The 136950-nt window shown below is 47.8% G+C and overlaps 6 protein-coding genes and 1 pseudogene across 27 annotated transcripts; 3 read left to right on the top strand and 4 right to left on the bottom strand.

Annotated features, from left to right (window-relative positions):
• Window positions 1-3651: 3651 nt before the first annotated feature.
• On the bottom strand, window positions 3652-10125 carry LOC115345548 (annotated as a pseudogene).
• A 9469-nt stretch (window positions 10126-19594) lies between these two features.
• LOC115345546 (methanethiol oxidase-like) lies at window positions 19595-32142 on the bottom strand. Of its 2 annotated transcripts, XM_030024533.2 has the most exons (12): window positions 26067-32142; window positions 25328-25381; window positions 24902-25014; window positions 23841-24026; window positions 23198-23318; window positions 22925-23107; window positions 22421-22599; window positions 21913-21991; window positions 21494-21615; window positions 21301-21393; window positions 20933-21051; window positions 19595-20438 (listed from the first exon to the last, which is right to left on the bottom strand). In XM_030024533.2, exons 1-12 carry the CDS (start codon window positions 26068-26070, stop codon window positions 20276-20278), a joined length of 1416 nt encoding a protein of 471 aa, XP_029880393.1. In that variant the 5' UTR covers window positions 26071-32142; the 3' UTR covers window positions 19595-20275. The 2 variants fall into 2 exon arrangements, with proteins under 2 accessions (XP_029880393.1, XP_040982233.1); XM_041126299.1 differs by lacking the exon at window positions 23841-24026.
• A 111-nt stretch (window positions 32143-32253) lies between these two features.
• LOC115345543 (methanethiol oxidase-like) lies at window positions 32254-57571 on the bottom strand. 2 transcript variants are annotated; one of them, XM_030024526.2, is made up of 13 exons: window positions 57548-57571; window positions 52814-52904; window positions 42569-42622; window positions 41358-41470; window positions 40029-40214; window positions 38351-38471; window positions 37096-37278; window positions 36822-37000; window positions 35699-35777; window positions 35082-35203; window positions 34818-34910; window positions 33693-33811; window positions 32254-33039 (listed from the first exon to the last, which is right to left on the bottom strand). In XM_030024526.2, the coding sequence occupies exons 1-13, from the start codon at window positions 57554-57556 to the stop codon at window positions 32877-32879; spliced, it is 1512 nt and encodes a 503-aa protein (XP_029880386.1). In that variant the 5' UTR covers window positions 57557-57571; the 3' UTR covers window positions 32254-32876. The 2 variants fall into 2 exon arrangements, with proteins under 2 accessions (XP_029880386.1, XP_029880387.1); XM_030024527.2 differs by lacking the exons at window positions 52814-52904; window positions 57548-57571 and adding an exon at window positions 47911-48203.
• Window positions 57572-59201: 1630 nt separating this feature from the next.
• POGZ (pogo transposable element derived with ZNF domain) lies at window positions 59202-98661 on the top strand. Of its 16 annotated transcripts, none has more exons than XM_041126293.1 (20): window positions 59202-59607; window positions 70865-70989; window positions 72887-73048; window positions 83360-83535; window positions 84297-84405; window positions 85151-85330; window positions 86271-86315; window positions 86439-86540; window positions 87296-87405; window positions 87831-88165; window positions 88878-89032; window positions 89538-89638; window positions 90520-90666; window positions 91652-91786; window positions 92308-92480; window positions 93033-93173; window positions 93810-93869; window positions 94139-94251; window positions 95639-95663; window positions 95806-98661. In XM_041126293.1, exons 2-20 carry the CDS (start codon window positions 70866-70868, stop codon window positions 97376-97378), a joined length of 3966 nt encoding a protein of 1321 aa, XP_040982227.1. In that variant the 5' UTR covers window positions 59202-59607; window position 70865; the 3' UTR covers window positions 97379-98661. The 16 variants fall into 16 exon arrangements, with proteins under 16 accessions (XP_040982227.1, XP_040982226.1, XP_029880320.1 ...); XM_041126292.1 differs by having other exon boundaries at window positions 85151-85444; XM_030024460.2 differs by adding an exon at window positions 61596-61751 and having other exon boundaries at window positions 85151-85444; window positions 86271-86540.
• A 1193-nt stretch (window positions 98662-99854) lies between these two features.
• Window positions 99855-102800, bottom strand: PSMB4 (proteasome 20S subunit beta 4). Its single transcript, XM_030024565.2, has 7 exons — window positions 102645-102800; window positions 102079-102285; window positions 101530-101676; window positions 101268-101349; window positions 101057-101173; window positions 100433-100521; window positions 99855-99994 (listed from the first exon to the last, which is right to left on the bottom strand). Exons 1-7 carry the CDS (start codon window positions 102764-102766, stop codon window positions 99982-99984), a joined length of 777 nt encoding a protein of 258 aa, XP_029880425.1. The 5' UTR covers window positions 102767-102800; the 3' UTR covers window positions 99855-99981.
• Window positions 102801-103248: 448 nt separating this feature from the next.
• On the top strand, window positions 103249-119190 carry CGN (cingulin). Of its 3 annotated transcripts, none has more exons than XM_030024472.2 (21): window positions 103249-103375; window positions 108913-109961; window positions 110121-110221; window positions 110470-110539; window positions 110748-110843; window positions 111158-111309; window positions 111610-111751; window positions 111834-112046; window positions 112403-112551; window positions 112821-112962; window positions 113049-113249; window positions 113496-113702; window positions 113786-114043; window positions 114549-114719; window positions 114830-114991; window positions 115534-115623; window positions 116873-116956; window positions 117864-117982; window positions 118074-118182; window positions 118306-118469; window positions 118562-119190. In XM_030024472.2, the coding sequence occupies exons 2-21, from the start codon at window positions 108936-108938 to the stop codon at window positions 118701-118703; spliced, it is 3798 nt and encodes a 1265-aa protein (XP_029880332.1). In that variant the 5' UTR covers window positions 103249-103375; window positions 108913-108935; the 3' UTR covers window positions 118704-119190. The 3 variants fall into 3 exon arrangements, with proteins under 3 accessions (XP_029880332.1, XP_029880330.1, XP_029880331.1); XM_030024470.2 differs by having other exon boundaries at window positions 110118-110221; XM_030024471.2 differs by lacking the exon at window positions 103249-103375 and adding an exon at window positions 108480-108656 and having other exon boundaries at window positions 110118-110221.
• A 1573-nt stretch (window positions 119191-120763) lies between these two features.
• TUFT1 (tuftelin 1) lies at window positions 120764-136352 on the top strand. 3 transcript variants are annotated; one of them, XM_030026408.1, is made up of 13 exons: window positions 120764-120856; window positions 125321-125395; window positions 125677-125781; window positions 126204-126290; window positions 128175-128255; window positions 128612-128683; window positions 129304-129417; window positions 130939-131067; window positions 131845-131939; window positions 132564-132669; window positions 133175-133258; window positions 134868-134968; window positions 135307-136352. In XM_030026408.1, exons 1-13 carry the CDS (start codon window positions 120797-120799, stop codon window positions 135359-135361), a joined length of 1164 nt encoding a protein of 387 aa, XP_029882268.1. In that variant the 5' UTR covers window positions 120764-120796; the 3' UTR covers window positions 135362-136352. The 3 variants fall into 3 exon arrangements, with proteins under 3 accessions (XP_029882268.1, XP_029882270.1, XP_029882271.1); XM_030026410.1 differs by lacking the exon at window positions 128175-128255; XM_030026411.1 differs by lacking the exons at window positions 128175-128255; window positions 128612-128683.
• Window positions 136353-136950: the final 598 nt, after the last annotated feature.

The raw sequence follows: 136950 nt of genomic DNA, 5'->3' as shown, positions 1-136950 counted from the left end.
CGCCCTTTTCTCTCTCCACAGGCATAAATGCAATGCAGGCAACAATGTATGTGTCCACTCCACAGTCTCCTGCTCTAAGGATGGGAGAGACAGATCCTGCCACAGACACATTGGTTTATAGAATACTCTTTGCAAGAGCAAACTAATCTGTTCAGAGGCATGGTTTGAGAAGATAAACAGAATTTACAACCTCATGAAGGAGGTCAAATCTGATTTTCCATATATGATGAGAAAGGGTGGTTAGCAGAGTGGACAACACAACAGCGTGGACGTTACAAGGCATGCTGCCAAAGCTGCTGGATGCCCTACGCGGCTGAGCCATTAGACTTCATGAACCAGGCTCAGGGGACACTGCTCCCAGCCTCAGCCAGAGAAGCTGTAGGTGCAGGCAAACACCAAGCAAAACCAGCTGAGCTCACCTCTTGCCAGGGCAGAGGAGAGAGCAGAAAGGAGCAGGACGGTGAGATTCCTGGCAGACAACCTCCCTGCCAGCTGTGGATCCCCAGCAGAGCAACACAAAGTCGATGGCAGGTGGCACAGCTCACTGCACATAGGCAGTAGCAAGACACAAACGACTCTGGGGGCAGCACAGAAGAGTCCACCAAAGGCATGTGAGATAGAAAGACAGAGTGCTCAGAACTTTGGTGCAAGTGGTACGCAAACAGCCTGAAGTGCAGAGGCACATCTAAGACAAAAGGCAAATGTTTTTAAAAGCAAGCAGACTGTGCAAAGCTCAGATCCAACACCCTGGATCTATCGATCCCCTCACTGAGCAGAAACAAACCAAATGTCACAGGGCTACTGGACTCACGCCCGGGACACGTGGTGCCCTTCTGCATGTCACTTCAAAACACATTTCCATGTGCAGGCTACCAGGTTTGCTGGAGGGAACATCAGCATAGCACAACTACACTTCTTCTCCCTCAAGGCACCTCTCTGCCTTTTCTCCGCTACTATTTCAGCTGCCCCTTCCCCTCCGAATGAGTGGTTTGCTGTTGGAGCCGGAGTCACAGGGGAGGGCACAGAAAGGTCTGGCCAGAAGCACGGCAGCAGTGGGATCACCCCTCCCCACTGCAGCCCACAGCTGCAACCGGACAAACCCATCCGACACCCACATCCTTAGGTTGTGATTTCAGACACCATGTAATGAGAAGTGACTTCAGGCTGCTGCTGAAGGGCCCTGCCATGTGCAGCCACAGGGAGATGGACGGTGAGTCACTTTTCTGGCAGCGCAGTTTTCTGCCGGATCAGCTCCTCCGACCGACTCCTCCCACAACTGCACAATCGCTCCATCTGACACAAGAGGAGTGGCAGCACCATGCAGCTGGGGAGGACGGACGAGCAGGACCTGCTTCTTCTCCTCTTCCATGCCTCTGCCTAAAGACAGGCATTGGCAACTTTCCTTAAAAGTCCCTACGAGCACTGCAAATCAGACTCCAACCGTGTAACAATTGAAAACAAGAACAGCTGACTTTCCTCCAGTGATGGAGAAGGAAATGCAAACCAGGAATACATATGCTGAGCAGTTTACCTAAACATTTCAGGTTCCACTCCAAGGACTCATTTACACTTCTCTGTATGAGTTTCTGGTCAGTCGCTATTCATCCTACTATGAATATAAAGGCAGAATATGTATCAGTGTTTTTTTCATCTATTATAGAAGACAATATTTTTATCTATGGTAAAACAACCTAATCAATACCCTTTTCCATTCTCTGCAATATCTATGATTCCTCTGCAAAATACTTTAAGAAACAGCCAGAAAGTTATATTTGCATCCTCTCCCTGGCAACATCCCTTAAAGAAAGCAAAGGTCACATTCACACAGTGCTATTTCCACATATTCAGCCAGGCTTCTAAACACTGAAATGAGCAAATGCTACAAAAGCACAGCAAAAAGCATTCAGGAGGGTTAGGAGATCTCAGTATTCATCTGCTGCAGCCTGCAGACTAGAGGGGAGGAGATCAAATGTGTGGGTCTTCTGCTGCTTAGAGTGGAATATAGGCTGGGATTATTTCTTGCCTCTGCTGCTATCTGGAAGGGGACAGAAAATTGAAGGTTCCTCTGAAAAGAAGACCCAGGGCAGAATAGAGCGCTCACAACAGCTGCGCTGTCAGCAAGTTTTTTCGAGACATTAGTTTCCACCTACAACCCTCATCTTAAATTGGTACGTTAACGAGTAGTGCAGTCTAAGGATGCCCTTCAGGTACTCATGAAACGCCATCTTCCCTCCCAGCTTGTATCCCAGAACAAAGCACTTTTGGGAAGCTGTTGGAAGCTGGGAAGGACTTGGCGGGTGCTGGCACCAGGGAGAAGCCTATCTTCCAAATAACCACGAGAGGGAACAGACGAAGCATCCAACTTCAGCCACCCCAATTCACCATCTCCCCAGGTAAGGCACATTCAGCCACTGCAGATGCACCGCGTTCCACATTCCTCGGGGTAACTCATGCACAAGCGTGAGGAAAGGCCCACGCTACCTGAAACACTGAAATCAGGACCCAAGGACCTGGGAACAGGCCTTGGAGGGGACGAAGGAATTCGCTCATACCAGCAGAAACATGTCCGCATCCATCCAGCTTGGGCATAGCATGGCCTGATGGTGGAACAAGTTGCTGGGTCACCTCTGCACCGTTGCCTGTTGGTCTTCACGGTCCAGCTGCAGCTCAAAGCCCAGGCTGAGTCCTCGCCTTGCTGTGCGACCACCTGCAAGTCAGAGAGGGTGGCCAGTCGATAGTGTGAGGGACAGCAGACTCTCTGACCAAACCCCATAAAGATGGCCATTCGGTAAGGGAGTTCTTCCCTGCGTTAAGGTGGATGGTGCCTGGCCCCACCCCAAGGAGGGGTTTCCAGGGTGGATTCGGCACAGCTACCTCCAGCCACCTGGACCACACGCTGGCATAGGGATGTCTGCTGGCCAGAGTCTCCCTCCAGCCAAGGGAGAGGAGGAGGCACCTCTACTGAGATAGAGGCTTTGCAGGGTCTGAAGGCAGGTGAGATAAGGCTCATTCCAAAGCCACCTCAACAGCAGGGACATCCCCCAAGAAGGCCTTCCAACAAGGCAGCTCTGGAGGATCAGAACGGCGTGTCACCCTCAAGCAGCACCCCAGGGATGCCTCTCACCTCCTGAAACTCAAGACCTCGTCTAATGTCGTCCTCTCTAGCCAGTGAGAAAAGGACCCCCAAGGGGGGCAATTTCTCCCAGACCTCTTGGACACTTCATTGAAGCTATGGAACTGTTCTCCAGAAGGGAGTGTTTTTTCTCCTGGGACCATTAAGGGGGCACAAGAGAGCTGTAGCAATGTGTTTGTCCATGGGAAGTGTGAAGAAAGAAAGCAAAGATCTTTTCTTCCAAGGTAAATAGGGAAAAAGCTAAAATTTGTAAGGATTCACATTAGATCCACATTTTTGCAACCTTTGGGTTTCAGGAAGACTAACAGGCACTCCTGACCAGACAGTGTTTCTGTCATAGGGATTTCTAAAACCCTGACCTAATCATTAACCACTGCTGAAAACAATATAGAAAGGCTTCAATGAAATAAGACACATGAAGATCCAGCTGATGCAAAGAACAATTTTATTCTTGTTTAAAGCAGAACACAAGAGCAAACCAGTGTCATGAAACAGGCACCTCTTTTTGAAATAAGCACTTCATACTCCTTCAGCTATAATGCATACTGATCCAAGCACGTGAGAAGCGAGCCAAGAGGGCTCTTGTGCCAGGGGAAGACTATCCAGGAATGTCCTGGCTGAAGAACAGTAACTCAGACAAACTGGGCACTTCACTTTCTTTTGCCTTAGTTTTCAAGGGTGAACAAGCTCTGAAGCATAACTGAGAGTCCAACACCTTGCTACCGGCCCCGGTACTAGACAGCGATTGCTAACAGCCTGGGGACATCAAGGCAGGTGTCCGACAGGCCTGTAGCAATGAGGCAAGGCACGGTGGGTATGCAGATGTCTGCCGAAAGGCACTGTGCGCACTGCACGTGTCTGTATCTGAGCAATCGCCCTGGGCTCTGCTCTGTGAATCATGCCCAGGGATTGCTTTGCACTGAAAACATGCCTGTGTCGTTGTTCACCGGCCTGAACCAAACTCTCGCAACAAGGCAGAGCTTCCATAGCTTATGTTAGCAGAAATCTAGACTCCAGCAATGCATGCGGACCCCCAGACCCAATTACCCTATGCTCTTAATGGCTGCACTACAGAAGGGAGAGAAGAAGGGAGTCTTTCACATGGCGCCTAGGCCAAGATATCGGTGGTGGAATCCCCACAAGGGAAGTGGATGTCATGGGCAAGGCAAGGCCCATTGGGTTCCTTTCCAAAATCCACCAGGAAGTTCTTGTTCACGGTCAGGCCTCCTTTCTCAGTGTCCACATCAATCTGCAGCATGACAGAGCCTTCCCTGTGAGGGGACGAGAGCACAGCTATTACAGACAAGCAAACCATGGTCCTGTTCAAGAGATCCTGCCCTTCACCCTCCTGTTCCGTATCTGCTAGGCATGATGTGACAGGCAGGCTGGAGCTTGCCTTGGTGTTGGAGATCATCGTCTGCTTTGCTAAATCAAAACATCTCTGGTGGATACACTGGGAGATGCTGTAGCAGAGACGTGGCCTGGCTCCCAGAGATCCGTAGATGGATTCACTCCACCTTTCAGACTGAACACTTAGGCTCTCCCAAGCCAATCCCTGGCACTGCAGCTTGCCCAGCCAGAGATGTTTGTGAGTCAACTCACAATGTGAAATTCAACATGAGGAAGCTGCGGGGATGGTGTTAGAAAGAGCTGTCCCCTTGCAATCACAAACGCGTCCTTGTAGGCCCCCTGATGAGGCACCTTTCCTGTTTCTAACAGAGAGGCCATGCAAAAGAGGCCCCTTGTCTCCCAAATGTTTCTTACTTGACCAAGTTCGGGTAGAACTGCTTGTCCCATGTGCTGTATAAGGAGTTGGTGACGTACAGCCTCTTGCCATCCACGCTGAGCTGCATTTTACCAGGGCCGCCGTACACTCTCTTGCACTGAAGGCACAACAGACAGCAGTGATGTTACTGGCTTCTTTCTTTGAGCAGTCAAGCACAAGCAGGAGCAGGGGAGCAGAGCAGAGCAGAGTGGCTGCCTCCCCTCCCAACACAGACAAGCTACCAGATGCTGCAGACACGGGGGGCACCTCCGTGGTGGAGACCTACCCCAGAAACCCTGGGCAGAGAATTAGCAGAGCAGAGCCAAAGTCCAAAGGACACCAGAGGGCAAACAGGCCACGGAACTCACCTTGATCACCAAGGGCTCCGGCTGGCACTTCAGCTCTTCGTCTCTACACACAGCCACGGGTCCACCTCTGAGGATACTGCCTCCCACAAACACCTGTAAGCGAGGCAGTGGGAGACATGTTGCCTTGTCATCTAACCACCACCAGATCCTGCCGAGGAACCAACAGTGCAAGCCTTTCTGCTCCTGCCTTACCTGTCCCACCAGCCTGGGCTTGCAGGTTTTGGAGAGCTCGTACTGGCGGATGTCTCCATGCAGCCAGTTGCTGAGATAGAGGTACTTGTCATCCATTGAGATGATGAGGTCCACTGTGAATGCTAGGGCACAGAAACAAAAAGCTCCAGAGAAGACAGCAGCAACAGAAAGCATGCCTTGCATCGAACCCCAGCTCGCATCTCTCCCTGCCATTCTGTACATCTCACAGGCTCAAGTGCACAGGCTCCAGCTGGGGCAGCAGTGTCTTCTTGGGGGTGTGCACAGCCCCTCAGCCCCTCCAACGAGCCTTCTGCCGTGTTTTACGCAGCAAGGCTTTGCCGGTCAGTGAGTGGGCTTTGCCAGGCTGTGCAAAACAATGCCCCGGAAGAAAAAGGAAACACCACCTCAGGGCACACGAACCTGGCATCTTGGGCATAATCCATCCCGTCACGTCCTTGGCCGGTATCCGAATCACCTCCTCCACTGCCCAGTTGTCTCTCTGCACAAGAAACACAGGCACCGCACCATGAGCGTTCCTGGCTGGTCAGGCAAGATGTGCACTCCCCTGCACTCACACACTGCACAGCTAGGCAAAGTTGCCTGAGGAAGGCTAACCGCTGCACCCAGCTACTATGAGCAGACACAATTAGGACAGCATCGTCTGATACCAACAGCAAGGCTGGTCTTCATCGCTCAAATTAATCCCCCAGATGTTCATCCTAGATGGTCATGATGGGCTTCCTTTACACTCAGTGGAAGAACAGACTCCTCTCGTTCTAGCACACACATCCAAAGCAGGGTCTGGATAGTGCCCTCTCCGCACGCCTCCTTCTTTCTCCTCTGCTACCCCAAATTTCTTCTGTGTGCTTCTCAATCCCTCTGTAGCTCACCACGGCCGGGGTCTCCCCTGGCTGCTGGCACAATACTTGCCTCGCACTTGTAGAAGCGGTAGAACGATGCCACTCAGGGCACAGCTGACATATCCCTCGGCAGCATCGGGGTTGTGGAGGAATTTAACGCTCAGGGGCAGAGAGTCCTCCCCCAAGGTCAAAGCACTGGGTGAGGGCTGCGGCAGGACAAGTTCCACACGTTCAGGCGGCGCCCAAAGACCCCTGAGGAAAAGGAAAACCACATCAGAAGAGGGAGGGCTACCCTAATCCCTCCCCAAAATGCTCACAGGCAGGGACAGCCATGGCAGCGACGAGCCAGAATCAGCAGAGAAACTGCGGTGATTTAGGGAGCAGTGGGAGAAGACAGGAACCAGCCTGCCTTAAGGACAGATGCTGCACGTCCTGTAGCCGTGTCTGTAAAATGGGCCATTGGGGAAGAAATCTGCCTGTGTCCTCTCACCAGCTCTGGCCCTTTCTTTGACGGCATCGACACCCTCCCACCACCTCGGTGAGTTCTGGCTCAGCACTTGCACCCATATTCCCTCACCTTTCTTGAAGTCATCGGGACTGAATCCATATCCCACACATTTTGGGACTACTCCGGCAGAGCTGACCAGAACGTTGTGGCGTGGCTTGTAACAGAAGTCATATCCACTCGGCGGGCTGTCACACTCATTCTCCCAGTTCCCCTTCAGCTCAAAGGTCTCTCCATCCAGCACAATAAATCCACCTGTGATACAAAAAGGGGATGGACGAAATATCACATACTCCACTTCCAACCAATCAGTTTGTTCATGGAGTTATTAAAGGGCAAAGTACCTTTCGCATTGCCAGATGGATCTCCTGTGTTGGCAATCAGAATATCGCCATTAGGCAGGCTGCGAGGTATATTGAGGTATCCCTTGTTGCACTTCCAGAAGACATCCACTGGCTCAATCATCTGAAAAAAGTTGACGCACACACACTTCAGCCTCTGACTGCTCAGCTCATTTCACACTCCCTGGCAGAGCCTTTGGCCATCAGAGACTTCTGAAAATCTCTGACGCTTGCCGGAGCTTTCTTTCCCAGAACTCACACTTGCTAGGGCCTGCTCCTCCTTCGAGAGGAGCACAGAAGCCTCTGAGCTCCCCTCTGAACAGACAACAAGAGTGCAGCAACCACCTAACTCATAACAGCTTGTCTGTCCGCCTCACTATTTGGGAGGGGGGCAGGTGTGGTGTGTTGCGTGACTTCCCGTTATTAGACTCTCTCTGTGCAACAGGCACACAGAACGGAACGCAATGATGATCGGAGCCTTCCTTGGTCTGAAAAGGAGAGAGCCGAGAGGGAAAAAGTGACCCAGCTCTCTAAAATCAGGGTGGAGAGAAGATGAGGAGAGAACCCTTCTTCCCTCTACATTATTCAAGAAGCACTAGTTCCCCAACTCCTTCCCAGAAGCTTGTCTTTGAATCACCTCAGGCATACCTTACACAGCTTGGGAGCCCGGCACTGTGAACCCACTCCACCACGTAAATGCGGGAAGAAATCAAACAGGGAAGAATCAGCTTGTCCTTTTCGTTGTGGTATCGTCAAAGCAGGGGCAGCCAGCGCTCCACCCCGAGGAATGCAGCTCATCTTTGAGGTTGGGCATGGGCAGGCGGTGAATCACCTAGGCACTCAAGGTAGAGTTAGGGTTCGCACAGGGAGGCACGGAGAAATGGGGACCCTAATGCAACCAGCAACATAGAGATGATAACACCAGTGCCCGCACCAAAGGAGATCTCCGGAAATGTTAAATGTGACTGATCAGTTCAAAGATGCACAGTAGATGTAGATAATGTGTCTTTGCAGCCTTTGGAGACAGGTTAAACTCCAACTTCCCATTTAGGATGACAGCAGACAGGTTGGTACAGTGCATAACAGAACATCGCCAACATTGCAGCACAGTAGAAAATTGCTGAACTCTGCAAAAGTGCTGGATACCCTAAACCACCTGGGTCACTGGAGACCATTTTCCATGCTGAGCAGCCACTGACAGGGGTGATTCAGAGCATTTGCTCAAAAACTCACTAGCAGCACCAAGATTCTCTGGGAGTGAGTTGGGAAGTGAGTCAGAGCCAACTTGTCCCCCGGGACACAGAGACAGAGGTGATTCAACTAGAGCGAGGCATACACAAGACAGTGGAAAGAGACCAGGAAGGTGAGATTCCTAGCAGACACATCCCTATCTCACGCATAATACCGGTGGAGAAGCAAGAAGTAGACCTGTCATGACAAAACTCACAAGGGGTTTCCCAGATGGGTCTTGGCAGGTTATGAACAGGCAGCAAGGGAAAAAAGTCAGTTCAGGGTGGATGAGACAGAAGATGCAGGAAGACAAGAAGGTGTAAGGCATAACAGACAGCTGGCATGACAGAGTGGCTATCAAGCAATCTGATTTTCCCCAGCAAAAAAGAGTAGATGTCCCTGAATCTGGAGGCACTATAAAGCACAGAGCCAGCAGCTAGTCACCAGCCCCAATAAAACACAGTCAAGACAACAGGTACCTGGCAATAATATGGAGATCTGGGGTTGAGATCGATGGTGGCCAGGAAGTCAGGTTGGTCGATGCATGTTTCCCTGTAGGTACAGGTCACGTAGGCAACCTCCTCTCTGGGAGCTGGGTATATAGAAAGCTTCCTTTAAAACACACCATGAGCCAGCCAGAAAGGAAAAGAAAAGCTTCAACGACTCTCAGATAGGACTGAACTTATTTTTCTGGATGCTACAACCTTCCTCCTTGGTCACTGTTAACTGTCCAACCCTGCTTCCATTACGGACCCAGAGGTATAGAGGACAAAAGTGGGATCTCCATATAGTTACAGCCTTCTCCCTTTGGAGAGGCTATAACACACACAGTTAATGGTGGTCTCCACTAACACGGAGCTCTTTCCCAAACACCACCCACTCCAAAACATGCTCAAGAGGACTTGCCTTTCACAACATCCGGGCAGGTGGGGTACTCGTAGCACTGAACTCTGCATCTGTCTGATTCGAGAAGAAGAGAAGAATAAAATGAGAAACGTCTACGTCCTAAAAGGTGCCTATTCAGAAGACTCTGTCCTACCCGATGGACCTTCTCCCACCCCCGCTGTCAATGGGGACCTCTGTGACCAGCATCTAGTCTTGTTATGGCACTGACAAATCACAGATGCAGGAGAGGAATCCTCTCTCAAGTGCCACCTGGCGTATCATGGATCAAACCACTGCTCAGTTCCCTTCTGCATCCTCTGAGCACCTCACTGATCGCTTCTCCAACAGCAGTGAAGGAGAGAGAGCTTACACAGAGAACCACGTCAGTATTGAAGGTCTAGCCTGGAAAATAAGTCTGGTTTCTTGTCTCCCTGACGATTCCGCAGCAGAAGGGGAGGCTCCCCCTCAGCACGGATGCTACAGCCACATGCAAGTAGCTTTTCAAGGCAAAAAGAAGCCCCTGGAAGCAGAACGGTAGCGAGGCAATAGAAACCTCTGGCACCAGTCAGACAACACGCCAAGCTTCAGTCCCACTCTTCTCCTTCCTGCAGTGCTGCAGAGGAACAAACCTACCAGTCCACAAATGGGTTTCAAGGTGGGATGTCTGCAGCCTCCAGGCAGTGGCTGGAGCCAGATCCAGGATGCGGCTACAAGGCTTGGAGCTGCATGTGGGCTGCGGGGAGGCTGCAGAGTATCTCTTACCCATGCTGAAGGCCTTCTGGTTCACTCTCCTCAAGAGCAGAGGTGCTGGAACTGGAGGTGCAGCTTGCTCCCTGCCTCGCTGGAGTGGGGCTGTGTTGTGCCAAGGCTGCTCCGAGGGGGCCTTATATACAAGGCAAAGGGGTGGGGGGGAGAAAGCAAGCTTGCCAAGGGAGGAGCCACACTCCTAAGCGTTTGGGAGGTGCCAGACCAGCGCTGCAGCTTGTTTCCGCCTTGCTAACCACCAATCTAGAGGAAAAATCTGCTGGTCCATGCAGGTCTTTTCCTTAAACACAACCTCCCGTATCTGATCCTGGGGCTCTGGTGATTTCCAATGACTTCTTCAGGCTCTGGAGGCCTCCATGTCCCAGCCGAGAAACAAGCTAATTAAAGCCATCCCCCATACCCAGGCTCCTGCCATACAAATGTGCAGTGGCTGCAAATTCCACATGAGGGATGAGAAGTCCAGCTAGATAATCGGCCCCACCAGCAGCCTCCTGGAAATTACAAGGTTTCAACATACGGAGGCCACCAAAGGCACCTCTGAAACCTGGACCCTGACAGAAGGCACGTCTCTGTCTGAGGGCTGAGCTGAAGGCATCATGGGCTCCCTGGGGTCAACTCAGAAAGCCAGGCCCAGAGGTGCCTCTACCCACAAAGACGACTTTGGGAGCTCCTAAGGACTGCAAACTGGGATACAGCACTCAGAGGTAGGGAGGGGGCTCCAACAGTACTGACATCAGAAGAGACTTGAGGAGCTGCTGATGGCTCCCAAACAGCTAGAAAACACATCAGGCTAGGAATGGGTGCCTCAGGAAAAGCAAACTGTGCCCTTGTTGATCTTGTTGATGCAGCACCTACAAGGTCAAGACATGCCTGCTGCCTCTCAGGTTTGCATCTCCATGTGGGGAAGTCAGCCCACCTATGGAAAATAGGAACCTTTAGGATTCGGGGCAACTCGGCACCGTGAAACAGTGCCTGAGCAGTAGCTACTTACTCTCCCCACCAGTCCACTCACTGAACACCCAAAAGCCCCATAGCAGCCACTAACGCTGCAAAGTGCCTGGCACCAGTGTGGTTGAATTACATACAAACTAGACTAAACTGTCACAAAACACCCATGGGAACAGCAGAGGCCTCCATTAAAGGGATTGAGGTATTGGAGAGAAGAATTTTGGAAGAAGGGTCCCCTCCTGTGATCACCAGGAGCCTGGCTGCCACCAGCTGCCAAACTAAAGCAGGAAGAAAACACCAAGTGCCATGGAACGTGAACGAGCATTGTATCTTGTGGAAGAGCTCCTCAATCAGTGGGCAAATTACACAGGATAAGTAATTGCTCCACGTAGGAATGCAGAAACATCTGACAGCGCCATTAAAGAAGCCCTCGGGGAGACCTCCATCAGAAGAGAGGACAGCTTAGCCAATCTCAGTAGGGCTGTAATTAAATGGCTTCCAGAACAGCACTTTAAACACGTGACAGGCGGACATGGGAGCAGCCAAACACTTGATCTTTTCTGTAAGAGAGGAGCATCAAACTGCCTGCACTGGGAGGAAGTTGTGATTTGTTTAGCAGAAATCCATCTCAGCATTTTCAGTGCAAGGGACAAAGACAGTCAGGAGAGGGATCATTACCACAGCCAGACACTTCTATGCTACCAGTCAATGTATTACTGACCAGCTGCGTCCCAGTTACATCAAGGGTCGCTATAAGGCAAGCAGAAGGTGTTAAAATAATATCGTGGATGGAAGGAGAAAGCATGCACAGTAATGGCCTAAAGCCTTATGTTATTGACTATGAAATAAGTTGACATGCTGGGCAAGAGTAAACCACATGGAAAGAAATTCTATCCTCATATCAAATCAGACATGTAATGGAGACACTTCTGGATGGCTTTTCAACAGCATTAGAACAGCCCATTTAATTAAGCATGGTGTCCACCTAGGACCTAGAAGACCCGAGCAGAGGGACCTTTCTTGGATGTCAGAAAAACTAGCAAACATAAGGAGGGACTGCAAAGGACGCCAGAAGAAAGAGGCATCGAAGAGCTACACTGTACATGGGGGAGTTCAGCCGCACCAGGCCAACCTGGATTAAGGCACTGGGCTCCACACTGGACTTCAGGGCTTAAGTGTAACACCAGGTTTAATGTGTACAGGATGTCACCATCTCCAAAGGTAAGGACACTCGATGAAAGACCACTGTAAATCCACATTGGACAAAACAAGACTGACAGGCCAATGCCGTAAGACCCAGAGTGCTGAACAGTGGCTATCTTTCCACCCTCATGGCTATATGAATGTTAAACACTTCTACTTCAGCTGTATGAAGCCAGCAGCACTCCAAAGGTGAAGGACACAGTGATGCCTCCTAGGGCTGTGCACTGCTTTCTAAGCCTAGCAGGATATTGCTAGATTTCTCCCTCTGGATTAAGAACAGTCATAGCCCTTTTACAGTAATTCTCAAAGAGTTTATTTTATAGATGTGTGCTTCTGAACAGGACTTGTGGCACTCCTTTTGCAGGAGTTTGCAAATCCCATCCTTCACCAGCAAACTCCTACTGCAGAGAGATGTGGAAGTAGCTGGTACAACCTTTTCTGTAAAATGCAGCACAGAGACTTTCAGTATTGCTTGCCTGGGACAGCTTTCAGCCTGGCTCTGCCTCTTGCAGCGCCTATAGCCTGTCAATGCTCTGCTTCATCAGACTGCAACCCACACATTTTCACAACATGCCATGCATTTTTTGGGCCACACTTGCACAAGTGGAAGCAAAGAATCTGTCTCCATCTCCGATTCTCAGAGGCAAACTCTTCTATGTCTCCTAAGGGCAGCAAGCTTGTCCTGGGCTCACAAAGAGGTGACAGTGTTGGGAACCAACCTGGCTTCCGCTCATCACGGGGCAGATTTCAAGAGCTCACACCTCAAGAATCAGAAGGAAGCCCTCAGTCCATGAGCAGCTGCAAAGCCGGAGCTAGCTAGCTGTCCTCCTCAGAGCAACTCAAAACGACCCTTCCCTCTCTTCTGCTTGACTGCACAGAGCTCACCATTGCTCTCCCATGCTGCTCTGAGCTGGGTAGAACTGCCCATCTTTCCCCAATCAAAACCAAGAGAGATCAGGCATTGTACCTCACTTGCTGCCGTCCTTATTTGCCTGGCGGGCAGGAAGCACAACCAGGCCCAAGGACATGAGAGAAGCTCCTGCTCCATCAGAGGCAATTTCAGGTGCTCAGCTGATGCCTCTTTGCATGCTTCTGCTGTCACAATGTGCATGTCTCACTGCACCATCTTCTTGCACCTGCACACCTGCTAATTAAAAAGTTCATTAGTCTCCCACTCATTAACAAAGTTTGCTGGTTATCCTATTTGGCTTTCCTTGGTGACGTCTTTGGCACCTCTCACAAACCAAGCTGTGGGGTGTAGAGTTTTCTAATTAAAACTGATAGTAGGAAGGATAAGAGCAGGCTCAGCAACACCAACAAGCAAGCAAGTGATGGTTAGCGGAGAACACAATCAGTGTGGTCTGCTCTCGGCCCAAGAAAAGCTCCCTATGGCAGGCAGAGATGGGAAGCCATGACATGGAAAAAGCAACTGTGGGCTTCACTGGACAGCCCACAGTCAGGTGGCAACTACTCCCCTCCTCCTGACCATCTCTTCCAACCCTGGTAGGGAAGAACATGCTATAATTTTGGTAATGGGCAAGACAAAGTGATACAACCTGGTGCAGACTGGCCCAGCGCACTAAATGCATTGGGAGAAGACCTTGCTTCACCAAGAAAACCACGTCTGCTCTAAACACCCAAGCAAGACCTACCCCAACTATGGGAGCACCCTCCAACCTTCCCCTCGTTCTCCAGGGAGGACGTTCTCTCGCTTCCCACCTCACCGTGCCATAAAACCCTGGAGGTGCTCCAGGATGTCTAAGTGTTGCTCATCATCTTGCATTCTTAAATCCCCCGTCCTATACTTTTGTCCTGGCCTCCATACTCTCTTTACAGCTTTCTGCCACACTCAAACAGGTCAGCAAGGCACTAAGCACCACGAGAGCAGCAGAGTTTGGAAAGGCTGTAGTCAGTGCCAGTGCCCCAGCAAAAAATGCCAGCAGAGGTACATTGTCCTAGACCTTCCCAGGCTCCACATCTCCCAGGGGTTTCACTCTGTTCCAGTCCATTCCCCTCTTCAGGAGCAGAAGGAAAACCACACCATCCAACCCTTGTGTCAAAAAAGGCACAATTTATCACCTCAAACAGCAGGGGCAAGGTTTGGAGGTTAATTTACAAGCTACTGATGTGGTATGGGAAGCTTAATAAAGTGTACTGTTAACTTCTTCAAGATGTGGCTTAGAGAGTGCTGGATTGTAGCCCCCATAGCTCTGCACATTAGTGTTTACTGCCTAATGATCCTGACCTGCAGGGAGTCTGATTATAAGCAGCTGCCAGTCGGTTTTGATGATGTTCTGAAGCAGAGCTTTGCTGACAAATTTAAATTCATGGAGTGAGCCCCCATTTCCATTTGTCATTCCCACCTGAACTGCTGTGGGGCCTGACATTTCATCTACAAGCACCAAGGAATCATTGCCAATGTGTATATGAAGGCGTCCGAACTCTCCCATCAGCAGTGAACATGAAACAGAGAGGAAAAAGGGGATGATTTTTTGAAGCTGGCAGACTGATACATGTGCTCATCAGAACCTTCTGTTGGGTGAGGAAAATATGACAACTAAGAAATGTGAAATTGCACTGCTGATAGAAAGGAAGGTGACAATGGGAGGTCGCCTCACTGGCACTTGTCTGTAGGTGCAGATATAGACCAACAGAGGAATTGTTCTTTCTCAATCTGATCACTGGAGTAAGACAGCTTCTGCAGTACATACTAAACCATGGTGATTCAAGTTGTGGACAAAGTCTCTGCTGAAAAAAGTCACTTTATGTCCTTCTCTAACAACTACATTTTAGAACAGAGAAAGGAATCTGGGCTCTTCCTTGCATTGCTACACCTTGACATCAGATGTGCAGTCTCCACAAGAGAAGCCAGTATCATGAGCATGCAAACCTGGTTGAGTTCCTTCCAAAATCCACCAACCTCCTCTGAAAAAGAACAAGAAAGCTGGTATTATGGACAAAGGAACTATACCCTAATATAAGTGTCTCCCACTTTTTACTATTTTTCTGTATCTAAGATCTCCTTTTTAATGACTTGTATTTTAAGTGACTACTGATGAGTCCCAGTTCCATATTTGCCTACATAAGCATTGAGGGGTAATCCAAAACTCCTCTTCCTTGTATCTTCTTCCAAAAGCTCCAGCTCTCATCTCCTTCTCAGAGGCATGTTACCTCATGCATAGCATACACATCTTGAGAGCTCAGAAGTTTGTTCTCCTATCCACCACACAAAATCAGGAAAAAAATTAAACTCAGAAGAATCAGCTTGTTCCTTTTCCTTGGTGACACATCTACAAAACATGTGATACCTCCATTCCACCCTAAGGTGCTGACACTCGTCTTTCAGGTTGGGCATGGATAGGCAGTGGATCACACAGCCAGTCAAAGGCAGAAGTATTTCACTTGGAGAGGCAGAGAGAAAAGGGGACCTTAATGCAAACAGTCACTTAAGCCTTGTTGCACTGAGACTGCCTCTAGGGACTGAGGGAGAGTAACACTGTGCTTGCTGCTTCCGTTTGGTAGCACATCTCTGCCTGAGACATGTGGAAAGCTGAAAGCTGAAGTCCTACATTCTTTCAGGAACTGGATTACACATCCCATGCCAATGAACACCTGAACAACAACTATCTAAATAAATAAGAGAGCTGTAAATGTTCTGTTTGAAGCCAGAGATAGGACTTTTCCAGTGCCCTCAACACTGGATTCAAAGTTCACAATGCTTTGAAGCATTTTAGGCAAACAGCCTCAGGAGAGAATAAATCAGAAGATAATTTTTCTGGGTATCACTCATCTAACCTATTTGAAATGGCCAACTTGAATGACTTGGAACATACTCCCCGGACGCCCTTTTCTCTCTCCACAGGCATAAATGCAATGCAGGCAACAATGTATGTGTCCACTCCACAGTCTCCTGCTCTAAGGATGGGAGAGACAGATCCTGCCACAGACACATTGGTTTATAGAATACTCTTTGCAAGAGCAAACTAATCTGTTCAGAGGCATGGTTTGAGAAGATAAACAGAATTTACAACCTCATGAAGGAGGTCAAATCTGATTTTCCATATATGATGAGAAAGGGTGGTTAGCAGAGTGGACAACACAACAGCGTGGACGTTACAAGGCATGCTGCCAAAGCTGCTGGATGCCCTACGCGGCTGAGCCATTAGACTTCATGAACCAGGCTCAGGGGACACTGCTCCCAGCCTCAGCCAGAGAAGCTGTAGGTGCAGGCAAACACCAAGCAAAACCAGCTGAGCTCACCTCTTGCCAGGGCAGAGGAGAGAGCAGAAAGGAGCAGGACGGTGAGATTCCTGGCAGACAACCTCCCTGCCAGCTGTGGATCCCCAGCAGAGCAACACAAAGTCGATGGCAGGTGGCACAGCTCACTGCACATAGGCAGTAGCAAGACACAAACGACTCTGGGGGCAGCACAGAAGAGTCCACCAAAGGCATGTGAGATAGAAAGACAGAGTGCTCAGAACTTTGGTGCAAGTGGTACGCAAACAGCCTGAAGTGCAGAGGCACATCTAAGACAAAAGGCAAATGTTTTTAAAAGCAAGCAGACTGTGCAAAGCTCAGATCCAACACCCTGGATCTATCGATCCCCTCACTGAGCAGAAACAAACCAAATGTCACAGGGCTACTGGACTCACGCCCGGGACACGTGGTGCCCTTCTGCATGTCACTTCAAAACACATTTCCATGTGCAGGCTACCAGGTTTGCTGGAGGGAACATCAGCATAGCACAACTACACTTCTTCTCCCTCAAGGCACCTCTCTGCCTTTTCTCCGCTACTATTTCAGCTGCCCCTTCCCCTCCGAATGAGTGGTTTGCTGTTGGAGCCGGAGTCACAGGGGAGGGCACAGAAAGGTCTGGCCAGAAGCACGGCAGCAGTGGGATCACCCCTCCCCACTGCAGCCCACAGCTGCAACCGGACAAACCCATCCGACACCCACATCCTTAGGTTGTGATTTCAGACACCATGTAATGAGAAGTGACTTCAGGCTGCTGCTGAAGGGCCCTGCCATGTGCAGCCACAGGGAGATGGACGGTGAGTCACTTTTCTGGCAGCGCAGTTTTCTGCCGGATCAGCTCCTCCGACCGACTCCTCCCACAACTGCACAATCGCTCCATCTGACACAAGAGGAGTGGCAGCACCATGCAGCTGGGGAGGACGGACGAGCAGGACCTGCTTCTTCTCCTCTTCCATGCCTCTGCCTAAAGACAGGCATTGGCAACTTTCCTTAAAAGTCCCTACGAGCACTGCAAATCAGACTCCAACCGTGTAACAATTGAAAACAAGAACAGCTGACTTTCCTCCAGTGATGGAGAAGGAAATGCAAACCAGGAATACATATGCTGAGCAGTTTACCTAAACATTTCAGGTTCCACTCCAAGGACTCATTTACACTTCTCTGTATGAGTTTCTGGTCAGTCGCTATTCATCCTACTATGAATATAAAGGCAGAATATGTATCAGTGTTTTTTTCATCTATTATAGAAGACAATATTTTTATCTATGGTAAAACAACCTAATCAATACCCTTTTCCATTCTCTGCAATATCTATGATTCCTCTGCAAAATACTTTAAGAAACAGCCAGAAAGTTATATTTGCATCCTCTCCCTGGCAACATCCCTTAAAGAAAGCAAAGGTCACATTCACACAGTGCTATTTCCACATATTCAGCCAGGCTTCTAAACACTGAAATGAGCAAATGCTACAAAAGCACAGCAAAAAGCATTCAGGAGGGTTAGGAGATCTCAGTATTCATCTGCTGCAGCCTGCAGACTAGAGGGGAGGAGATCAAATGTGTGGGTCTTCTGCTGCTTAGAGTGGAATATAGGCTGGGATTATTTCTTGCCTCTGCTGCTATCTGGAAGGGGACAGAAAATTGAAGGTTCCTCTGAAAAGAAGACCCAGGGCAGAATAGAGCGCTCACAACAGCTGCGCTGTCAGCAAGTTTTTTCGAGACATTAGTTTCCACCTACAACCCTCATCTTAAATTGGTACGTTAACGAGTAGTGCAGTCTAAGGATGCCCTTCAGGTACTCATGAAACGCCATCTTCCCTCCCAGCTTGTATCCCAGAACAAAGCACTTTTGGGAAGCTGTTGGAAGCTGGGAAGGACTTGGCGGGTGCTGGCACCAGGGAGAAGCCTATCTTCCAAATAACCACGAGAGGGAACAGACGAAGCATCCAACTTCAGCCACCCCAATTCACCATCTCCCCAGGTAAGGCACATTCAGCCACTGCAGATGCACCGCGTTCCACATTCCTCGGGGTAACTCATGCACAAGCGTGAGGAAAGGCCCACGCTACCTGAAACACTGAAATCAGGACCCAAGGACCTGGGAACAGGCCTTGGAGGGGACGAAGGAATTCGCTCATACCAGCAGAAACATGTCCGCATCCATCCAGCTTGGGCATAGCATGGCCTGATGGTGGAACAAGTTGCTGGGTCACCTCTGCACCGTTGCCTGTTGGTCTTCACGGTCCAGCTGCAGCTCAAAGCCCAGGCTGAGTCCTCGCCTTGCTGTGCGACCACCTGCAAGTCAGAGAGGGTGGCCAGTCGATAGTGTGAGGGACAGCAGACTCTCTGACCAACCCCATAAAGATGGCCATTCGGTAAGGGAGTTCTTCCCTGCGTTAAGGTGGATGGTGCCTGGCCCCACCCCAAGGAGGGGTTTCCAGGGTGGATTCGGCACAGCTACCTCCAGCCACCTGGACCACACGCTGGCATAGGGATGTCTGCTGGCCAGAGTCTCCCTCCAGCCAAGGGAGAGGAGGAGGCACCTCTACTGAGATAGAGGCTTTGCAGGGTCTGAAGGCAGGTGAGATAAGGCTCATTCCAAAGCCACCTCAACAGCAGGGACATCCCCCAAGAAGGCCTTCCAACAAGGCAGCTCTGGAGGATCAGAACGGCGTGTCACCCTCAAGCAGCACCCCAGGGATGCCTCTCACCTCCTGAAACTCAAGACCTCGTCTAATGTCGTCCTCTCTAGCCAGTGAGAAAAGGACCCCCAAGGGGGCAATTTCTCCCAGACCTCTTGGACACTTCATTGAAGCTATGGAACTGTTCTCCAGAAGGGAGTGTTTTTCTCCTGGGACCATTAAGGGGGCACAAGAGAGCTGTAGCAATGTGTTTGTCCATGGGAAGTGTGAAGAAAGAAAGCAAAGATCTTTTCTTCCAAGGTAAATAGGGAAAAAGCTAAAATTTGTAAGGATTCACATTAGATCCACATTTTTGCAACCTTTGGGTTTCAGGAAGACTAACAGGCACTCCTGACCAGACAGTGTTTCTGTCATAGGGATTTCTAAAACCCTGACCTAATCATTAACCACTGCTGAAAACAATATAGAAAGGCTTCAATGAAATAAGACACATGAAGATCCAGCTGATGCAAAGAACAATTTTATTCTTGTTTAAAGCAGAACACAAGAGCAAACCAGTGTCATGAAACAGGCACCTCTTTTTGAAATAAAGCACTTCATACTCCTTCAGCTATAATGCATACTGATCCAAGCACGTGAGAAGCGAGCCAAGAGGGCTCTTGTGCCAGGGGAAGACTATCCAGGAATGTCCTGGCTGAAGAACAGTAACTCAGACAAACTGGGCACTTCACTTTCTTTTGCCTTAGTTTTCAAGGGTGAACAAGCTCTGAAGCATAACTGAGAGTCCAACACCTTGCTACCGGCCCCGGTACTAGACAGCGATTGCTAACAGCCTGGGGACATCAAGGCAGGTGTCCGACAGGCCTGTAGCAATGAGGCAAGGCACGGTGGGTATGCAGATGTCTGCCGAAAGGCACTGTGCGCACTGCACGTGTCTGTATCTGAGCAATCGCCCTGGGCTCTGCTCTGTGAATCATGCCCAGGGATTGCTTTGCACTGAAAACATGCCTGTGTCGTTGTTCACCGGCCTGAACCAAACTCTCGCAACAAGGCAGAGCTTCCATAGCTTATGTTAGCAGAAATCTAGACTCCAGCAATGCATGCGGACCCCCAGACCCAATTACCCTATGCTCTTAATGGCTGCACTACAGAAGGGAGAGAAGAAGGGAGTCTTTCACATGGCGCCTAGGCCAAGATATCGGTGGTGGAATCCCCACAAGGGAAGTGGATGTCATGGGCAAGGCAAGGCCCATTGGGTTCCTTTCCAAAATCCACCAGGAAGTTCTTGTTCACGGTCAGGCCTCCTTTCTCAGTGTCCACATCAATCTGCAGCATGACAGAGCCTTCCCTGTGAGGGGACGAGAGCACAGCTATTACAGACAAGCAAACCATGGTCCTGTTCAAGAGATCCTGCCCTTCACCCTCCTGTTCCGTATCTGCTAGGCATGATGTGACAGGCAGGCTGGAGCTTGCCTTGGTGTTGGAGATCATCGTCTGCTTTGCTAAATCAAAACATCTCTGGTGGATACACTGGGAGATGCTGTAGCAGAGACGTGGCCTGGCTCCCAGAGATCCGTAGATGGATTCACTCCACCTTTCAGACTGAAACACTTAGGCTCTCCCAAGCCAATCCCTGGCACTGCAGCTTGCCCAGCCAGAGATGTTTGTGAGTCAACTCACAATGTGAAATTCAACATGAGGAAGCTGCGGGGATGGTGTTAGAAAGAGCTGTCCCCTTGCAATCACAAACGCGTCCTTGTAGGCCCCCTGATGAGGCACCTTTCCTGTTTCTAACAGAGAGGCCATGCAAAAGAGGCCCCTTGTCTCCCAAATGTTTCTTACTTGACCAAGTTCGGGTAGAACTGCTTGTCCCATGTGCTGTATAAGGAGTTGGTGACGTACAGCCTCTTGCCATCCACGCTGAGCTGCATTTTACCAGGGCCGCCGTACACTCTCTTGCACTGAAGGCACAACAGACAGCAGTGATGTTACTGGCTTCTTTCTTTGAGCAGTCAAGCACAAGCAGGAGCAGGGGAGCAGAGCAGAGCAGAGTGGCTGCCTCCCCTCCCAACACAGACAAGCTACCAGATGCTGCAGACACGGGGGCACCTCCGTGGTGGAGACCTACCCCAGAAACCCTGGGCAGAGAATTAGCAGAGCAGAGCCAAAGTCCAAAGGACACCAGAGGGCAAACAGGCCACGGAACTCACCTTGATCACCAAGGGCTCCGGCTGGCACTTCAGCTCTTCGTCTCTACACACAGCCACGGGTCCACCTCTGAGGATACTGCCTCCCACAAACACCTGTAAGCGAGGCAGTGGGAGACATGTTGCCTTGTCATCTAACCACCACCAGATCCTGCCGAGGAACCCAACAGTGCAAGCCTTTCTGCTCCTGCCTTACCTGTCCCACCAGCCTGGGCTTGCAGGTTTTGGAGAGCTCGTACTGGCGGATGTCTCCATGCAGCCAGTTGCTGAGATAGAGGTACTTGTCATCCATTGAGATGATGAGGTCCACTGTGAATGCTAGGGCACAGAAACAAAAAGCTCCAGAGAAGACAGCAGCAACAGAAAGCATGCCTTGCATCGAACCCCAGCTCGCATCTCTCCCTGCCATTCTGTACATCTCACAGGCTCAAGTGCACAGGCTCCAGCTGGGGCAGCAGTGTCTTCTTGGGGGTGTGCACAGCCCCTCAGCCCCTCCAACGAGCCTTCTGCCGTGTTTACGCAGCAAGGCTTTGCCGGTCAGTGAGTGGGCTTTGCCAGGCTGTGCAAAACAATGCCCCGGAAGAAAAAGGAAACACCACCTCAGGGCACACGAACCTGGCATCTTGGGCATAATCCATCCCGTCACGTCCTTGGCCGGTATCCGAATCACCTCCTCCACTGCCCAGTTGTCTCTCTGCACAAGAAACACAGGCACCGCACCATGAGCGTTCCTGGCTGGTCAGGCAAGATGTGCACTCCCCTGCACTCACACACTTGCACAGCTAGGCAAAGTTGCCTGAGGAAGGCTACCGCTGCACCCAGCTACTATGAGCAGACACAATTAGGACAGCATCGTCTGATACCAACAGCAAGGCTGGTCTTCATCGCTCAAATTAATCCCCCAGATGTTCATCCTAGATGGTCATGATGGGCTTCCTTTACACTCAGTGGAAGAACAGACTCCTCTCGTTCTAGCACACACATCCAAAGCAGGGTCTGGATAGTGCCCTCTCCGCACGCCTCCTTCTTTCTCTCTGCTACCCCAAATTTCTTCTGTGTGCTTCTCAATCCCTCTGTAGCTCACCACGGCCGGGTCTCCCCTGGCTGCTGGCACAATACTTGCCTCGCACTTGTAGAAGCGGTAGACGATGCCACTCAGGGCACAGCTGACATATCCCTCGGCAGCATCGGGGTTGTGGAGGAATTTAACGCTCAGGGGCAGAGAGTCCTCCCCCAGGTCAAAGCACTGGGTGAGGCTGCGGCAGGACAAGTTCCACACGTTCAGGCGGCGCCCAAAGACCCCTGAGGAAAAGGAAAACCACATCAGAAGAGGGAGGGCTACCCTAATCCCTCCCCAAAATGCTCACAGGCAGGGACAGCCATGGCAGCGACGAGCCAGAATCAGCAGAGAAACTGCGGTGATTTAGGGAGCAGTGGGAGAAGACAGGAACCAGCCTGCCTTAAGGACAGATGCTGCACGTCCTGTAGCCGTGTCTGTAAAATGGGCCATTGGGGAAGAAATCTGCCTGTGTCCTCTCACCAGCTCTGGCCCTTTCTTTGACGGCATCGACACCCTCCCACCACCTCGGTGAGTTCTGGCTCAGCACTTGCACCCATATTCCCTCACCTTTCTTGAAGTCATCGGGACTGAATCCATATCCCACACATTTTGGGACTACTCCGGCAGAGCTGACCAGAACGTTGTGGCGTGGCTTGTAACAGAAGTCATATCCACTCGGCGGGCTGTCACACTCATTCTCCCAGTTCCCCTTCAGCTCAAAGGTCTCTCCATCCAGCACAATAAATCCACCTGTGATACAAAAAGGGGATGGACGAAATATCACATACTCCACTTCCAAACCAATCAGTTTGTTCATGGAGTTATTAAAGGGCAAAGTACCTTTCGCATTGCCAGATGGATCTCCTGTGTTGGCAATCAGAATATCGCCATTAGGCAGGCTGCGAGGTATATTGAGGTATCCCTTGTTGCACTTCCAGAAGACATCCACTGGCTCAATCATCTGAAAAAAGTTGACGCACACACACTTCAGCCTCTGACTGCTCAGCTCATTTCACACTCCCTGGCAGAGCCTTTGGCCATCAGAGACTTCTGAAAATCTCTGACGCTTGCCGGAGCTTTCTTTCCCAGAACTCACACTTGCTAGGGCCTGCTCCTCCTTCGAGAGGAGCACAGAAGCCTCTGAGCTCCCCTCTGCACAGACAACAAGAGTGCAGCAACACCTAACTCATAACAGCTTGTCTGTCCGCCTCACTATTTGGGAGGGGGGCAGGTGTGGTGTGTTGCGTGACTTCCCGTTATTAGACTCTCTCTGTGCAACAGGCACACAGAACGGAACGCAATGATGATCGGAGCCTTCCTTGGTCTGAAAAGGAGAGAGCCGAGAGGGAAAAGTGACCCAGCTCTCTAAAATCAGGGTGGAAGAGAAGATGAGGAGAGAACCCTTCTTCCCTCTACATTATTCAAGAAGCACTAGTTCCCAACTCCTTCCCAGAAGCTTGTCTTTGAATCACCTCAGGCATACCTTACACAGCTTGGGAGCCCGGCACTGTGAACCCACATCCACCACGTAAATGCGGGAAGAAATCAAACAGGGAAGAATCAGCTTGTTCCTTTTCGTTGTGGTATCGTCAAAGCAGGGGCAGCCAGCGCTCCACCCCGAGGAATGCAGCTCATCTTTGAGGTTGGGCATGGGCAGGCGGTGAATCACCTAGGCACTCAAGGTAGAGTTAGGGTTCGCACAGGGAGGCACGGAGAAATGGGGACCCTAATGCAACCAGCAACATAGAGATGATAACACCAGTGCCCGCACCAAAGGAGATCTCCGGAAATGTTAAATGTGACTGATCAGTTCAAAGATGCACAGTAGATGTAGATAATGTGTCTTTGCAGCCTTTGGAGACAGGTAAACTCCAACTTCCCATTTAGGATGACAGCAGACAGGTTGGTACAGTGCATAACAGAACATCGCCAACATTGCAGCACAGTAGAAAATTGCTGAACTCTGCAAAAGTGCTGGATACCCTAAACCACCTGGGTCACTGGAGACCATTTTCCATGCTGAGCAGCCACTGACAGGGTGATTCAGAGCATTTGCTCAAAAACTCACTAGCAGCACCAAGATTCTCTGGGAGTGAGTTGGGAAGTGAGTCAGAGCCAACTTGTCCCCGGGACACAGAGACAGAGGTGATTCAACTAGAGCGAGGCATACACAAGACAGTGGAAAGAGACCAGGAAGGTGAGATTCCTAGCAGACAACATCCCTATCTCACGCATAATACCGGTGGAGAAGCAAGAAGTAGACCTGTCATGACAAAACTCACAAGGGGTTTCCCAGATGGGTCTTGGCAGGTTATGAACAGGCAGCAAGGGAAAAAAGTCAGTTCAGGGTGGATGAGACAGAAAGATGCAGGAAGACAAGAAGGTGTAAGGCATAAACAGACAGCTGGCATGACAGAGTGGCTATCAAGCAATCTGATTTTCCCCAGCAAAAAAGAGTAGATGTCCTGAATCTGGAGGCACTATAAAGCACAGAGCCAGCAGCTAGTCACCAGCCCAATAAAAACACAGTCAAGACACAGGTACCTGGCAATAATATGGAGATCTGGGGTTGAGATCGATGGTGGCCAGGAAGTCAGGTTGGTCGATGCATGTTTCCCTGTAGGTACAGGTCACGTAGGCAACCTCCTCTCTGGGAGCTGGGTATATAGAAAGCTTCCTTTAAAACACACCATGAGCCAGCCAGAAAGGAAAAGAAAAGCTTCAACAGACTCTCAGATAGGACTGAACTTATTTTTCTGGATGCTACAACCTTCCTCCTTGGTCACTGTTAACTGTCCAACCCTGCTTCCATTACGGACCCAGAGGTAAGAGGACAAAAGTGGATCTCCATATAGTTACAGCCTTCTCCCTTTGGAGAGGCTATAACACACACAGTTAATGGTGGTCTCCACTAACACGGAGCTCTTTCCCAAACACCACCCACTCCAAAACATGCTCAAGAGGACTTGCCTTTCACAACATCCGGGCAGGTGGGGTACTCGTAGCACTGAACTCTGCATCTGTCTGATTCGAGAAGAAGAGAAGAATAAAATGAGAAACGTCTACGTCCTAAAAGGTGCCTATTCAGAAGACTCTGTCCTACCCGATGGACCTTCTCCCACCCCCGCTGTCAATGGGGACCTCTGTGACCAGCATCTAGTCTTGTTATGGCACTGACAAATCACAGATGCAGGAGAGGAATCCTCTCTCAAGTGCCACCTGGCGTATCATGGATCAAACCACTGCTCAGTTCCCTTCTGCATCCTCTGAGCACCTCACTGATCGCTTCTCCAACAGCAGTGAAGGAGAGAGAGCTTACACAGAGAACCACGTCAGTATTGAAGGTCTAGCCTGGAAAATAAGTCTGGTTTCTTGTCTCCCTGACGATTCCGCAGCAGAAGGGGAGGCTCCCCTCAGCACGGATGCTACAGCCACATGCAAGTAGCTTTTCAAGGCAAAAAGAAGCCCCTGGAAGCAGAACGGTAGCGAGGCAATAGAAACCTCTGGCACCAGTCAGACAACACGCCAAGCTTCAGTCCCACTCTTCTCCTTCCTGCAGTGCTGCAGAGGAACAAACCTACCAGTCCACAAATGGGTTTCAAGGTGGGATGTCTGCAGCCTCCAGGCAGTGGCTGGAGCCAGATCCAGGATGCGGCTACAAGGCTTGGAGCTGCTGTGGGCTGCGGGGAGGCTGCAGAGTATCTCTTACCCATGCTGAAGGCCTTCTGGTTCACTCTCCTCAAGAGCAGAGGTGCTGGAACTGGAGGTGCAGCTTGCTCCCTGCCTCGCTGGAGTGGGCTGTGTTGTGCCAAGGCTGCTCCGAGGGGGCCTTATATACAAGGCAAAGGGGTGGGGGGGAGAAAGCAAGCTGCCAAGGGAGGAGCCATCACTCCTAAGCGTTTGGGAGGTGCCAGACCAGCGCTGCAGCTTGTTTCCGCCTTGCTAACCACCAATCTAGAGGAAAAATCTGCTGGTCCATGCAGGTCTTTTCCTTAAACACAACCTCCCGTATCTGATCCTGGGGCTCTGGTGATTTCCAATGACTTCTTCAGGCTCTGGAGGCCTCCATGTCCCAGCCGAGAAACAAGCTAATTAAAGCCATCCCCCATACCCAGGCTCCTGCCATACAAATGTGCAGTGGCTGCAAATTCCACATGAGGGATGAGAAGTCCAGCTAGATAATCGGCCCCACCAGCAGCCTCCTGGAAATTACAAGGTTTCAACATACGGAGGCCACCAAAGGCACCTCTGAAACCTGGACCCTGACAGAAGGCACGTCTCTGTCTGAGGGCTGAGCTGAAGGCATCATGGGCTCCCTGGGGTCAACTCAGAAAGCCAGGCCCAGAGGTGCCTCTACCCACAAAGACGACTTTGGGAGCTCCTAAGGACTGCAAACTGGGATACAGCACTCAGAGGAGGGAGGGGGCTCCAACAGTACTGACATCAGAAGAGACTTGAGGAGCTGCTGATGGCTCCCAAACAGCTAGAAAACACATCAGGCTAGGAATGGGTGCCTCAGGAAAAGCAAACTGTGCCCTTGTTGATCTTGTTGATGCAGCACCTACAAGGTCAAGACATGCCTGCTGCCTCTCAGGTTTGCATCTCCATGTGGGGAAGTCAGCCCACCTATGGAAAATAGGAACCTTTAGGATTCGGGGCAACTCGGCACCGTGAAACAGTGCCTGAGCAGTAGCTACTTACTCTCCCCACCAGTCCACTCACTGAACACCCAAAGCCCCATAGCAGCCACTAACGCTGCAAAGTGCCTGGCACCAGTGTGGTTGAATTACATACAAACTAGACTAAACTGTCACAAAACACCCATGGGAACAGCAGAGGCCTCCATTAAAGGGATTGAGGTATTGGAGAGAAGAATTTTGGAAGAAGGGTCCCCTCCTGTGATCACCAGGAGCCTGGCTGCCACCAGCTGCCAAACTAAAGCAGGAAGAAAACACCAAGTGCCATGGAACGTGAACGAGCATTGTATCTTGTGGAAGAGCTCCTCAATCAGTGGGCAAATTACACAGGATAAGTAATTGCTCCACGTAGGAATGCAGAAACATCTGACAGCGCCATTAAAGAAGCCCTCGGGAGATCTCCACCAGAAGAGATAGCCAATCTCAGTAGGGCTGTAATTAATGGCTCTCTGGTTCCAGAACAGCACTTTAAACAAGTGACAGGTGGACACTGGAGCAGCCTGGCACCTGGCATCAGTGCCCAGCTTTAAGCAGTTTCTCAAATAATTAGTGCACTATGCAGAGGCAGGTGCTTGTTTCAGGCAGTAGAAAAGGAAAAAAATGCAGGCTCATTTTCACTCCTTCCAGAAAGAGTGGAAATTCCAATTTCCAGGCTGGCAGGATGTATGGCCCAAACATGTGCTCCAGGCAATTGTGGGCTTCACTTGACAGCCCACAGTCAGGTGGCAACTACTCCCCTCCTCCTGATCATCTCTTCCAACCCTGGTAGGGAAGAACATGCTATAATTTTGGTAATGGGCAAGACAAAGTGATACAACCTGGTGCAGACTGGCCCAGCGCACTAAATGCATTGGGAGAAGACCTTGCTTCACCAAGAAAACCACGTCTGCTCTAAACACCCAAGCAAGACCTACCCCAACTATGGGAGCACCCTCCAACCTTCCCCTCGTTCTCCAGGGAGGACGTTCTCTCGCTTCCCACCTCACCGTGCCATAAAACCCTGGAGGTGCTCCAGGATGTCTAAGTGTTGCTCATCATCTTGCATTCTTAAATCCCCCGTCCTATACTTTTGTCCTGGCCTCCATACTCTCTTTACAGCTTTCTGCCACACTCAAACAGGTCAGCAAGGCACTAAGCACCACGAGAGCAGCAGAGTTTGGAAAGGCTGTAGTCAGTGCCAGTGCCCCAGCAAAAAATGCCAGCAGAGGTACATTGTCCTAGACCTTCCCAGGCTCCACATCTCCCAGGGGTTTCACTCTGTTCCAGTCCATTCCCCTCTTCAGGAGCACAAGGAAAACCACACCATCCAACCCTTGAAGATGTTGTGAAACAGAGCTTTGCTGGCAAGCTGTAAATTCATGGCACGAGCAAACACCGAGCAAAACCAGCTGAGCTCACCTTTTGCCAGGGCAGAGGAGAGAGCAGAAAGGAGCAGGACGGTGAGATTCCTGGCAGACAACCTCCCTGCCAGCTGTGGATCCCCAGCAGAGCAACACAAAGTCGATGGCAGGTGGCACAGCTCACTGCACATAGGCAGTAGCAAGACACAAACGACTCTGGGGGCAGCACAGAAGAGTCCACCAAAGGCATGTGAGATAGAAAGACAGAGTGCTCAGAACTTTGGTGCAAGTGGTACGCAAACAGCCTGAAGTGCAGAGGCACATCTAAGACAAAAGGCAAATGTTTTTAAAAGCAAGCAGACTGTGCAAAGCTCAGATCCAACACCCTGGATCTATCGATCCCCTCACTGAGCAGAAACAAACCAAATGTCACAGGGCTACTGGACTCACGCCCGGGACACGTGGTGCCCTTCTGCATGTCACTTCAAAACACATTTCCATGTGCAGGCTACCAGGTTTGCTGGAGGGAACATCAGCATAGCACAACTACACTTCTTCTCCCTCAAGGCACCTCTCTGCCTTTTCTCCGCTACTATTTCAGCTGCCCCTTCCCCTCCGAATGAGTGGTTTGCTGTTGGAGCCGGAGTCACAGGGGAGGGCACAGAAAGGTCTGGCCAGAAGCACGGCAGCAGTGGGATCACCCCTCCCCACTGCAGCCCACAGCTGCAACCGGACAAACCCATCCGACACCCACATCCTTAGGTTGTGATTTCAGACACCATGTAATGAGAAGTGACTTCAGGCTGCTGCTGAAGGGCCCTGCCATGTGCAGCCACAGGGAGATGGACGGTGAGTCACTTTTCTGGCAGCGCAGTTTTCTGCCGGATCAGCTCCTCCGACCGACTCCTCCCACAACTGCACAATCGCTCCATCTGACACAAGAGGAGTGGCAGCACCATGCAGCTGGGGAGGACGGACGAGCAGGACCTGCTTCTTCTCCTCTTCCATGCCTCTGCCTAAAGACAGGCATTGGCAACTTTCCTTAAAAGTCCCTACGAGCACTGCAAATCAGACTCCAACCGTGTAACAATTGAAAACAAGAACAGCTGACTTTCCTCCAGTGATGGAGAAGGAAATGCAAACCAGGAATACATATGCTGAGCAGTTTACCTAAACATTTCAGGTTCCACTCCAAGGACTCATTTACACTTCTCTGTATATAACAAGGCACTTCTCTACACTATTAGACTCAAAAGTAAGAAGTCAGTCTTCACAAGAGAAGTAGAGCTCAAGGTAGCAGACCAAAAAATAGGGTTTTTTTAATGGTGACTCTCATCACAACTGCACTGGCTTCACTTCAGCAGAAACTGTTCTCCATTCTATAACTTCCCCAGCTACTAACTGAGATATAATATACCTTGTTGTTCTCTCACACTTGTTGAAAATACTACAAATAGACTCTCTTTTTTATATAAATACATCTACTTGTCTTGGATATGACTTGGCAGCAGAAATATACATGAATTTGTGACCTCAAATTAAGAATCAATGAGTGGAAACCAGGAAATAGTAATTTATGAAGGAACAGGCAAGCTGTACTATGCCCTCCTGTGGCCATCTGGATCATCTACTGTCTCTAATGCCAAAAATTGAAGTCAAGCTGATGCACTCATAGGCAGTTTGGAAATACCATGGACTGCAGAAGGCTAGGTCACGTCCACCAGTTTCTTCACATTCTTACCTACTTCCCAATAGATCACAATTTCAAGAAACAGTATGAAATAGTGTGTGCAGACCCAGAGTTTTGTGTGCTTGTGAGTAAGGATGGATTTCTCCACATCCTCTGCAATACTACTGAATTAACATATGAGTGTCTTTTTTGACCTACCAAGTATCTGGACCTGCTCTGCATCCACCAGCTTATTTTGTTTCACTGCATGTGCTTCTTCCACTTTGACAAGCATGAGAGAGACGATGGTCAGTCATGAGGGTAAGGTTTCACAACACCTTCAGAGATTCTCCAAACAGCAGGCATTTGGCTAATGTCTGAAATTCTGGGGTCCATTTCCAATGGCCTCTGACTGCGGGTAGCTACCATGACAGTGTCCCCTCAGAAACTTCCTTATAGACAATGAAGGTGTTGTCAATACAGTCAGGTGAGTCCACGGTAAAGCTCACCTTGCAATAAAGTAGACCCAGACAGGCACCCAGGTTTTTTTCTACTAAAAGCAGAATCTCTACTATGGACATGGAACCCATAAGCATGCTGAGACCCATTGGTTTCCTCCCAGAATCACAAGAAACTCTCTACTCACAGCTTACCTTTTTCAGTACCCAGATTAGGAGATATTAGGAAATACGAAATATTTTAATTCAAGCGAGTCTCACACTTTGCTTTTCTCTTCCTTCTCTAAGCACCTTTTTGCTTTTAACATTTGCCTTTTACAAGGAATAGAAGCAATCCACACTTCAGTAGCTGTACACACTTGTATTCAGGGGCATTTCCAACTGGGATTTCAGGATGGGACCCAGACTGGAGTGCTCACTGTAGCTGGAATGAGAGACCTCAGTCACCCTGCAATATGCTGATGGACCGAGAAGAGGCTGAGGGCCACCCTCACTAGCAAGTTTGTGATCTGTGGAAAATCACGACCTAAAATTGCTAGCAGAGTGAAACTCCTAGCTGTACTTCTGTACTGCATGAAGACAGGCTGCAGCCTGCCCTCACGTGGCCATCATGTACCTTTTCCAATTTTAAACCCTCAGTCGTATAGGAAACAGGTCCGAAAAAAATACAGGCTCCAGTAGTACTGGCTGGTAGCAAATGATTTCCTAACAAATCAATGACTTTTCTGGACAGTTGTTTAGACAGAGACTGTTTAGACACTGAGCACTCACTGTACTCACCCAGCATGGTCTATTAGCAGCATTTACACAGGTTAGCAGTGTATACTCCATTCTTGAAACCAGTCCCTTCCCAAGGAAAACAATGAGTCCTTGCAGCAAGATGGTTTAAACACCACCCATTTCTAACAAGAAGCTTCTGAAAATGGGCTTTTACATCAGACACAGGTGGCTACAATGCCTTGTCATTTAGAAAGCTTTCTGGCTTCACAGGTCCTAACAGAACTGCTTGTCGCAGGTTTCAGAGAGACCAAGGGGCAGCAGTCCAGCTGCTCTGTGTTAAAAACACAAAATTGAACTCTCAAAGCCTGGTTCCAAACATGTTAGGCAAGACAGTAAGCAGCTATATACAGAATGAAGTCTTGATTTTAAAGTAAGATCTGTCAGCTAGGTGAGGATTTTGCTGTGGAAGCACGGTAAAAGTTGGAAAAAAAACATCCAAAAGGCTCCAGCGGGAAGTCCCATTAACATGCTGCTCCTCCAACATTGCTGATGTGATTCCAGTGTTACAACTGGCAATGCTAAAGCTCAGTAGGAAACAGCAGAGACTGGCAATGGACACAGATGGGAAAGCAACAGATCTAGGGAGGCAGAAAAGAGAATCAGACCCAAGAAACAGCTTAGGGAAGATGCATCAGGAACTGGCACGAGAAGAAAGGGTGGACTTGTGAGTGCTTGTCTGTTCAAGAAGTTGCAAGACACCTGAAAGACACCTGTAAGACACCTGCTGCTAGCATCATCAGAAAAGTTTTTTGCAGTTTGCTGCAGTCTTAGAAAATGGAAGAGAATCTTTGCTTGCAATAATAGGAACAAAGGTGGCTTCAGCGAAAATAAATTCCTCGCCAAACAATTTTTAGACAAATGACATTGTTAACTTTCTGAAATGATCTTACATTTTGTTCTTTGAAATAGAAAATGCTGAAATGCTAAAAAGAAAAAAATGCGAAGCTCCACCTGACTTGAAGAACAATTTTATTGTTGATTTTTATAACATCAATGCACAAATGTTAAATTATAACCCAGCTCCAGAAACATGTGGCTTCAGATTAGATATGCATGATTTTTATGCTATGTCTGCTGTAAAGCACTGATTACTTTAAGCAAATTAAGCTTTGCAGGGACAGGACACTTGCTCTGGGGCAAACCCATGGAATGTATCCTTCTTAGGGAGTTATTTAGGAGCAGCTTTTCCACCAACAAACAGTGGCAAGGCAAACTGGCAAACAGTGGCAAGGCAAAGTAGCATCAAACAAGGCAAAGAGTCCTTAAAAGATGGGTGACCTCGGCCTTGAAACCGACAGTCAACAGTGATTACAGAGGACCTTATGAAACAGGAAGGAGTAGAGAAAATGAGATGTATATCATGTTTCAGAGACATTCACTTGGCTGCCTCAGAATGAGAGGAAAGTGGAACTTCTGTGGCTCACCCTAATGGAAGTCTAAATTCAGACAGTGGACAAAGTTACAGCTGACACGATTCACCTATATAAAAAGGGGGTAGAGAGGAGAGAGAGGGAGAAAGTGAAAAAACAACAGAAAGAAAAACAAAAAAACCCCAAAACCAACTCCAGACAACAGTTACATCCAGATATCAGAGGTACTGTCACCACCAGGGTAACGAATCTCATGAGCTAGGACAGGCCCTTCAGGTTCCTTCCCAAAATCCACTAGGAAGTTTTTATTCACTTTCAATCCACCTCTTTCAGTATCCACATCAATCTGCAGCATAACAGAACCTTCCCTGAAAAAGGGACAAGAAAACAGAAATTGGGAAAAGGATTTGTATTTGTTGCTCTTCTGTTCCATATTTGGGCAGGATTTGTCTTCATTTAATATAAAATGAAAAGATTCCCAGATTCCAAATGGGTCTTAGCAGGTCTCAAAAGTGAGTTACACTGTCTCAGTGAAACCTGCAACCTCAAATTAGCAATGAATGAGTGAAAATTAATAGCTGTTGTTTCTTTTAAAGGAATAGACAAGCTGCACTATGCCCTCCTGTGGCCATCTGGAACATCATCTTCTCCTTTCTTTAAATCCAAAAAATAGAGTCTCATGCTGATACACTCAAAGGCAGTTTGGAAGTACTACAGATTCCAGGAGGCTAGGTCACATTCACTGGTTTCTTGCCATTCTCACCTACTTCCAAATAGACCATGATTTCAACAAATAGTGTGTGCAGGCCCCAACTTTTGTGTGCCTGTTGAGCAGGGATGGATTCTGGCTAGTGGGTAAAACATCTAGGTTGGTAGGCTGTGTATAAAAAGTTACTGGATTCAGTCTCCCTGTGTGGGAACTTTGTGCTGTATACCAGCTGGTATATGCATGTCACCATTTAAGAAAGAAATCTTGAACATGGGCTTGTACAGTCATCCTCATTTACCAAAGTTTTCTTACTTGACAAGATCAGGGTAGAACTGCTTGTCCCATCCACTGTAGAGAGAGCTGGTGACATACAATCTCTTCCCATCCAAACTAAGCTGAATCATCTGAGGTCCACCTGGCACCCTCTTCCCCTAAAATTATAATAGAGAACAAGGTGCTCAAGACGAGCTGCCACAGAGGTTGAACAAAGGAAATGCAACAGCAAGGAGAAACAAAACAGCACAGCAGTTCTGCTACTCAGAGGACCATCCAGCACTCTGAAATCCTTGACACAGGAGCACCAAATTCCCTACTTTGGAGACAGAACAGTTTTTATTGGGAGTCTTATTCCTTACTAACTGGGAGCCTCGAAGCCATTTCAGATGAGTTCCACTTAATTCACAGAACTAGTAATGTAAGAAAGTAAGGGCTGAAGGGTTCAGGTTGTTGTACTTGGATAGAAGTATCAAAAATCAAGCAAGAGGTGGGTGGCATAACACAGTTGCAAATAAGAACGTGTCTATACTGCAGCTAGGTCACAATCTGCACTATGAAGAAAAGGAGTATGTGGAACTTCTTGAAACTGCCTTTCGTGGCCAACAGATCTTAGTCATAACCATATTCAGTTCTTGCACATCTTGAGACTTTCCATAGGTAGCTGCCTTGACAGTAATAATATTAATGCACATTGATAATGACCAGAGACAATTAATACTCTTTCATTTTTCTATCACGATGCCAGGTGCCATCAAACTCTTCACACACATGCACCCCCCCAAACACACACTGCAGAATGAGCTGGTTTAGTGCTTCAACTATCAGCTGTTGAAAGATTATCAGAAGCCGTGATGGCAGTGTGATGAATGCACATTGCATTAGCTTTACAATAGCTAGCTAACAACAGCCGGGAAGATGTAATTACACAGGCTTCAGTACAGTTGAACAGCTTGTCCAAATCCACCAGGGACCCAGAACACTTACCAGGATTTACTAGCTCCAGTCCATGCTGAAACGTGATACCTGCCCAGGCTGTCAGCCAAGATAAAAACTAGCTCAGATGTGGCTTTATATGTTGTACATTTGACTGAGGTATAGGGATATTTTAAAATGGATTACAATCAGCAGAGCACTGACAACATGCATGTTAGGAAAACTTACTTTGATCACAAATGGGTCTGGCTGACACTGCAATTCCTTGTCTTCCACTACAGTTATAGGCCCCCCTTTTGTGATGCTGCCTCCCAGAAACAACTGTAACCAAGGAAATGTGTGAGAATAGGTGTCGGCTATCAAAGGAACATGAAAGCAATATAGTGACAATTCTGAAGCAAAAGTAAATTGTCGATTTCTCCTTTTAAAAAAGAAGGGAATAAGCAGACTGTACTGCCCTTGTACGTGACAGCTTTTCTGATGCTGGCTTACCTGTCCCACCAGCTTGGGTTTGTGGGTGTTGGAGATATCGTACTGGCGGATGTCTCCATGCAGCCAGTTGCTGAAATACAGGAACCTGTCATCCAGCGAGATGAGGATATCAGTAATAAGGCCTTCAAGAAAATATTCAGTAGAAAAGTCAGGAAATGGACAGGACCAGCAACAAAGAAGACCACAAGCCTATTATCTTTCAAAATTCTAGTCATAGTAGCCTCAGAAAAATATGTTAAGATATGGGTTGAACAAACACAATCATCCCTGGAAACCCAGTGCCTACTCAAAGGAGGTGCAGGCTCTACCAGCATTCCCAGGACCATTCCTGAATACTGTGAGCTCATGCTGAAAGACCCAAACTCAAGTATTTTTCTAGAGAAACTGACCTCAAGCATTGAGCAGTGTGGGAGCAGAGGTCTGCCAATCTCCTACTTGGTGGCTCATAAGCAATTTGGTTACATCAGAAGTGTTACACAAAGAACCCAAACAGAAATTTAGTAATTTACATGGGAAGTGTTTGCCACTTAAGGATAAGATTCTGCAAAAAGCTACACTGTACCAGTGAACTGAAGAGGACAACACCCCTTTTCTTTTCCAAACATGGTCACACTAACCAGGCATGTCAGGGAGAAGCCATCCTTGTACCTTCTTGCTGGGTACTTGAATCACCTTCTCTGCTGCCCAGTCTCCTTTCTGCAGAAGGCACAGGAGAGAACACCGCATTATTATTGCCTTGACGTTAGCCAAGAGGGCTCAGCTATGCACGACAGAGGGAGGAGAAGCAAATAGTGCTATTTATTTAACAGGTCCTGTACAGAGGTGATATGCACACTGCAAATAAGTGTTACCAAGGAGTGAGGATGGTAACTATACTGCCAGAGAGAATGTTAATGATTATACTATGCAACAACCTCTAAAACAGATTGCTGTAACAGTAGCAGAACTAAAGACTTCTAATCTCCTACAGCTTGGTGTCCTATCTGTCTCCAGCTCGTCCTCTAAAATGGCAATAGCTCTACTCCCCTGTCCATGACCCCACCACTTTCCCTCCCTCCCTCCTCTACCCTCAGGTCTTTCCCTATGCTTCCAGGCTGAGCAGTAGGCAGCCCACATTGACACTGGTGACAAGTTTCACATGTTCCGATTAGCTGTCCAATTGATATGTGTTTGTTGACCAGCTTGCAGGCCAGAAAGCAAGCCATTGAGCTAATGCTGCATCCCTCTCTTCAGTGCAAGTGTTCATTAGATTGTCTCTTGTTCAAGTGATCACTAATGTTCCTATCATTGGCAAGACCTTCCCCTCTTTGAGACTTTCACAATTCATTAACTGTGATTAAATTGATCAACAAGTTACTGTGGAGGCAGGAGCGTTGGAAGTGGGGCTGAAAGACCAGCAACATGACCTCTTAAGCTTTGCTTCCTTTCAGGATCAGGCTGCCGAAGATTTGCATGCTGGACATTAGCAATATGGCTGGAGAGATACTCAAAATGCCTACCAACTGCAATTGCTTAAAGATGAGGGACTACATGGTAGCTTCAGAAAGCCACGGCATCGGCTTGTATGCACGCTGTGATTAGGTTTGCTCTCTGACACAATGTTAGAGCTTAGCTAGAATTAGACTGGAATTAGGAGACTTTTTATTTTTAATCCAAATTCTACTACTTCATAAGTGATTGGTGGATTTCTGAAACAACTAGGTTTGAGTTTCTGTGTTTGCCACAGCTTTCATTACTTACCTCTGTCTTGTAGAACCGATGAACTGCACCACTCAGAGCACATCCAACAAACCCTTCTGCAGCATCCGGATTGTGGAGGAATCGAATTTCCAAGGGTATGGACCCCTTCCCTAAGTCAATTGCCTGAATGTAGGTGTGAGTGCTCCAGTCCCACACATTAATGCGGCAGCCATAATGCCCTAATGGATCAGGTCAGACAAAAATAAGCACAGAAGATATTATTTTAACAAAGAATCACTTCTACTTTTGAGAATTTAAACAAATTCTCCCTCACCTCTCTCTACATCATCTGGGTTAAACCCATCTGCCAAGGCTTTTGGGGCTCCCCATTCAGTGCTCATCAGGACATTGTGTCGTGGCTGATACCAGAAGTCATAACCCAGGGGGGGTACCTTTTCCCCATTCTCCCAATTTCCTTTCACTTCAAAGGTCTCTCCATCCAGCAAAATAAAGCCACCTGATATAAAAACCAAAGAAAATTGTTTGAAGACGTTCACGCAGATCCACAGCTTTAAATAAGATAAATAATATATTAATATTTAAATGCCTATTTTGTAAACACTCTGTAAAATGCAACCCTATGCTTAAGGAAAGTTTTGTGATTCTGTTGGTTTTGCTTTTGTGGACTAAAGCAAATGAAAGCTGGATTTTAAAAGAACTTTATCACACTGTAATGAATTTTTTAAGCTTCAGTTTGCTCTATTTTTACTCAAGTCATTCCAATAAATCTGTTAGCCCTCCTAGAGTACATTTCAATTAAGGGATATCTTAGAGAAGATCCTGGAGGAGTCACCTCCATTTTTCTTTGCTTGCCACCAGTATCCTTGAATTATGTACGTTATATGCATCTATTCAAGCACATGTTTGCCCACAATCCAGAAGAGAAAAACCCTGTGAAAAGGAGCAGGGTTCACCACTTACTATCTGAAGTATATTTCTTCTAATAGCTAGTATTTCTCTTTAGATGTCAGGTGTTTTACATCTGAATAGGTAACAAAATTACACAAGAATCCTTCAAAAGTTTTAAATAGGAAATGCAATCTAGACTAGCTTGAAAGGCTTAATTTTCATTAGACAATGAGACAAAGAGGATTTAGGTTTGCAACAGAATCTTTCATGCCCAAGTCACAAACACTGAGCTGGTACAGATTATGTTCAAAAGCAAGTCTTCCTTGCTCGATGCTGAAGGGACCCAAGTGAAATGTTAATAGGTTTGTTGCTCATATTATAACCACTACAGTTGGTCTTCTTTAGTCATATATGTGAAAGACTGAGACAGGGAAGCTGAACTCATCAACAGTCCCACAGATGTTCTTCCACATCAAGTCTGAATTGTTATGGCAGAGCAATGACCATACAGTTCACCTGAAGTATTTATTCTATAGTTAAATAAACAACTGCTGGAATGGTTATGTGCACAAAAGAACTGTAAGCTCTTAAAAATTCTTCTAGCTTTGCAGCCTGTACTTTGGAAGCATGATACTTCTATACCACAAATACTTTTCTAGAGTAACGAAGGGGATTAATACCTTTTCCATTGCCAGAAGGGTCTCCCAAACAGCTGATTAAGATGTCACCACTGCCCAGACAGTGAGAGGTGTGAGGATTAGCCACGTTACCCTTCCAGAACAACTCCACTGGCTCAACAATCTAAAATGAGTACACACATAGTCATAGTCACCTTCACTGAGATCACAACAGAATACCAGTTCCACCCCTAAGAGTTCAAGTCTCAAAGAGTAAGGAAGGAATGAGAATGGTGTATGTGTGAGGGGGATTGTTTCTTTTGCTATTTTGGTTTTTGAATACCTGCCACCTCCTTCTTTCTACTCTGCCCAGTAATACAGTACCACCCATGACATTTATTTGTTCTTCTCAAAAATATAAACAGCAAGAGTTGAATGGTTAGAATCAGTTTAATTTCTGCAACAAATTTGTTCTAATTAGTATCAACAGCAGAAACACCACTTGTGCAATATTCAGGCATCAGCTCTCACCGGAGAACTAGCAGTTCAGAGGGGAAAAAAAAACCTTTGAGGCTTGCCAGAGACTCAGTTTGAAACAAAATTCACTGTACAAGAAGAGACCTTCGGGGGTTTTATTCCACTGCATTAACAGTTAAAGGCTGGCAAGGTTCTACAGAATTCAAAACTGAAAGACTATGAATGAGAGTATTTGCAGGCAGATGGGGTGGGACAAAAGACCACTTAAAAGTTTCCTTACATTCCACATTATGACCTGTCTTCAAAATATGTTTTTGATAACTAAATTTGTCTCTGCTAAACCTGGAACTCTGTACTGAAGTTTCACACATTGCTGTAGGATTCATCTGACCGAGTATAGATGCTGACAGTGTATGTATTTCCATCTAAGCTAATCCTGTATGCTTACTTTATAGTCAGTGAAAAGAAACAAACACTCTTAAGACACAATTCCTTTACCCTAAAACAGTTTTCTAAATGAGGATAGACAAATCTGACTCCAGCAATGCCTTTTTTTTTTTCACTGACCATAAAGAGAATCTAAACAGTTAGACATGGAAAAGTGTAAGTCTATATCCAAACCTCTAGCAATGCCAATATCTGTATCTCTGCCAAATGAATTCTATTGCAGTGGAAGTTTTATTTTGGGAAAATTTCAATTGTTTCCATGAACAAGAGATTTTTAAAAATGTTCATTTCCCCATACTAAAACATTTTCTTAATTTTTTCTTTTAAAAAATCTACATATCACATGTTTAGGAACCAAAGACTACAAATCGAGGAGGTGTCCTTTACAGGAGAGATCTGGTCTTGCTCAGTGAAAATCCAATCAAATTTGAACTCATCTCTGAAAAACATACAATCTACATAATGATCAGCTGAATGTGTCATGTTGGAGTTTGCCTTGTGATCTTGTAATAATACAGTGTGCAACCACTTCGACTGAAATTCATATCGCAGAGGCAGGTTGAATTCTGGAACTTCCTAATTTTTCAGTGTTTGACACCACATTTACTCATATTTCTTCAGTGCAAGATTTTTTGTGTGTAGTTTATCAATAAATTGTAGGAGTTTCAAAACTCCCACAAGTTCCTAATGTTTGGCAAAAGTTTCCATAACAGTTCTGGCTTTCCTATTCTAATCTGAAGTTGGAATCCATAAAAATCACTGTCTCTTTGTCAAAATATAAGCAATAAAAATCCACCTTAAAGTCATCTAAATATACCTTATGGATTCTAGGAGCTCGCAAGTCTGTTCCTACATCCACCACATAAATTCGAGAAGAGATCAGACTGGGTAGAATCAGACGATTTCTTCTCTTTGTGGCATCCCCAAAGCAGCTGCTACAGGCATTCCACCCTGAATGATGGAGCTCATCCTTAAGATTCGGCATGGGCAGGCGATGGATCACCTACAAAGTCAGAGACAGACTTAAGATTCAGTCTGGTATAGTTTTTCCCCTAGGCAAAGAAATGGGTCTTTATGTCAAAGTATAAATTAATAAAGAGCAGAAGGAAACTGCTATTTGTTATTCAGGAAGCAGATTCAGCCTGAGATATGCAGAGCTGAAGCTGTAGAGTGGGAGAAGAAAGTTGGACATCACGATTGCATAGCATTTGTTAAATGTTGTATGCTATTAAATTAATCCAAATCTTTAAAATATTCTATCTAATTAAGGAGACATGCAACAATGATATGGAAAAAAAGACAGACAAAAACATCACTCGTCCATGTGCTACAAGTCCCTGCTTTTACAAGATTTACCTGATTACAACTGGGGCTGACTCTCACAAACTGACATGTTAATTTGCACTCTTGCTTCTTGCTTCTGATTTTTACTTTTCTACTGTATAACTAAGAAAAGTTGAAAGATTACAGCTAAGTTTTGTCAAAGTTTTAGACTTGTTTCCTCCACTCTTCCTTAATAAAACCCTAACCAGTAGCTATAAAAAAAAAAGAACAAATTATGAAAATCTTTGTTGTCAAACCAGATTCGCTGCTCCTTAAACACACGGAGACCAGAGTCCAAAGTATCTTTGATAATTCGAGTCGTACAAGCACTGCATGTTCAAATGCGGTTTAGTGTACACTATTTGCAGTAATAACCTGAGCTTAAGGACAGTCTTATCAATATTTTGGATCTGGTATATTGGTAGCTACCTACCCACAGCTTTCCATTTATGAAGTAAATGGATTAGATTTATAATGCCTAATATGTAGAATTTCCCAGGGTATCAGACATCCTACATTATAAACTCTGTCTACTACTGACACACCCTGAGGAAATATCACCTTCTAGGGCTTAATACTCATGCTCAGTATAAATCAAGAATAATGTTACAAAAAGAACTATCAAAATACTAAGCACGAAAATTTTCTGAAAGTATCTTGAGACTAACAAGATAAATCTTACCTTTGAGTAACCTAGTAAGAAAAACAGCAGAGGATTTGACTGGCTCTCAACACAAATATCTACTTGAAAATTATTATGTGAACCCAGATATTCACCACCCTAGAAAATGGAGCACCAGAGCCATTCTACACACAGGAGTACCTGACAATAGTGTGGAGATTTGGGGTCAACATCCACAGTGGCCAGGTAGTCAGGTTTCTCTATCCCAGTGTTTCTGTAGATACAAGGCAGATACACAATCTCCTCCCGGGGACCTTTCAAGGCAGAATTCTTGTTTAATGCATCACAAGAAACCATTTTTACAAAAAGCTGTGGTTAACTTTAAGAGAATCTTCTCTGGATTTAATCTCTCCATCTGTAAATTGTGATTCTTCCTAGCAAATGGAATCGCAGTATTTCCATTTTATGGACAAACACTACACAGTAGTATATAGTTTGAGCAGCCAGAAATCGCCAGGAGAAAGTGCTTATTCAGCTGTGGGGCCTTTGCACTCCCTTCCCCTCCTAATGTAAGAGGCCCTGGGGATGCAATTATTTTCCTGAAAAAGGACAGTGCTGGAGACCACCTTCCCACCTGCAAGGCCATGTCAAGCCTCTCCTTTCCCCAGTTACACAAGTGATGACTCCCTGCTGCCAGGGCCCAGATTTCAGTCTACCTATGCCAAAAGCCTACTTATTACAATCTATAAAATTGAGGCTTTTAAAATATATCAAAGGACTCAAGGTGAAGTTCTGACACTATTAAAAGCTACAGCAAAATGCCTCAAGGGCTTTAGTGAGGTTCAGGATTTAGCCAGACACTGCTGGGAAGAACAGAACATAACTTTTGTACAGCTACAAGTGGATGAGAAGCTTGCCATTAAACCATGTCACACAGAATACCCTACAGTCCTTTCTCCTGTTTTCCCCTTCTTCTGTCCTAGACAGTCACTTGTTTTTAGAGAGAGTCTGAGGGCAGTCTATAAACATCTCCATCCAAAACCACTGAGGAAACTTTTTTTTTTTTTTTAGGTTAAACACTTGCTCACAATATTCTTAAAGCAAAGCTCTATTTTGCAGCACAGAAAACCAGAACTGTTTGTTGAGTGTTAGCATCCTATAGCCATGCACACATCTAAACCCAGACCCACTTTGTTTTAGTGCTATGATTTAGTGAACTCATGGTAACAGAGCTTGCATGCTTTGCCCAGAGTTGGGTGCAAAATGAAATAAAATCCCTTCCAATATTTAAAGTCTCCTTGGCCTTGCTAATTAATGAGCCACTCTGGAAGGCATCCACCTAGTCCTCAACTAATCTGAAAACAATTCCTTTACTGATGGTCTGGATTTAGAAAAGATGTTGCAGTACTTGCCTTTCATGGCATCCAGAGGAGTTGCATATCCTGGACCACACGCTCCGCATTTTGCTGATTGGAGAAAAAAAAAAAGAAGTTCTTTTAATCTCCAAATTATTTTTAAGCATATTTCTAAGAGGAAATTGGCTTTGCATTCAGAGATTGGCAAATCTTAGAACCAATTTTTACATTGGCAAACACCTGTAAGTCTCACTGACTCCAGTTACTGCTGAAGTTACTTGAGTTTCTGAAAATATACACAATATGACACTCCATGCTCAAAAATAATGGGAAATTTGGGCCTTCATTTCAAGGAGTTCAGCCTCACAATTTTAAAGCACATTCATATATGACAAGGGTCTGGGATTTAAGAAAATTGTGTTAAATGTTTTACAGAGAGCTGCTGAATCACTGCCAGATGAGTAAGTAGACAGATTGTCCAATTTGAACAACCCATTTTATTATTACTGGAAAGCCTCCAGTCTTTCTCTGCATATAAATGCTGAAGAAGTGGTTCTTTTTAAGGATTTACAGCCTGGGTAAGAGGTGATACTGCAGGTGACCAAAAATGACAAGAGGAAAGGGAATTATGAACCATTCCACCACCTCTCTGTTAAAAACTCAGCTCCCCACCTCTGCCCTCACGCCACTGTTACAGCCGCCAGAAACCCTCCTTGAACTGGCATTCCTTGTTCACCACTTCCAGCACAGCAACTACATCACGAATCAGACAACCAAGTGGGGAAACCGTAGTTTTAGGAAGATAGAAAGGGAATCTAAATGTCCTCTGGAGAAGGGAATGCCACAAAAGCAGAAGGACCGCGTGTGGTTCAAGGCTGGGCTCTGCGTTAGGAGGAACATGTCATTTTACAGTGGCAGAAGACTGAGAAGCAATGCTCTTCTGCACCGAGAGTCAAAACCAACCCATGCATCTGGGTGTCTCTATGCTCAAACCCTCAAAATTTCAGCAGGGACGGCAACCACAGCAGTTGTTATCTACAGCTTCTCTATCTGGAAAGTAATGTGTTCACTTCCAAAAAGATAGGATTCCTGCATTAGGATCTTCCAGAATTAAGAGCTTGACCCTCAGCAAGCATAAAGCACTGCTCACTACTAACATGTAACACTTATAACCATTTCTGCTTACTTCTTGGAAGTGTCTTACCTCCCTTTGTATCGGTTTGGATCCTAATCAACACCTAAGTAAAAATGATACTAAACCAGCCTTGTACACAGTGAGTTCTACTCTAACACAGTCAACAGAACATATATGCTCAGGATCATAAATTGTTGGCTAGAATTTAGAAAATATTACCCTGAAATGTTGCTGTAAGGGGCAGTTACATGTTGCAAGTTTATAGGCTTAACTGACACACATCAATCTCTACTTTTCTAGAGTCACAGAGCTGCAGGCCTGCTGAACACAATGCAGGAAGCTTCTGCTCCATTCCTAAATGGAACTAGTGTATAATCAGCTGTTTAAAACACAAAAATATAGAAGTGCTGTGCAGCAGGATGCCAGCATATTTCTTCAATGTGACATGAAGTGAAATACATGTTGACAGAAGTAAAAACATAATATAGTTGCCTCCTGCCGTACCTCAAGTGTCTATAATAAAAATAAGCAAACCAGCTATTTGCCATTCTCTGATATTTAAAAAGATAAATTTATAGCACCAGTTTATTTCAGAATGCCACAGATCTAAGATTTCAAATCCAAAGGTAGTTACAGCTCCAGTGCCCATTTAATTATGGAGCCTTTCTCTGAAGGCAAAATGCTTCAAGCAATTCACTTGCTGCATTTGGAGGCTCCTAACTTCATAAACAGGATCTTCTCAAAAAGAGTAATTTAGTACTTTAGGTTTAATTTCACATTCTTTGTGAAATATTTTTATCTTGAAACACAAAATATAAAGTTTGCTTTGTTCCATTTATGTCTAAGCCATAATTTAAACTTTATTCCAATTTTCTCAATCACCTAAATTAGCAGGAACTCAGTATGCATTAGACCACAGCTTAATTAGCATTGCAAATGCAGTTTTCTGCAGATTACTTTGAGAAAAAGATTATTTGTGCCAAATTGTTTTCCAGAGAAAACATACAGCAAGATGATGAACGTTTTCTCTTCCTTCTTCTCATACACATTTTTTCCCCCTTCCCTCTGATCTTGTTCAAACACTCTTTTATTCTGAACCATTGTATCTAACTGCCTGAAGGTATCCGTGGATGATGCAAGCCTTTCTGTGTTATACGATGCCAAGCTCATTTGTGAATACAAAATAAGGTTTTTGTCATGAATCTGTGATTTGTACCATCTTGTAGCTACATGTTAACAATAACATTTACATTGCTATGTTAATAATCCATGGTTAAACATGTTACTATTACTTGTTACGTTCAAGATCCCCCATTAATCTGGCAGCTGAGTGAGTGTTTTGAGTACCAGGAAGCAGGACACTCCATCACACACATGTGGTTTGCAAACTCCAGCGAGGACAAAAGCACTGAGATTTTTTTTCTGCAGTGTATGTTACACCCTCACAGGCAAATTCTCTTATGGGTAGCTTCCCATCCACAAAGTCCACCTTCCTTGTCTTTCTAAATCAAAGAACATTGATCTACCGCCAATGGCTCACGGGAAGAACATATGCATTTAGCTTTAACTGCTTCATTGTACATTTTTTATTTTTTCACAAATGAAGTTAGAATAAGCCCAATTCCTCCTTACTCCTATGCAGTTATTTGTATATACACACCAAGAGCTGATAAAAATATCACTGTTCCTTTCGTTACCGCTGTCTACAGCAATTCTTTCTTGTGGAGAGCAAAGGGAATTGAAGAATCCAGTCTAGTTTCCTTTTGCTCTGTATTTTTTCATGTCTTTCCATCTGTTCTGTTCCTCTTTTTGGAGAACAGGAGGGACAGTAAACCAAAGACAACTGTCCAATCCTTGGTGAGCCACCAACAATGATCCACAGGCCACTCTGGAAAACTCCATGCAAACCAACAACAAGGTTTGGGGATATTTTGCCATGCTTACAACAGCTAAAAATACGTAAGCCATCATTTCCCACATAAAGCATAATGAGGGACTCCCTGCAGCTTTCCATCCACTCAGTAAGTTTTAGACAGAAAGGAGGCAGTTCTCAATGTCATAAATGTTAAGAGCTTCTCTGATGGTGCAAAGACACCACACTCTTTCGGGTGGTACTGAAGAATAAAACGTTTCATTTCCCTCATTTTTGGGGGCACCAAGTTGTACCACAGTGCCAGGTAAAAATCACATACTGTGCAAGGTCAAAGAATGACAACAGGATCTGTCAGTCTAGCAGTCACAGCATAGAAAAACAGTCCAGACATCTCTGGGTTCATTGGACCCTGGTACTGGGTGAGCCAAGTCACCGTGTTGCTTTGCAACCCTGAAGACAAGCACTTCCTTTCTCAGGCAGGTGATAAAGATGCCTCTCCACCTTTTCAAGGGCTGTAAAGTCCTCAGAAATGCTGAGCTCCTCAGGGCAAAGAAATATTGGGAAATACAGATCATCCCAAAGGACAACAAATACCACAAAACATTATAAAAGCAAGACTTAGGAGATTGTTTTATGAAAAACTTCTGAAAGTAGCTTTTTGGGGGGGAAAAAAAAAAAAAAAAAAAAGGCTAATCCATTTATACTTACCTAATCAGTGAGTTAAAAATTTTGAAGTGATATGCAAAGCCTCTGAGGAAGCTGCAGCACGAGCAAACTATACTCAGATTAACCTGGGAGTCACTAGTAGTCTGTGTAATGAGGTTTATAGATTTCCAACAACAGGTAATAGCATTGTAGAAAACTATCCCACCTGATAAAGCATAGTTTCATAGTATTCAGTAACTATTAACACAAAGAGGCATTCTTTGATAGTTTGTGTTTAACAGCATGAAATAAAGGACAGGAGCAGGAAAGACTTTGTCTTTTTATTTGCACTATTTTATGGCAGCAGAGTTCTTCAGCCCACTTAAGACAAACCATGAAGGTGCCTAAGACTCTTTAGTCTATCGAGGGACTTTAGGAGAAACGTGGCAACAAATTAGCCACCTCTGTTGAGAACTTAAAGTTAGGTGGAATAAGTCTGGGCCAAACTGGGCTTCTTGCAGAGCCTGAGTAAACAGAAAGTTCTCTGAAGTTAAGGTGTGTGCATGGGTTAAACACTGACATATTAAAAAAATGAAGGTAGGCAAACCTGGTTCATGGTATGATTGTGCTAAACTGCTGAAATAAACACACAAATGGGAAAAAAAAAATTAGTGTATCAGCTATACTATATACATGACAAGACATAGGCCTTAGAGAACAACAGAGACAAAAACAGCACATTCTTTCTGGAATACAAGTCTTTTTCCAAGTAACAAATTATGCAAGCAGACTTTAATGATCTGTTAAATTTTTGAAGAGCAGTCCAAGACTTGATCTTCTACACTGCCAAGAGCATACTTTTCCAAACCTTGTGACCGATCAATCACCATCATGGTACTTTAAGCTTTAAGGTGCAGTATTTAACTTACTCTTTACACACTGCCTAGAGACTTCTTAAAGACTGCCGTAACCATTTAGACAAAACTGTCATTATCCCAGGTTACAAAATGAAACTTATAGTTTGTTAGAAAGCAAAGCAAAACAAGTATCATTTACTTTGTACTATTAGTACTTGCAAAAGCACAAAAAGATACATATTCACCCTAGGCAGATAAACCAGGCATGACACTTCTGCTGAGTCAGAATCCTTGTTTTTGTCTGTGTAATTAGGGCTTTTTTTACTAAGGTCTACAATCTTACCCTGTTTTGTGAAATCACAATGTAACAGTGTCCCCCTTGCAAATTCTACAAGAATACATTCACACACACAAAAGCTTTCATCTGTTTTAGTCCCCTCCCTCTATTTCCTGTCCATGTGTCCAAAAATGAAAGTCCGTAAAAATTATATGCTCTGTTCACAAAAACGTAAGCAAAAAGTTAAATTCTGGTCCTCAGTTTCCTGGCAATCTTCCTAAGCGTCATTCATGTTCACAATCAACCAGAGCAGCAAGTCCAAATGCTTATTTCAGTTTCTACATGCCAGGGTACTAAAAGAGACATTTAATGATAGCATAAAAGACATTTACTGGTAGCATTAAAGCTACTTATTTAAAACCACAGGGTTTTCAATAGCTTGAAGAAGTAAACCTTTTAATAGCCTGAGGAAATGGTGAACTTCAGCCCCGCGCCTCTCCTTAACAGTCCACCACGCTAACGAACCCACTGGCCCTGCTTACAAGTTTCACAGTGCAGAACTGTACCCAAAAGCAGCAGAACCCGGCTGGATCCACAATCTGGATCTCTTACCCATGTCAGATCAGACGTTCAGGGCTGCTGGGTGCACGCAAGAGGAATTACAGCTGCCTGGACTGGATTTTTGTGAAGCAAAAGTTAGTCCGAGAGGGTCATATATACAAGAGTGAAGGGGCGGGCAGAACTAGGGACAGAAACTGCCAAGGGGAGGATCCAGCGCAGCTGGGAGTGCAGGAGGACCGGGACAGAAATTTAGCTTCTACTTCCCAGGAAAGAGTAGAGGAAGCTTTCAAAGCTCTACTTGAGCCCCCGACCTCTGCTGCACCCAGCTCTGACGCTGCTGCACTTTCCACCTGCTCCTGTTTATATTCCAGATATGTTTATCTGGGTATTTTGTACCCAAGTAACCGCTCTCATGCAGAGAGAGCCTGCATGCTTTCTAACAGCAAAGGGGGAAACAGTTGTGCTTTAAAACTCTTGATTTTGGGCAATGTTTCAAGTTCTCCAGGAGTCAATGCATGCCAGACCGGATCACGGCTCTCAACTGTGTCTGGTTTGGCAGGCAGCAATGTTTTTAACATTTCATGGCCCTTCAGTCCCTTAAACAAGGCAGCTACAAAAAGACAACTTGCCTGCTGAAAACTTCACAGAATTACTTCTTAAAGAAGATTCTTTCAAGAGTGACAGCTGCCCCAGAGTATTGGAAAATCTGGATTTCACTCTTTATTCCATCTGGGATTCTGCTAGACTGTCCCTAATAAGAATTAGTCTATTATTTCCCACTGATTTTTTTAAAGGACAATACTTTTTCCCAGGCAACATTACCTCTGTCACTTCCAAAACCTTCTCAAGAGAGGATACTGCATTTTACAACCCTGTCCCACTTCTTCTCTGCCTTTTACATAAGCCACCAGTATCAGCAGAAACACTAAACAGTGCTGAAACACTAGAACTATTTAAGCAATTCCCTCCATTAAGCCAAGAGAATGTCAGAGAGCTGATAAATGACCTATAACTAACAATTTATTTAATTTATTTAGTGAACTGAGCCTTTTTTTCCTGATCACGAATTAGACAAATGCAGTCTGTTAACTTGTTTACTGCTTCAGACTGCTAGCTAAATATTTTGTGCAAACAAATTATTGCTCAAAAATCATTTTCTCTAGATTTTGTTTTCAATACTCCACAGCTGCAGTTAGGTATTTGAACTGTGCGATGGACCATCCAAATCATGTCTCTCTCATTTCATTTGATGGGCTTACTTCTGCTAACTGATTCAGAAAGAAGATAATTTGGGGGGGGGGGGGGGCGGGAAGGTATTTTTATTATTTTTGCCCACAAATCCTTAGTGTCCATTGGACTGTTCATCTTTCATTAAGAGTTCCTTGCGTATCTATCACTCTTTCCAGTCTCTTCCTCCTCAGATATAGCCTTGTCTGTCCAACAGTTCCTTCCCTCCTTAACTTTTCATTTTAAAACACTACTTTACTACACATAAGCTTGATTCAGTGTTTTTTTTAAGCTGCTATTAAAAAATGTGAGTAATTTATTTCATGAACTTGAGAGACTATGTTCTCAGGAGATACCATGAAACACTAACTGAAGATCCACCTCAAGGAATCAGACCTGTCTTTTCAGACCAGTGTGCTCCTGAAGAACCCCACTGATATCAAAGGGACTCCAAGGATGAACAGGAGTTCACAAACATCACTTCAATTACAAGATCTATGACCTTAATTTTAGGCAGAGTGGGTGGGAATTCAGTCATTCTCAACAATGACCTATTTCTGCTTCCATCAAAATCACCAGGAGTTCTAGCTCTCGAAGTCAGCAGGAGGACAGTCAGGCCAGTCCACACATCCACTGAAGTCCTGTGCAAGGAGTAATACAGCCAGAGAGCAGGGCAAACACATAATACAATCAACACAAAAATGTGCAAACTGATCAGGCAGTAGTTTACTTCTGTATAAATTATCTGATCCAGCAGGGAACATATTATTGCTCAGGATGATAACCACATTATACTAAATCATTAGTGCTCTTGGCTCACATCTCATGCCACTGTGGAGGCAGAGGGATCTGCTGCACACCTCGGGATGGGTCTATCACAAACACAAAACCAGCGAAAGGCCAAGATGAGTTTGTACACACCCGGAGGCTTTGGAACAGCCTTGGAGGCAGCCTGAAGCTGGCAAGTTGCAGAAGAGACACTAGAGATTAAAAGAAGTGCGTGCCAAGGGGGGCAATCAGGAACAGCCTGGTGAAAACGTTACAAACAGCTCACGAGATAAAACTCATTGAGTGAAATAGGACTGTGTTAAAAACAAACCCACACTAGCAGCCACAAATACTTTCCTCTAGTCCTTCACTGCCTAACTTACACTGCACCACCTTTCTCCAGTTTCTATACAGCTCTTACTACTGTGACACCCTGTGTTGCAGCTCAGATTCCTGCAACGCTTTCAGCAAGTGCAGGCCTGATTTGTGTATCCTGCATCTAGAAATTAATCTCACTGAAGTGTCATAATTGAGATTTGCAAACATACTTTATCAAAGTAGAATATTTTTATCGACACATCGGCATGCCTTGTCTTGAAAGATGGTTATAATATATCATCATATTTATAGCAGCACAAAAAGAATGTGTAGATAGGGCCAAAGACACTTGTTTCTGGCCCGGACCTTCTCATGGCATCCAAACTCCAAGTTATGCTTGAGGTAAATTCTGATTTGGTTCAAAACAATCTGACTAGATGGTTTAGCTAGTCCGTTGCTTCACATACCAAGGATTGCCCAAAAGCCTCACTCCTTATTCTGCATGCCATTCATTAAGTGCTGCATGGGACAGAAAACTCAGTTTTCTTCTCAAAGCAAGTCTGGAAACACAGGACTACACAATACCTGTCCCATCCTGACTTTTCATTACATTTTCATTATGTTTCATGAGCAATATGGAATGAGTCCCGATATTAAGGCCAGGATTTCAAATGCTCTTTTATTATTTGTGAGATTTTGTATAGTTCATTCTCAGCTGATAAAGCATGGTGCATGTCCTCATATTTTGATGTACTGTTTTTCAGATGTTTAATTCAGATTCTTCCAAGGTGGATATAATGTGAAAATTCTTTATTTTCAATCTTTAGATTCTACACAGGATCTACCAACAATTACGCCAATTCTTTCAATTACAAGTAGAATGGAAAAATAAACTGTAAGCTCTCTAGTTTAATGGATGTCCTGTATATTACATATGCATAACATGTGGAATATTGGGTCCCTCATCTTTTATTGGGAGTCCTTGTACAAAAGCACTATAAAAAGAATGAGTTATAATTATTCATCATTATAAACTGGATTAGGCATATATATCAGAAAGTTCATCTAAAATGATGTGAAATAGCTACAGTCTGAGTTAGAAATTATTTCTTTTCTTCACTGCCCTGGACAAGTTTCAAACTGGCCATCTGTCAACCTTTCTGTCTACCTTACTACTGATGACTTTTTGAACTCAGTAACTTGTTTACAGAATTAAGCAACCAGAAGTTATGTGTTTTGTTTGTATAATTTGTCCTGCAATCACATAAAGTGCAAAATGTCTTCAGGACTAGGATCAGAACCTTTACATTGCACTAATATTTTCCTTCTAGTCATATAACTAATACAAACAACATCTCAACTCTCTCTCTAAAACAAGAATATGAGAAAAAAAATCTAAATGTCATTGTCAAAGAGTACAGCAACTAAGAATTCCCTCTTGTGTGTTTGTCTTGGTAGACAGTTTAATACCAGGGGTTTATCCTTTTAATGTTTATGAAAACATTGTGTCAATTTAAATGAATCTTTACAAAACAGGCAAAATCTTGCAAACCTCAGGCAAAAACATCACAGAGAATGTTGCTTGAGTAAAGACTATTGCATTTAGATGAGCAATGTTATTTCTTTCTTCTCTTGATTGTGCAGCGAGTATTAAAGCAAAGGAAAAAAAGAAAAGAAATCCAAACAAACACAACACAAAAATAAAACCCCAAAACAAAAAGCCTAGCAAAACAGAGCAATCCACTGGAGACAAATTCATTCACCTCTAAAGAGGATGGGAACCCCCCCCCCGTCCCCCATGACAAGCAAGAGTCAGATCATCCAATGGACAGCTGCAAAAACCTTCACACACCACAGAGATGAGGGCAGAATAAGACCTGCTAAAGAATTATGATCAGGAAACAATATTAGGAGGCCATTGTTTTTGCAAAGTCAAGCATTCGTTAATAAAAGCTACAGTTAAGAGTGTCAATATAAATTAAATTCAATCCCCTTTTATGCTGATATAAATTAAATTCAGTTGCCTTTTAAATGTGCATTGTAAATCCTACATTGTGAAATAACTCACCATTATTTTTTCATAAGATACACACTTAATTAAATTCATTGAGTAGTTAATACATTTTTAACCATTAATATTTAGTGCATAATCCCGAGCTTATCAAAAAAACCCCAACACATTCCAACCAAGCACAAAATGCAATTTTTTTAATTGCTGTATAGGAACCTTGCCATACGAGTATTCTATAAACACTATTAAATTTATCTGCGCAATACCCACTATGTTAGGTGGCATCATTTAGCTTATTTGACAAGTGCTGACTTGACAAAGAGGAGAATTATAACTCCATTGACCAAAACCAATTAGTAAATTTCAATGCCCACTTTAAAAAAAGCACAAGCATATAGCTTATTTATACCAACATAAGCAGCTCACTTGTCCCTTCCGCAAATTTGGCTGCAGACGTTTTATGCTGAGTACCCAAAAATAAGAACTAGCCAATTACTGGCCCAATTTGTAGTTTAAGCAACTCATCCACAACAACTTTGGAGTCAATGGAGACACTAGAATTTATTTTTTGAGAATTTGTAGAGGATAAATTAGGTTGCAGAAGACAAAAAAGAGTCAATCACAGCCTACCTTCAAAAGAAGAAACTGGGAAATATACACCATTCATCTTCACTTTGCTCCCTGGAAAATTGTTCCACACCTTGTTGGAATCTGAAAATAACTTAGAGACAACTAGCCTGTAATTATCAAGAACAAATCACAGCACATCAGTTTATTTCTATGATAAAACTTTGATCAAAAGGGGAGAAGTAGAAAAGAACATATGTATTTCTTAGTTATAGTGAGAAGTTTGATGTTGTGCCTCACACTTTCCTCCTAACTAAGCATATAGCTTATATAAAACAACTCTAAGTTTGGTGTAAAGATACCTACAAAACTGTAAAATCAAAAAATAGCTATGTAATGATTCACTGACAAATTGGAAGGATGTGTAGCTCTGTAGAAGTCTACTATGGATCCATATTAACAAATTATTTCACTACCGCATCACATGTGAAACAGAGAATAGGCACATTAAATAGCAAAGTAGGACTATCAAGTATTATGGATTATAGGATTATGAAAGGGAAGGGATTATAAAAAATGGAAAAATTTGGAAGTGGAGAGGTGTTTTTCCTGAAATAACACCAACGTTATCAGAATTAGCCTGGAAGCTAGAAATGTCTAATGCATTTTAAATAAAGTTTTCAGAATTCCTTTCTCAGTTTATTTATCTGGATATTTGTTCCCAACCTTATGTGGATTCAGAGGCAGGCTGAAAAGCATTAGTGTGAATTTATTTTAAAACAGCATGGAAGCAGGTCTCGATGCATTAATTGATGCAAGTTGGCAAAGTGATCATCTGCAACACAAATGTTGACAGCCTTCTTCAAACTTCATTGATATTTGCAAACCACATTATTGTTCTTTAATTGTTATATAAAATAGTACTCTACATGACAATTCCACTGGCAGAGTTAAATATCTGCGCATGTAATAATAAATTATGTTTTTGACAACTTTTTGACAAATTTTATCACAAGTCTTACAATAGAGATTTCTGTTAAATCCCACAGTCACACTATCTGAAGGAATCACAGTTTTTCTTTTTAAGAGGCAATATGCTAAGCCTCATGTTTATGGAGAGCACACAGCTTGAAGTACAAACAAATGAAGTACAAACAAGTACAAAATGCCACACATTTATTATTTTTAATAATTTCATAATGTTTAAAGAAATTGCATAATCTTGGAGAGCCCAATCTTTTACTTCAAGGTTGATAATAATGAAATGACAACAACCAGATGTTTAGAGAAACTGCAAAGGGAAATCTCAGCTGGGACTTGACAAGACAAACAAACCCAATGATTAAAAAGACAGACATTTTTATAGCCACAACAGCTTCCTGCAGAGAAATATCTTGATCCTGGGCCAAATCCCAGAGTCCTGTAGGCGAGAGGCCTCTAACTCTATTTTTATTAAGACCTCCCTTGAGTAGGTTTCTTCTGCAGTGGTAGGTTATTTGCCTAAGTAATTAGCTCATATTTTGCAGATAATACTGTCATTCTTTCAGGACAAGTACTAGTAGCTCTTAGGGAAAAATTGCCCTGTCTTAGCAGCTTTTTAAGGAAAGGAACCCCACTCCTTATCTGTACCTTGTTGCGCAGTTAGGAGAGAGACCTGTATTAGCTGATGGGCTGGACCGTAACATGCTTTAGTAGCCCTTCAAATGTTTGATGCCCTTAAAAAAGAAATGTTTAGGTTTGGTCTACCTCAGTATTTACCCCTGTTGCACAAATATGCATTCAAAGAAGAGCTTGTAATTGTGATACATGTTCTTGGCCAAACGGGCCCAAAACTTCAGTGTGAACTCTAAGGATATCCTTTGTTCACAGGGCCGTTTCTTTTCAGAGTATCTTTATAAATGTAACTCCAAGTGCATAGCTCCAAGAGTTAATCAAGTCCCCTAGTTAATCAATGAGATATTGTAATAGCTCATTTAAGTAAGAAAGTTTAAAAAAAAAAAAAAGGAAAAAAAAGACGACTTAAAAGATTCCTCAGTGACCAAACAAAAAGAAAATGCATTCCTTACTTCTCTGCAACACATTGAAACAGCTTGACAGATTTTCACCCTAAAAATAGAAATGTAAGAGTTTTTAACGATTTTTAGCAATCTTTTCAAAGACACGAGTGGTGACTGAGGCTTACGCATTTGATAGCTATGTGGTTTAAAACAGCTTAAGTAACTCCTGGTCACCCATTTCTATCCTTCACTATCCACTAGGTTGTACAGAAACAACAGAAACATGGACATGGGAAGAAATTTGCTACACATTTAGTTATCACAGAGAAATTTTGGAGAGAAGGGAGAAATTTATAGCTATAAACTAATGGAAATTCATGCTCTATGTTACACCCTGTAAATGTAAATGAGTTAAAATGTATTTGAGAATTAAATTGAGCATGGAACCAATTAATAAGCATCCTCAGGCATCACAGTGACCCATTTGTGCAAAGTATTAAGGAAAAACATTTAATGGAGAATTCCCCAAATCCAGCCTTTTGAGGTAAAACAACACATTTGATTTCTGCTTCATGAGGAGGTTGGGTAAAGCATTTTAGGAAGAGCTAGAGACATTTATTTCAATGTTTGTTTGAAAAAAATGAAAAACAAAGTTAAAAACTTTATATGTAAGTTAAAATATAGAACATGTGGATGTTTTAAACATTCAGATCTAAAGAATACTAGTTAACTTTGAATTTATAACAAACAATATAAACTGAACCTAAGTGTTAATTCAGTGGGATAAATTAAATGGAGAGAAAGTTCTGTAATCAACACAAAACAGGGAAATGTCCTGTATGTAAAGCAACAAATTCATATAATAAAGAAACTGAAAAAAATCAGGGAAAATGTCACTTGACTGTAGTAATCTTGGGGTATTTTGGGCAGCCAGCACGCCTTCCTGTGTAAGCATCTGTCTCCCTTGACGTACCTTACTCAGCCAAGCTGCCACAAGAAAAAAAGAGGTTACATACGTAATTTTGTTTTCAAATTGTTAGTGGCATTCTCAAAGCTTATTTCCTTCAAACATATTCTAGTGGAAATTTCTGCTTCTTCAAAACCTTTATTTGTTCTTCTGGCCAGCCCCATGCTATTTTTTTAATATACTTAAGAACTAGAAAAAGTCTACTACATCTTGTTCCACTTTCAGAGCTGAAGTACATCCTTCCACGGAGTTGCTGTTACTCTGAAACCGCATGTTGAAACTTTTTCACTTTTTCCTGCAGGTGGTTCCAATCTTAGACCCCTGGCAAAAAAACTTACATGGCAACTGTCCAAAACACTGGCTACCTGCAGAAGCAAAATCCAATATTCCAACTTACTATCTTCAGAACGTGCAATTTATCAACTGAGTGTTCCTACATCAAACTTTTTACTAAAACCTACATTACTTTAGGAAAATGCTTGAGCTTTCGTTTGGTTGAGAGGCACAGCTGGAACTGTTTGACTGTCATGCTTAAGATTAGTTCGTGCACGCTGATCTCAACATGGTTTGTTTTTCTGGGGTGAATGAGCCCTGAGGAAAATAGCATTTTGATGTCTTTGCAGGTATTTGCCTTCTTTCTACTTCAAGACTTGTTAGTTTCCTGCTTCTTTCAGCCACAGATCATCAGTGTAGACACCTGTAGTTCAACAGATCTGGTAGACTGCCCCCAATGCACACAGAGTTGGTACGTGATGAAACCCAAAAGTCCACCTGTGTGTCATGTTTTAAAACATATGTATTTCACAATTATTTTTATCCCTAAAGAAATAGGAATTTTCTTTTTGGAGCAAGAATATCAGAATTCTGTCTTGATACCCTCATGAATTTATGCATTTCAATAGCAAATAAAAATTTCTCATTCTACTGCACTCCCCAAATAGAGGGCTTTCCTTCTGTTCCAGCTGGACATGGCAAAAATGAAAAATAAGTTGCCAATGGTGATGTGATTTAAAACAGCTGCATTCTCCCTGTCATTAATTTCATTTGAATTTGGTATCTGCAGAACATACACTGGATAAAGACAAAACCACCCTGGTGAATTTTTATGGCTTGCTTTTTTTTTTTTTTTTTTTTTTTAACCTTGCTTTTTACCTTACGTGTAAGAAACATTGCATTTACAAGGAAGGAAGAAATCAAGTTTGGGATTAGCAGATGATAATTTTTTCAGTGGTAAACACAATCATTAGTCATCAGTCAGTAATATAAAACTTCATTGGTAAATTCTTGCTGCTATCGACATCTGAATTCCATTTACAAACTTAATTTTTCCCGTCGCTAGCAATGCCAGTGTGGCTGGCTGTTTTCCCCTTCATTTAAGGAAAAAATCACTTTTTATTCATAGCTTCTGCTTCCAGATTATCTTTTTCTGAAAAGGTAAGTGAAAATTGCTATTATTATATTAAATAATTAAATAATACTTCATCTAAGGCAGAGGCTGCAAAGCACAATCAGGAATACAAATGCATAACTAGCGATAATGATGTTTGTTATTATTATCAGTGGCATAACCACAGAAGAGAATGCAGCCCTTTGTATTGCGTACGTATATGATTTATAGGTGACAGATAGACAGTTAAATGAAAACACTTCCATCCAGCATGAGGTGAAGTAGCCTGGTGCCTTCTGTAAACCAGGAAGAATGACTGGTAACTCATGAAGACCATCAGAAGAAAATTAATGGGCTTGTTTAATGACCCGCAGAATAATAAATCACATTCTAGCAACACAGGGGTATCACAGCAAGGGGGTCCATTTGGGAAGCACACGACTTACCAAATTCATAAGAGCGTTTTAAGAATAAATAAAATAACATTTCCAAGTATGCTGAAGATAGAAATGTTAACAGGGTTATAAAAAGTATACTCATATTTTGTTAAATACCTTAACTATTAATAAAAAACATGCATTATCTGTTTTAAGCATACTATCTTTAGTATTCAGTCTGTACTGTACACTGTTAAAAGCTGTATGTTCTATCATTCCTAAATTATTCACAATAATAAGCTCATTATTAAAGATATAAACCATTTGAATTTATGCTAGGGAGAAATGTAGTGACTGATGACACGTTGGCTTGACAGCACAGGAAACTTAGATGGCACCGATCCAGCAATGTACTTAAGCAAATGCACAATTTTAAGCATTTATATAGTTGTGCTGATTGTATTTGGATCATTTAAATACATAAAGTTAGATATAGGCTTAAGTATCCACTTAAGCAAAGCCCTCACACCTCGGTGGACAGCTCCCTACGTCAGTCTGTACTGCTGTGTCCACCCACCTCTGTCCTGACTTCCAGGAAACCTCCACAGAAGCAGTGGAGAACTTTATGGCAATTTAATCCTCAGCCTCCCCCTTGAAGCCATCCCCGAGGGATGAAACCTGTGCCAACTTCCAATTATGAGTCTCACAGAAGGGACACAAAATGTAGAGATAAGGAATAGTTACATTAAAGAGGCCTCTAAGGATTTTTGGACCTTGGAAGACTTTTTCATCGTTAAATGTACCTTCTGATTGTTTGGAGACACAGCCATCAAAACACGTTTTGAGTCTCACTGGCTATTGAACACATTAATCTTTACGGACGATGGGTTTCAGTCCCATAACCACATCAGCATCCTTACCTTCCCCAAGAAAACTAAAGGCTACTAAGGCAAAGGTGGCAGGCTTGGCTCTTGACAACACTGCTAGCTAGCCACTAAAATAATCTTGCGGTTAAAGACACCAAGACCTAACTACAACGTCTGTAATGTAATTATCCCTAGACCTAGAGATGGTGGCATTGAGTCCTCACCATCCTACCACCCTATGGCGCCTGGTGAGTCCAAGACGCAATGAACGCTCCCAAATTCCAGAGGTGCAGGTAAGGCCGAACAAGCCAAAGACAACACCTGCTACAACTGGGCGATTTTGGCTGGAGACCACCTCTGCCAAGGCCAACCACCTCCTAACAGCCAGGAGGGCCAGACTCCTCTCCAGCAGCAGCTCCCCCCCTGCCAGCCCTCAGGGGCCTGTCAGGCAGGCCAAGTTCCCCTGCGGGACAGTCCTGACAGGAGGCGAGTGGGAAGCGCGAGGAGATGGTGGTGAGGCGCCAGGGGCCTCGACAAAGCGCTAGGCCTCGAGCAGGGCCCGGCCTCGGGTCCCCCTCCCGCGGCCTCCCCCCGAGGCCGGGGGCCCCTCAGCCAGCCCGCCCCCCCCCCGGGGCGGCCGCGGAGGGGGAGGGCGGTGGGGGTGGTGAGGCGGGAGCCAACCCACCCTACACCATTTGTGCTTCGGCGAAACTTCGTCAGGGCCAGGGTATAGGCTGCGCCGGCCTCCCGGTGACGTCACCGCGCCGCGCGCCAATCCCCGCACCGTTCCGCGGCCCAGAAGGAAATGACGTCACCGTATCCCTCCGCCGGCCAGGTCCCCTTTTTTTGTGTGTGTGTGTGTATGTGTGTGTGTGTGTCTGCGGGCGCCTCGCGCGTGTATCAGCCCGCCGGGCGCTCTTTTCCCCCCCCCCCCTTTTTTTTTTCCCCTCTCTTCTGGGGGGGGGGGGTTGGGGGGGGGAAGGGGAGACACACGCAAAGCAGGGAGCCGCCCCCCGCGAGAACGTACAGAGGGAGAGCAGAATCAAGAGATAATTCCTCTTCTTCCTCCTCCTCCTCCTCCTCAGCATCACGCTCGGGGTTCCGGGGGGGGGGGGGGGCTCATGCCACCTGCCCTCCCCTGCCGGTCGCCTCGCCGGGAGAGCGGCGGAGTGCGGGGGGGGCGCGCGCGCGGGGCCCTTTAAGAGCGCGCGGCCGCGGCTGAGGCGGCGGCGGTGGGAGAGCGAGGCGGCGCCGGCGAGGAAGGTGAGGTGCTGCGAGCCCGTTATGTGGGGGGCGGCGGTGGTAGGGGGGGTGGGGGGTGCGCGAGGAGGAGGAGGAGGGGGGGTGCGCGCCGTGCGCGGGTGGTGGTTGGTGACCGTTGGAACCGGTTCGAACCGCCCGGGTCTGGGGGAGAAGGAGAGCGGGGGGGGGGGGGGGGGGGCGGCCGGGCCAGAGCGCGCCGTACACAAAAGCAGCAGCAGCAGCGGCGGCGGCGGCGGGAGGAGGGAGGGAGGGCTTGGGGCTGCCGAGGCGGGGGACGGGGAGGAGCCGCCGCGGCGGCTCCCGCTGGGCGGCGGAATGCCGCCCGGCCGCCGCTCGCTCGCCCGGGCTCTGAGGGGAGGCGGAGGGATCCTCGCACCCCCCCACCTCCGCTGGCGTTGGGGGGGAGCGGGCGGTGCAGCGGCAGCTCCCTCCGCTCCCACACACCCTCCACCCCCCACCCCCCCGCCAGGGACGCCGGACAAAACATCCCGGCGCCGAGCGGGGCCTCCCCCGCCAGTCGCGGGGTCGCCGTCCCCCGGGGGAGGGGACGGCCGCATCCTCCCCGTCTTACCTCCCCCTCCTCCTTTTCCCATGGCTGGTGCTGGGTGGGCGGCCATGTTGGGCACGGGGATTATTTTTCTCTCTCTTTCTTAGCCGCCACAATAAACTGAGGGTCGGTTTTACTTTACTTCTCTGGAGAAATGTCCTTTCTGCCCCTTTTTGAGGGAAGTTAACAGTGGGGGGAGGCTCTGCCTACCCCTTCGGAGGGTGAGAGCCCCCCTTGGCCTGCACCTTTTCCACCTTCGCAGAGTGGTTCCCCCTCTCCGTTGCCACCTTGTCTGAGGCTGAGGGGAGCTGGGCTTGCCAGCTTACACCTCTCCTCAGCGGCTTCTCTCAGGCAGTGGGGTCTGCTTGCCCTGCCACTTGCTTCTTCTCCCTTTGGTGTCATTCTCTGGTGACAAGAGAGTACTCGCCACCTCAGCGCTGGGCTCCCTGCCCATGGCCCCAGCGGAAGGGGCTCTTCCCAAGCACATCTGAGTAGGTGTAGAGGGGAAACTGTTGTTTTTATTTGTTTCCCTGAGCTTGCAGGCCCTCTCCGTATGCTTCCTTGCCTGCCCTGTCCTCTTACACGGACAAGAAATCTTGGGTCACTCGCTGCCCTTGGCCAGTGCTTTCTGCCTGGTAAGCAGTGTGCCTCGACATACCTGCTCGCCTGCCCCGTTGCTGGGTCAGAAATTCAGTTTAGCAGGTTTTCCTGGAGAAGGATTGGGATCACTGAAAGACTTTATGCAGAATACCCCAAGGCTGATTCTTCTGGCTACAGATATTAAAAATTAGATGTTTATTATCAAGATGTTTGCCCGGCCCTTACTGTGGTCCTGCTCTTCTGAGTACCTGGGGAATCCAGGCTGCTGCATTCGGGCATCCTCGCTCTCTGCTTCTTCCCCTTGGCTGGGATGCGACATAAAGCATGTGTGGAGATGGGGAGGCATGAATCCTGCTGCCCAACACCCTTGCAGAAAACACACAACACATGACAACACACACAGCTTTATTTTTATTAACTTGCCAGCAGTTGCAGCTGTCACCAAGACATACCAAATGGGGCAGGAGTGAGTGATCGGAAGTGGAGGTAGAGGATGGGGGGAATCTGTTGCTTCTTTTAGGAAACACTTTGCAAGGATATATGAATTATGCATCTTCCCTGCTCTGGTTCTCAGTGTATACTGTCTTATAGCTTCAGGTTGATGCAGTTGTTAATTTTTATCCTTGAACATGAAGTCAGGCTTACTGCATGCACATCTTTTTTTCAATTGTATCATTATTAGCATTCATAAGGCTGTCCTACAGGGTTACCCACCCAGAGAGCTTGCTCTCTGTTGCCACTTTAAGCTCTGTCTGGGTGCGGGGTTCTGCAGACGTTGCTTGCAGTTGGTCTTGTTTGTGGGTATATACGGTTACGTTGTTTATGTGCCCCATCCCCACAGCTGCTTAGATACTGTCAAAGAACCTCCAACTGTCTTCGTGTGAGTAGACCTGCATCCACATCGACATGAGTGGAGTGCTCCATACTGTCTCCTCACAAAAGAGCCTGTTGCAGAAGCATAGCTCCAGACAAGCTCTTGGACTCTAAAAGCCTCAAGGTAGTCCCATGCTCACAAAATACGCCAAAAAATCAGAAAGCGGTTTGTTTTCATCACTCTGCAGTTCAAACTTTAAGGTAGATAACAATCATTATAATTGAGCGTATAATAATACATTTTAATTAGTAGGCATCACACACTTCAAAGCCTTTAATAAAACATATAGGATTTTAAATGATAGCATTCATAAGAAATGTAATATGCCTTTTGAAATTATTTCAGTACCCAGCAAAGTCGAGTCAACCACATCAGTCAACAAAACGTAAATTTACCTTGGCCTGAAGGATGTAACTCGTGAACTCTGGCATTCAACTTGCACGGTGCCTTTCACCTCCCCTCTTCTTTCGGAGGTGTTGCTCATGATGAATAGCCACATAAACAGTAATGAAAACATCATCCAATATGTATTTTCATCACTTAGATTATATCTGTTTTAGGTTGTGCCAGTTAGTCATTAAAAGCCACTGAAGAGTATTACCTTTTTTTCAGGGCAAGGATTGCAGCATGTCTTGACAGCAGAAACCTTTATCATAGGATTCATTTGCATTTAATGTAACCTCGTCGGATTTCTAGGTTCTTAAAAAGTTAAGATATGTTCCTTGCCGTTAAGTACACATTATCGAAAGTAAGTGAGAAAATAAGTAACAAGACAGCAATTCTGCTGAGGCTGCATGTTCACCAGGGGAAGACATAATGGAGAGAAGAAATGGCCATTCAGAAGGAGAACTTGGACAAGAGAAGTTGATTTATGCATTAATTTCTGTCCTAAAGCGTGCATTGAATCATCCCCTCAAGCTTATTTGTCGGTCTCTTAAAGACAGACCCTCAATCTTGTATTTTAGTTGGTTTTGTTTTTTTTTTCTGGACTGTCAGGAGGGGAGGAGGCTGTTTTACAGCAAGTGGTGAAGAAAATTTAAGGGTCCATTGATTCTTAATATGTATTTTTTGCAAGTATTTGGGTATTGATAGCATTACAACCATACTGCAGTTAAATCTACAATGGCAAATCTGGACTGGCATAAAAACTGACAAACCTTTGGCAAGAACAGTGAAGAAAGTTTATACACTTGGCGCTAAAAATGTAATCTTCTGGAACGTAGTTTGTGCACAACCTACCTCTATGTTTCGTTGCAGGGTAGAGCAGCTGCATTCCCTCATTTCAGTGGAGTCAGTAGGATGCTGTTTGCTCTGGGTGTATTTCCTCCTTCACCATAAGCCTGGTTGCCAGCCCACAGTGTCTTCTTTCTGGGAGCTGTTGCAGTGATTCCCTCTGCAGATACATTGCAGGGACTTACTCTTTGTTCTGGGGCTTCTTTGTGCCAGCTTTGTCCCAAACTGCTGTGCTGCCAGGTGTAATATTGGTGAATAAGGTGGAAGCTCTGTGCGAGAACTTGCAGGAGTCACCTTTGTGCTAAAACCTGTTAGTCATAGACTTTTGGAAGATGCAAAGCCCATCCTTAAAGTTCATAAGCTATTTCCTCATCATTTCCTCAGCTGTCATTCAGTCCTTCATCACTACTAGTCAACTGTGACTGTGGGTTCCTCATGGGAGTCAGCTGGGACTTTTTTCTTTAAAAAAGAAAAAAATACTAGCATGTAAATGCTATGTGCTGATACTTGGATTGATTTTCACTGCGTATTAGCTTGGGTTTTTATATTGTAAATTCACATGAAGATGCATATTCTCCTTTGAAAATGGGAATAAAGCTTTAAATTAGGATTTGTGAAGGCTTGATGTTATCTTTTAGGGTTAGGATATCTGTTAGTTAAAATTACTTACCTTGCTACCTGTTTTGTCATGGTCAGAGTGTACATGTATTTGCATCTGGAGTTCCTGCCTGTCTAGAGAAAGGCAATACAAGCAGCCCAAGTGTAGGCCAGGGAGTGAGAGGTAGGAGTGGAGGTTCCTGGGTCCCTCACTGCTCTCTCAAAACTTCCCACGTTTGATCCGAGCAAGGCTGATGAATTCCTTCTGCTTTTCCGTCAGCGAAGTACATGGCTATATTCGTACCTCTGTAGGTAGCATTGTGTTGGAGGGGTGATGCTGTGAAATTCTGGGTAGTAGTCTCTGTCCCTCTGGGATAGTAGTCTCTATCCCTCCTCTTTGTCCCATCTTCAAACAAAATTCAGCTTTTTGCTTTACCATGTCACCTGTATCATGGAGTACGTATTTATTTCTGACCTGCTAGTATGTCCTTAAGTCTGATAGTGTTGCAGATGATTACACCCAGTAGGCAGAAATTGGGCCACCAGCAGTGCCCTGACAAGTACTGATTTATTTATACTTTTTTTTAATTAAAAGCCTTAGAAAGCAAAGCTTATATAGCAAGAGTAGTGCAGCCCATCATGTGAATTTTGAAGAACACTGTGAACAAGTCATTAATTTGAAGTCCTTTTTAAAAAGAAGTGTGTGTATAGACAGCATATGTATGTCATAACTTATTTGCTTTGTGTCACATAATATCAAGCTGTGAATGAAACTGTAAATATATAACCACACATCTTTTAGAGATCACTTCAATGAGACACAGCTGCCTTATTCTGCAGCTGTCATGTAAAACCCGCTATCCACAGGTGCTTTAGGTAATAGAAAACACTTGGGACCTGATTCTATCTGCTTGCATCACTAAGTTAGTGGAATTACTGAGTTAAAACTTGCATTGTGGTAGCCAAGTCCTTTGTTTGCCACCTCATTTAGGTGGAGAAACTGGCCTAAGTGTTTATTTTGTTTATTGAGATGTTTTTGAAGATTGAAAGTGCCAGTGATCTTTTAAACCAGAGTACAATGTTTTGTCCTTTCTACCTGTTCAGTCATTTTTCTCTTGAGAAAAAAATGAGAGTCTGTAGGGATTATAGCTGATATCTTTCTAACTAGGTGAAAGTGGTTCATTGATAAATAAATGCAATTGGATCTTGGATTCCAAATTTCAGTTGAAATTACAAGGGAGACTTTTTTTTTCTTTCTTTTTTTTTTTTTTTTTTTTTTCTCAGTGAGGCATAGGAGAAAAGAAAGAGATTTCTTCTCTTCTCATGACAGGGTAATCTGTCTAATGGTATGCAAATAAAACATCTTCATTGTTGGATTTCCCCTGGTAATGGTGTTCACATTGATCAGAGAATGTAATCAGGTGGCTGGCCTTTTAATACAAGAGTTTAATGGCTGTTGGCTTTCTTCCCCTGTATGGCAACAATGAGTATGAACCACATCAGCTGACAAAAAATAAAGGGTCTATATCTTGCACAGTTGTGCCAGTTATTTGTGTGAGGCTAACATACATTGGCTCTTTCCCTGAAGGTCATCTCCCATTTTCCAACTAAAGGGGAGAGAAAATACCTTTCAGTCTGAAAGGCTTTATTTCTTGCAGTGTGTCTAGAACACTTTGTAATTTTTTTTTGTAAATTTTTTTGGCATCCGTATTTTCAACCAAGCATCTGCCAACTATGTGCTGAAAAGCTAAATGTAGTGTATTTATCATTGGGATTAATCATTTTATTGAGCAAAGGCTTCTTACATACAAAAATATTCAAGATCAAAGCTTTGAAAAACAAAGCTGTTACATTATAGAAGAGAGGAGACATTTTCTTAGTTCAGTTGATATGAACAGATGAAATACTATGCGCATAATGTAAGTTAGTGTCAAAAGAAGCTTGTAACTACAGTCTCTTCAGCATTTTGTCTTTGCATCTTTTGAATAATTATGAGGTGCTGAATAATATTTTTTACAACATGTGCAAAGACTTCCTCTGTAGTTCTAACTTCCTGGGCAGACATATGTGCATGCTTTAATTAATAGAGCAGGTTATTTATCCTCTTTATAGACTGCCCATCACTATAGCATTAAGGCACTGTTACTTGTCTGGTGTGGAGTAATATGATTCCAGACAAATAGTTAGTGTTGTGAGCGTCACCGGTTTTGCCAGCGAAGAGAAGCTTTGTCCTAGAAGCTTCACAGAGGATTTTTTTCTAGATGTTTCTGTGAAAGATGAATGTTGAAAATCATAAATACGTAGTTATTGATCAGTTGTAATGTCTATCCGTTCAAGATCTTAGTGTATATCTTGTATGAGATTTTGCTTGTTTTTACTAAAATCTTCTAATTATAAAAAAAGTTTATGTTAACAGGCAGAGAAAATAATATTTAAGGCTCTTTGATTCTTGCTTTCCCCTGCTAAGCAGATCTCTAGCATAAACCTGTACTTCAGAGCTTCATTTCTTGGAATCTATTTTCTTACCATTTGTCATTCAGAAATGACTTTTTTTTTTTTTTTTTTTTTTAACAGAACCGGGGGAAGTTTATGGTCAATGATGTGAACAAGGGCTGGGCATCTTGAGTTCTATTTCTGACTAAACCACTCACTGCTAGTAGAATCTTTGGCAAGTCACTTAATTTCACTGAACTCCATTTCCCACCTTTGAGATAAGGTTAATAAAATTTTTTACACGCTGCAGGTTTTATGTAAATGAAGAAGCTAGTAATGTCTTTGAAGCATGCAGGTAATGGGTGCTATGGAGAATGTGAGCTTTTTCATGCTTAATGTAATACACTTGGTTAATTGTATATTAGGATTATTACAGTGCTCTTTGATTATTTTTTTTTTAATATACTAGTGTAACTTTATTTGACAAGTAAGAGACTTGATTATTTTTTTTTAATCAGTTGGCTACTTTTTCTCGATTACAAGAAATTGCACTAAGACTAGTTTTAGGCATATGTTTCTGTGAGAAGTTCGATGGACACATTTAAACAACTATGGCTTTATACAGTATTTATGAGCAGGAATTTGGATGTATTAAGTTGGGTTAATTTGGTTTATGTGCTACATTTATTAGTAATGTTTTGTGTATTCAGCAAGATGAAAAGAGGTAACTGTTATAGGAGTATTTAATTGCTTCCTATAGCGAAAGCCTCAGTGTCAACAACTGAAGTATACTTGCTGTTTTGTAGTAGTGCAAAAATACCTGGTAATACATGTTTAGTTCATGAATTACACAATACTGTAGAAAAATGGAGCCTCAGATGTCTCCAGCAAGACAGTTAATCCACCTTGCCTCCCTTATAGTGTATGTATATATACCTTCTCTTACAGATCTGCCTGTTCCCAGGGGCATCTAGAACTGGAAGTTTCATGAGTTCCCCAGGCAGCCTGTTGCAGTGCTTCATCTTTATTCCTAGAAGCCTTTTTGGTGTCTTAAGCTGGAGTCTTCTGTTCTTCAATTTGAGCCCTTCATTTCTTTCTTCCCATCACAGATGCAGAGGACAGACTGCTTCTTTCCACTTCGCAGTAGCCTTTTACCTATCTAAAGATTATTGTGCTTCAGTAATCTTTGCTATAGATTGAACAACTCCAGGTCATTCCATCTTTTCTTGAAGATCACATTTTCCAGCTCTCTTCTGGGCTCTCTAGTTGGTTTACATCTATCATTATGCTCCAGGCAGTGTTACAGCATGCAAAGTGCAACCATGTCATTTTGCATGAGGAACCATTAAATGTCTCTTTGCTTACTGATAACTTGCTAGTGGATCCACTGGTCGACTTGGCAAGCCTGAGCTGTTGCTGGGTTTTTCTCACCTCAAAACGCATGCTGGGAAGGTGTGATAAGAGTGAGGAGAAAACAGCTATGGAGATGTGCTTCCATTTCTGGACAGAATACCAGAACAGAGCGCTTAGGGGACAGCTGGAAGAGGCAAGGTCATTTAAAGTTCCTGAAAGAGTGCTTTTTAGGTTAAAAGTCAGCTGAGAAGGACTTGAAACAGTGAGAAGAGAAATGATCTCTTGTTCTACCTGCATTCAGAGAAACAGGATTCTTTATACTTCCCTTGTAAAGTCACAATGCTAGGTAATACTTCTCTACCAACAGTTTTTCCTGAGAGCTGAACAAGCCCACGAGCACCCTCAATTTGAGTAATCTACTTTGGTCCCCCTAAAAGAGGTAGTCTTGGTAGGAGTAAGTTATTTGTGACTTTGGCATTGGACTTTGGGGGCTTTTATTTTCTTTTAAAGGCCTTCATAAAGGGCAAATCCAATTTCACAGAGATCAAAAGTGAAATTATACAGAAATGTTTTCATTTACTGTATTATTTAAGATTCTGCGCTGTAAATAGACAGAATTGTGAGGCATTGGGATAGCTATATTAAATATTTCAAGTTGGCAGTATGTGTGAATAGGCATAAACCAGTTTAGGTAAAAGTGCTGATGCTCTGTGTCATCGTAGAAGTGGTGGCAGGACTAGTCGTTCAGGGTGGTATGCAAGATAAGACGAATTACTTTTTTATCGATATGAATGTTGAGGAAGTGGGGAACAACAGAATATCAGCTACTGAACATGAGTGGTGCGATGGGCTTCCTTTAAGTATCATTCTTTATGTTATTCTTAAAATGAATATTACTGTGCTTCAAAAGCATAATTGGGAAGTGAGAATTATTTGTATTAGTATAACCAAGCATAAAACTAAAATGAGTATTTCTTGTTGTTGCATGATGGTGTTTCACTAACATTGCAATTTAAGCTCTGGGAATCCTTTTTAGACAAATACAACAGATAAATGAGAGTCTGAGAGGCTGTCTTTGTATCTAGAGGAAAACAGTGGTATGTGTTGTTTCAAAAAAAAATGCTGGCAACTTGAATTTGGCAAACATGAACAAGTTTTTAGGATTTTGGTCTTTTGGGTTTCTTGGGGTTTTTTTGTGGGTGGGTTTTTTGGGGTGGTTTTGGGGTTTTTTTGAGGCTTACCTGGTTAAGACAGTTACTTTGGATCAGCATTTGTTGAAATTTTGTTTCAGCTTCATGTTGTATTGCACGGAATTCCTGATGCTCAGGTGTTTTTACAGCTGGTGTGGCACAACACAAGTAAAAATTAAAGATTGCATTTGCACAAGGTGGTTGCACCCACAGTCTTAGCAGCCACTCCTGTAAATCCTAGCTTTAGACTGATTTACAAACTGAAGTTTATAACAGGTTCAGCATTTGTTCAGCCAGAATTATGACTGTGTTAGCATAAGAAGGGTAGACATAGCTTAATGATACAAGATTTATAATCTAATTGCTCTGTGGTTACTTAATCCAGCTTATATTTTTAAAGCTATGTCTCTTCTAGTTTTTCAATAGTGAGCTAATAAACGTTCCTCTGTGTTTAAGCCTTCTGGTCAGCACGGTTTTCTGTGGCTGTTGAAATCACAGATTGTCTGCACATGAGTTGGATTATTTTCTTGCTTGTCCCCTATTATAAGCTGTTTATTTTGGCCAGTTTCTCAGAACATTTCTCTTCAGATTTTTATGGCTGTCAAATGGTAGTAGAGATGACAAAATGCAATCATAACAGTCTCTCTTGCCACCAAAATGTAATCAAGAAGAGCAAAATCCCTTCTAGATATCTTGATTCCCGTTCACTTACAGGAGTGAACTGCCACTTGTTCTGCTCACCAGCCTTTCTGGTGGTTGATAGTAGAGGGAAAGGATCGATTCTTTTTTACTATAATCCAGGTGGGAAATTAGGAAATTCAGGGGGTTTTTGTGTCCTATTTCCTATAATAATCCTTATTTCCTTTTGAAAATGCAACTGAGCTTCTAGAATGAGTCATATTGGTTAAAGACTCCTAAATGTATTATTAAGGAGAATTAAAATTTTGCATAAGCATCATTTATAAGTGAAGTTTAGAAACAGCCAAATCCTGAAACAATGCAAAACTAGGTCTGGGAGAAAGCTCCTTTTAGCAGCTTGGCTGAATGGCTTGTAAGTTGCCAAAGTGTGATTGGATGCGTGTGTCTATTGATTAGATCTCAGTAATAGTAGTGCAAATCAGCTTTTTGGAGACCTTTGGTGGTAACTCTACCACCTTCTGAGAAGAGATGTCCTCTAGGATGCTTGAGACTGTTGCTAATTGTGAATCATCTTGTTTTTAATTCTGGCTTGATGGTCTGAATGTTTAATTGAACTCTAAATACATACAGATTTATACATCATTGAAGTCTAGATTAGATGCCAATGCAGGAGAAAATACTTGACTTTCACTGTAGGCAGATTCATAGAAACTTGTGTTCTGTGTGCAGTGGTGCTCAGAAAATCAAACAAAGGGGGAAGATATGTAAATAGTGGAGCAGAAAGTAGCACTGTGAATTATAATGTTATAACATCGCTATATCTGTAGTGATACACCCCCTGCTTATGTAATTGCCTTTGTTTCTGTTTCCCTGTCTCACAAGGACATAGCCAAAATAGAAGTTTTAGAGATTGGTGACAAGGAGAGAGACTTATCCATGAGGAGACACAAAACAGGCTGAAATTGTCAGTTGTGTCTTTTCTCTAAATAAACATGGTAATGGTTATACCCAGTAACGAGTAATGCAGAAAAGGTAAATTGGGTGCTTTACTCCAGAGATCAAGAGAACATTCGTTTGAGTTGAAAGACAATAACTATGGATCTAATTGCAGAAAATCCCTTTACTCTTTTTGTCTTTGAACTAGTTCATAATTGTCTGTCATATTCCCTGCTACAAGGAAGATCAGTAGGAGCTGGGGCTGTGGGAGTGTGCAAGGGTTTGGGTACAGGTGGGTTTGATTGGGGGGGTTGGCTGAGGTTAGCTGAGGACTGTTGACCCGTTTGTGCATGCATTTTTTACTCATTTAAACTTGGATATTCAATCTCTGTCATGTGTTGGCAGTAATGCTAGAATATTCAAAACTATGAACAGAACAAAAAACCATGATTCTTCCTTCTTTCAGTCACAGTTACTCATTTATTTAAAGGTGCTGGGTTTTGGGGTGGTGACTTCTGATTTCAAAGCTGGTAGGTTGGATTTCTTGTGCAGGAGAGGCAAAACCACTGCAGTTTTAAGTCAAAACCAAGAGTTTCCAGCACCAACTTCACAGATTTATCCAAAAAGGAAATGCAGCCTATTAAAGTAGGATGTGGAGTCAGCTCTGTAATTGGAGAAATAAGTAAGAACCTAAAAATATGCAACTCAATTTTTTTTTTTTCTCCCTTTGGAATACTGAGAAATAAAAACATTGTTCATATTCGTGGCATTAGAATTTTTCTTATAATGAATGGCTTTCACTGCCTGACAAAACATAGTTTTCCAATAAAGGTTTCTCTTCTTTTTCCTTTGCAGGATGGCGGACACAGACCTTTTTATGGAATGTGAGGAGGAGGAGCTGGAACCATGGCAGAAAATCAGTGATGTTATTGAAGATTCTGTTGTTGAGGATTATAATTCAGTTGATAAAACTGCCACAGGTAACTAACTGTTTTAGTCTAGAATTATTCCCATTATTGGTGTTAAAATTGAAAGGGAAATGGCAGTGATTGGTTACATCCTATCCAGTAAGTATTCTTATTTGACAGCTAAAAAAACCTGTTAATGAGTAATGTAACGAATTTCAATTTCTCTAGTTGTGAACAGAGCTTCTGAGTGCTGGGTAGAGCTTACATGATGGTGGTGCTACGCAAGGCCAGGCGTCCTGTGAATAAGTAGTTTAGGAGGCAGGAAACAGCTTTTTTTCTCTGTGCAAGAGTAAGATTTTTGTGGGTGTTGGAAAGGGTGGCCTGTTTGAAAAATAAGAAGGAAACTTTGGCTAAGTTATTCATGTTCTACAACCAAAGTAGCAGTTTCTTAAAAGTAGAGAATTGATAATTTACATAGAAAATGATGCTTTTTCTTTTACAAAGTGCTTTAGTATGTATCAGCATTAATTGGTGACTAACTTTTGATCCTTCTAGCAGTTTTGAAACGAGTGTGGAAGTCAGGTATTTGATTGGTGAGTTTTATTTCCTGTGACTTAACTTACGTAGTCAAAGTAGCGAGATTAAAACTAGTCTATTATTACTTATTTAACCCATGATTTGATATAATCTAATCAGTTCACTTAGGGTTTGGGGGGGTTTGGTGATATTTTTTTTATTTTTTTTTTTCTCCTGTTTTCTGCAAATGGAAAGATGCATAACTTTGGTGTTCAGAGTTTGCATTTAAAGTGCAGGTTGGAGTATGTTGTTATCCACTAGTTGTCTCAAATTGTGATAAATTTGGACTCATAAAAAGTAATAATTGCCTGATAGGAGGCTTTATGTTTTTCAGATGCTATATAATCATTCAATTTGTATTGGAATACTAACTGAGTAAAGATACAAGGATGGTACTTTCTGATTGTTGATTTCTGTTGGTATCAACACAATGAGTTGGGCCATTGTGCATATACTTATCTTACACAAATTAAACCTTGATGATGAGCATTTCACAATTTGGGGGAGTAAATGAAACATGACTATAATAAGAAAAGCTTTAATTCACTGTCCCTTTGGTTCTTGCCACAGACTTGAGTCTGGTGCGTAGAAAAAGGAATTCTTGCCCCAGTTATGTGTGTGGGTGAAGTAGACTGGCATGTTTAATAAGTTAGGCTTTTGTTCAGCCATTTCAATTACTTTTTCTTGGTCGAAATCAAGCAAAGCATCGGCTTAATATCTAGAATAGAGATTGGTCTATGTCTTGTCACAGGCCAGGTATAACTAATGATGGTGATTCAACATGTCTCGCATTGGTGGCTACTGTGATCCTAAACTGGGATCCTAGTGTGAAGTGCTGTGGGAGCATTCTTGGTAGTCAGTGCTGCTAACTCCTTGGCAGTAGCTGTTCCACACAGCTTGTGGTTAACACGGTGTGTTTGTGGAAGTATTCAACACTTGGGGCTTTGGAAGGCTTGTTGATAATTGGAGGCGAGTAGAATGAAGCTGTCCCTGCTTAGGGAAGGGTATGCTTCTACTGCTGACTGCTGTCACCTGCTTCCTCTGGCCTTCCTACCAGGGAGGATTTAGAAGGAGCTTACTTTGAATAGTATTTAGAAATGCCAAGGTAGGAGGGTGTTTGGAAGGAGAAAGTGATTCCATCATAGATGGGCTGGAATGGAGATAAAACTAAGAGTGATCTTGAGTAAGTTGCATTTCTCTTGCTTGTGCTGTTTGATAGAAAATACAGAGCTAAAGAAGCTGGATGTGAGTATGGGCTATTGTAAGAAGCTAAAAATTTTACTGAGTGTGATAGTATGGCAGTACAGCCAAGCAGTGTGCTAGTATGGTGTCTCTACAAACAAATTGTGCTTTCTCTATTTTTTCTAAATACAATTATGCCATTCCTTTCTAGCAGTTTCAGTGAGTCTGCAGCCCGTTTCTGCCCCTCTGCCAGCTGTTGCCCATGCATCCATAGGTGCTAATCTCTCTGCAGCCACGTCAGTCAGTAGCAGTGAGGCTCAGAATAGTGACAGTGCTAAGAAGACGCTAGTGGCAATATTTGTGAACAACAATGGTAAGCAGAAATGCCTTCAGTATTTAGAGTGGTTTGGGGTGCAGAGGGGAAATGCGAGGCTTGCTTGCCGTCATGCTGTTATGTGCTGTGAGCACATGAGATTTCGCAGGCTGAACAGGGAGGTGTCAGGGCAGTGTTTGAATGGGAGTTGTGCTAAACCTTGCAGGGACTACAGGGAGTAGCAGCTGGTTTTCTTCGACTCGAGAGTGAATCCAGTGTCCTTACACATTAGTGGAAATTACCATTGATAGTATTACCCTCCAGGTAAGATATGAAATGAAGGTCCTGACTATTCAGGGTCACTCTGGTGCACCATGATGTATTTCACAAAAGTAAATGTGTTAAACTGGTGTGTTGGCCAAATTCCAAGGTGAATAATTCTGGGGGGTTTTTGCTATTAAGGGGTTGTCGTGCTTCATTTCAGACATAGCTTAAGCAATCTCTCCATATAACTTGGTATACTGAAATACAAACTGGGTTTAGGATTCTTTGGGATTAAGGAGCTGTAAAAATAGATTTGTCAAACTCACCTAAAAGTCATTGCATTGTTTCTAGTAAAATTTAATCAGGCACACAAGTAATGAGGAAGGTTCTATACACTATTTCAAACCGATATCTTTGTTAGGAGTGTCTTAAAAGTATCTTGATCTCCAAATGTATTGGATATCACTACATAATACACTTGTGATTAATATTTCATAGCTTTACTAATAAAAGTAATTTGAGACATGTTCTAAATCAATTACAAGAAATTAATAAAGGCTTGGTGATATCACTGTGCTATAATTAGATTAATGGTAAAAAAAGAGGAGGAGGAGTGCGGCTACTAAAAAAATAATCTGCTAATAGCAATATATTTATCAGTAAAATATTTGTATACTATTCTGACAAGTTCAAATATGCCCACATAGGATCTGCTATCCAAATGATTCCCAGATCCCTTTAAAACTGGTGGATTTGTACAGGAATCTAATTTGGAGAGGCCTTTGTCACATCTGAAATGATTGTGCAGAATCACAACAGTCTGGGAAACTTTCTTCTTTGTTCCTTTATTTATTGTTTATTTGCTTGTCTCAAAAACAAGAGCCATGGTAAGCTCTGGAAACTAATGCAGAGCTCCAACATATGACTTGAAAATGTAGTGAAGAAGGTTGGAAAAGAAAACAAACTGATGGTTTTGTCTTCCTTTCTCAGTCCCTTGCTGCATTCTCTCCAGGCTGCGAGAGTGTTAGAGGTTTAGGAGGATTGCTGTGCGCTGCTGCTGTAGGCTAGCTAGAAATATTTTTTTAGTATGTGTGGTACAGTTCAGAGGTACACAGAACAGTTTTCCTAATGGCTTAGTTCCTTGCAGGCTTTGGAGAAACCTTTGCCTGAAAAGCTGGTATTATGTTTCTAGGCATTAATCACTCTGTACTAGAGGAATGAAATCATAGGCATAGCTACCTGTGATCGTCGTCTTTTATATGCTTATTCTTTTATTCTGATTTGCAAACAGAATTAGTGGTAGCTCTTGGAGAAGTAATGCCTTCAGATTTTCTTCCGTTGGTTAAAAACTGAAGTCAGGTAGGGATGTTACTCAGTGTGACTTCATCTATCACTTTCCATAGTCCTTTATCTTTTGTGTATCTCTTGTAGTATGTCATCTAATCGTAAATTACCGCTGTGGAAGTGACTTGAGTGGTGAGTGCAGTTTGCTGGGCTGCCTGCTCACGCAGGAATTGCCCTACCAGATATGCCGTTGGCATCTTGTACCACTGCAGGAACTGCGCTGGATTTGCCCTCTTCTCATGCTGCAGTATCGGTGTGTTGGGATCTCTTTCTGCCCCACAGTGCGAGTCTGCATGTTAAGGAGGGTTTGTAGAATTTCTTAAGTAACATTTAACCGGAGGACTGCTCTTAGACTACTGAAAAAATGTGAAAATCTCAGAGGTGTGTGGTGGTCTGCTTTGGAAGAGAGGAGGGAGGGAAATGACCTTTACAGCCACAAGACACAGTTACTTTCCAAATCGGCAGAATTTATGACTTGGCAGCTTCCTCAGCTCTGTTAGCATTGTTGAAACAAAGTATTCAACATCAAAGTATTCAACATCACAGGGCTGTATGTTTCAGGGTAAGCTTGATGTGGGTTGTATTTGTGTTTTTCTGATCTGCTGGAATAGGAACAAACTCTGTATCGGTGTGAGGAACATGCAGTTGGTAGCGTTGTGTGTTCCTGGTTGCAGTCATGTGGCCTTTCTCCTTCACTGAGTGGTATACTTTTAAGTGCTTTGTGATGGATGCTGTTAAGTGGAAAAAAATATGGAAACATGCTTAGTTTTGCATATCTCTGGAGTGCTTCAGTTTTTATGGTGGAGTAAATTCTCTTCTTGATTGCATTGATGCAGCAGAATATAGCTCAGCCCATTAACTTCAGGACCAATACAAACAAAATTCTTCAGCCTACAGCATGGCCTTTTCCTTCCTGAGTATTGTATTCGTTGAGACCCTGCCAGCTTGTATGACATGACTTTGACTTGCAGGGGAATCCTTTTTGGCTTGATGCCAGCAAGGATTTTGAGTGGCAAAGTGCCACAGGGACATCTGTCACCTCTTCAGTCCCTGCAGTCTCTGCTGGCCCAGTAGCTGAGGGTCACATCCCAGTTTAAATTGTGACTATGTGGAGCGCTCATGAAATGAGCCATGTCTGGAGTCATCCCAGCTTTCAGCAATCTGTTTTTTATGCTCATGGCTGTCGTCTTGCATTTTGTTTTACATTAATTAAAAAGACTTAGAAGCTAGGGCTGAAAAAGACCCATTAAATCTATCCGTTCTCCCAGTGTAAAGTTTTGTTGGGTTTTATTTTGGTTTTTTTCCCTCTAGGATATAATTCACTTAAGCAAGCCTGGAGACCTAAAACTTATCTTTTTCACCTAAAACTTATCTTTTTCACCTAAAACTTATCTTTTTCACCTAAAACTTATCTTTTTCACCTAAAACTTATCTTTTTCACCTAAAACTTATCTTTTTCACCTAAAACTTATCTTTTTCACCTAAAACTTATCTTTTTCACCTAAAACTTATCTTTTTCACCTAAAACTTATCTTTTTCACCTAAAACTTATCTTTTTCACCTTTTTCTTAAATAACAGCATCAATGTTTGTAAATGTCTAACTTTTAAGGACCATACGTTAACAAACACAGGCTTGAATTTCTTGTGAGGTGTATTGTACTTCTTAACACTGATGTACACAAACCACCAGTTCTCCTTTGAATGAACAGAGCAGAAGTGTGTACTGGACTGGATAGAAATCACCCCATGTCCAAAAATCAAGAAACAGGATTTCCAAACTAAAGATGGAAATATCTTTTAGCTTATCTTTTTTCCATCTTTCTGCTGGATCCAAATTTTCCCCTGCAGATTAGTTTTAAAATGTCTCAAATTACTGGGACATAAAAGGAAAAATTACTGAAAGCTAAATATATTTGAAATGACACTTGGCCTAATTTTTTTCTTAATTTCCTTTGATTGCTTTTAGCTATACCTGTATCCCACTCAAACCATTTATTTCTTATACCAGCTAGCTATGCACATATATGTAATATAACATATACATCTGTCTGTTTCCAGAGTCCTTGTATGCAAAAAAGCACTGTTGTTGTTGACAAGAAAACGAGATGGGTGCCACATGGGTGCACGTCAGCCTGACAGCTTGCCTCCTCTTTAATAATTCCACCATCAGATAAATACATAACTCACATTCCCACAATTCTTTTCACCGCAAGAATCACGAAGTGCTTTCTGTGCTGAAAATATAGAAACTACAGAAGAAAAATGCTGCGCTTATATTTAATATGCAGCAATTGTGTAACAGTATATGGTTAAGTCCGGTTAGGGTGGGAAGTGAGAAAACAGTGTCGTTTAAATTACTGCCTGCATAGTGTGACAGGACGCTTCCAGTGCATGCTTACTCTGCATACTGCCCTGTGATCCCTCTCTCCCCTAAACCATATATAATGTTTAGTATAACTTTTCTCTCTTACACTTGTTGACAAAAATTATGTGATTGTTTACATCAAGCTCAGCTAGCAGAAGCTTCTCTTAGCTTTGCTCCCTGGGCTTCCTGTCTCTTGAAGGATATGTCTTGGAGCAGTGCTTGACCTGCCATACTTTCTGAAAATGGATTCAGGGAGCACAGGAGCCATCTCAAGTTGCTTCTCCTAAGAATGATGGAAGGCTCCTCAGATACCTACAAGTGTCTGTCCCCAGGCGCCAGTAATCCCTTATTTCTCACGGAGTGCCCTGGTGAGCTGGCTCCACTTGATCCCCAAATCATCTGCTATTAAAGCCTTAACAGTGTGTCCCTACATTGCTTCTTTTCACCCCTCAGCTATCTGTGCTGACTGCTGAGGGCCTTTCATTGGAGAACAAAGTCATCTAGGAATTTAGTCATCCCAGGCTTATTAGTCTAGCCTTTGTAAGCCTGAGAGGACCTTTGTTGATGCCCAGGTGTTGAATTCAAAGTCTGTGTGTATGGTAACCTCTAAACTGTGATGTGCTGACACCAGTCCTAACCATTTATCACTGATTTTGATGTGGATTGTGTCAGTGGTAAGAGCCTTGGCACTGATGGCCTCCTTAGCAATGGTGTGGTGTGCTCTACCTTTGAGGTCCCTATCTCTGAGCTTCGGCTGTTCACAATGCAAAGTAACTTATTGATGGGCTCAGCACTAGGGTTCCTCTCTTGCAAGGTTATGCTGTTGTGAACTGTAGATCATCCGAATGGGGGTTTCTGGAGTATCAGATTAAAGAGGCTTTGTCAGTCCAACCTCTCCTGTGAACAGCCAGGGCACATCCGACAAGAGTGGCTTCTCCTTTAGAGGAGAGCATCTCTGCTGTGCTTAGCTGAGAGAGAGGATAAAGAAACTCCTCTTCTACGTGTTTAAGTTCTGCCTTCCTGGTAGTCAAGGAAGGAGTTCAAGAAGTGTAGAAAGAGGCCTAGGACTTGTAAGGATCACTGTGTCCAGGACTAAATGGGCTGTTTAGGAGGCTTGCTTCATCAGCTGGCATTTAGGTCTAAATCACCCTCCTCCAAGAAGCCAATTAAGCCATTTCCAGTGAGCTACTTGGAGAATCATACACTTGAAAGGCAGGAGGAGAAGAGAGAAGAACATAATTTGTTCTTTCCCAGCAGCTGATTTCTGCCATGGTCTCCTCATTCTCCCTAGATGAAGTAGTGAATCTATGCACATCTGTCTTGGCTGGTGAGTTTAAAGTGCTCCAGGACCTGTGGAAACCTTACAAACCTCCTTGGAAACAATCTAAGAGAAGTACTGCATGCTCTTGGACATGCTACTCCAGAAGGCTTGTCATTCTCGCTTACGAAAGTCTACCAAAGCCTGAAAAAAAAAAAAAAAAAAAAAAATTGGGCATACAACTGTGTCCATCCTGGCCACATTGAAAAGAATCTGCAGTTTCTGGTAAGGAATTAGAGTATTTATATATGCTTCTGCTATTGTTTTTTCTAGTAATGATAGCATTTTGGGCGAGCAACGTGGCAGGGACCTGCCAAGTCCACACTGAGAGAAAAGAGTCAAAATCATTGGACTGATTGGACCAAAAGATCTTTGTCAGCTGGTCTCTGTTTTAAAATAGACTTAAACCCAAGGTCATCTTTTGTTTGTTAAACTAGTACAAGTCTTCCCAGATTATTTGTAAACTCCGAAGGAGGCCCAGAAGGAGTTGGAAACCTGACTGTCACACTCCGCTTGAGGTCGCCCAGTGGCCTCCATACTAACCACAAGGTCATCATAGCTTCAGTCTTCAGGATTTCTCATGGAAGTGCCAGTGGCAATGCAAGACCTATCACTTGTAGTCACAGACCTTCAGCGTTTGGCAAGGTCCCCACTCCTTGAAAGATTTGGGGATGACTGTGGGCTCCTTGTCAGCCAAGTAAGATCATCAGGACACTGAGGAAGAGAAAATGATCTGCTGATGCTCTGGATTTGGGTCTTCATCAGATACTAGGTGGGATGTAGATGTTCAGAAGCTGATAGAACTACCCAAAGATTCTTTTTTTTTCTTCAACTTCTCTGTCTCTTCTTTAATAATCATCTTATTTTTTTGTATTGTGAAGGGATTACCTCTCTAAAAATTTTTTTTTTTAAAGATTGCAAATCCAGTCTATTTGTCTCTAGTTTTCATTCACTCCATCTTTTTCCTATCCCTCTTCAGAGACCTTGCTTTATAAAACAAAAAAGGCTAGAAGCACGTCCCCTTTTTCACTTGGGACTGGAGGCAGCATGCACACAGTTCAGACAGTAGTGGGTTTGTGCTCATTGTTTTTGATCCTAAAGAAGAAATTGGTCCAAGATAGGCTGCCAGCCTTCATGACATCTCGGCATCTCCATCCTCTGCCTCGGTTTGAGGTTATGTTTGCTGATTGATGCTTCCCTTTCCCCCCTCCATGCTCTGGAAGTGGGACCTGGTGTCTCTTTTCCATCAGTCCCCTTGCTGTCTAAGGTGCTTGAAAAAGTGAGGCAAGATGCAGTGTGGGCCAGGCAGTTGTGTGGCTTGGACCTGAACCTTCCGATTTAGTCTTCCATTACCCTGCTGCTTCTGCCTAGTATAATCTTCATGAAAACATTTGAATCGTACACCCTGAGGATTGCCAGCCAGGCAGCATCCAGACTGTCAGTGTAAAGCATCTTCCATTAAAAGAAGCTGTTTTGGCTGTGGGTCAGAACATTTTGGCATGCAGCAGGTCTTTTCCTGGATTTACACAGTTAAATAGGAAACATTTGCTGTTCGGGTACAGCAACCCTTTCCTCTTAACATCAGCAGTTCCAGCAACATTGGACCATTTTGTAGCCCTGAAACAACCTGGATGTTTTGTCAGTCTCATGTCATATTGTGCTGCAAACCTACAGTGGGAGGATTCCTGTGGAGCTTCCTCTCTCTGCTGGTTTGGAAGCTCTTTGTCCTCAAGACATAGATTGTAGTAATAGTGTGATTGAATAGTCCATAAACACAAATACATGAATGACCTGAACTTTGTGAGGAAGAATGGTACAGGGGCAGAAGGAATTGAAGCCCAAATAAGTATCCTGCTCATTTTCTGGCATTGAGTTTGAAATACTTGTGGCCTGATTCATTTACTTTTTTAAATGTTTTCCCCTCCCCAAGATATTTGGAAAAAGTAATGCATTTTATATGTGCAGATCACTTGCAGTTGTAAGCTCCTTGCTGTCTTTAGACCTGGCCACATGTATTGGGTTTGGCTGAGATGGAGTTAATTTTCCCCATAGCAGCCCTCATAGTGCTGTGTTCTGTATTGGTAGCTAGAGAGGTGTTGATAACACACCAGTGTTTTGGCTGCTGCTGAGCACTGCTCACACAGCATCGAGGCTGTCACTCCAACATTCCCCCCTTGCCAGTAGGCTGGGACTGGGCAAGATCTTGGGAGGGGACACAGCCAGGACAGCTGACCCAAACTGACCGAAGGGATATTCCATACCTTATGATGTCTGCTCAGCAATAAAAGCTAAGGGGGTGGTGGCATTTGTTATTACAATGTTTGTCTTCTAGAGCAACTGTCATGCTTACTGAAGCTTTACTTCCTGGGAAGTAGCTGGACATTGCCTGCTGATGGGAAGTAGTGAATAAATCTTTTGTTTTCCTTTGCTTCCATGTGTGGCCTTTGCTTTATTAAACTGTCTTTATCTTGACCCATGGGGGTTTTTTTTCATCGTAATTTCTCCCTGCCCTGTCCTGCTGAGGAGGGGAGTGATAGAGTGGCTTGGTGGGCACTTAGCTTCCAGCCAAGGTCAACCCACCACACCATGTCACCTGTAATAGGCATTTGGGAGATGAAGATGTAGTGATTGCTAGAGGAAAAAGTAAATTTTTTTGCTAAACTGCTTAATGCGATAAGATTCAGTTTTTTCCAGGTGATGGTTAATAACCTCGGGCACCAAAACACCCCTCTCTTCGATGGTCCCTTGCTCCATCATATTTCCATCATTTACACTGCAAGAGTCGGGCGTGTGCAGACACCACCCTGTTTCCTGCATAGCTTTGGTTAGTTCCCTGACCATCAGCCACTCTGTGTGCAAAGTGAGGCAGATTTCTGTGGAAAAGACAATGTCTGGCGGTGAGTTAAAGTTGGTGTTGTCAGAGAGTGTATGCAAACTACAGTAGCTGACCTTTACGGTTACTTCTTAGCTTGATCCACAGCATGGGCTTGAGCTAATGCGTGGTGTGTGGGAGCAGAGAATTGTGTCCAGCCTCCAGCAGACTGGCCACTGAAGGGGAATGACGGCAAAAGTGTCCTGCTGAGCATCATTAATGTTTGTCAGTAGCAAAGGTTTGCTCTAAACTAGTAGCTTGGTGGTTGTAGACCATTCCATCCCATCTTTTGCTAGCACATTTCTTCACAACCTCCTCCCTCATCCTTTCTTCTGTTCCTTGTTATTCCTTCCCTGTCTCAGGTGCCAGCAAACATTGGCAGTAGATAGGAGACTCTTCTGATCTTTGTTTTGGTGTGACATTAGCCCCCAAGTTGCCAGAAGCAATTGGGCAATATTCCTGGGTTTGAATTTCGTCATTCTGTGCAAATATTGCAAGTCTGCTCTGGTTGGCAAGTAAGAGCTTGTGGAACTGGGAGCACACAGAGAACAAATCGGATCTTGACTGAAGGACACAGCCAACTGCTAGTAAGTGTCTGCTGGGCTGGTGCAAACTGAGATGACCAGAAGCTGATTAATGTGGATTTTCCTGGAGGTAGTTGGAGATCATGGACGGATGGCCCTTGGGCAGTGGTGCAGAAGAAAATGTTACAAAAAAAAAAAAGGCACAAGAAGCAGCAAAATTTGCCTTTCTTTAATGACTGAACAATTCTACTTGTTGCAGCCTGCCACAAAAAAAAAAAAAAAAAAAAAAAGAGAATCATTGAGGCAGACCTCAATCCGTATAGTTAGCAGTTCACAAAGCAGTAGGATACCTTTTTCATCTGTAGGTAACTGAAACCATTTGGTAACTCTGGCCGTGGCCATGGGATGTCAGCAGTCAAAACTTCACGAGGTCATGTGCACTTGAGGACAGAACCTCATGGCACAGTTACTAGGCAGCTGTTTCTATAAGGAGCAAGTCCGTAGTAGACATACACAGTGAAAATCCATCAGGGAAGTCCCTCTGGGCTTGATGGTGGGTAACACCAGTGTTAGAACTCCCTGGCAGGTACGTCAGCACAATTGCAAGGAATCAGATCACTGCTGCTTAGTGTAAAGTGCAAGTTATTGTCAAACAAGCAAATACTAAATAAAATCCATTAGTATAAAACCCTGTGAAGATGTTTTAAGCTGAATGGTTTTACTTCCAAATGAAGCCAGCTAGGAGCACCTGCGCACACAGTGGGTCTCAGCTGATGTGGTTTCTTGCTAAGCTGCAGTAATCTGGTTGTTTGCAATTATATGAACATGCTCTCGTACCAGATGACTTGTGTGAAATACTTCATGTATTGTGTTATACTAAGGATGTTGAGTTTAGTGGATAAAACTATCCTCTCTTCCCCATCTTAACTTTTTTTTCAAGCAGGATGTTTCACTTTTGAATCAAGAGAGTAAGCACTTTGAACCATTGTAAGATATTCTTATGACACAGACTGCACATGATGACTTCAGTGTGATCCAGATGTTTTCAATATCTTTTTTTTTTTTCCTTCTTTTATTGAAGTTTGTCTGCCACTTTCTGCAAGTTCAGTCCCATAGTCCTCTTTCTATCCAAGGATGCTGAAGATAACTTTAGGTTACTTCAGAATTCTTGTGACCTCCTGGTCCTGGTTAATTGAAGCCCTCGGCAGACTCCAATGTCCATGATGGTCTGTGTTTGTCAATGCTGTTCAGAAACTTTCAGTGTTGCTCTACTTCTGGTACACACCCTATGCCAGGGGTTGTAGTGGTTCAGCATAAGTTTTCCCAGTATCTGCCAGCAAGTGAATTTTTACTCAATGAGACTAGAAAAAATATTTTTTTTTAGCTGCTGTGGCTGTGTTCAAAGGGCACATAGGAGCCAGAATAATCGGTCTCTGAGGTTGCTCAAGGCTAAGGAATTTGAACACCTAGTTCCTAGGCAGCTTGGATAATCCTAGCCTAAATATGAATATTAAAACAATATATAGAAGGGTTGGATATTTTCACAAGTTTACTTTTAAAGCATGCTCTGGAAAACTCATTCAAATTCTGAGGACTAAAATTGACAACTGAGTGTGTGTGAGAAGGAGCAGCCTTTTTTACCTGGCAAATGTGACTTTTGCTATGTTTCTGTTTTTCTTCCAGCTGGCAATCCTCTTGTTCAGCAAAGTGGGCAGCCGCTAATCCTTACCCAGAACCCAACCTCAGGTCTGGGCACAATGGTAACTCAGCCAGTATTACGACCTGTACAGATCATGCAGAATGCCAACCATGTCACAAATTCTCCAGTGACCAGCCAGCCCATCTTCATAACAACCCAGGTGAGTGCCCTTCCAGCCAGGATGGCTGAGACAGAAGATCTGGTGCACTCATACATGGAAGACTGTTCTCTGTTAAGTAATAATCAGATGCCTGTTCAGTTTTTCTTGTGCGCTTTAGTGGATGGTACAGTTGAGCTGAAATCTGTTGGTTTTTTGTTTTGTTGTTGGTTTGGTTTTTTTTTTTATTTATGTAGATTTAGAAATAGCTTGTGTTCCTAGTCATTCTGCAGTTGAATCTCGCTTGAGAAAATTGGCCATGTTCCACACCTCAGCAGGTCCTGTGGAGCCAGCACGGGTCTGATGGGACTTCACGCTGGCTGTCACTTGTAGCCTTACCAGTAGGGCCTGACTACCTGCTGTAGATGGGTCTGTCCACTCTGCGTGAATTTGACCTTGCAGAATACTTAACTACTTTGTTTTATTTTCCTGGGGAATGTGCAGGTAATTTTTTTTAAACGTCCACTGGCTTCTTTGAGCATTTGCCAAGACCTGGGAGATTTCTGTAGCTGTTTAGGGAAGGAGAGATTGCGAGTGGAGGCTGTATATCAGACTGTTGTAGAGTATAAAGAAGGGGGCCCTACTGTTGGGTAAGGTGCTGGCCAAGAACAGTATGGCCTCATAGTTGAATTGATCTATAGATGATAGTACTGTGGGGTGGGGGGTTTTAATTTGTTTATTTGATTTTTAGGGTAGAAAGCTCATATTGAAAGTGTTTCAAAGATTCTCAGTGTGTTAATGTTAATGGTATTGTTTGACTGCAGGGATTTCCTGTGAGGAATGTGCGGCCTGTACAAAACACGATGAACCAAGTTGGAATTGTTCTTAATGTACAGCAAGGTCAAACAGTTAGACCCATCACCCTCGTCCCAGGTGAGGACTGAAACAAGCTAAAGCCACTGTCGTGTTCCTTTTTAGAGTACTAAGAATTAAAAAAAAAAAATTGTATTTGAAATCTGTATTTCACCTGCATATCTAGTAGCTCTGAAGAGGTGGGCGTTCAGTTCTGTAGTAGGTGAGATTTGTCCGTATTTGTGGCTGTAATTCTGCTAGTCATTTTGTAGCGGAGTAGGCCCTTTGATGGTAGTAACAAACCACTTTGCAGAGTAGGGGACTTCCAGCTGGAAGGAATGTCTGCCTCTTAGAGCTCCATATAATCTAGCTTCTTCAAAAAGCCTCCTCAGTTAACATAATTCCAAAGTACCAGCCTGTGACTACCCCTCTTCCTTCTTTTCAAAATCTCACCATGCCATGCTAGTGCTGGGAAACTGCCTGTAAACCAAGCCTCACCCTGAGGATTATTTTTCTAACACTAATTTCTGCTACGAGATCCTGTTATGCACCATCAGAAAGACTAAGAACTCGTGTGTCACCGGACACCTGCCTTACAACAAAGCAACGATGCTAGTGAAGAATTTTCACTCTGTCTGCATCCATGTTCAGTTTTAGTCTGCCTGGGAATTGAAATTAAGGTGCTGGACTCTTAAAACTTCCACTGAAATTGCTGGGAATTTTGGGAGCTCAGCAGTGTTGGAAAACAGGTTGTACTCAGTTATTACTGTGGAAGGAATGGAATTCAGTTACTTGATCTGCCTTGTTTGTTCATTTGTTTTTGAAGCCCCAGGTACCCAGTTTGTTAAACCGGCAGTTGGCGTTCCTCAGGTGTTCTCTCAAATGGCGCAGGTGAGACCAGGTACAACCATGCCGGTCCGACCCACCACCAACACTTTCACTACGGTCATTCCGGCCACGCTTACCATCAGGAGCACTGTACCACAGTCCCAGGCACAACAGCAAAGTAAGTCCACTCCCAGCACCTCCACAACTCCTACTGCAACGCAGCCAACAGCACTTGGACAGTTAACTGTGCAGCAGCCAGGGCAGTCCAGTCAAGCTACTAACCCCAAATTAGGTAAGACTTGCCATGGAAAAGCAAGGGGACTCGAGTGTATAACACTGTCTATAATTTGATCTTCAAACATACGGCATAGCAGCTAAAAGACAGAAGTTGAGTCAGAACTCCTGGGTTCTATTTTTGCCTCTGTCACTGACTCATGCTTCATCTCTCTTACCAACCTGGAAAATGAGGATAATCCTGCTATCATGTCCAGTTTGGTTTGAGAACTAGTTAAATTTTGGTTTGTAGAATGTTCTGAGACCATCAGCTAGAAGTCCCCCAAAAAATGCTATTGAAAAATATATAGCACTGAAAAATGCTATTGGTTAATCACTTGTATTTTTTGAAAGGTAAAGTTAAATAGATGATGAACACAAGCAGAAGCTAACTATGTTGCTTTTTTTTTTTTTTTTTAATGTTGGCTAAATTCATGAGTGAAATGATTGCTCAAGAATAGTGATGAACAATTTAAAAAGGAAAAAAATACTTCTTCACACAGCAAGTAGTCAGGTTATTTTTAGCTTTATGTGGCCATAATCATATACAATTGCATTTAGAAAAGAAATACAAATAATTTTTGTGACCATCAGCATCCTGTTCACTTCATCGTGGGACTTAGCTCATATCTCAAAGTGTGATCTGGAAGGTTAGGGAAATTTACTTTCCCAGTCTTGCCAGCCTTTGCATTACTGGACAGGATAATTGATGGCTTAGTCATCTTTGAAGACTCAAGGTAGAAGAGCAAGAGGCAAGGCATACTAGATGGGGGCGGGATTCACACAGTGGATCAGATCTTACTGATTCCTTATTAGTGTTCTTGTATTATCCATTCCCTTGGCAGTGAGTATTGCAAGCTTTGTGACTGTAAAGAGACCTGGAGTGACTGGTGAGAACAGCAATGAGGTTGCTAAGCTAGTGAATACCCTGAACACCATTCCTTCGTTAGGACAGAGCCCTGGCAATGAGGTTGCTAAGCTAGTGAATACCCTGAACACCATTCCTTCGTTAGGACAGAGCCCTGGCCCACTGGTGGTTTCCAACAGCAGCCCTGTGCATGGTTCCCAGAGATCTAGTGTTTCAGAGTCGTCGTCATCATCATCATCATTAAAAGGTATGGTCTGTAGCAGCTATCTTAACTTGGTTCATTGTGCTGAGAATTCAGAAGTTTTTCTGGAGTAAAAAAAATGCTAACCTGTAACTACTGGGATTTCATAATAGGGATAAACACTTTACAAGCTTTGCTATTAATTTCTTCATCTTTATCTGTACATTTTTATCCAGTGATATATTTTGTTTGTGGATATTTGCTTGCATACATTATTTTGCATTCAAAATTATTGGTGTGCATGCTGCCATCTTGAGAATACACACACCTGAAATACTTTATACAAGGAGGCAAAAGGATAAAATCTTTGCTTCTCTTATTCCAAAAAAACACCTTCCTAAGGTGTTTGGGTGTCAAAGTTGATGTATGGTACATTTCATGTCATCTGTATTCTGAGTTTCTTACTACAGTTGGAAGTGAAGACAAGGCATTGTAGTCTGATGGAAAACCAAAGCAAACAAATGGTTAAAGAAAAAGGGGAGATGAGTTGAGCTGATCTTTTTTCCTTCTTATTTTTTTATTTATTAAGTGTAATTTTGAGACACTCCTTATTCTAGCTACTGGGGGGTATGTTTCGTCATACAGATTGTCAGAAGTTTGCATACTTTTGCCCTTTTCATGCCTCTTCCAGTCTAGTTAGTAGGTAAAAGTACAGCTCTCAAAACTAAAATATTTCAGTATGCCAAAAAGATTGCCTAGATTTAAGATGAAGTGTAAGGATTCCATTTTTCTTGGTTTGTTTTGTGTTCTTCCTGTTACAGTCAGTTCATCTCCTATTCCCACATTTGATTTGCAAGATGGTGGCAGGAAGGTCTGCCCAAGATGTGATGCTCAGTTTCGAGTCACTGAAGCTTTAAGAGGACATATGTGTGTAAGTAACCATTCTAAGAGTAGCAGTTAATGGATAATTGTGCATGCTTGTTGAGTGCAAAGAATAGTTCTGCTCCCTAGATCAGGGACTTCTATGAAAAGGAAGAATATGACTAGGAGAAAGTGAGAAGCAAAGGAGAGGTCTTCGGAAGACCTTCCACAGCATCCCTCACTGGAAGTAGACAGGACCTCAGTTTTATGTCCTTTTGGTGCCAGGAGATGCATTTATTTTCTAATCTTACATATCAGTAAACAATCAAAACAGAAAATGGGATATTGACTCTGCATTACTCTTTCCTCAAGAGTTTCCTAGAGTTCCTCTGTCTTTTCTTAGTATTGGTTAATTTGTGTCTGTTTAATAGTGTATAGTTCTTCCTAGATCTAGTTTAATGTGTGTGGGTGTTTTGTGGTTTTTTTTCCTTTTAGTACTGCTGCCCCGAAATGGTTAAATTCCTCAGGAAAAGAAAATCTCCAGAATCTGAACCAAATATTCAATCTGCAAAGCCTCCATCTCCAGAAAAAACTACAGCTGTTGCTTCACCACCCTCTTCTACTCCTATCCCTGCACTGTCCCCACCTGCTAAAGCTCCAGAGCCAAGTGAGAATGTAGTTGACTCATCCCAAAGTAAGCTTATTATGTTAGTAGATGATTTCTACTATGGCAGAGATGGTGGCAAAGTGAGCCAGCTACTGAACTTCCCCAAGGTTCCAACTTCCTTCAGGTGTCCACACTGCACCAAGAGGCTAAAGAACAATATACGGTAAGGGAATGCAATGTGCCACAAAAAGTCTACAGTGTTCTGAATACCTTTGATCTGCAGAAGTAAAAATGAGTTGTAAGCATCAGTATCAGACCCTGCAGCTTTCCCGTATTGTAGCTTAAGACCCAAACTGAACACAAGAGAGAGATTTGCCCATCATCACACAGTTCAGTCAGGGCAAAAGTTGTAAGAAGATTGCATGGTTAGAATAATTGCGTCTATATTCTTCAGCAGAGAAGTCTCATTTGCTCGTCACTAGTCTTAGTAGATAATAGGAAATAATTCTTGAAGAACTGCTCTTCTCATCATTACTCAATGCTTTTTTCAACAGAGGAAGAAAATATTTTTATGAAATTGTGTATTCTTCTGAGCAAGCCACTATGTTGTTCTATTGTGATAACTGGACTACTGATTTTTCTTTTAAGTTGAAATGTTTTGTCATCATCAGTTGAATGCCAAGTTGGGGTCAGAAGTGCTCAAAAGCAAGTAGTACAGCCTCTGTACTACAAAAACTGTTCCCTAACTTCCCCCACAGTTAGGGAGCGGGAGGTTGCTGGGTAGAAGGAGACTTGGCTTTTGATGGGAGGAGCAAGAAGGAAACATCTTAATGCTGTTAAAAAATACTTCTGGTGTAGCATTCATAACGCTTTCAGGGTTACAGGTGCAAAATGTTTGAATTTCTGTTCACACACTTTCTCTTCACCTCCATAAGGTTTATGAATCACATGAAGCACCACGTTGAACTGGATCAGCAGAATGGAGAGGTAGATGTCCACACCATCTGTCAGCATTGTTACAGACAGTTCTCCACTCCGTTTCAGCTACAGTGTCACTTAGAGAATGTCCACAGTCCCTATGAGTCAACAAGTAAGTTGATTTTGATGCTGCTGTTTGTTTAGGTTTAAGAGGGTTTCTGTCTTGTATTAACTGCAAATCTGTTGAGAAAGGAGCGTCTGTTCTGCCTTGCCCCTTGGTGCATTTGTTTTGTAGGCCACCAGAAAAATCCATCTAAGTTACATTTCTACAAACTTACTGTCAAGAGTATTTTAAAGATTGAGTTCAATAATCATGTCAGGGTAGAATTTAATGTTTATCAGTAGATTGACATCTGATTTAAAATCACTTGAAGTTCCCTCATTAGGACATCTTGTTGTACCCATTGTTTTATTTAAGAGAATTTTTGCGGCCTTTTGGAAACCTCTCAGAATTTATTTTGTTGCCTACCCAATTCAAAGATTTCAGAGCTAGTTTTGGGCGGGGGGGGGGGGGGGGGGGGTGTTTTGTTTTAAGGGACAGTTGTTACCAAAGAAACTTGTAATGGGGTGGGTGTTTTTGTCCCCCGGCTGTTACCTGTTTTTCCTTTCTTTTGCAGCAAAGTGCAAGATTTGCGAATGGGCATTCGAGAGTGAGCCAATGTTCCTACAGCACATGAAGGACACTCACAAGCCTGGGGAGATGCCCTATGTTTGTCAGGTATTAAAAGTGGTTTAGGGGCTGGACCTCATAAATGCATACTAGAGAATAAGAGGAAATTTGGCACTTCTCAGAAAAGTGTGTGGCTCATAGTGGTTCAAAACAGACTCGGGCCATGGAACAATGCTGTGGAGCCCATTGCATTTTTTTCGAGGTGTGGGCTTGGAGAAGTCTAATGGCCATTAGAGCAGCACGAGTAGCTGAACGTTTGCTACTGGTTCCCAGTGCTCTGAAGCTGGATCAGTGTGATAGATGTTTGTTTAGTCCCAGTAGCATTCAGACCCTAATATTTTTTTCCTCCCGGGGTCTGCAGGCAAATTGCTGTGCCATAAAGAGTTGTCGTCACGGGAGCAGATGAGATTAAGTTGCTTGTGTGATACCTTTTCCTGACGCTCTGTTGCCATGAAATTTGTGCTTGCATCAATTCTGAATGTGTCTTCTCCACCCAGAGGTCCTAACACTGTCCCTCCAAAAAGAAAAAGACAAGAAGAAACTTCTAAAATCTGTTAAAACAGATTATGTTCCAAATTCTGCATTTTACATAGACACTGAAGAAACTGCTCTTTAATATATTCCAACTGCTTTGCACTGACTGTCTCTCCCTTTTTTTTCTTGGATCTGGAGCTTGAATTGTCACTACTTTCTTCTCATACAAGTAGTTAAAATCTGTTTCTCCAAACTACTCTGAATATACACGGCTTGATTTAGTGTCTTACAGTTGGAATAAGCTAGCAGGTTCTTTAGTACCTGGTTCCTAAACTCCACTGATAAGTATCTCTGGGGATCTGGGCATTGCTGTTAAGATCTCCATGTTGCAATGGTGGATGTGAGATGGATTCCAATGTTATTTCACTGTTAATTGTTTCCGTCCACTCCTATAGGTCTGTCAGTATCGTTCATCCCTCTATTCTGAAGTGGATAGCCATTTCCGAATGATCCATGAAGACACACGGCACCTGCTCTGTCCTTACTGTCTCAAAGTCTTTAAGAATGGCAATGCTTTCCAACAGCACTTCATGAGGCATCAGGTACTATGTCAGGGCTGTAGTTTCTCTCTCTCTCCCCCTCCCTCTCCCTGCCCCCCCCTCTTTTTTTTTTTTTAAGGTGGTTCCCTCTCCACAGAGATTCGGTGGATAGTAAGGATGTGATTAGTTGAGCATTTGCTTGGAATAAAAACAGAAAGAAAGAAAACTTGGTTGAAAGAGGGATTTTAGTAGGTGCTGTATTCACTCCATAACATGCAATTTGCATGCTGTCATTCCAGACCTTTCATAGGGATTGTGCTGAAGAGAAGAGGCATTGCTCCTTTGGGAGTAGCACAGATTGTTGTTACTTAGCAGAAAAAAAGCATGTTTTGCTGGACTGTGTTTGCTTCATGTGATGATTAACCAACAGTGGGCTCTGTGTTCATTTGGGTTTTAAATTTTCTTATCTCCAGGTAATAAATAAGTAAATAATACTGTATGCACACAAATGAATGTAATTTTTGTAGTTCAGTGTTCTGTTTCCGTATATGTTGGCTGTATTGACAACATATTTTATGTGGGTGTAGCTGAAGTGTACTTTCAGAATATAGACGTGTAGCACTCTTACCAAGTGCCTGAGTTGATTTGCACCTGAAGTCCTTCACTGACTCCCATAAGAGGCAGAGGCAAGGCAGCTTCTGAAGGAATGTTGCCCCATGCACTGCTCTGCTCATATGCCTTACTTTGGCTTAAACAAGCTGAATAAGACTTGTTCCATGGCACTTCCAGGTCTGGTGTCTCTACAGAGCCTGATGATTTTAATTAAAAAACCAAAACAAACAAAAAATGTAAAACCAAAACACCCAAGATAAGGGACTTGGCGGGGAGGGACTTCCAGATGCTAAAGAAAAATGGGGCTGCCTTTGGTTTCAAAGAGGGGGGAAGTTCTTCTTTTTTTTTTTTTTTTTTCTTTTTTTAAACAAAAAACCCTGCTCTGTTGTGACTTTTGTTTCTCTCAAATGAAATATGTCATCTGCATTTGCTTTAGAAGAAGAGTGTTTATCATTGCAACAAGTGTAGACTCCAGTTCCTATTTGCCAAGGATAAAATTGAACACAAGCTGCAGCACCACAAAACTTTCAGAAAGCCCAAACAATTAGAAGGATTGAAACCTGGAACCAAGGTAAGAAATCCAAGTTAACAGCAGACCTCTGTCCTCTGTTTCTTCAGGAAACACCCATAGCGTCTGTATTGGTGTGTATTTATTAAGTGCTGCAAAACTGATGCTTTCTTCATCTCCATCACTTAAACCACGCTCACTGGGACAGAAAAGCACTTTGTATTCTGTCTGTGTTGTGTGTGCTTAGTTAATCAGATACTTCATAGAAACAGTGAGAGAGGGAGGAGCTGAAAGTGGCACGCCAGAGGTTAAACTCTCCTAAGGTACCTACAAGTGAAGGTATCTGAACTAGTTGCCTGGGTGCCCTCTGTAGTCATTAGGGACAAACAGGCACTTCTGGGGCTCAAGTTATGTGTCCTCTTTTAGGCTACTGCTGCCCTGGGTGGGATGAATCGTGTCCTAGGAGCACCTGTTTATTCTCTGCTAAGAGTCTGAAAGACTACTCCAAACAGAGGAGTCTGAATTTGGATAGATCACTTCTGCCCTTGTGTTTTAGGAGGTATGGGTGTATCTGTTTTCTGCAGGTTACAATCAGGGCATCTAGAGGACAGCCACGGACAGTGCCAATATCTTCAAATGACATGCCGCAGGGCACTGGACAGGAAACCACTCCGCTGTCATCTTCTACTGATCCCCAGCCCATCTTCCTGTACCCGCCTGTCCAGAGGAACGTCCAGAAGAGAGCGGTCAAAAAAATGTCAGAACGTTTTGCTAAATTTCAAATTTAAAAAGATTTTCAAAGGAAATGTAGTTAGCTTTTTAATGCCACAGTGATGGGTAATACAGTCCTCGGCACTGGACAGCTCTGTCTTACCACTTGCCAAGGAAACTTTATGCCAGGAGAGCCTAGCTTCCCACAAAACCAGAATTAAGTCATGTTATGAAAGCCCTTAAGGTGAAACTGCAAAATATAGAATTAGCTGGGTGCTTTTATAGAAACAGTGGAATTTCATCACCATAAGGGCTTTCTGCCCACCCTGTGTCCTGCTGCCTTGTCTTCAATACTTTTTTTTTTTCTTTTTTAAAAATTTATTATCCACTTTTAAATTGTATATTCCTGACTACAGCAAGTGGGAAGTGTTTAGCCTGGCACCGAGGCACCCTAGGAAGCTAGGGTGCAAGATGAGACTAGCTTGACTGGAGACTTCTGAAAGTTTACATGTCATTAAATTCTTCTCTGTCCTGATGATTATTATAACTCCAAAGATACCTGTTCAGACACTAATGAAAATATCCCTCTTATCTTCAGGAGTGTCCTGGGGAGGCAGACTTGTCTGGAGTGCAGCTTCGAAATCCCCGACTTCCCAAACCACTTTCCCACCTACGTGCACTGTTCGCTATGTCGCTACAGCACTTGCTGCTCTAGAGCTTATGCCAACCACATGATCAAGTATGTGTGATTCTTTGAACGCTGTAATAGAAATTCCTCCTGCCTGAATGCAGTAGCACTTCTATGTCTGTCTGTCTGCACTGTAAGAAAGGAAAATTCCAGTTCACTGCAATGGTTTCTAAGACATTGGACATGTATTCTGTATCAGCACAGACATGGGCGGTGGCTTTCAAATGAGATGAGAAAACTGAGTGCAAGAGCTGAGATTTGTTCCAAACCATCAGTATTGTAGCTAATGACGTGTACTGCATGCTGCTGCAGAAAACTCATTTTTCAGTGCTCCTAGGATTTCTTACAAAATTCTCAGATTTAATAATTTTAAAATTTTAAAAAGGAAAAAAAAAAAAATTTCTGTGCTTCTACAAGCCTGTGGTTTGTACAGGACCATGGATAGACCACAGAACAGGATGGCAGAACACTTACTCCAAAATCCAGGCATTTTTAAATGTTACTGTACAGGTTTTTTTTACTCTAGACACAGAGTTTTTGTTTCCTTGAACACAAGAGTGGCAGCCAAAATATTACTAAAACCAGGATTGCATCTGTCTTTGTAAATGTGCTGTATTTTGCATGGTTTTATAGCTGTTTAAGTACCTGGAATAATTCTGACATTTAATAAATTCTTTTGTCTTACAGCAACCATGTTCCTCGGAAGAGTCCAAAATACTTGGCTTTGTTTAAAAACTATACTGCCTGGTAATGGAAAACTTGTCATCTTATTTTAATCACCTGGGAATCTAATGTGCATTCAAAATATGTTGAATTAAGGGCAATATGGTGAGATTCCCACTGCCTTCCAGTGGGACTTAATGTTTCAGGGTGGGGACACTGCCTGTACGCACTGGAGGGTGATGGTTTTTCCCTAACTGTTAGTGAGGGGATGTACATATTTTCATATCTGATACTGATGCTAAGCTCACTTCTCTCTTCCCCCCCCCCCCCCCCCCCCCCCCGCTTCCTTCCAGTGGTGTAAAGCTGTCCTGTTCCTCTTGTCTCTTTGTAACATCTGAGGGTGATGCAATGGCCGAACATCTGGTCTTCAATCCATCACATGAGTTTAGTAACATTATTTTCCGAGGTAAGTGTTTGAAAAGGAGCAGAAAAGTTACAAAAAATTAATGCAGTTCTGTCATGGTTTAACCCCAGCCAGCAACTAAGCACCATGCAGCCGCTCACTCACTTCCCCCCCCACCCAGTGGGATGGGGGAGGGAATCAGAAAAAAAAAAAAGTAAAATTCGTGGGTTGAGATAAGAACAATTTAATAGAATGGAAAAAAAGAAACTAATAATGATAATAGTAACACTAATAAAATGACAATAGTAATAACAAAAGGATTGGAATATGCAAGTGATGCACAATGCAACTGCTCACCACCCGCTGACCGACACCCAGTTAGTCCCTCAGCGGCGATCCCACTACCCCCACTCCCCCCAGTTTATATACTAGATGTGATGTCACATGGTATGGAATACCCCGTTGGCCAGTTGGGGTCAGCTGCCCTGGCTGTGTCCTGTACCAACTTCTTGTACCCCTCCAGCTTTCTTGCTGGCTGGGCACGAGAAGCTGAAAAATCCTTGACTTTAGACTAAACATTACTTAGCAACAACTGAAAACATCAGTGTTATCAACATTCATCTCATACCAAATTCAAAAACATAGCACTGTACCAGCTACTTGGAAGACAATTAACTCTATCCCAGCTGAAACCAGGACAAGTTCATAGACTCCAGGTCAAATACATCTTTGTTTAGCATTGGGCTGAGCACTTACGGAGTCCTGAGTTCTGATAAAGTGATAAAATGTATGTTGGGGACCTTCTGTAACTGCCTGAATGAATCTTCATTGTTATGGAGATTGGAGAGTTAAGCTTTAAGTGAGGCCGGCTCTGCCTGGAGCTCAGCTGTATCACTGCTGTTCTCATGAGATCTTCCCAGGGAGAGATAATGCCGAGGGCTTCAGCAAGTTCCTCTGTTCCTCGGAGACATCATTGTACCTCCATGACACTGGGAGGCCTTAAGCAGCTGCTGATGCTGGGTTTTGAATAAAGCCTCAGAGCAGCATTCCAGCCATTGGCGGTGAATAACTGCAACTTGGAAAACTTACAGGCATTGCCTGCAGGGATCTGGCCAAAGCTGAGCTTTCCTAACCAAACTCCTCGTGTTATTTCAAATGGACGTGGAGTTTTGCTGTTTGTCTTTAACGATTGCTAATGAGTGTGGCTCTGCCCAGTTGAGCAGTTTCCACTTGTTGGCTTGGATGTGGTGGTACTTGGGTATGGGAGGAGGCTGGGGTTTGAACGGTTGGATGAGTATTGACTGTTCCTGCAGCAGGGTGGGATGCTTTGGAGTTAGAGACAAGAGGAACACTGATCCTCCTTTCTGTAAGAGGACTTGTTTGCTTGCACTGACTTAGTGTTTGTTTGCTAAGCTGCAAATGTTTTTTGTTGTTTTGTTTTTCTTAACAGGGCCTACTTGGATATCACATTCCAGGTAAACTGTTTCTAAACTCTTATCTGCCATCATCTGTTTCAGTTTGTGGGGTTGGGTTTGGGGTTTTTTTCCATTTGTTTGTTTTCCCTCAACAGCTTTATTTATTTAGTGTTAAGAAGGTCCTGTGTTCTCTCCCTTCAAGGCACATTCAGCCCCAGGACAAAAGCATGAAGAACACATGTCCTACCTATTCCCCAAGTAAAGCTGCTACTGTGAAAACAAAGTCTATGTTACCTGCAAAAGATGACCTGGAGCCTGAACTGGCACCAACAGCCTACAACAGACCTCTGGTCTGCCAGGAAGAAGAGTGCTTAAATATTGATGCTCAAGACAATGAGCAGCCAACAAAGGAGCCTGAGCCTGCAAGCAAAAAGGAGCAGCTGTCAGTAAAAAAGCTGCGAGTTGTACTGTTTGCTTTGTGCTGCAACACTGAACAGGCTGCAGAGCACTTCCGAAATCCTCAGAGGCGGATCAAGCGCTGGCTACGAAGGTTTCAAGCTTTCCAAGAAGAGAACTTGGCATCGCTGTCAGAGGGCAAGTACCTCAGCTTAGAGGCTGAAGAGAAACTAGCAGAATGGGTCCTCACACAGAGAGAGCAGCAGCTGCCTGTGAACGAGGAGACCCTCTTCCAGAAAGCCACCAAGATTGGCCGATCCCTCGAAGGTGGCTTCAAGATCTCCTATGAGTGGGCAGTGAGGTTCATGCTACGGCACAACCTCAGCATGCATACTCGAAGGGCAGTGGCTCACCCTCTCCCCAAAGATGTAGAGGACAACGCCAGTTGCTTCATCGAGTTCGTGCAGCGGCAAATCCACACTCAAGACCTGCCTCTCTCCATGATTGCAGCCATCGATGAAATCTCTCTCTTCCTTGATGTGGAGGTGCTGAGCAGCGATGACCGGAAGGAGAATGCTTTGCAGACGGTGGGAACTGGGGAGCCCTGGTGTGATGTTGTCCTCACAATCCTCGCTGACGGAAGCGTTCTCCCAACACTGGTCTTCTACAGGGGTCATGTACAGCAGCCCGCCAATGTGCCGGAATCTATCATGTTGGAAGCGAAGGAGAACGGATACAGCGATGATGAAGTCATGGAGTTGTGGTCATCCAGAGTGTGGCAGAAGCACACGGAGTGCCAGAACAGCAAGGGCATGCTCGTGCTGGATTGTCACCGAACACACCTATCGGAAGAAGTACTTTCCTTGCTGAGTGCGTCTAGCACTCTGCCGGCTGTTGTCCCTGCTGGCTGCAGCTCCAAAATCCAACCTCTAGATGTTTGTATAAAAAGGACTGTGAAAAATTTCTTGCATAAAAAGTGGAAAGAGCAAGCCAAGGAAATGGCGGACTCCACGTGCGACTCGGACATTCTTCTCCAGCTGGTGTTATGCTGGCTGGCAGAGGTCCTGGAGGTCATTAGTGACTCTCCTGAACTTGTGCAGCAGTCCTTCCTGGTGGCCAGCGTGCTGCCCGGTCCGGACGGCACGGCCAACTCACCCACACGCAATGCCGACATGCAGGAGGAGCTGATTGCCTCCCTGGAGGAGCAGCTGAAGCTGAACGAGGAGCAGCAGGAGGAGGCGGTGGCTGAGGTCCAGGATCGGACCCAGGCCGAGGAGTCTGCAGACCCAGAGATCCTCCATCAGCTCTTCGAAGGGGAGAGTGAGACTGAATCATTTTATGGCTTTGAAGATGCTGATTTGGATCTGATGGAAATCTGAGCACTGATCTGCAAATCGTGATCCAGAAAGGGTTATTTTTTAAATAAATGTTGGATGAGACCATTACACTTCCCTGTGGATTTGTGGGTTTAGGAAATTCGTAGGCGATCACTCAGATAAATAGCCATTTATGCTGTTCATTTATAAGTTTTGTGCTTTTTTAAAAGAAAAATCACTGTGTTGGTATTTTCTGAAAATATATTGTGGGTGAATATTTTTGCGTTTTCTTTACCTCACTGTATCATAGTTTTCTGTTTTTATTGTGCAGAAATGTTTTGAATTATACATTGTCAATGTGACCATTTCTAAAGAAAGGAAAAAAATATGTAGCTAATGAACCAGTATATAAATCTTTTTGGTTGTCTAACAGATTTTTTTTTTTTTTTTTTTTTTTAAACACTTGACCCAGAGATTTAGGTTTCTGTGGAAAATTTAGATATGAGTTATTGCTCTAATGTGTGAACCTTCTATAATTGGCCATTAAGATTTGGGTTTGGTTTGGGGTTTTTTGTTTTGTTTTGTTTTGTTTTTTTCCTAAAGAAGAGTAATTGTTTTGCTTGTGAATTTGGACGTGGGGTAAAAACACAAGCGAAAGCATTTTGCCTGTTCAGTGCCAGCAACGCTTCTTGGGAGCCATGACACTTTGAACTGGGGTTGAACGGAGATCCGCAGTCAGGGAGTCAGGGGCAGTGGTGACCTAAACCTCTCGCTTTCCCATTGACTTTCTGACATGGTGCGGTGGTTCCTCTCCTCCATCCAGGAAACCACCTGGCACCCACCTTGCTCCAAAGAATTACTGACAGAGGGTACACAGTGGAAGAGGAAAGTCCAGTCTGTCTTGATCTTCCTGTACAGTAGGTGGGAGTTAAAACTGTACGGACCATTAAAACGTTGACCTTTTAACTACTAGTAGTTGATAAACCTGCTTTAACCAGTGGCATCAGACACTACGTTCCTTAGAATTAGAAATCTGACTTAATGAAACAAACTGTGACATGCACAAAAAGAAGACGTTTGTTTTTATTTTTCACTGCCAGCTTCAATTTTTCTACAATTTGCATGTTTGAGGGTTTTTTAATTGTATGTATTATGGTATAAACAGAAAGCATTTTGACATACAGAATTCAGAAGCACCTGCACCTTTCTGTTTCCATAGAGGTTTTGTGAACCTTCCCTATTACCTAAGGAAAGCAGGAGGCAGCATGTGCAGACCTGTAAATGGTTCATCTTTAAAATGTACATAAGTGGAACATTTAATAAAACCAGGGAAATGGATTTATAAACATGTGTTTTTATTATGAAGAACTATTTAACTCTTGTGATATCGTAATGCTTAATATAAAGTGCATCATGAATTCCTCTGCACCATGCGAGAGTGAGCCTGCTGTGTGCCATGTCTCAGCTGTGCCTGGGTTGCAGGCTGAGTTCCCTCTCTGCGTGTGAGGGGACACAGAGTCGTTTAGCATGTCCTGAAGAAACCCAGAGATGGGATAGTAATTAAATGTGTTTACATGTCATTAACACTTGAGGCAGACTTTTGTCCAATTTACATTTCTGCCCTTTAACTATACAGTAGGTTCAATGGAACAACCTACTCTCCCCAGTGAGATTTTTCTTTTTTTTTTTTTAAATAAAAGTCTGAAAAATCATTAATAAAATACTCTCCTGAATAAATATTTTTACTGTTGTTTATCTCGGGTAGTAGTAAATACCACTCAATATTATTTATGAATTTATTTCATATAAGGCTAAGAAATACTCAGTTCAGCCCTATCTGAAGTACATGTAACACCATTTTGTTACTATCCGCCTGTATCCCGTGGGGTTGGATGGAGATGCAGCTCCTCTAGTTGCTTGCAGGGACCTGCAGGGCCATTGTCTTTGATTTTTGGAGCCCCATGTATCCCAGGATATCCTGCTGTCGGTCAGCAAAGATGTAACTCCAGGTTTTCTTTTGTTAGGGCAAATCTTAAAGTAACTTGCATATTTAACTTAAGATTTAGTAAACACGTACTGGCCAAGACTAGTGCTAATCCTGGTTATCCCACAGGTAAAACATTCCAGCTACTGCTCTTCAGCTGTCTTGTATAGCAACACAAACCTGCAACTCACAAACCTTTACTAGAGTGGAGACGTGAAAACAATCCTTGTCATGGTCACCTCCAGCAGAGAGGAGACCATGGGCCCTAATGAGAGGTAGTTAGGGAGCACCTTCACCCCACTCACACACACACACTCTTGATCCCCACCTGATAAAGGGACTGCCAGGTCAGATACGGGAGGAGGACAGTACCTGCCAGCACCCCAGCCAAGAAAACAACAAAAGCCATTTTTCTTCTTGCTGCCCTTCTCCAGCAAAAATAAGGACTTGCAACTGTTGGTGACCTTCACTGTCTGAAACCAGGAGACTTCCTGAAGTCGGTGCTTCTGGAGCATCCCACAAACTCAAGCCCAACTGTAGCACAAACACACAGGCTTGTCTTAACAGGTTTATTTCACTTCCAAAACAAGTCAGATCAGAGCTTCAAAAGGAGTAACCGATTTACAGCATATATAAAGGGTGATAATGTGGACCCCACAGCCTGGAGCAGCTCTTCAAGAGATCATTCAAAGCCACTGCAAGAAGATATTTTGATAAGGTCAGGATACTACACAACCTGGATGCAGTCAGCATCTCACTAAGAAAATCAACACTTTCGCTTTTATCAGGTGCTGCCTGTCAGCGACACTTGTTCTGAGCAGGTGCAAAGGCAGCAAAGCAGACAGTACATCCACAAAAAGCTTTCCCATTCCAGAAGGAACTTGCACTAACGCCTTCAGGCCCTGGCCGTAAAGGGGAGAGCGGCCAGGCAGAGCAGAGCCCAAGCTGCCTCCTGGAATGCAAAGACTGCGGTTGCAGCGGGGGTTCAGGGAGACTCCTACTGAAGCATGCGGCAGGGACGTTATCCCACAACGGCCGCACATCCCACGGCCTTTATTAACCACTTTATTTTGTGCCTTCAGGATTTGCCAGACTGCCAACTCACAGACCAAGAGCTCAAAGTGAGGCATTACCTGACAAGGTGTGCTATGTCCCAGTTGGCTTCCAGGGTCAGGGGTCCCTCCACCTCCACACCCTTCTCCGTTGCAATAGCTACTTCATACTGAGGAGAGAAAACATTGAAAGTTCTCAGTAAAGCCTGAATTCCATACCTGAATTGAAGATGGGCCCTGTGAAAGCTCTGATCAGTAAGAGTCAGTAATAACAGCTGTCCTTTAAACACATTTGTTTTAACATGGCTTTGCATTCAGTAACATTTTACTTTTTCCTTGGCAGGCAAGTCAAGGTAGTTGATAGTAGTAGACAGAAACACTTCAAAGCGAAAAGATTGCAGCCTCTGGATACTACAGCTGTAGGGATGGGAGAAATATCATCAGATCTAAGAAAACACCAGAGATAAGCATCACTCAAATAGCTCTTCTGAGGCTGCAGGACACAAGTGGAGACTGGCTATGGAGGACAGCTTTGCTAACAGGACCTCTTAGCGTACCCCACCCCTGCCAACTCAGTGAGTTACTGCAAGGATTCCCGAGATCAGGGACAGAAGACAAGCTGGGGTGAAGACTGGAACATCACCCTGAGGCGCAGAGCAGGCACACCAGCTCTCCAGTCATGGCACGTCAGAGCGGGGCACTTACCCTGTTGAACGATCGAGCATCTCTGTAATACAAAATTTTCATGCAACGCTCAATCAAGTCACGGGCCTCTTCCTTCGTCAGGCTGGATTTCTTCTCCAAGACTTCTCTCATTAATGGCTGGGGGAAAAAAAAAAATAAAATCCAATAGCTCGAAAGCTCAGTTCACCCAGTGCTGAGGTCACTTTAGCAGCTGAGCAAGAGCATACTCTACCTGAGCTAGGTACGCTCCGTAACCCGTGGCAAGTGTAGGGGCTTCGTAGGCAACACCGAGCATGTCCACGTAACCTAGGAAGCTGAAGGGACAGACCTGTGAGCATGGCAGCTGCACAGGCAGGGCTGTGTCAAGGAGGGACTCAGCTTTTGAGCGGCTGCACCCAGCCAGAGACCTCTCCGAATCCCATGCTATGAGAAGCAGCCCCGGGGAAGGATGTGCAGTAACCATCACGCACTCCACGTCACTCATCTTTGCTCACCTCTCGCCATTGTAGTAGCCTCCGATGACAACAGTGTTCCAAAGCGGATTTATCTTGGACCTCCGGTTGTACATGACTCTTGTCAGCCAGGAATGAATGGCTTTTGGGCTGTAACTGTGACCATCTCCCAACAGCTCCTCATCGATTCTAATTTAGGTAGAAATTTCCCCCAATTAAGAAAAGCAGGAAACCACCCAGCTAAAAGAGCAGCAGCCCACCTCTAGCTGCACCCCCAGCAGGACAGAGTACACCCCCTGCAAAGTCCCCACAGGCTGTTTTCAAACAAAACCTTACAAGAGGTCAATCAGCCAAAGGCCACAAAGAATAACTGACACCGGTTCTCCACGGTGCTCAGCAGAGAATTTGGAGAAGATGCCTGTACTGAAGTGATTGTCAAAGGACAAGGGGGATTCCAGCTCAGTTTTATCCCTGCTCAGGGAATGCATTTAATTACATTTCAGTCCTTTGAGGACTGGAAAGAGAGAGCAGCACAGCACAAACCACAGCACGGTCAGGGCTTGCCCAGCAGCCTGGTACAGGAGAACTTACACCATCTGGTCAATGATCTGCTTGAGGTACTGGAAGTCGGCGTAGTCGCCGGATGCCCCCAGCATGGTGGTGTCGTTCACCTTCAGGAGCCTGGAGATGCTGCGGAAGCGGGCGAGGGAGCCGTAGGAGCCCATCATGTCCGCAGCGATGATCACCCCCCCGTCGAACTTCACTCCCAGCACCGAGGTGCCTGTCACCATCGGGCTCCTGAAGACCTAAATGTCAGCGCTGACCCGGCACCAGGGAGGCCCCGGACTCGCCCGGCTCCTTACTCCTCAATCCACCCCCCCGTTTCCCCTCCCAGCCCCATTTCTTCCCTCCCAGCCCTCTCCCTGCTCCCCCAACCCCATCTCCCCCCACCCCGCCCCCCTGCACGGCTCTTCCCAGCCCCCCAGTTTCTCCAGTCGCCCCAGTCTCCCCATCCCAGATCCCAGAACCCCTCCCCCGCCCCTCCGCTCCCTCCCACCTCCCCAGAGCCCCCTTCGGCCCACCCCCTCCCAGTCCCCCATCCCCAATGCCCCCACATCCCCGCTCCCCTCAGCCGCCCCCCCCCCCCCCGCACTCACAGCGTCCGGGTGAAGGGCAAGACGCCGGCGGCAGGGCCAGGCCCGCCAGGAACGTACGTCTGCCCCGGGGCTGGGCCCCCGGCCCAGAACGGCGGCGGCGCCCGCGCTCGCCCGACCTCCATCTTAGTCACGGTGCGACCCGCGCTGCGCAGGCGCAGAGGAATAACGGCCGCTCCCGGCCGCCGTAGGCCTAGGTGAGGTAGCACGGCGCCATCTTGGGCGTGGCCGGAGCCAGGAGGAGAGGGAGGCGCCGGGCGCCATCGTGTGTGTGGCGGAACTCTCTTGCGTGGGTTGTGGATCGCCCCTCCGTGCCGGGGGCCTCGCCCTCGCCCTGCTGCAGGCCCGGGGGTCACTCCGCTGTCCCTTAAGGATCGGGGGCGGCCGCAGAGGCCCCGCGCCGGGGGGACGGCAGGGCCTGGGACCGTCCCCGCCACACCGTGCCCTGGGCGAGCGAGGCGGTGCCGGAGCACGAAGGCGCCGCTGACCCGGACGCAGCTCCCTCCCCAAGATGGCGGCACTCCGCCGGCGGCATCGGCCGCCTCACGTGATCTCCCTCCCGAGGCGGCCCGTTATCCGGGGGCGTGGTCAGGGGCGTGGCAGATCAGTGTCTGTCCCCGCCCCGGGGCGGGGCCGAGCGCGGCGCGGTCCAACGGGCGGCCCCGGGGGCGGGGCCTGGGCGAAGGTAACAGGTTGCGGTGGGCAGCGGCGGGGAGTGGAGCCGGCGGCGGGCGGTGAGTGCGGAGGACCCCACGGCAGCGCCTATAGGGCCTGGGGCCGTAGGGGCTGCTGTCCCGGGAGGGTGTCCTGCCCCATGGCAGAACCCATAGGGGCTGGGTCTATAGGTGTTGTCCTTCCTGAGCCGTGCCCTGCCCTATGGCAGGGCCTATAGGGGCTGGGGCCATAGGGGCTGTCCTTCCTGGGCTGTGCCCTGCCCTATGGCGGAACCTATAGGGGCTGGGCCTGTACGGGCTTTCCTTTGGAGGGGGGGATCCTTGCCCTATAGAAGATCTTGTAGGGGCTGACTCTGTGGGGGTCCTTGTCCTTGGCATGTGCTCCACCCTATTGTAGTGCCCATAGGAGTTCTTCTCCCCAGGGTGTGACCTGCCCTATAGCAGATCCTATAGGGAGCCCCAGGCTGCTGCCCCGGTGAGGGACCTAGGTTGTCCCTATTCTCCTGGCTCTGCTCCCTCAGGGACCTGCTGTCCCCTGTAGCCCCTACGGGAACTGCCTTTACCTGCCATCTGTGGGGACTGTCCCTTCCGTAAGGGATCTGCATTTCCCTATGGAAGTTGTATCTGCAGGTGCTCTTGTCCTTTGAGGAGCAGTCCCATACAAAGACCCAATAGCATCCCTCTATAGGGCCCTCTGTAGGGGCGGCAGTGGCCATCACCGCTTCTCCTCATTAGCATGGAGATAATCAACCCCTGCCTTTTCTCACTCGGAGCCATGAGTCACAGGAGGGCGAGTTCCATCCCGGAGCCAGGAAAAAGTCTTTTGGACCTGGCAGGTTCAAGGGAAATTTCGCACCGGTGCGGAAGCAATGTGGCTGCTGCAGCCAGGGCCCTGCCCGGCCAGAGTCCTGAAGCTTTAATGCAGGGAGCTGCCCTACTTCGCCAGGCTCCTGGGGCAGTATTTTTAGCAGCCTGTTTAAATAAGAAAGAAAAATCTAGGGCTTGGGTGTCATCCCTGCTGCCATCTGACTTATTTGCTGCCTCAAGACTTATTTGCATCTTGAGGTCCCGACGCACCGGGTCTCGCTAACCCATCCCCATCCTCTGACCGCTGTTGCAAGCTTTTGTTTGGGAGGGTGTTTGCGGCTTGCTCAGGGCTGGCTTTGCTCTCCCACCACCCCGACCAGTTGAGCTGGTTTGGAGTGGAGCTGGATTTCCATCTCCATCCCTGGAGACAAGGTGCCGTTTGCCGAAGGGAGCCCCCTTGTTTGCCGATGGAGCATCACCTGCCGTGTCATGGCTGCAGTACTCGCAGCATCTCCCCTCAGCATTGTCTTTTTAGGGGTGGGAGCTGCAGCATGGCCTCCGAGGGCACTGCCCTGGGGACGGCGGTTCTGCGGTCCCCACGGTGGTCAGCATGATGCCTGTGCACTCGTGTTTGTGCTGCCTGAGCTGGCCCTGGGGTTTGCAACGATACGGGGAGAGACGGGGATCCCCAGTTTGGGGTGAAACCAGAGCATCCGAGCCTTGCAGCACTGGAGACCTGTGTGGATCCAAGTTATGTCCCCGGGGCTCTTCCTCGCTCCCTGCCGGTGTCCCCCAGGAAATATTTATCGCCATGAGCATGTGGATCAAAATAATTCTGGTTTCAAAGGCACAACTTGCTTGGAAACCGGTAAACCGATCTGATCGGTGTTGCAGTAAACATGTTACGGTGTGGGTTGTGCCACGCTGGTGGTTTCGGGGCACTGCAGTGGAGCGCTGCCCTCGGCATGATGGTGGAAAGCATGGTTTGGTAATGGATCTGACCCAGAGAGCGTAGTTTGGCAACGGGTCTGATCCTACGGTGTTGGAGCACAGGGTCCCGCAGGAGGGACAGGGCTTTCAGTTTCCAAAATGGGGCTCTGGGAGAGGCAGGGAACGGGATTTTCCAGTCTCTGGGTTGATGATTAACCAGAGGGCTCTGCCTGTGGCTGGGCTGGGATGCAAAGGAATTCGGTCTTTATCAGCTTCCGTGGGAGCTCCAGGGGACATTGCCGGTGGGGTGACCCTTATCCCCCATGGACAACCCTCTTCCAGCCCCTGGAACAATGCTGGCATGCAGGCATCATGATGAGCCCGTCCCTGTTGTGTGATGCAGGTGCCCTGGTTTCGGGTTCCTCTGACCCGGCTGGCAGTGCACGGCTCACATGCTCAGCCGAGGATTTATCGGGGTTTCGGAGTTTGCAGGAGAGCAGGAATAGCCGGTCTCCACTGGTGTCAGTGCGGGCTAGCCCAGTGACGGGCAGGGCGCAGGCACAGCTTGTGCTGCCTGCGCCTGAAATCAGCCTCGGACTTTGGCCCTGAGCAAAACCAGAGCTGCGTACAAACACGGTTGAGCAAGCAGTGCTGCAGGCAGGGCAGAGCTTTGGGGAAACCCTGGGTGGAAATAGACTAAACCGTGCCAGGAGCCAAAAAACAGGTGATGGGGGAGAAATGCCGGGTTTGTGCATCTCTGCTGGCCCCTTCCCCGTGATGTTGGTCTGGACACGAAGTGCTATTTGGGATAATATGACAGCTTTTGCTTCCCGTGCTCAGGGGGTGCAGCAGCCACATGAGCCGACCTGCTCGGTTCAGACCGAGGTGGCTCAGAGATGGGCTCTGGCTTCAATGCAAAATGGGGCCAGTTCCTCGCTGGGGTCCCAGTGTGCAACTGCCCGCGGTCGGATTACCTGGCTGACCTTGATGGAGGAGGATCAGCCTGACCTGGCAGCCATCACCTTTCCCACCTGGGTGTTTTTGGCTCTGGAAGAGAGCAGGAGAGCCAGGGCAAGCTCCTGCTCAGCGTAGGAGCCTTTTCCAGCACCGCCTGCAAATTGCAAAACAACTTTCTGGGTTAACATCATCGGCACAAAGGGCTTATTGTGCCACCGATCTGGGCAAGTGGAGCTGGCTGGCCGCCATCCCTGGCGCTGCCGGCCGGCAGTGTGATGCCGGAGGTGCGTGACCGCCAGCAAGAGACCTCTCCTGCTGGTTTGCTGCCTGCCTGCTCCTGCCAGCTCTGCTCTTGCCTTGGCCGGGTGCGGGACCCCCACTGCTTGGTGCCGTGGTTGCTGCCAGCCTGACCTGGGGCAGGGTTAAGGTGTGTTGGAGTATGGCGCACGCCCCGGGGACAATAACCAGTCTATTTTTAGCCCCAATTCTCTATCCCTTCTGCTTCCAGGCTCCTTCCCTGCGGTTTCCAGTGAAATCCCCTCCTGGGGCTGTGTTTCCAGCCTGGGGCTCAGTGTTGCGTTCCCACACAGGAATGTGATCCAGCTCCAGCCCTTTATCTACAAGCTGGAGTCCTTCCAGGAGGAAGGAGGCATTCCTGGGAGTCTGCTGGCCGGGCCTGGCTCACCTGCTTCCTCCCAGCTCCCCAGATGCCCGGCTCATGCCTCCAGAGCCCCCCAAAACTCGGAGCGAAGCCGTGCATCTGAAGCTGGTGCTCCCTTGGAAAGAGCAAATCCTCCTCTCCCCAGTCCGGTCCTGTGCCAGCTGGGTTTGACCCCAGCGACATCCCCAACCGCATCCGACCCCTGCGGTTATTCACCACCTGCTTCCCATCGTGCCAGGGCAGGGGCAGGCGGTCGGGCAGAGCTGCATCCTTTACTGGCTGCGGTGATGCTGGCATAGACGGGGCTTTGCTCAGTGAGTCCCTGCCACACTGGCAGTGCTGCAGGAGGATGCTGTGCTGCCCCCTGCCACCCATCCAAAGGTCTTCCCGAGGCAAGTGCTGCACCCAGGGCTCATGGTTCCTACCCTAATAGCGGTGGGGGCCGAGCCCTCTCCCCGCCCAGGCTGTGCCTCATCACCAGCTGTACTTTGGACACTGGCAGCTGTGGAAAATTCTGAATTTGCTGCCGAAGCTGCTTCCCTTTCCTTGGTTCACTGCTGCAGGTTGGTGGCTGTCCTGCTCCTCCCAGACCCCCCGCCCTGTCCCTGTGGCTTGGAGGGGATGCTGCGGTGCCTGGAGGGACAGGACAGATGGGATTTGCTTTAGGGGCTCCTGCTGCGGGCGCTGGGCTGAGAGTGTATTTATAGAGGCTGGTGTCTGTTGCTGATCTCGTTAGCTGGACACCGTGCAGGAATAACGAGCTCACGATTCAGGGGCTCTTCTCCCATCCCATGTGTCGGCTCCTGGGCTGTTTTGCCTGTGGAATAAATAGCTGGTCTCTTGCCTGCTGCTGCCTGCAGCTCCTTGTTGCTGCCCTTGCTGCTGGGTCTGGGGAGGGATGCAGGAGACCCAAAGGGCTTGTTGTGACTCCGGCAAAATGGAAGAGCTGCAGGAGCCATCCCTGCCAAGTTTGGCTGGGGGACAGGAGCAGACGGCAGTGGTGGGGAGCTGGCAGGGCCAGGGGAAGCAAATGACTTGTCCTTCCTGGCACTGCCCGGCAGGGTCTGTGCTGCACCCGCTGCTGCCTCCGGCCCATGCTGCTGCTCCAGGCCCGGCACCTCTGGTGCTTTCCATCTCTGCAGAAAGCTGGGTCCCATGGCAGCAGGGCTTGGGCTCTGGCTTCTTTCCCGGGGCGGGCACAGGAGGACGTGTGGGCTCAGGGCTGATGTGAGGTCGTGGGAGAGACCAGCTGTGCTGGCCATCCCGCTGCTCCATCTGCATTCGTGCTCCATCCCTGCCGGCTCCCCGCTCTGGGCTGGGGCAGCTTTGGGGGCAATATCCAGACCTGAGCTGAAAGCATGGGGTTTGGGGTTTGCTTTTTTGTTTTTCTCCATGTATGTGATATGTTTAAGCATCCCCCTGCCTGGCTCGGGGTCCCCTTGCATCCCGGGGTCCCCCTGGGACACCCTTCAGGGGACGCAGGTGAGAGCTGAGTGCTCAGCACCTCACTCTGCTCCCAGCATCCAGTTTATGTACAGCAGAGAAAGGAGCCGCTGCTGCTCCTGGTGCTTGGGGTGGGGGAAGCACGATGCCGCGGGGCTCGGGCTGATTTGGGGCTTTTTCATCGCTTAAACCCCCTAGGTGCCTATAGGGGAGCTCATCTCCCTCTGTGTCCTCAGCTGCTGCCGCTCTCATGCCGGCCGGCATCACCCTGGGTGCCGCCAGGACCAAGGGGGAGGGTTACATCATGCTGTTCCCAATATGTCACTGCTCATATCTGTCCCCTCCCCACGGGACCTGGGCAGCTGCCCTGGCCGCGGGGACAGCGGGCGCTGGGAGTGATGCTGAGGGACGCTGGAGCTCCGGCTGCAGCAAGGCTGCAGCGTTCCGCAGGCACCTGAGAGGCAGCAGGAGCAGAGCTGGGATCTCTGCCTCCTCTCTGCATCCCTGGGGTCCTGCCACCAAGGGCGAGCGGCAGGAGACATGGTGAGGGTCTGGCCGCCGATGCTGTGTGCGTGGTGGGGGGTTTTGCTCTCCCTGCCCTCCCCAGCGTCCTCCCGGGAGCAGCCGGGCGATGCCAATGCCGGCACAGCAAGCCTTGTCCCCGTCCTGTCCTGGGGACGCTGCAGCGCTGGCACCAGGTGTCCGCTGGCACCTGTCCTCATGGGAAAGCGCTGCCGGACCCTCGCCGAGCACTGACTCTGATCTGAGGGTGACTCTGCTCCCTTTCTCCCCTGCCCAGGACTGCGGTGCTGAGCTCCGGGGATGGAGTGGCCGGTGAGCACAGCGATGGCGGAGAAGCAGAGCCCCGTGGACTATGGCGTCCAGATCCGCTTCATCAATGACCTGCAGGAGCCCCGGAGACCCCCCAAGGCACGGGGCAAGCCTAGCTCCTATGGGGTGGCGGTGCGGGTGCAGGGCATCGCCGGGCAGCCCTTCGTCGTCCTCAACAGCGGCGAGAAGGGCGGCGACTCCTTCGGGGTGCAGATCAAGAGCGAGGGCTCCTACCCAAACCCTGCCACCGGCCCCTGGCCCTCTGGCTCTGTCAGCTCCGACTCCGACCTGCCGGAAAATCCCTATGCCGGACGGCAGCCCAAGCGTGGCTCATCCTACAGCACCTCCGACGAGGAGACGAGCGGCATCTCGGTGACCTCCCGGCATGAGCCCAAATCTCTGCAGGGCAAACGGCTGCTCGGGGAGGAGCTGCGGAGGACTCAGTCCCACGGGGATCTGCTTGGTGCTGCCGCGGACGAGCCCTTTGCCGCTGGTGCTCCCCGGGCCAGCGGCAGCCGGCAGCACGGGGCTCTGACCGGCAGCAAAAGCAGCAGCATGTTGAACATCGCACCGGAGCGGAGCAAAGCCTCTGGCTCAAGCGTCATGGCCAAGGACCCCTTCTCAGACACAGAGGCCGCGGTGGTCACTGGTGGCAGCGACGTGGACACCAAACCCCTCTCCTCAGTGGATTCACTCATCAGCAAATTCGACAGGAAGGTGCAGCAGCGAGGGCGGGCGGCCAGGAGGGGCTGGATTGCCTCGGAGGAGAGGAAGCGCTCCCAGAGCCTGGACAGCCGCGTCCCCCACCGCGACGTGCCGGATGCCAGGGAGCTGAGCAGTGCACAGCGCCAGGCCGGTGCCATTCACACCCAGTCCTCGGTGCCCGCTGGCAGCCTGAGCCGCCCAAGCAGAGCTGGAGGGATGGAGGACGGGGGGACAAGGAGCCAGCGGGCAAACCGGTGCGTGGAGGAGACTGCGGCTGAGCGGCTGCAGAGCAAAGCCCGGGCAGAGCTGCAGGTACCAGGGGGCCGGATCCTGCTGGGATCACAAGGGTCACCAAGGGGGTCACTGGCACCAAGGCGAGCGCCGGCATCCTCCAGAGCAGTGGGACCTGGGGGGCTGGTGGGGGGACTCGTGCCCTTGCCAGAGATGAGCTTTTTTTATCCCTTGCGGCAGCTCAAATCCACCCCGGACCTGCTGCGGGACCAGCGGGAGGTCGCCCAGTCCAGCAGCACTGAGCACCCCAAGGAGCTCATCTACAGCATCCTGAAGGAGGGGTGAGCCCCCCAAAAGCCCCCCCGAGTGCCCCTGTCGCTCCCTGCCCCTTTCCAGAAGTCCCAGTGGTTGCGGCTGGGATGCTGTGGGTTGGTTTGGGAGTGGGGATGCCCCTGTAGCCAGCTGGTGCTCAGGATTTTGGGGGAGCGAGTGGCAAAGCACTGGGGATGTTCTTGCACCCCGGGCTCAGCCATGCCCCTGCTCCACCCCCCCCATCCCCAAACGCTTCCCCTGGCTCTGATGCCCACAGGAGCAGCGAGAGCGAAATCTCCCTGAAGAGGAAAGCTGCCCGGCTGTTTGAGAAGATGCAGGAGCTGATGGTGAGTCGGGGCCATCCTGGTGCTTGGGGGGAGACTGCTCCCCAAGCCCCCCTCTGGGGGTCCTACCTTCCCGGCACCATGTCCCAGCATGCCAGGGATGGGACCACGGCAGCGTGCAGCTGAAAGGCAGTGGCTGGGGACTGAGCCATGGCCCCGGGGGGTTGCAGCACCCTGAATCCACTGAGTGAGCTTGGGGGGGTCTCTACAGGCACCTGCCAAGGATGCGGCATGTTCCCAGCCCCAGCACAGGGAGCTGGCCAGGAAGGTGGAGGAGCTGCAGGAGAAGCTCAATGAGGAGACCAAGGTGAGGCCAAGCAGAAGGTTGAGGGGCTTACGGAGACACGGGGTCACAGTTTACATCCCTGGGAGGGGGGGAAGCACAATGGGTCCCTGCTGTGAGCCCCTTTTTACGTGGGCTTGGGAGCCCAGGCAAGACCAAATCTTCTCCTGGTCTGATTTACACCCCTCTGGGGTGTCTCAGGGATGCTGGGGGTGCAGAAGTCCTTCCCATCCCCAACAGACCTGGCGGGGGGATGCTGGAGAGGTGGGATGGGAGCATCACTGGCTGCTCTGCCCCCAGGAGGGGACGTAACTGGTGTTCCCCCGCTTCTCCTGTAGCTCTGCCAGAAGCTGGAGCTGACTAGGGAGCCGGTGAGGAGCAGCTCTGCTCGGGCGCTGGAAGCCCGGCTGCGGGAGGCCGAAGGGGAGAGCCAGCGTCTGTGGGGGGCCCTGGAGAAGAAAACCCAGGAGCTGCAGAGAAGTTTGCAAGAGTAAGAGCTGCAGTCGCACTGCTGAACACGCCAGGGCTGGGGACATTTGTGTGTCCCCGGTGGGGAGGGACAGAGGGTGGTGGGAGGGCGGCAGGGGTGTTTGGAAATGCAAGGAGGGCTGGGGGAGTGCAGGGTGGGTGGCTGTCACCCCTGCTGTCCCCGTCCCCTTTGCCACGCCGGGATGAGCTGCCCACCAGTGCAGATGCTTGTGGGTGGGGGCTGCAGCCCCGGCCCTTTGGGGTGCAGATGTGGCCGGGGTCTCGTGCCCTGTGCTGTGAAGGACTCCGCGCTGCCCTCCAGGCTGAGCGAAGTGAAAACAGCCAAGGAGCAGGCGGAGACCCGTCTGGGTGACTGCGAGGAGCAGCTGCTGGCAATGCACCGAGAGCTCGACCGCCTGCACAAGGGCTCTGGTGCGTCCCCGGATGGTGAAGCTTTGTACAAGGTAGGGTGATGGTTGCACCGGGGCATGAGCATCACCCTGTGTCGCTTCGCTGGCACTGAGCCCGGCTGTCCCCTTCACCCAGGAACTGCTGGAGACCAGGGAGGAGCTGGAGGAGGCCCTTAGCTCCAAACAGCGTCAGGAGGAGCAGCTGCGGCTGCGGGAGCGGGAGCTGACGGCGCTGAAGGGAGCCCTCAAGGAGGAGGTGGCCAGCCATGATAAGGAGCTCGACCGTGTCCGGCAGCAGTACCAGAGCGACATGGACCAGCTGCGGCGAAGCATGGAGGACATCTCGCAGGTCTGGCCATGAGGAGGGCTGCTGGGGAGAGCCAGTGGATGGGGACTTGCTGGCTGCAGCTGGGGAGGGTCTCTGCTTGGAGTCGTGTCCTTGAATTCCCCCTTTAAATGGTCCTGAGCTGGAAATGGGGTTTGTGTCCTGCCCCAAGAGCATCCGTCTGCCCCGGCTCTCTCTGCCCCAGGGCGGAGACGCTGTGGGGTTAGTGGAGCCGATTTGCGGAGGTGTGGAGTCTTCCCAGATCCCTGCCTGGGTTCCCTGGGTTGGTTCGGGAGGGCATTAGCTGCAGCAGGACCTCAGCATTGTTGGAGCATCCTGCAAGGATGCTCTGCAGCTGAGTACTCCACACTGCGATCCAGGATCAGGCTAACCTGGAGTCGGAGAGGCAGAAGATCAATGCTGTGGTGAGGAACCTGCAGCGGGAGCTGGAAGAGAGCACAGAGGAGATGGGGCACTGGCGGGACATGTTCCAGAAGAATAAGGACGAGCTCCGCAACACCAAGCAGGAGTAAGTGCCCTCACTGCGGCTGAGCTGGAGGCACGAGCAGCTTTCATGGAGGTCCAGCCACTCGCGACCATCTGGCATCTTTACTCCAAACACCGTTAAAATGGGTCGGGAGCTGGGATGGGGCTGGTTCTCCTCCCCTGGGCATGTGGGGAGGTAGGTGATAGCCGAGCTGGGTGCTGTTCTCTAGGCATGCTGGGACTTGGGAGCGGGGGTGTGGGACACAAGGATGCAGGGATGGATTTAGGTGGCCTCATCCTGCCCCCCTCTAGGCTGCTGCAGTTGAAGCTGGAGCGGGAGGAGTTTGAGGAGGAGCTGCGGGAGCTGCGGGAGCGCTTCGCAGCCGCCCGGGAGGAGGCAGACCAGGCACGGAGCAGCGCAGTGGACCCCAGCGAGCTGGAGGCACTCAGGAAGGTGGGTGACAAGGGAGGAGGCGCACGCAGCGCCGGGGACTGCATCCAGCTCCAAGGGTCCCTGACCCCCCGTCCCCTCCATCCCAGGAGCTGCGGCAGGTGCGGGAGGCGCAGCGGGAGCTGACGGCAGAGAAGCAGAGTCAGGAGGAGCTGCTGCGGCAGCAGGAGCAGGAGCTGGCTGTGCTGAAGGGCACCATGCAGGAGGAAGCGTCCAGCCACAACGGGGAGCTGGAGCGGTACCGCAGAGATCTGCAGCAGCTCCAGGAGGAGCGGGACGAGGCCACCAAGGTGAGTGCTAGGGGAAGGGGTTTGCCCCGACCCAGCCACAAGCCGAAGAGCGATCCCCACTGTGGGCTGCCCTTGCACCTTCCCGTGAGCCCCAAATTTCGCAGCCGTGGGGCGATGCAGCAAACCTGCAGCCCTGGATCCACCCGCTGTGGGGTCCTCCCAATGGATGCAAGCCCAAACTGCCCTTCAAGACTCCTGGGTCAGTGGCTGGCCCTGGGTCCACCCCATGCCGTGGCTGCATTGCAGGCAAAGGCATCCCTGGAGAGTGCGCGGGAGGCATCGGAGCAGGCGAGGAAGATGGTGGAGTCCAGCCTGCGGGAGCTACAGGAGCAGAACGATGACCTGAGGAGGAAGGCCATTGGGATGGAGACGCAGCTGAAGGAGTACGAGCGCTTGGGCGAGAACTGGGAGGGCTCCCAGGCACGGCTCAAGGAGAAGGTCACCAAACTGGAGGTACTGGGGCTGCAGCTGTTCCTGAGCTGCCCTGAGCTGTTCTCCTGCCATGGCAAGGAGTTTGAAGAGCCCCGTCTTTGCAGGCAGAGCGCAGGCAGATGGAGGAGTCACTGGGCGAAGCCATGGAGCGGGAGCAGGAGCTGCTGATGGCCAAGCGGTCGCTGGAGACCCGCCTGGAGGAAGCACAGCGGAGCCTGGCTCGGCTGACACAGGAGCACCAGGAGCTGAGCACGTCCTACCAGGATGAGCAGAGGCAGAAGGAGCAGCTCAAGCGCACCAAGAGTGAGCTGGAAGAGCAGAAGCGCCTGCTCGACCGCACCACGGAGAAGCTGAACAAAGAGGTTGGGTGCCCGGGTGCCTCTGGGGCTGCTTGCACCCCCAGGACCCCTGTCCCATGGGGCATTGGTGCCATGACACCCACTTTCTGTGCCACGGGATGGGGATCTCCATGATGACCTCGCTGGGTTAGGGGAGGGATCCGGGACTTTGGGTACAGATCTCATTTCCCTGCAGAGCCAGTTGGGATCGATCCTTCCCTGATGTCCCAGGAGACTCCCTAAAACCTTGCTGTCCCCAGGGATCAGCTTCCCCTGGTGTCCCAGGGCCGTGTTGTCCCCTACCCTTCCCCAAGCGGCTCCTGCAAGAGCCCGGTGCCTCCTCAGAGCTTTGGGACATCCAGGCTGCTCTGGCAGGGCTTGCACCCCTCACCATGATGCTCCTGAGCCCATGGAGCAGAAATGTCCCCCCCATCCCCACGGGTATCTTCTCCCACCTCGAGTCCCATCAGCTCAGGACAGGGTGCATAGGCTGGTCCCCAGCCCCTGAGCAGTCCCTGCTCTGCCGCAGCTGGAGAAGATGACGGAGGAGTCGCATAGCTCGCTGGCCATGCTGAAGTCACAGCTGGAGGAGTTCAAGGAGAAGTCACGGAAGGAGATCACGGACTCCCAGAAACAAGCCAAGGATCGGGGTGCCGAGGTGGAGAAGATGCAGTTCAACGTGGGACGGCTGCAGGACGAGGTAGGGCAAGGGCTGGCACGTTGTGGGTCCCCGCGCAGTCCTCTCAGTCCCTCCATAGGGAGCCTGGGGACACGTCTCACTTGGGGATGCCTCTTCCCTTGACGCTGCAGGTTGCCCGGCTGAAGCAAGCACTGCAGGACAGCCAGGCAGAGCGGGAGAGCGTGCTGCTGGATAAGGAGGTGCTGCTCCAGAGGCTGCACAACCTCGAGCAGGAGATAGAGACCAAGAAGCGCTCCCAGGACGATCGCTCGCGGCACGTCAAGGCGCTGGAGGTGGGGAGCGCTGCTCAGCGCCCCAAAACCGCTCATCCCGTTCCTGCAGTGCTGTGTGCTAACAGCAAGGGGCAGAGCTCACCCAGCCATCCTCCGTCCCACAGCTGCTGGGAAAGAGGAGTTACGCAGCCTGGCAGCGCTGCGGGGGGTGTGCTATTGCTACTATTAATATTTACTAATTGCCAGCACAGCTGACTTTGTTTCTGCTCTGTCCGGCACTGCCCCGTGGCTTAGCTTGCCGCAGGCTGTTGCTTTGCGGGTTACTGTCCCCTGATGGGGTGGTGGGTGCACGGGGGTCTGCACAGCATCAAGCTGCTGTGTCTCATATCCAGGCTTCTCCCTTTTCCTGCCTCCCAGGCTGTGTCGGAGCCTCCCGGGCTGGTTGGGTTTTGCTGGGTTGGAAGCGCTGTCGGAGCAAACTCCCTTCCTCCAGCATCCCAGCTCACCAACCTTGGCTGGCCTGAGCCCCTCCTGCTGCCTGTCCCCCTGCCTGCGGGGACCCCAAGGCCCATGCTGACCCTTCTGGTCCCATCTGCTTGCAGGAAAAGTCCAAACGCCTGGAGGTGGAGCTGGATGAGGAGAGGACCACAGTGGAGCTGCTGTCGGAGAGGGTCAACCGGAGCAGAGACCAGGTAGGGCAAGTGGTGCCACCCTGAACCCAGCTGGTGCAGTGGCAGAGCCACCCTCAGCTCTGGCAAAATAGCGCTGGATAAATTGGATCCTCAGGTGCAACTGGTCACCAGAGTTAAAACCCCATTAATGAGTCGTTAGCGAGCAGCCTGGAGCCCTCCGTCACTCTAAATACAATCGAGATGACGGAGTCTGAAAAGCTGGTTCGGGCACAAACGGAAATCATACAAGCTTGGCACAAAAAAAAAATCCCCTGAAATTACAGGGTGAGGTTTGTGTTTGTGCAGGAAGTTGGGGCTTAAATTACGCCAGTCTCCAGGCTCTCCGCTCCCTCTTAACCCACCTGTTTATTACCTTCAAAGCCGGAGCTGATGTTTGAGCTCTGCAAGCGGGCGGGAACTGCCTGCCGAGCCTCCCGGGATCCAGCAGTGCTGGGTTTTGCTGGGATCCTGGGATTAGCAGCTTCTCCGCTTATAGCCTGTCTGCCTCGTGCCCCACCAGCATCCAGGCTGGGGCTTGGAAAGGGAATTCCCACCTCAGGTTATGGTGAGCCAGTGAAATGGGTTGTTTTCCTATTTTTTCCATCCGAGAAATGGGCACATCCTGGGGAAACTTTTCCGGTGAATCCTGGATGTTTCTGAAGCATGGGAGCTGCAGAGCAGCAATGTGCATGAAACCACAGCTGGGTTCTGCTCGGAAGTGGCTGTACTAGCTTTTGGGGCTGCTTGAATAAAATTCAAGCAATTTTTTATATAAACTCCAATTTCCTTTGCTTTAAAATAATGCACAAAGCTGCGTATTTCACCTCGGTCAACCTGAAAGAGGCCCTTGTGGTAGTTCTAATTTTGCTCCATCGGTGGATCAAACCCATTCCTGCCCCCGGCATGGCTGCACTGCCGTGCCTGACGGTGCCGGGCAGATCTGGGAGCGCAGCCGGGTCTCCGAATCCCAGTCCAACCAGTTTAAACCCTCCAGTGGAAAATTGCAGCCCTCGTCTCTGGGCTGCTTGCCAGAATGGCAGTAACTAATTTAGGAAGGAACCAAAATCCTCTCGTTGGGGTTTTTTGGTGTTACTGATACCGGCTGTGTGCTGTGGGATGGCCGCTGTGTGGCTGTTGGGTGCCCTGAGTCCACCCGTGCTCTGTGGCACTGGTGTCATGGGAAGAACTTGCGGTGGCCTCACCTCTCACCGAGCAAACGCAGCGGCGAAGGACGCAGCAAAACCAACTCATACTGTGTCCTTGTCCCCAGATTGACCAGCTGCGGGCAGAGCTGCTGCAGGAACGCTCCAGCCGGCAGGACCTGGAGTGTGACAAGGTCTCGCTGGAGAGGCAGGTATGGCTGAGCTGCAGAGGGGCCGGATCCAACCTCTCAGCCATGGGCGCAGCTGGAGGGCAGCTGGACCACTTGTCCTGTGAAGGATGCAGAGCAAAGCATCCTGGTACAGCCCCGCTCCTCGCTAGAGCACCCCTGGGAGAGGGACCATGTTCCCAAGGAGCTTTTCCTGCTGTAAACCCCCCTCCCACTCCACTCCTCCCTGCTCTGGATATGACCCTCGACAGGTCCCATCCCTGGCTGGAGTATCCTTGGAGCCGTCTGGCATCTCCGTGGGGTGGCATTCCTGCAGGATCCCCCCTTTCCTTGCAGTTCTCCCCCAGCCTGCCCGGGCTTGCACTCCAAACTCTTCGTTACCTAACCCTGAGCTGGCTCTTAACGAGACAGATCAATGGGAACTAAGCTCCCCGAGCTGTTCTTGTTCCCAGTGCGGAATTGCAGCTGCCAAGAAAAACACGGGATTCCTACTGCTGACGCCGCGGGGCCCGGCCCAGCGGCAGCCACCTTTGTTACCGCTGCCCAGCTGACGAGGCTGGGGTGACGCTGCTGTGCGGGACGGGGAGAGGAGCTGGTTTTTCTGGTGCTTTTGGGGATTTTTTTGGCCAACGAGGGTGTTTAAGAGCAGAAACTGGGGAGCTGGGGGATGATGAGTGTCATGGAGCCGGCAGGGGCTCTTGCACCCGGTGGTCCCTGGCACATCCTGGTATCGCCTCATGCCCTGGCTGGTGCCAGCACAGCTAATTGCCATTATATAACCCAGCTCGTTATGTCTCCTCCTTGGGAAAGGGTTTCTGGGCCCTGACTCACTGCTGAGATTTACATAAGCAAGGCTCTGAGCCTTTCCCACTCCAGCTGGGAACACTGCAGGGGGTGACGGGGATGGCTTTGGGGTTTTCTCTCCCTGTAGAACAAGGAGCTGAAGAGCCGCCTGGCCAGCTCGGAGGGGCTGCAGAAACCCAGCAGCAACGTCTCGCAGCTGGAGGTGCAGGTGGAGGAGCTGCAGGACAAGCTGCAGGCGGAGGAGAGGTGCCGGCCACGGAGACCCCTGCCTCGGGGGCTGCCTTCGCCCTTGCCGGGTGCCAGCCCAGCTTGCCCATGACCTATTGTCTTTCCATAGGGAGAAGAGCATCCTGCTGTCCTCCAACCGCAAGCTGGAGAGGAAGGTGAAGGAGCTGACTATACAGATCGATGATGAGCGGCAGCACGTCAGCGACCAGAAGGACCAGGTGGGTGGTGGATGGGAGCCCTCAGAGATGCCAAGCAGCTTCAGGACCTACCAAAGGGACCCCTGGGCGCTTGTCCTGTACCAGCCATCCTAATCCCATGGGAATTGCCCCATCTCCCTGCAGCTGAGCCTGCGGGTGAAGGCCCTGAAGCGTCAAGTGGATGAGGCGGAGGAGGAGATCGAGCGGCTCGAGGGCGCCCGCAAGAAGGTGCAGCGGGAGCTGGAGGAGCAGCACGAGCTCAACGAGCAGCTGCAGAACCGCATCAAGGCACTAGAGAAGGAGGCTTGGTAGGGGATGCTGGGCTGGAATGGGGTCCCAGCCCCAGGCTGGAGGGGGGTCCCAGCCCCAGCGAGGGCTGACCCCTGTTCTCCATCTCCAGGCGCAAAGCTGCCCGCTCAGCAACCGATTCGTCCCTGCAAGATGACCAGCTCAGCTCAGACGAGGAGTTCGACAGCGCCTACGGGCCCTCCTCCATCGCCTCGCTGCTCAATGAGGCCAACCTCCAGACTAGCTCCTGCTGACGCCTGCCCACGCCACCCTGGCTGCTCCATCCCGGAGCAGAGCCATGTCCCGAGAGCCAGGCGAGGGACCAGCCGTGGATGCCGCTACTCAATGCAAAAACTCTTCTAATACCATCGACATGAAGGAAGGTGCCGCTCAAAAAGCGGTGGGATGGGGAACCCGCCCCGGATGCTGTCTTGCCTCTTCATCTTGATACGGGTCTCAGGCTGCGTTTGCACTGTGGCTTTTTGCCAGGAGGGGAGCTGCTCGCCGCAGCCGGTGTCCCCATTGGTGACTGGGTCCTGCCGGGAAACCATGGCCCTGGGGTCCAAGACACAGCCCCAGGGGATCAGGCTTCCATGGGGGCAGCCAGAGAGCAGGACTGGAGTGGCTGGGGGTACCCACGGTTCCAGCCACCCTGGTTTATTTTTATATGCAACTGCCCTTCGTCCCCCCACTGCCTTTTTCCTCTCCAAGTGCTATTTTAAATAAAATGGAGCATTTTAAGGCCTGCAGCTCATCGTCCATCTGGGGCTGGAAGGATGGCGCAGGCTCTGGCACGTCAGGCTGTGTGGCACCAGGCTCCTGCCCGACTCGGGGAACGCAGCTCCTTCCTCACTCCACTGGATCTGGCCTGGAGATAAATCCTCGTTATCGCTAATTAACGAGGATGGGAGTCTTGCCAAGTGCTAATTAGCGCCATTGCGTTGATTGGCAGGTGCTTACCACAGTTCCCCTCCGTGGCCTCGAGCAGGGCCAAGCTGGCTCCATCCCCAAGCTAGCGTGGGGCTGGGACAGTGCCTGTCAACCCAGCCAGCCCCATCCCTGCTGCCTCAGTTTCCCCTCCCGCACCCTGGTACCACTTAACCGGGATGGAGCCTCCGGGGATGGACATGGTGACAATAGCAGGGACACCCTGTCCCGTCTCTGGTCAGTACTGGCCACGTCTCTGTGTCACTGCCGCTCAGGGCTGTGCCCAGCTCAGCGTGCCTGGCACACGGCCCCGCACCCACAGCGTCCCCGTTGTGGCTAAACTGGGCCGGCACAACCAGTTCTGCCCTGGGCTCCTCCCGGACACGCGTGTCAGAGCCAAGGTCAACCACCGTCCCCACCCTGTGCCTCAGTTTCCCCAGCGGCTGCTCGGCCTGATGAGGCGGCAGGGGCCCGGCTGCACCTCGGTTTCCCCTGCAGGCACTGCAGCGGTTGGTGGGGGGCTTGGGGGCTGTGGGGTGCCCAGGGGGAGGAGGGGCCGGCTCCCACAGCTGAGCATGACCAAAGTTTGCTGGTCCCCAGCTTTGGCACCAGCAGGCAGCCCGGAGGGAGCAACGTCCTCCAGCCTACAGAAAATCCCGCTGCCTCAAACCCCCCCAGGGCCTGGGTGTCCCCACCCCGGAGCTGGAGCGTGGCCCCGGTGACCACACGGGGCTGGAGCGTGGCCCCGGCTGGCAGGTCTGGGGCCGGTGGTGAACTTGAGGCCGGCTGAGCTCATTGCAACGGTATGTGGCAATTAGCGCCCGCCCGGCAGAGAGGAGGCAGCCGGCACGCCCAGGCCGCCCGGTGTGGCACAGGGACACCCGCCCCGGCAGTGGCCTGGTTCCCCGATCCCCGGCACGGGCGAGGGGCCTACGGCACCCACCGGGCTTGGCCCCGGTGTGCGGCCGGTGACGCCGCAGCTCTGCGTGGGGGCACCCCCGCCACCTCCCGCCGGGCTGGGCCGGCACCCCGGGGCTAAACGTTCCCCAGGTGTGGGGGGACCATCCCTAGCACAGTTTGGGGAACCGCAGCCTGGTTTGGCAAGGCTCGGCGCGGCATCCCACCGCTCGACGCTGCTGGGCAGGCCCTGGCTTGGTTTGGCGAGGGTTTGGCAGAGCTCGGGCGGAGCTCGGCAGGGCTTGTTGCGGCTCGGCACGGCTTTGGTATGGCTTTGGCACGGCTCACGCTGCCTGGGCACGGCGCGGCACGCCGCGGGCGTGGTCAAACCGGAGGGGCGTGGTTAAAGCAGAGAGGGCGTGGTTATCGGGAGTGGGCGTGTCGGTGGGCGTGCCCCCGCGGGCGGGGGCGTGGCCATATAGAAGGGGCGGTGGCGGCGCGTCCTGCCAGTCGCGACGGGGCCATGAACGGGCTGAAGGGCTGGTGCGCGGTGCTGGACGTGCGGCCCCACGGCGAGAGCCCGGTGAGCCCCCCTCGGGGCCCCTCTGACCCCCCTATCCCCGGGTCCACGGGAGCCGCCCCTTTCCTTCTCCCGGTGCTTCTGGGGGGTGGCTGCTGCCCGCGGGGGTGCCCCGTTGGGGCGGGAGTGAGGGGGTTCCCGGGAAGCGTCGTTGGTGGAGTGGGGCTGTGCCCACCCACCGCCCGGTATCGCTGCCCCAGCCTGTGCCCGGGCTCGCCCGGCAGCCGTGGGGACGTTCGAGGGTCTGTGGGGGCCCTGCGGCCCCTCTCTGCCCCGGAAGGCTTGGGGGACCCCCAGTCGCCAGGGTCCGCGGCCATCCCGTTCCCAGGACCATCGCTGGGCCGGTCCACGGGCGTTCAGGTGAACCCCGCTGGGGCGGGCGAGGATGGCAGAGTGCACTGAGGGGCACCCCGCCGTCGGTGTTGGGGTCCCGCCGTCCTCTGTCCTGCTTACGGGGGACTCCTGGGAGTCCCGGCTTGCACGCGGTCCCACGCGGCTGTTGAGCCAGAATAATGTGGGTTTTGGGGGTAACGCACCCTTCGAGCGGCTCCCAGGGGCCACGGTGGCGGGAGCAGCCAGCAGCAAGTCTGTTTTGGCACTTTCCTCCCTCGGTTACAGCAGGGCCTTGCATTTTTCCCTTCCTTATCGTTGAGTTCTCCTCATCGCCGTCAGCAGCCAGGCCATCGTCGCAGGGATGGGCCGTGGGTGGGGCTGGCAGCACCGCAAAGCCAGCCCTGCGCCGGCATGGTGCCCCGATTTCCCTGCGAAGGGGGCGAAGCCGGCGGCGGTGCTTGGCTATTTGGCTTTTTGCTCAGGTTTGGGCAACCAGAGGGCTCCCCCAAAGGCAGCGGCAGAAGAACCGTGCTGGTGCTCGGCCACCTTCCTCTGTGCCAGCGGCTGCCTGGCTCCACGGCCTGAGCCCTGCTGGGTGACTCAGCTCTGAGTCTCCTCAGGAGAGTCCTAATTCTCCGCAGCTTTCCTGGCCTTATAAGGAGTGATTGCAGAGTTGGGCTCGTTTGGTTAATGGGTTATTACACTGATAAGCGCCTCTGTAACACTGGCGATCTCCAAACACCAGAGCTGTTTGCTGCTGATCCTTGGCGATACCCTCTGGGTCAGGTCAGGCCTGTTCTTGTTTAACAGTCAGGACAGATGGAGTGCCTTCCCCGTGGTTGCAAAATGCTGGCGTCGGGATCGCTGGCTGTCCTCCGATGGTGCCGCCTCTCCTCTGCCTGGGATGAGGTTGGGATTTGCGTGGTTCCCTCTTCCCCGGGAGTGGAGTCAGTCCCTCTCCCTGCAGCCAAGCTTTTCCCCAGTGGGTTTTTTTTGGGCTGGATGACGCAAAATAGACCAAAAGACTTAAAATCAGCTTCGTCATCCCTAATAGCCGGTCCCTTGTTATCCTAGCCGATACCACTTGCCCTCAATTCCAGGGGACCCGTCTCTTGCTGGGTGGTTGGACCCAAAGGGCCGCTGGGATTTTGGGAACGCCTCCTTGAAGGATGCTGGACGGGAGCACGGCCATCCTGCCGAAAAGCCTCCAACTGCTGGTGCTTTGCTGCAGCCATCACCCAAAGCTGGCCAAGCTCTCCTGATCGCGGTTAATTCCCAAGGCTGGTAGTAAAAGCCATAAACACTGCCAGGTTGGAGTAACTCTTGGGGTGCCCAGTTGGGGTGTTAAGGAAGCATTTTCTTTACAAGGTGGGTTTTTTTCCAAGCGGGAGGCAAGTGCGAGGCACTCCATCGTCTTCCCAGCACTGGCCATGTTGCAAAACCCTCCTGCCTTCCCCAGAAAATAACGGAGGGGGCCTGAAACCCACTGCCCCCTCCACTCCAGAGCTGTAAACAGGAGGCAGAACAGATTTAATGCCAGCCAGGAGGTAAAGAAGCAGGGTAGGGCAGTCCCCATGGCTCTGCTTTTCCTGCCCCAGCTGAATTTGGCACCTTGGAGAGGGAGGCCAGCGTGTGCTGGTTGTGATGTCCCTCTGGGTTGCTCCGGCTTTGCATCGGAGGAGCTGCTTCTCCCAGAAACAGCCCCGGCATTGGCAAGAAGCTGATGAAAACTTTGGCTGCGGGACAGTAAGAGCAAAGCCCAAAAGTAACCGTGCGAGAGCATTGCCAGGGATTGGTGTGCCGGTGGTGCACGAGACGAGAGCCAAATTAAGTGCCTCTTATCCTCTCCTCCGTCCGCCCGGTCCCGATCAAGCACAGCTCACCGCAGCCGAGGCTGCTGCAGACAAACAAGCTGGGCAGGGAGGGGTTTGCTTTAACCTGGCTGTGGCTTCCGCCTCCTGCACCTGCCTCAGCCTCCTTAAAAGCATACCTGTACCAAAAAAGCTAGTTGTCTCCCCTGGTGGTCCAGAGAGCTTTGCTCAAATGTCCATCTTGTGTCTCGCCATCCCTCTGCCTCCCCCATGCTTCCCCAGTGTGGAGGAGGATGGAGACGACGGAGCCTTCCCCCCCTGGCGTTTGCATGGGTGGTTTCCTGGTTGTTTGACCTGAGGTTTGGTAGTGCCGGTGCTGGGTGGGAAGGCACCGGCTGCTCTTTGCTTCCTGCCACAGCTGGTTTGTGTCGGCTCGATGGCGGGTTTATCCAGGAGCAGGTTTTTTTGGGGGATCTACTGGGACAGAAAGAACCCGCATGCCAACTCCAGGTAGTTTTGGCTGCGGGGCTGGAAATAGGCTGGTGCTTGTTTCTTATCGCAGCAAATCTTCCCCAGGCGAGCGATTTCTTTGGCAGCCTCACGCCCTCGCCTGGGCTTGACAGGACGGGGATGGCAAATGCGAGATCCCAATGCTTGTAAACAAAGCTGCGAGTAAGGACACGTGAAGGGACTGATGTGCTGCTGGCGGCTCTGCCGGGCTCGCATTGTGCCAAGGCTCCTGCCCTGCTGGCGGCAGCCTGTGCAAGAGCGGGCTGCTCCGTGCTCTGACCCCCGGCCTTTCCCTGTGTCCTGTTTGCTTTAGGCAGCACGAAGATGATGAGCGATGCTTCGCGTGCAGGCACTGCCATGAGCCATTTTCCCTGCTGTAAAACCCTGAGCGCTTCTTGCATCTTCCCAAAACCATGGAGCATGCTACATCCGGCTGCTCTGAAGTTTTTCTGACCGAAGTTTCCAACTTCTTGGGTCTTACCAAGTAAAACATTCCCTGGAGTAAAAGTTGCAGACAAGTATCTGGTTAAATAATCTGTGCTAGAAGAGCCCAAGTGAAGTTTCTGTTAGATAATTGTCTTAACAGGGGAACAAAGGGGTCTGGCCACGTGTTTGAGATCCGTAGGAGGGCTCCTTGTTTCCCAGGGTGCCAGAGTTTGTGCGAGCAGCATATACAAAATATTTTGGAAACAAACAGATGGCTTGTCAAGACTTGGATGGCGAGGAGAGTGGTTGGAAGCAGGGAGGCAAAAATACCTTGATGTTGCTTTTGGAGAGCAGGAGGCTGACGTGGCTGAGGTGTGGCAAGGGGCGGGCGCCTGGTGCTGCGCGGGCACCTACCCTGGCTCCACTGTGCTGCTGCCCAAGAGCCTGCTGCCGTGGCTGTCACACACTGAGCAGCTCCTGCTTTCAGGGTCGTGTTTAATAAGGACCATGAGCGACGGCTGCCTGGGTGCCGGTGAGGTCTGTCTGGGAAAGGGGGGTTGTACATGGGGGTTGTACAGTACTGTGGGTGCATGGTGCTGGTGTTGAGCTGAGGATGGGGAGTGGGCAACCCCGTGGAGGGTTTTGGGTGTCCACGCGCTGCCTTAGGGCTCTTTATACACTCCGGGCAACTCCTCGAAAGCTTGCTGAGCTTTGCATCGTGCTGGACGCAGCTGAAATGCCTCTTCAGTGGGTGTCACTGGTAGGAGGGCTTTGGGTGAGGAGTTAAGCAGTGAAGGCCTCCATGGATGCTCATGGCCATGAGCTGGGGAGTGCTCTGCTGCTGGTCTCGCTGGCTGCTGCCAAAATGGGCTCCGCTCAGCCAGGGCTGTGCCAGCAGAGGACGAGCAGAGCCATGAGGGCGTGTAGCTGTCGCGGTAGGGCAGGGAGAAGGATGAATCTGGCAAGGTCCTGGCACACGAGCTGGGAATGGCTGCTTTCATCCTTCTCCAGGGCTGCTACTGAATGCCATGCATTGGCCCCACCATAGCCGGCTGCAGTGACAGATGACAGCTGTGACTCCTGGCAGAGGAGGGCATGCACGAAAACGACCCCGCCAATCATTTCTCCTGCCCATCTGCATTACCTCAGCCTTGGCTGGGCCACGGCTCCTCCAAGCCCTGATGGGTTTGATAAATGTAGTTACCGTGCGCTCGCTATTACTCATTTTAATCCCAGCGTTACTTCGCAGGCTGCAGCTCAAACTGAGGGGGAAGGCAGCTTGTCCGCGCATCTGCAGTGATGCCAACCTGGCTCTCAACTTGTACCAGAGCTGGGTGTAAAAAGACTTTCAGGGAGTTATAAAACTAAAACCTGCCTCTTGTTTTAGGAGAGCGTGAAGGTGCTGCGGCTGACTCTGCCGAATGACCTCCCGGGTGACAGGCGTGAGCAGGTGAAGCAGAAGGTGGGTCTCCCCCATGGCTCGGTTTGGAGTTGAAAATACAACTTTGTGAGTTAACTTAGGGTGGAGGGAATGGGCATTTGGTGGAGGATCGGTCGGTTTATGCTTCGTCAGCTAGAAAACTCATCTCCTGGTCTGTTAAACGTTTTGGTGCCGTTTCCCAAGGTCGTGCTCGGTGCCGCGTTCCTCTGTGAAAGTGCATGATGCTCATTTGACTGGAGCTGGGCAAACCATTCCAGCCAGTCTCGCCTCTCTGAAAGCCCTGCTGCTTCTGTCTCTTGCAGCCAGTGGGAAAAGCCTTCGCCATGGTGGCCAACAGATCCAGCAACAGTCACTCCCTGGCCTCTGAATGCATCAAATCCAATGATGGCGATGAGGAGATCATCAAGGTACGGTCCCTGGCTTTGTTGCAAAGCGATCTTGTTGAATAACTGGGGTTGGAAAAAAGGTTTTGTCTGAAGCTACACCAGCAAAAATCTCCCCAGTGTAGCTCTTGACTGTGCGGGCAGGACTGGCGCAGTGCTGCTGCCTGGCAGCACTAGCTCGGTGGGCTTGCCTGGCTTTAGGGGGATGCAGCAAGAACCTGGGGCAGCTGCGGTGGCTCTACGGGGTGGGGCTCACACAGGAGGAGGAGCAGCTTCAAAAAACGCCGGGGAGGGTTAACTGCAAAGGGGAAACCCGCGCACAACGTGTCTCGGGAAGCAGTGGGATCCGGTGTCCTGATCCCTGTGGAGCTGAGCTTGCTGCTGGCATTCCTGGGCTGGCCAGAGTTGGGATGGTCTGAACTGCTGCCACCGTCTCTCCTGGACAGGTTTATCTCAAGGCACGGGCCGAGGGCAGCATGAACCATGAGGAGCACGTCAACCAGCTGAAAAGTGAAGTTCGTTACATTCAAGAGGTAGTTAACATCTGTGAGGGGCTCTGGCTTGCGTGCCGCTGCCTGAACCCGTGGGGGCTTGCGGCGAGGGTCCGGGGTGCTCTGCTTCCCCCAGGAACATCCCGCAGGGTTTCATGCAAGTGGGCGGCGATGCCTGCACCAGCTGCGGCACTCAAGCCCCGGCTGAGCCCCAACCACTCTGGCAAACTGGCAGCAGAGCTGAACTCTCCAGTTTGTTGACTTGCCTGTACAGGGCAGTAGTCTAATCAAGCGCCATAAATTAATTCAGCCTGACTAATTGCTCTGCTATATGGACTGAATTTGAAGAGAATTGCGTGATGACTTTACCCCAAGGCTGTCCCCTGCATGCCTGGGTGCGGCACAACCAGAGCCTCTTGTTAAAAGGCAGTTTCTTTGGTATGTCTCATCTCCCAAAGTAAACTGGATGAGGCTCTCAGAAGATTAACCCTTTCCTCCGCTCCTGGTGGGTATGTTATTTCTGGAGAGCTGGTTGCAAGGCACGGAAGTGGTTGTGTGCATGTTCTGGCCTGGGCAGTTTGGCCTTAAAAAAAAAAAAAAAAAAGGGGGGGGGGGGAGAGAAATGGGCAGGAGGGGGAATTTGGGTGTGCTCTCATGGGCAAGTTTCTATGCTGGGTGCTGGCCCCAGGGAGCAGCGAGGGGCAGATCTGGTAGGGCGGCCTCCAGATCTTTTACGTCATCCTTCTGACTCCTCTGCCAAAACACGTGTTTCTCCCCCTGAAAGAAAACAGCCTGTTCCCACTGCCTCCTGCATGCAACCCAGACCTGCTTGGCTCCCGCCTGCCCAAGGCTGCAGTGCTCCAGGGGTGTTGCTCACCCAAACCTTATCTCACAGCCAGCTGGATGCTGCAGTTTTTGTTCATGATCCTTCCCACTCCTGGGGCTTCGACTTCAGCTTTTCTGATCTGAGCTTTCCCATAGCTCCCCACAGCTCGGGTGGAAACAGGAGTTGGGTTTTCAAAGGACCTCTTAGCAATAGTAGAGCGGGACTTAGACCTTGTCTGGCTGCAAAGGCTGTACGTAGCCCTGTCAGAATAGCTGAAGCAGCATAACTGTGCAGTACGACTTAATCCTGCATGTGAAAACCAGAGAATAAGCTAAACCAGTAAGTCACGGTGGCAGTACCAGTCTGTCCGCATCCAAGAGAAGTGCCCTGCACTGGGTCGTGGTGTAAAAAACCTGGGGAAGTCTTGATCCAGCTGGATCAAAGTCACGGATCGCTGTCCCCAGGTTAAGGGCTTGATTGCTGACCCGAGAGCTGCACATCGTGGTCTCGCCTTGTCCCTTGTCCTGCCACTGCCCGGTTTCCAGCAAACTGCTTCACCTGAGCACCTTGGGCATCTAAAATCAAGGGGTAGGGATGAAGCCATGCTGTTAATGCTTTGAGAAAGCTTTTCTTTGAAAAGCGTTGGGGCAGCGTTTGCTGTAAAAGCCTGTAAATCATTCCTCTGGCTCACTTGCTCTGACTAATTCGAGTAGCTGCAAGTCAAGACTGTACTTGTCAGCGTCCTGCAGTGTGGCAAAGAGGGAGCTGGGGAACAGCAAGGGTCTTCTCGGCACTTCAAAGGTGAAGTCAATGACTAATGCATGAAAAATCAGTAGCGTCTCCAGGTTGTTGCCTTTTTTTTTTTTTTTTTTCCTTCCCATGATTGTGTGGGACAGCTGCCTTGCAAGGATGGTATCTGCCAGAGATGGTGCTGCTTGCAGGCAGGGCTGTAGTAAAACCAGAGGGTCAGGCTGGAAGAGAAGCCATCGATTGCATATGAGCGCAGGGCATCGTAGCAGCCGCCCTGCCTTCGTTTGATTTCTGTTAGGCTGAGTGATACTGTCCATGCAGATCAAGCTAAATTGACTTGCCTTTGCCAGGCTAGAAGTTCTTTGAAGAAGCTGCGGGAAGACTTAAGTAGTAAACTTGAGAACAGACAAGGAGATAAACAGCATGCACAGGTAACGGGAGCATTTCTCGGGCATTAAATGACATTGACTTATAAAAAGATGTCATCTTTGGGTCCAGAAAATGATAGAAGGGGCCTTAAAGATTGAGGTGCTTGTGACGAACAAAAGCCACGTTGGCACCATTTACAGGCAAAATTTGAAACCCGCGCAAGCATGTAACGAGGAGTCAGTAAGCAAAACGCATTGGCTGGCCAAAGGCTCTATTGCATGTTCGTTTGCAAAAAAACTCTCAGTCTCAAGTTGCTGTGGTGCCCCAGAGCTAGCTGTCTGCATGTGACTGTGTTCTCGTGCAAGCGGCTGTGCCAGCCAGCGTTACATCCCTGTCTGTCTGTCCTTTGCTTACGTAGGTTGTGCTGGAAAAGCAAAACGGGAGCTGGCTGTACCCGGAGATGCTGCGTGCTGATTCCTGGGAGGACCAGGTATGGAGCTAAAGAGGGGGATTTCAGCACTATGGAAAGAAATACTGGTTTTAGTTTGCAATCTTCCTCCCAGCAGGTAATTTCGCACCTGTTCAGCACATGATCAGATGCTCCTGTGGCAAACTCTAGTCTTTTTGTCGGGGTCAGATCAGAAATGGAGTGCAGCTCTCTTAGAGCAATAAAAGTGTGCATAATAGGTTTTTAAATCTCTGCACATGAGAGCTTTTTAGCAGAAGGGATAACAGGAACCTTAAGCTGGTAAATATTTCTCCAGCTCTTCGTCTTTCTCCTGGCTGGGGCAGATGCTCTGGGCTGGTGTTTCAGGCTGGGTTGCTGTGGACCTGGTTCGCATTGCAGGGTTTTGGGTTGCCCAAGCGCAGATCAGGATGGCATCCTGCAAATGGGGCTTGGAAGCCAGCCAAAGGATACTGTGCACATTATCTTGAGGGCTGGAAGCTGTCGCTCAAGTGTGGGAGGTGAGGACAGGAGCGCCTTTTGTTTTTTTCAAGCTGAGAAGTGATGTTACCAGGCTTTGTCACCAACAGCGCTGCCCACATTGGGGTGGAGGGCTCCTTTGATACCTCCCGACTGCTCATCCTGTCCTGTTACTGTCTCCACAGGAGGAGGATTGCTCAGGTGAAGACGTGGAAAAGATCCGACAGACGGCAAAGAGGCTGTTCACGAAGCTGCAGGAGGTTGAAAAGCGCCATCAGTTGGAAAGGAAAACCTTTGAGGTGACTACGCTGCGCACTTCTCTGCTGGGAAAGTGTGATTTTTATTTTATTTTGCTATTTTTTTTTCTTTTTGGAAGTCTGAGGAGCTGCATGAGCATGTGAGTTTGGGCTGCTGGAAGTGTCTGGCTTCCACTTGCAGAGCAGTGGGCTTGGTGTGTGCTGTTAAAATACACCGGGGAGTCCAGACCTGGCCAAACCCCAGCAAACTGCCTCCCTGGTTGCCCAGAGGAGTCTGAAGATATAAATGCTTTCCCAGTTAAAAGTCACATAAAATAAAAGCATCAGCCATGTTGGAAGGTGGTCCCCCCAAACTCTGCTAAGCCTTTCTGACCGTAGCCAGGCTTGGTGTGCGAGAGGGGTGTTTCATGGGGAGTGGGGACCACTGGCATGTCCCAGCGGGTCGAGCAGAGACCAAGTCTGGGGTTCCCAGTCACGGTGCTGGGCTGCTGTGGCCATGCTGGCCGTTGCAGTCTCTCCTGGAGCTCAGCCTCTTCACCTGCAGGGCTGTTTGCTGTAGAGAGGTGCAAGCTGACTGGGAAGCACCTGGACCCATCACACGGGTCTCCTCACCTGCCGAGCAGTGCTGACAAAGCTGCTGCGTTCGCTTCCCTCCCTTCCTCAGCCCTGGTGATTAATGGTCCTCTTTGGTTTATTTTCTAGTGACTGCTCATGTCCCGGATGGGCTGGGCCTGACTGTGTCACCCCGCAGCTCCATGCACTGGTGGCACTGGTGATGTCCCGGCTCGCATCCTGTCCCGCAGACCAAACTGGTCCTGGCTAGCCTGGGGGGTTCCCCGCAGCGGGACGGGGGACAGCGTCTGCTGGGGAAGTGGGTTTGAGTGGTGACTGCTTCCTCCGGTATGGGGATGTCCACCTGCCCACAGCAGGGGCAAGTGCCCTGAGGATGTCTGTCCTTGAATGTAGGAAGTTGTGTGGTTTGGTGGCATTTTGGGGTCTTTCTCAGCTGTGATGCTGACTGCAGGCTCTGAGCCCAGATGGAGATCCTGGGGATGGCAGGGATGGGTGTTTCAGCAGTTGTTGATCCTGCCAGCACTGCCCAGATGTGTGCCTTCTTGTCTGAGCCTGCTCTCCAGCTGTTGTGGGGACCCACAGGGACACCCTTGTCCCCTCTCAGCTCCTGAGCTGGTGATGCAGGCGTGGGGCTGGCTGCCGAGGTCGGTTCCTTGGGCAGGTGGCCTGAGAGGAGCCTGCAAACAGCCCCAGAGCACGTGTGGCTGAGAACGAACATGTCTCTTGCATTTGAGGAGCCTTTATTGCTACAGCATTTAAGTGCTCGCTCCTTTGAAGTGCTTTGAAGCCAGGGAGCTTTCTGAAGAAGCTCTTTTCTCTGAAGCATGTCGGGCTGTTTCCTGAGACGCCCGGCTGCCTTCAGCAAAATCTGCCTGCCAAGGCTCTAGGCAGTGGTGCAGTTTCAGAACAATGCTTGGGAGAGAGCTCCGGTGGCTCTGGTGTCCAGGCATGTGAGGGTCTGGGGTAAAGGTATCTCCATCTTGTTTGCAGAGGACGGTGTCACAGTACCAGGAGGAAGCAGAGCAGACAAGCTCTGCCCTGCGGAGAGCAGAGAAGAGTGTGGTGGAGAAGGAGGTGCAGGTGGATGAGCTGCAGAGACTCCTGGCAGGGATGGAGAAGGTACTGGCCCTGAAGCCATGGTGGGGCTGATGGGATTAGTGGAGCTGCCTGGTCCCACTCTGCTAGTGGGGGGAATGGGAAAGCCTGGTGGTGATGAGTTTGGCAGTGTTCAGTGCAGACCCCGCAGAGGGTCTTGGACCAGCTGCAGGGTACCCACCCTACAGAGGGTTTGACTTCCCAGCCAGGTTTAACCCAAAAGCATTGGGCAAAGCCAGCTGCTGGGAATGGCTCAAAATTGAGTTGCTGATTTAGACTTGCATTTCTCAGGTCTAGAAGATCTGGTCGTTCTGTGCAAACTCTTCCAGGTATCCTGGAAATGACCACACAGTCTAGACATGCCCCCATGAGAAGAACCAGGAGGCTTAGCACAAACTCCAGCCTTGATTTTTTTTTTTTTTTTTTTTTCCCCCAGCTGTGGTCTGCTCATAATAACATTAAAGTCATAAATCTAACAGTGCAGCATGAGCATGAAGTGATCTGGGACTGCCTTCCCTGGCCCGACAGCAGGGAAGGAGATGGGTTGGTGCCTTGCCTGTAACCTAGGGGTAAAGGAGCGGGACATCTGCTGTCGGTCATCTCTGCGGCTGCCCTTGTGTGTCTGTCTCTCGCATGTAAATTTAATGCTCGTGAAAACAACCCGCAGACTGAGCAGGGAGGCTGAGCTGAGCATGCCTGGCTCCCTGGGTGTCTGTAGCTCCCCGCTGTGCAGCGGAGGCCAAGGAGCATGTGTTGCGACTTGTTTCCGTGCATGTAACTCAGCCTCTCGCTCTGCTGCAGGAACACAGGAGTTTGCTGCTGAAGATGAAAGAAGGCGAAGCAGAGCTGGCGAGGCTGAGAAGCGTGGAAGGTGACAAGCTCGCTGAACAAGACCGGTGAGGCTTGGCCTCTGGCTTGGCTGCCAACTCCAGAGCAAGCCCATGCCGCTGGGTCGGGGTGTCAGCTCGCTGGGGCATGACTGCACATTCCTGCGAAGGGCGTGCTTGCTCTCTGGCTTGCAAAACAGCACCCTACTCCCAAGAGTTGACTAATCTCCAAATACCTCCTGCAGTTTTGCTTTGCTCTGAGAGATCCGGAGCTGGGCTGCCCAGAGACCTCTAGCGGCCCCACTGTGGGCTGGGAGCTCGAGGCAGGTCCTGGGGAGCCTCCAGAGCAGCCGATTCTCCCTGTAATGTTGGATTCGTTCTGCCCAGCTGGTATCCTTGTGCTCCAGGGGCTAATTGGCAATGGCTTGTTTCTGGAAGGCCTTGTTTGTGGCCTGACTCTTCCTGATGTTCCTGTGTCCCTCCAGTCTGTGGTTGCTAGTCTTTGTGGCTCCTGCTTGAATAGGTTTTGTCTCTGCCTCTCCTTACCTTGTCTAGTCAAAATATTTCAAGACCTGTGCGGCTGTAGAGGAGACCTGGCTGATAAAAAGCTGCTCTGGGCATAGCTGGGTGGGTACTCCTTTTCTGGGAAGCCATCGATGGCTCCTGGACTCCTGTCCGCTCTCCTTTTCCCAGGTCTGCTCAGCTGGAGAAGGAGGTGGCCATGCTACGGGAGAAGATACATCATCTGGACGACATGCTGAAAAGCCAGCAACGCAAAGTCCGCCAGATGATCGAGCAGGTGAGAGGAGCGGGGCCAGGGTGGGAGGACGGGTGAGGGAGTGCCTGGGAGGACTTGGAGGGGACTTAAAAAAAAGAGGGGGGGGGGGGAAGATATCTCTTAAGCTGCTTGGAAGCAAAGAATTGCTGGTTTGTGGGGCTGAGTCCCTTTGCAAACCAAAGGGACACAAGTTCAAAGGCAGCCCAGAGCCCTGTCCTGCAGCAGGGACTGACCCCAGGGTGACAGCCCAAAGGGCTGCGGTGCAAGCTGCCCTGGCCCGGGGAGGGTAATAAAAGGAGCGTAAAAGGAGTGCTGTGCACCCAGCTTGCCTGCTGAAAGAGTTAAATCTCAAACTCTGTGAGCAGAGGCTCCTTCACCTGGGGCTTAATTCACAGACTTAATCTGAGGCTTTTTTTGATTGGTTTTTATGCAGACCTTGGAGTTAATGTTGTGGGTGTTAACAGGCAGAATAAGCCCAGCTGTACACGAGAGGGATTTTCAGCCGCTGTGAACTTTTCTCTTATAGCTCCAGAACTCCAAAACGGTGATTCAGGCCAAAGATGCCATGATCCAGGAGCTCAAGGAGAAAGTTGCTTACTTGGAGGCTGAGGTGCGTCTTAACGGGGCCGTTTTGGGGGGTGCGCAGGGTCTGCTCCAAGCTCAGACCCTCTCGTTGAAACCTCCCTGTGTGACTGGTTTGTGCACGCCTGCGGGTCATGGCTGGGCTCCCTCACAGTGATGAGCTTCGCTCTGGGCAGAGCAGCTGGCAGCAAAGCTTTTCCCTGGCACCAACACCTGCTTCGCGTAGGAAAACGTGCCCTCCGCAGCCCCGAGGGCTGTGCTGGTTCCCCAAGCTGGTGTGATGGTTTCCAATGCAGCTGGGGTTGCTGGAGCAGCTGTGAACTCAAGCCGAGTCCCAAATAATCCCATTAAGCACATTTCTCTGGCAGCAAAACCCTTCTTGCTTACAAAGCTGCAGCTGAATGTGTGCGTGTCAGAAATTAAAATTGCATTCCAGCCTCTAGGATTATAACAAGTGTCAACCCTCTCTCCTTTTTTGGATAAAAACTGAGCCTGCATCGGCACTTCTAGTGTTTTCTTCCCTCCTTGGTGACTTATTTTGCTAATTTCTGCATGGGGACAGTGTGTGTGAGCACAGCCTGCTGTGAACCCAGGTGGAAAACAGATCCAGCGAGAGAGATTGTGTGCTGGTGGGTTTCCCTGTTGGGTGTTCGGCAGGTCTTACAAACCATCCTGGCTCTCCTTTGGCAAGCAGTCCCTATAGAATCATAGAATCATTTAGGTTGGAAAAGACCTTCAAGATCATCGAGTCCAACCATCATCCGTGCCCACTAAACCATGTTCTGGAGTACCCTGTCTACTCACTTTTTGAATACCTCCAGGGATGGTGACTCAACCACTTCCCTGGGCAGCCTATTCCAATGTCTGACAACCCTCTCAGTAAAGAAATTTTTCCTAATATCTAACCAAAATCTCCCTTGCTGCAACTTGAGGCCATTTCCTCTCGTCCTATCTCCAGCCATCTGACAGAAGAGACCAGCACCCACCTCACTACAACCCCCCTTCAGGTAGTTGTAGAGAGCTATAAGGTCTCCCCTCGGCCTCCTTTACTCCAGACTAAACAGCCCCAGCTCCCTCAGCCGCTCCTCATAAGAGTTGTGCTCCAGGCCCCTCACCAACTTGGTTGCCCTTCTCTGGACACGCTCCAGCAACCCAATGTCTTTCTTGTAGTGAGGGGCCCCAAACTGAACACAGTACTCGAGGTGCGGCCTCACCAGTGCCAAGTACAGGGGAACAATCACCTCCCTGCTCCTGCTGGCCACACTATTTCTGATACAGGCCAGGATGCCGTTGGCCGTCTTGGCCACCTGGGCACACTGCTGGATCATATCCAACCGGCTGTCAGCCAGCACGCCCAGGTCTTTCTCTGACGGGCAACTTTCCATCCACTCTTCCCCAAGCCTGTAGCACTGTATGGGGTTGCTGTGACCCAAGTGCAGGACCCAGCACTTGGCCTTGTTGAACTTCATACAATTGGCCTCAGCCCAAACTATGTAGGGCTGGATTTCATTTCCCTCAAGAAAAAGCTGACCCATGGCAAGAGATTATACTGGAGCATTTCTCAGCAAGTGATCTGTGTGCCCGCAGCCTGCCTGTCCCCAGCTGCCCATCGCTAACCGTGGCTCCTTCTTTTGCAGAACCTGGAGATGCATGACCGCATAGAGCACTTGATTGAGAAGCAAGTCAGTCGGGGCAGCCACAGCTCCAGAGCGCGCTCGAAGTCAGAGTATGTGAGCAGGTACGAGGGGAGCACGTACCCTCCAGCCTGCCTGGCTGCTCAGCAGCTTCATCTGCAGGTCCACGTCTTACCTGGGGCAGCAGGAGCTGCAGTCTGGGAGGAGATGCTGCATGCAGGGATGCTCTTCTGGAAGGGTGTTGTATTATTGTCTGTTTGCAGAGAGGTCTCCACTCCTGCATCCCTCCTTCAGGGGAGTACAGGGGAGCAGGGTTCCCTCCTGTGGGCGGTTTTGGGGGGAGACATCACCGATCAGGGCTGGGGCAGGACACTCTCTTGCAGTTTTTCCCCCCAAAGCCCATCCAGTTCGTCTGGCTGAGCCAACCCTTTCTCTCTTGCAGCAAAAGGCTGACGGGCCCCAAGCCGCTCCCTCTCATTCGAGTAGTGGAAACATGAGTTTCGAGGGCCGGTCTGAGCTGAAGACTCTCCCCTTGTTATCGTTGACTGGATTTCCCTGCTTGACTGCCGTCCTCTGGCCTCTGTGCTCCCGGAGTCTCCCCGGAGCTGTTGGCGGAGGGCTGTGCCCTGGAGAACTGGCAACCGAGGACAGACATAGCCGGGGTGGTCCTGGCAGAGGAAGGAGGTTTGTGAAGCGTCCACATTGCTGTCCCCACTGGGTCCCAAGGTCACACGGATGCCAGGTTGGAGGCTGGGACCAGCTGGCCCTGGCATGGACAAGGTGGCTCTCTGGCTGGAGAGCCAGGTTCGCTTTCCCTGGTCAGTCCTGGGTTTGCTGGGGTTGTTCTGCAAGAGCAGCCTTCGCTTCTGAAGGGCCTCATCTGAACAGAGCCCCCCGTTCAGCTTGCAGCTTGCCAGTATGGACTTGGGGTTTAACCTTTTTTTGGTTTAAAAAAAAAAAAAAAAAAAAAAAAAAAAAAGATTCACTCTTACAAACAAAGAAATCCTCCTGAAACCGGACTCCTTCCTACAACAAAGCCCAATGCGTGACAAGCTGGGAGCCTCCACCTCTGATCTCCAGCACATATCTGGCTGCTCCGGACTTGGCAAAGGCTCACGTAGCCAAAAATCAGTGTATCACCATGCTTTTCCCAAGAGTGTAGAGAAATTGTACCCAATGTATGTGTAGTGTTTAAACCCAGAGGCTGTTTGGTTTGTTACCTGTATTTATTTCAATAAATTATTGGTGTCTTCCACTGATGTGGTGACAGGCATGATTGCTGCTGTCCACCTCCACGGGAGCACAGTTGAGGACTGCCTGTCCCATGTTTGAACTGGAAAATACCAACCAGCTTCCTCTGGGCTTGCGAGTTATTACCTGTCTTGTCTGCGCCCATGCTCAGGAAGGGAGCTTGGGCACATCTAGAGGAAAGTCGTTGGTGTTTGTACTGACTGTGTTAAAAGAAAAATACATGTGCCTTAATCCCTCCTACTGCAGTCGATTGAATAGATGGGAACAGTGGAAGTTTACTGGGATTGGGGGGTGGATTTGGTGTTTTGGCTGTGCTGGCTGAGCTCCCTTCTTCTTGAGGTGTCTGTGTGCCCCTTCTTTTTTTTTTTTTTTTTTTTTTTTTCTCCTCTTGCTGGTATGGCAGAGTTTGACAAATGTCCCTGTCCTGCACTCCACAGGAGTGAGCTGATGCTGTGCCCAACACCGTCAGCACTGCCTCTGGTGGTGGTGAAGGCCAGGGGCTCAGCTGGCTCCTTCTGGATTGGAATTCAACAGTCCCCTATGGCTGCCCTCTCCACACAGCGTGTCCCCAGTGCCTGGGGGGATGGTGGCCAGGCCCAGGTTGAGATGTGGCTTTCTGATCCAGAACCAGAGCTGCTCCACCTCTGCCACCCCCATGGCACATCTCCAAGGGCTTTGGAGAGCCCCCCTCGCGGGGGCTGACTTGGGCTCTGGGCCGGAGCCTGCATCATTTCGGTGCCTCCCTGGCGCTCCTGCTCCACACAGTGGCCTGTGGCAGCCAGGGCCCGTGTTGTGGTGGAAGTGGGGGCAAAGAGAGCATGGGCCTGCCAGGGTG

This window comes from Aquila chrysaetos, chromosome 9 (assembly GCF_900496995.4).
Source record: "Aquila chrysaetos chrysaetos chromosome 9, bAquChr1.4, whole genome shotgun sequence".
Classification (NCBI taxonomy): Eukaryota; Metazoa; Chordata; class Aves; order Accipitriformes; family Accipitridae; genus Aquila; species Aquila chrysaetos.
This window is presented reverse-complemented; position numbering and strand designations above follow the sequence as displayed.

Excerpts from the sequence above, each read along its gene's own strand:
- LOC115345546 (XM_030024533.2), bottom strand. Across the intron at positions 21,394-21,493 it reads AGCCCAGGCTGGTGGGACAG|GTGTTTGTGGGAGGCAGTAT; the intron begins GTAAGGCAGGAG and ends CCTCGCTTACAG. Across the intron at positions 20,439-20,932 it reads TTCTACCCGAACTTGGTCAA|GGAAGGCTCTGTCATGCTGC; the intron begins GTAAGAAACATT and ends GTCCCCTCACAG.
- LOC115345543 (XM_030024526.2), bottom strand. Across the intron at positions 42,623-52,813 it reads CCCAGTTTCTTCTTTTGAAG|CAAAATGCGGAGCGTGTGGT; the intron begins GTAGGCTGTGAT and ends TTCTCCAATCAG. Across the intron at positions 37,001-37,095 it reads CCCAGATGATGTAGAGAGAG|GGCATTATGGCTGCCGCATT; the intron begins GTGAGGGAGAAT and ends CTGATCCATTAG.
- POGZ (XM_030024458.2), top strand. The coding sequence starts at position 70,866 with ATGGCGGACACAGACCTTTTTATGGAATGTGAGGAGGAGGAGCTGGAA. Across the intron at positions 84,406-85,150 it reads ACCCATCACCCTCGTCCCAG|CCCCAGGTACCCAGTTTGTT; the intron begins GTGAGGACTGAA and ends TTGTTTTTGAAG. Across the intron at positions 92,481-93,032 it reads AAGAGAGCGGTCAAAAAAAT|GAGTGTCCTGGGGAGGCAGA; the intron begins GTCAGAACGTTT and ends TCTTATCTTCAG.
- PSMB4 (XM_030024565.2), bottom strand. The coding sequence starts at position 102,766 with ATGGAGGTCGGGCGAGCGCGGGCGCCGCCGCCGTTCTGGGCCGGGGGC. Across the intron at positions 102,286-102,644 it reads TTGCCCTTCACCCGGACGCT|GAGCCCGATGGTGACAGGCA; the intron begins GTGAGTGCGGGG and ends TTAGGTCTTCAG. Across the intron at positions 101,174-101,267 it reads ACGGAGCGTACCTAGCTCAG|CCATTAATGAGAGAAGTCTT; the intron begins GTAGAGTATGCT and ends TTTTTCCCCCAG.
- CGN (XM_030024470.2), top strand. The coding sequence starts at position 108,936 with ATGGAGTGGCCGGTGAGCACAGCGATGGCGGAGAAGCAGAGCCCCGTG. Across the intron at positions 110,222-110,469 it reads TACAGCATCCTGAAGGAGGG|GAGCAGCGAGAGCGAAATCT; the intron begins GTGAGCCCCCCA and ends TGATGCCCACAG. Across the intron at positions 118,183-118,305 it reads TCAGCGACCAGAAGGACCAG|CTGAGCCTGCGGGTGAAGGC; the intron begins GTGGGTGGTGGA and ends ATCTCCCTGCAG.
- TUFT1 (XM_030026408.1), top strand. The coding sequence starts at position 120,797 with ATGAACGGGCTGAAGGGCTGGTGCGCGGTGCTGGACGTGCGGCCCCAC. Across the intron at positions 129,418-130,938 it reads TGGAAAGGAAAACCTTTGAG|AGGACGGTGTCACAGTACCA; the intron begins GTGACTACGCTG and ends TCTTGTTTGCAG. Across the intron at positions 134,969-135,306 it reads AAGTCAGAGTATGTGAGCAG|CAAAAGGCTGACGGGCCCCA; the intron begins GTACGAGGGGAG and ends TCTCTCTTGCAG.